Source organism: Doryrhamphus excisus, unplaced genomic scaffold (genome assembly GCF_037039965.1).
Source record: "Doryrhamphus excisus strain RoL-2023G ecotype Guam unplaced genomic scaffold, RoL_Dexc_Guam_v1.1 HiC_scaffold_24, whole genome shotgun sequence".
Taxonomy (NCBI): Eukaryota; Metazoa; Chordata; class Actinopteri; order Syngnathiformes; family Syngnathidae; genus Doryrhamphus; species Doryrhamphus excisus.
The window spans coordinates 1138692-1260587 of NW_027621862.1; the positions used below are offsets into that span (position 1 = coordinate 1138692).

General features: G+C 41.6%; 4 protein-coding genes across 5 annotated transcripts; 3 read left to right on the forward strand and 1 right to left on the reverse strand.

Moving 5' to 3' along the window:
• The first annotated feature begins 13823 nt into the window (after window positions 1-13823).
• On the forward strand, window positions 13824-103756 carry LOC131109868 (zinc finger MIZ domain-containing protein 1-like). 2 transcript variants are annotated; one of them, XM_078788679.1, is made up of 24 exons: window positions 13824-14383; window positions 36775-36871; window positions 70597-70716; window positions 75950-76063; window positions 78686-78791; window positions 85416-85451; window positions 96085-96220; window positions 96299-96413; window positions 96476-96693; window positions 96758-96959; window positions 97034-97309; window positions 97514-97696; window positions 97788-97865; window positions 97934-98102; window positions 98178-98319; window positions 100120-100330; window positions 100400-100505; window positions 100561-100727; window positions 100823-100890; window positions 100962-101030; window positions 101162-101397; window positions 102508-102671; window positions 103158-103439; window positions 103520-103756. In XM_078788679.1, the coding sequence occupies exons 3-24, from the start codon at window positions 70648-70650 to the stop codon at window positions 103625-103627; spliced, it is 3255 nt and encodes a 1084-aa protein (XP_078644805.1). In that variant the 5' UTR covers window positions 13824-14383; window positions 36775-36871; window positions 70597-70647; the 3' UTR covers window positions 103628-103756. The 2 variants fall into 2 exon arrangements, with proteins under 2 accessions (XP_078644805.1, XP_078644806.1); XM_078788680.1 differs by lacking the exon at window positions 85416-85451 and having other exon boundaries at window positions 13829-14383.
• Window positions 103757-106350: 2594 nt separating this feature from the next.
• On the forward strand, window positions 106351-108669 carry ppifb (peptidylprolyl isomerase Fb). The gene is made up of 6 exons (XM_058062331.2): window positions 106351-106616; window positions 106720-106750; window positions 107125-107213; window positions 107284-107380; window positions 107480-107555; window positions 107994-108669. The coding sequence occupies exons 1-6, from the start codon at window positions 106464-106466 to the stop codon at window positions 108127-108129; spliced, it is 582 nt and encodes a 193-aa protein (XP_057918314.1). The 5' UTR covers window positions 106351-106463; the 3' UTR covers window positions 108130-108669.
• Window positions 108670-108741: 72 nt separating this feature from the next.
• Window positions 108742-113030, reverse strand: LOC131110023 (zinc finger CCHC domain-containing protein 24-like). Its single transcript, XM_078788817.1, has 4 exons — window positions 112840-113030; window positions 111829-112035; window positions 109300-109464; window positions 108742-109228 (listed from the first exon to the last, which is right to left on the reverse strand). The coding sequence occupies exons 1-4, from the start codon at window positions 113008-113010 to the stop codon at window positions 109106-109108; spliced, it is 666 nt and encodes a 221-aa protein (XP_078644943.1). The 5' UTR covers window positions 113011-113030; the 3' UTR covers window positions 108742-109105.
• On the forward strand, window positions 108951-120836 carry anxa11b (annexin A11b). Its single transcript, XM_078788816.1, has 17 exons — window positions 108951-109066; window positions 113851-113907; window positions 114681-114840; window positions 116089-116458; window positions 116526-116563; window positions 116683-116832; window positions 116978-117065; window positions 117152-117246; window positions 117374-117487; window positions 117580-117670; window positions 117926-118005; window positions 118134-118190; window positions 118267-118360; window positions 118435-118530; window positions 118634-118692; window positions 118761-118883; window positions 118955-120836. The coding sequence occupies exons 4-17, from the start codon at window positions 116098-116100 to the stop codon at window positions 119012-119014; spliced, it is 1506 nt and encodes a 501-aa protein (XP_078644942.1). The 5' UTR covers window positions 108951-109066; window positions 113851-113907; window positions 114681-114840; window positions 116089-116097; the 3' UTR covers window positions 119015-120836.
• The last annotated feature ends 1060 nt before the right edge of the window (window positions 120837-121896 follow it).

The window sequence follows — 121896 nt, forward strand, 5'->3', positions numbered from 1 at the left end:
TAAATGTTTGCATTTTCAGGCTCACAGAATGCAGCGTGAAAACAGCTTGAGCCAATTTTCCTGTCAGCTTAACATAACTCACTGAGTTATTATGATATTCCGTCACAAACGTGCGGTGAGCGCTGAGCAAATATTGAACATCTCTGCGAAAGACATCATCACCAGTGCAAATAAATGAAGTGAATTCCCTCCCTTTCTACCCGCACCTAAACGGATACTCCATCCCGCGGGAACACCTTTGCAATCTGTGCCAGTTTCCTGGTGGCGTTCCCCCCCTTCCTCAAATCCCACCCTGTGTCTTTTCTCAGGGACTTTGAAGTCTGTAAGGCTGATGATAAATATGCTAATAGGTCTGGGGGGCGGGGGGAAGGGGGTGGGGCTACAAGTACAGATAGCGCCGTGAGGGGAAAGTGCCACCCGTGGGTTTAATATATGGAAACTGGGAGGGGTTTACTAGAATAAACAAAAATGTTTCAATTGTGCTGCACAATTGATTTGCTCACTCGGGTATGGGAGCCATTTTTAATGTTATCGGATTTATCGGTATGACGTCACAATCCCCTCATATCAGCCCGAGAAATATTGTGCACCCCGACTTTTAATGAATAATTAATGTTTTTGTATTTGTTCCAGAAAAATATAGCATTAACATTAGCGCCATAATCCTGTTTTGGTTTTTGTTTGGCTTTGATGCGGGTTTTATTCTACTGAGTCGGCGATATTCTTTTATCTACGGATTGTGACGATCTCAGTGCTGCCTTTGATACCGTATCGTATCGTTTACGATAATGTGACCTTGCGGAGTTCCACAAGGATCAGTGCTTGGTCCTCTTCTGTTCAAAATGTACATGCTGCCACTCGGTGACATCATTCGCAAACAAAAGAGTAGCTTTCACTGTTATGCCCGCGACACTCAGCTGTATCAAGTGTGTTGACTGCAGTTACAAGAAAAAAAACTACTATATTTGTGACGTCACAGTGAGCCCTTATATGGGCATGCCTGGGTACAAGCTGTTTGGGAGTGAGTGGGTGGAATAAATTACAACAAACCGTTTTGTAAATCCACGCAAATACAGCTGGAATGGGTGCAGATTCAGGAAGATCTAGAAAGCTGCAGGTTATTGTGTGTAGTTGCTCTATAGGAGTCCACAACTCAATACAAAGGGCCGAAAAATGAGCATTAATAGGACGCATATTGATGCTACTGGCCCGGTACTTTCTTGGCTTAGATCGTGTAGTTTATGATAACGTGACCTCTGAGTACTGCGGTGTCACATGCGGAGTTCCACAAGGATCAGTGCTTGGCCCTCGTCTGTTCAAAATGTACATGCTGCCGCTCGGCGACATCATTCGCAAACATAAGAGTAGCTTTCACTGTTATGCCCACGACACTCGGCTGTATCAAGTGTGCTGGAAATGCCATTTTTGTTGACTGCAGTTGCAAGAATACAAACAAACGACAAATAACGTCCAAGCTTGGAATTACAGAAACTCCGGCATGAATTTTAAGCACCAGAATAACAAAACATGTTTTTAAAGAATAACAAACTTTCACGTCAAGAACAAGTGAGCGGAATTTGGCATTTTGTATATTTAAGACCTCTGGGTAAAGTGTACCTGTGAGATGGCGTACGCGGCACAGGCAAGCAAACCGTCAAAAAAAAACGAGGCACCGTCTCTCCAAGGCGCGTGTTTGATACCCCGAAGGTGACAGTGGTGGATCTGTTGCAGGTGTCGGAGGCAACATCAGCTCTTGTCAGAAAGCATCTCGCCACTCCACTCTGATCTTTCTGCAGCTTAGACATATCTAGGATGCGGGGGGGCGGGGAGGGGGGGGGCACTTAAACAATCACAAGTCTCCCCGATAAGGTAGTCATGCTTAAAATGTTGTACTATTTCAATGGGGCAGAGGGAAAATGATGGGTAGTCTGCATACAAAGTACAAAAGCATACAAATATTTGTTAGAAAACTTTGTAGAATATGTTTAGAATATTAGCTAGTTTGCTAGCAAGGCTCGTGTTGCTTGGCCCTTAAGCCCAGTGAAAAAAACATTAGCATGGATAGTTGTTCTTGCTACACTGTTTCCATGGCAACACAGGCCAAAGTTTCCACAAAGCAGCGGAAGGACAGGGAGAGTCGGCAGGGAAAAAATTTGAATAATAATGAATATAGTACTAATATACAGTTTATTTGATTAATTAGCATAATAGAGCCATAACTTATATTTGAATAGAATTTTAATATTATCATATATATGTAATATCTTATTTAGTGTATTATTAATACTAATATACATTATTAATATTTTTAACATTTAATATATTAACAATTTCAATCTTATTCTATTTAATTTGAATTATAATTTATTTTCTTTTATTGTACATTTGAATTGTTTTAAATTTTTTTAATTATTTAACTTTTTTTCACAGTGGAATAAGGATTATGGATTAAATGTAAAATATGGAAAACAGCCCACAAGTTTTGGATATTATTATGTCATTTACAAGTTAAAATTGTTTTTCACCACACTGCCACCTGCTGGATGTGGTGGGGCACTTCCCCATATGCCCCTAATGCAAATATCATAAAAATGTGAATGGTGCGCACGGACAGTGGACTGCAGGTGTCACTGTCCACAGCTTTGATACGGGTTGAGGTGTGGGGGTCCAACCCCAAACCCGGCCCCAGTCGCCCCTCCAACCCCCCCGACCCCCGCTTTTGTGGCAAGTCAGATGTTCAGAATGCATGTGACATTGTCCGCCTGGATGTTGGATGGGCTGGCAGCAAAAGGTGACATCTGGTGACTAATGTGCTCACATGTGAACACCGCTCCCCGTGCGCTCTGTGGGCAGCAGCTGCTCCGCAAAGGCCGCAAATGAGACGGGAGGAGGTGAGGGGCGGTTAGGAGGAGCATCGGGAGGGGGGGGGGGTGTTGCTTGCCAGCCTCGGCCTCTCTGAGCGGTGGGGGGCAGGGGCTCACTGGCTTTGGAGGAGGAGGAGTGACATACATGTTCACCACGCCAGCCGTCTGGCTCTTTAAGAAGGGGGAGGGGACGTGTCACGGAAAAATCAATGGATTTCTTTTTTTTGGGGGGGGGGGGGGCGGTTGCCAAATCCAACTCTGTTGCCATTTTGGGTCCCCCAAAACCAAGCGACTGAAAGTTTGACTCACTGGGTCTTGAGTCACAGGATGTGGAGCAGATGGGGAGGTGACAAGGCCCCTACCTAAAATAAACAGACCGACACCACTTCTGGTCTGTGACTACTCTCATGTTTTGGAGCTTTGACAGACTCCCCGATCACCGCCAGGTTCCTCAAAGGAAACACGCTTATTAGGCCGAGGGCGCACAAGAAGATGGATGCGCGTCTCGGGTTTCAAGCAAGGACAGGGAGAGTCGGCATCCATTAAGTAAATTAGCCAAAAAAACAACCAGGGATTGTAATTCGTCCCTTTTCAAATTAAATGTAAGAAATAATTATCAAAACAAAATTGATAATTTTGCCGGCCTCGGTAGTACTAGTATTTATTTCCCCAGCGGACCGCTCCATTGTGGCAAAATGTTATCAAAAATGCTAAACCCCCCTCCCGGCGATCTGAAATACTGGCGAAAGTTGACAACAAACTCCGCTTACCGAGCATGAATAGACACCAGCTGGGTTAGCATAGTTTACTAGAGCATGCTGTGTGTGTGACGCTCTAGGAGTGTGTTTTTGATACAGTGTATTTCCGTTATTATGCCGTATATTAATGTAAAAATCATCTCAAAATAATGTTGACAATATAATCACTTGTAGGACAATTATCATCCAGCAAAATGTCTTATTGTGACGGGACTAAGGATAATATTTATTGACTTATGTAGAATATTTTACGTTGAAAATTTAAGTGTTTTTTTTGTGCCCAATTTCACACAATAAAATAAAATAATAAAAAAATTGCACCACAGTATAAGCATACTATTTATTAATTTTAATATAATATTTGAAGAATTAAGAGGTTGTTTAACAATATTTACCGTTTTATGCGGAAAAATTGTGGAAAATTGCATGTGGAACCAAATTAAAAAAAACAAAAAACGATCTTCCCCCAAATGCGATACTTTAATCCTTGACCCCAACAACACCCCTCCACCAAGTTTGGTGAAAACCGACTTCCTAGTTTTTCCGCTTAAAGGCACCCAACAACAGCAAAAAAAACCCCAAGACCGAACGAGACCGAAGACCGTGTTTGTATGCTTGTCAACCCTGATCATCTTAAACCTCCCCACCACCATCACCCCTAAGGTCGCTTCAGCAAAGAGCCGCCCATGACCCCTGGGGGCATCCTTTGGCCCCTGCCTCTCCAAATGTAGAATAAGGAAACAAGCTTTCAAGCTCAAACTGGTTTGAATCCCGCCGCAAACATTCATTGTGATTCCTAAAAAAAAAAAAAAAAAAGATTCCTCTAAGCGCACAAAAACCTGCATCAACACCCCCGCCCCTTTCAAACACGTGGTCATTTTGTGGCATTTTGTGGCATTCATGTGAACGTGTCGCCTCAGAGAGGACACTTGAGCCCCACTTAAAAGGCATCATGGGCTGCTTTCCATTAAAGGGAGGTGGCGGCTCGCTTTTGGATTGGATGGGGAACAAGTCGAAGTAGTGCATATGCATTCTGCAAAGAATGTTAATGAAACACATTCCTTCTTGGGTTTTCATGGAAACCAGCTTGGGTTTAGGGATAAAGAGGTGGGGAAAAATGGGGGTCCCCTCGCTCTATTGGAAAAAAAAAAAAATGAGGGGAAGAGTGAATGATTCTTCCACAGGGAAATATTAGTAATTCTGGCATATGCATTAAAAGTCCACACTGTTTCAACCTTTAATGTACGTATGTGGAATATTTACAGTTATATTAACACATTTTATGATCTTAAAGATGACCTATTATGCTTATTTTCCGCCCTTTGTATTGAGTTTTGGACTGTAGTAGCTACATGCAGTACAGAATCTGCACTTATTCCAGCTGTATTTCCTCATTGTAGTCTGTTTTGAAAGCAGTTATATACAAAATATGACAGAATGGAAGTTTTGGGGAGGTGTTTTGCTCAGGTCATTTTTATGTATGCTCAGATACTTGAAAAATTACCGGGAACATTGCAAATTATGCAAGAAAAATTACATTACTTTTTGCCGCTATATTTGTATTTTTATTTGTATTAAAGCTTACATTTTCCTGACCTCTATTACATAGTCACAAACCCATAAATTGACCGGCTGGCAGTGATAACGCACAAGACAGCACGGCACAGTACAAACCTCTTAATTATGAAAAATTAATTATTCAGTTTAATTTGCATTAGCGAAAATCTTTTTCATTCATTACATATTATTAGTCTTGCAATTCATCTCAAGCCTCCGAGCTACAGTCTGCTTTTTTCTGGCGCACACACACTTAACACATACTAGGAGGATGCTATATATATAATAACCCTTGAGGAAAATCTGATAATGGAACCATGGTGTATACATCTTTTTATTCATCATTTGCAAAACTGAAACACAGTCACTTAGAATGGCTCATAATTATTATAATTATCCTCTAATCAAGATTATATGTAATACGTAGTGTCCCCAGCCCCCGGGCACTCATTGGAAGCCATGCTGGTAGGATGGAGGAGGTCCTTGAAGTATGCTTACCACCCATCCACAACATCTCAAGTCGAGGTCAGCAGCACACCATACTCACCGTACACGGTGTTGACTGTGCACTGCTTCCCCTCTCCTGACCCAGCGGATGGGGGTCCAGAAGTGGTTCTCCTCAAAACTCCTCCCAAGTCCGACTTTTTGCCTCAACTGCTGGAGACCGCTTAACCTGCCAGTACCAATCGGCTGCCTCTGGAGTCCCAAGAGCCAAAAATGCTGGAAAAACTTGACGGCATCCCCTCACCATTGGTCCCAGGTTCTGGGAGTACCACCAAGCCCGGCACCGACCACCACAATGGAGGCACGGAACATGGCCAATGTCTCTCCCGGGGACCCGTTCCCAGCAGACCCTAACAATACGTTTGGGTCTGCCAGGTCTGACCGGCATCCGCCCCCACCAACTGAGCCAACTCCCCACCAGGTGGTGATCGGTTGACAGCTCCGCCCTTCTCTTTACCAGAGTCTCCAAAACATATGGGTGCAAGTCCGACGATACAACCACAAAGTCGATCACTGAAAAGCGGTCCAGGGTGTCCTGGTGCCAAGTGCACATGTGGGGACGCCCTTATGCTTGAAGACCGGCACAGGAGCCCAACAACAAAACACCGCTCGGGTTCAGATCAGGGGAGCCGTTCCTCACATTGAATGGCATTGAAGTCCCCCAGAAGAACAACTGAATCCTCCAAGGGAGTACTGAAAATTATCCACCTTCTGTATCTCTTCTCCGTGTAACCTCACTCTTCCACATTGTCTTGCTGCGGTTAATCTTCATTCCTCTCCTTTCCAGCATCTCCTCCACCTGTTCCCTACTCTCACTACAAATCCCAACGTCATCTGCAAACATCATAGTCCATGGAGATTCTTGTCTAAGCTCATCTGTCAGCATGTCCATCACCACAGCAAACAAGAAGGGGCTCAGACTTGATCCTTGATGCACTCCCACCTCCACCTCGAAATTTAAACAAGGAATCGGAACAAATTCAAAAGATGCCCAGTCGTACTTGTGACACTCCGATTACGCAGTGATGGAAAAAATGAAAAAGTCAATCAATAATAGATTTAAGATATTAATGATAAATACAGTATATAAATTAATACAAGAGTACAACAACTGACTTTGTATAATTGATAAAGACAACATGAATTTATCAATCCAAACTTTCAAACTTTGCCATTCAACCATCCAAGCATGGAAGACCAGTCCTGGCGGTATCTTGTTCACACGTGAGCCCCCCCCCCCCCGAGGGATACGCATCCCAATTCTCCTGCCAGAATTAATTACCACAAGTCAGCGGTGACCTTGCCCCCCCCCCCCCCCCCCCCCACTCCCCGTGCCTGCCCGCTCAGGGCTCAACGCAGTCGGGAGATAAGTTGCCATTTGCATGTACGCACCGGGCGGACCTACCAGAGAGTATGAAAATAGCAGCACTCACGGATCCTGCTGGACTCATTTGACTGGTAAATGGCAGTAAATAAACACCATGGAGGAGCAATGGAGGAATGAGGCCGGAGTTTACATACATTTAACTGCATTCCAGGTGCCTCTCTTGTATTATATAAGTATTATTATAACATAGGCTGCCAGTTATTTTGGTATCTTCGTAAAGTTTCATAAGTTAGTGAGTCTTAGTAGTCTTATTATTTGTACAAGAACACACAAACTACGCAGATGCTAACGTTTTTTTTAGTTAAAAGTTAGCTCGAGTTTGCAAATTTGTGCAGATCCAGATAGAGGTGCACTTTAATTAACTTTAATCGACAGTAGTGTTGTTTAAAATTAATTTGTAGTCAACGATCCCTGTTTCGTGGTAGACTATGATGTATTACTAGTAAAACCATAATGAAATACAAGTGATACATAGTAGTATTCTGGTCACTCGGCGGCATTAACAACACAAAACATTGAGACATTACCTTACATTATATTACCTTAACACTGCATGAAGTCTCCAATATATTTTTTAAAATTATAGTAGAAAAGTTATCCTCCCATCCCATGTGGAAGTGGTACGTTTTTGGCTTTTTATGTTTCTAAGACATATAGTAAATTTGAGGCTAACTGGTTGTTAGCTCTCTAGCTTGCAAGCTCGAATCCCTGCAGCATAAGATTAATGCAATGTGATGTAAACGATGAATAGTCATAATAGTTTACAGTCATAAACAGGTTCTTGTGCTCAAACTACAAAAATCTGCCATTTATTAGCATTGAATCCAATTAGCCGCTATCAATGACGGATGGCTGTAGTCATTTGAGACTCGATACGCTCCGCCGAATACTTGTGGGTTTTTTTTTATGTTTACTTTCTCAGACGGGTTCTTTCTTTCAGCCAACATTGAAAGCAATCATTCAAGCATAGTTTTGCCGTTGCGGGAATGATAAATGTCAGCTTAAGAAATGTTTAGAGTCCTGCAGTGAAAGCGTTTAGCCCGCCATGCAAGGAAAAGCCAGCAAGTGCAACCTTTAAAGATCCTCAGCCCTGACACCTAACTCCTCGGCCCGCTGACAGCTAATCTATATCCTCTTAAAGAGGACGAGTTGCATCAGATAAGAGATATATGAAATCCATCTTGCTTTTCGCCACTCCGTCCTTTGTCGGAAACGAATCAATCGCGAAGCCTCTCCTTGATTTGAACCGCAATGACAAAAAAAAAAAAAAAAAAATCCGTGGGGACACGTTGATTCCACGCAAAGGCCCCGATCGCTATGGCAACATCAGTGATCAGGAGGGGCCGTAAACATAGCAGCGGATGTGATTAGCTCGCTATCACGCTTCTTCAGAGAGTCTCGTATTGACGTGGTAGACCCTCGGCATTCTGGAGCATCTCAAGCTGACCGAGGATGAACATCAGCAGAGAGACGTCGCTAATATTTTTGGTTCGTTGTGCGGGCGTAAATATTGAGGCTGACCACTTCCTCTGTTTGTGTCATTTTGAGTCGCACTTCCTCCTTTGGACAGTTGGAATATTATTAGAAGAAGACCCACACCAGGATCCATTCTCTCTCCAGAGACCTTCTAGATACTTAGGTTCCCCTTTTTTTGTATAATTTAAAATTTAAAAAAAGATTTTTTTTACTCTTATTGTTATAAACTATCATAATTATAGGCTTTAGTTTTATTAATTTACAGAATATTTTTCCTCCTTCTATTTTAACTTAAAGCAGTGATTCTCTTTGCCTCTTGAATATTATACATTTTATTCATATGCTTTATTTATATGTTTGTATGCTCTCCATTTTGTTGCATTTTCCTTGTTTCATTTATCTGTACGGTACAGAAATTAATATTAGCAGTTTCTGTCATATTTCAAATTGGGAGGGGGGGAGAAAAATATCTGTCCAATAGGGAGGACAGAAAATAATTGAGAAGCACTAACTTACAGTATAATTATGTCCTTTATTACTTTTTTCTCATAATATTTTAATTTAATTATCAATATTATTCAGTATATCAGTATTTTTAAATATTTTTCTCCTCCAAAATCCATCAAATTCCTCATCTTCTGTATCTGATTTGAACAGTTGGGCATGCCGGGTACCCTCTCATCATTGTCGGAGTCAGTCTCTTACTTTAAGACTTCACTCTCTTCTTTTTTTCCCCTCTTCATGTGACTTAATTGTCATTGTTTTTTCCCTCCTCAGTTGGTCTTCCTTATAATGCACAGTTATCTCCCTAATGAATATTGATAAAAACATATACAGGTGTTTGTTGGAGCTGTGCCGCACGTGCGGCACATCCGAGAGAAAATCCATGCTAGAATTACAAGGTGCTCCTATCTGCAGCGGACACGTTGCAGCAGCAGTACAAACACCGATTGTCGCTGTCAATATTGCTGTGTCATCCCCCCGAGTCATAAAATGTGCCGCAGGGCTGAGGGAAGTCGTAAATCTTCATCACATACGCTGGTGGCGGACCACTCACTGCCGCCTTCTATTATATATATATATATACGTCTGTATGAGCGGCCAGTGATCATTGGCACAGGAAGTTTTTTAATGAAAATGAAGTGAGAAGATTGAGCGTGACCTTAAAAAAAAAGATGTGACATTTCCCATTTGGAGGAGCGAGAAAGCCGTGGAGTAAAAGATAAGCAGAGCATCTTTACTTAAATGTCACAGCACTGCTTGGACGCATTTGATATTGTTTAAGAACCTCTGGTCTTTTTAGATTTGTTGCTTTTATGCTCGTTTGCACGTGGACTCCCTTGTAGTAGCGCTGGTTCATACCATCTATATACTGTATAGTATATATTTTGGCCAGCCTGCTATACTGCATATATAATATATACTACTACAAAACTAACTTAAAAGTAGAAATTAGTAGACATATAATAAACTGCATAGACATCTGCAACGTCTTACAGCCGTGCACCAAGCGCAAACCCCAACGGACTTCCAAATACAGCGTTGCCTTGGTTAACATCATTAATCCATTCCAGAAGGGCCGACTCAAACCAAAATGGACTCTAACCAAAGCAAATTGAACCAAACATTTAACATCACTTTTACCTAAAATTTGGAGGTCTTGCACGCTTGTCCATGTGTTTGTTACGTCGTGTATCTCTCTACAACTCTGATAAATAAATACGTAGCATGATCACAAGTATCTAACTTTGGCACGTGATCCAAAATGGCGGCGTAAACAAAACCGGATGGTATTTTGGACGCTGAACAAGTGGGCGAACACAAGCCAATGCAAAATTTTAGCAAAGATTTTGGATGTTAACCAAGAAATGCGCTAACCGGGACGGATGTTAACCAAGGTACCACTGTAATCAGTGGTAGTCATTTCCTTTTCTGTAGCCACATTTCCACCAAAAATACAAGACTGAAAAGACAAATCACTTCGTTAATAATACATATAATGAATAAATACTCATCAGTATGGTCTTATGGTCGTGCAGCTAGCGCAATGGACAATGGACTTCCAAATACAGTGTTGCCTTGGTTAACATCATTAATCCATTCCAGATGGTCTGACTCAAACCAAAATGGACCACATGGGCGAATACACAAGTCAATGCAAAATTTTAGCAAAGATTTTGGATGTTAACCAAAAAAATATGCTAACCGGGACTGCAACCAGTACCCCACCTCTCGCCCAAAGACAACTGGGATAGGCTCCAGCATACCGCGACCCTCGTGAGGATAAGCGACATAGAAAACGGATGGATGGATGGATGGACGGTCTTATGGTCATCTAACTCCATTAGACGGAACCCCAGCTTGTCTTACACGACATAGGAAAACAAAACTGTTGTTTGTTTTCCAATCTACCTGACAAGACAGTTGTTCAAGGTTCTACTCGGTGAAGTGAGAGCTTAGAGTCCCTCCCCCATATGCGGCCGTAATGCAAACCAGCAGGCTGAAATAAACTCTGGGGACCGCCCAAGTCCGACAGCATCACTTGTTGTGGGTTTATGAGTCGGCGGCAAACACATTTGTACTGGAGGTTGGCTGTTTGCAGAGGATGTGGACCGGTCTCTGGAGCCCCCTGCACTTGTTCATTCATAAATCAGCTGGCAGGCTTAAATGAAAACAAGGACAGCAGCAGCTCTCCATTTTGCTCTGTGCGCTTTTATTGTGACGTTTGTTTTTGTTTTTTAATATGCTAAAAAAAAAAAAAATGGTGGGGCGCCAAATGGCTATACCAGTAAAACAACACAATTACCTAAGTGTGATTTTAAATGTCCAGTCAATGGACCTTTGAACAGCCACTTGTTGCTAGGCAGACTTCATACAGTTCAATCACTCTTGTATTCAATTGCAGGCACCTTGCTGTGATTTCAAAGGAACAGGAAGTAGGAAAAGAATAAAGAACATATTCCATAATATAGCACTATACATTGTACTGCAGCTTAATTCTCATTATTATTTGCATTAATCGCGTTCTTTCTCATAATATTGCAACTTTATTTTTGTCCAATTACATTGTTATTCTTGTAATATTACAACTTTATTATGGGAAAATTGCCCCTTGTTTCATGTAAAATTATATTATACTGCAATGCTACAACTTAATTTTCACAATACATAATTCATAATTGTTGTCTTGTAAAATTATGAATGTATTTTTGTAAATCAAATAATTAATTATTTTTTTCAAATGCAATATCCCACAATTTCCCAAAATAATGCAACATAATACTATGGCTTTTCTCTGAGAAAATTAAATCATTTCTTCAAATGACAGCATTTTCTTATAAATTAATAATAATAATCATAATAAATGTATTTATTTATGAAGTTTTCTCTTGTAAGGGTTTCTTGTAATATTGCAACTTTAGTCAAGTGAATTTATGACTTCATTCTCATAATTTAGTTGACTTTTTCCTCACCATATTCAAGTTTATTTTTTACATCCCCACTTCATTTTGGTGTAAAATTGTCGTGAAATTGTTTCTTTTTAATAAAATTACAATTTTAATCTTGCAATCTTACAAGATTGTTCCTCGGGAGTTAGGATCTTTTTCTTGCCAAAATACAAAAGAGCACTGTAATATGCATGCCAGGCCAGTAGTTGGCGACGTTACATGTTGAATAACTTTGTCGTGTAGCCATAGCAGACAAACTTATCGATGGACTTTAACCTTTTAATCGACTCACGTCTCTGCATTGCATATAAAACATACTGTAAAGAAACTGTAAAGAAGAAATGCACCACAAAAAACTAAACAAAAAGTACATCAGGTGAAAGTGAAGTCCTTTCCCTGACTCAGTTTTTCGTGACCCACTTGCGATACGGAGAACCCCCCCCCCTCCACATAGTATGTTTGGATCCTCAGGCTGCCGTGAATCATCTCGTCTGGAGACAGTCTGTGTGATCACATTCAGCATATTGCTCAGTCAAAATGGCGCTAATCTTAAAAGCGAGGCTTACTGCCGGAAGAATCTTCCAGCGGTGATCAAATTGATCATTTGCCGCGCGCTCAATCAGAAACCGATCCACGTGCAGCCGCTTTGTTTCTTCAGCCAGACAATCCGGGGGATGGCTCACAACAAGCACAAGCCCAAATCAATGCTTCCTGTCACCTTTTAGCAGGACAAATGGCGCCTATTGTTCCAGGGCCTTTTTTCCCTCCCCCTGACTTTTAGACAGCTGGGGTAGACACACGGGTCGAGAGGGGGCTCGCAGGGGCTCCAAACACACAAGTCTAGCCAACCCCCCCCTTTCCCAATTTAAAGTCAATCACAGCAACACAGCCTGGTTTGTAACTTTGATTGCCTCTAAATGGGCCACACTGCATGCATGTGTGTGTGTGTGTGTGTGTGTGTGTGTGTGCATGATGCCGCTTGGCATAGTCATGGCTCCTTGACGTCAATGCCCAATGCCCGTTTGCCTCGACTGCCGCCGATGCCTGTGCTGCTCTCAAACATGTCTTTGTTATTCAGAGCTTTCCATCAGAGAGCGGCCGCCCGCAAAACATGGAGGCTGGCTGGCGCTGTCCACGACAGACGGGGGTTGGGGGCGGGAGGACATGACATGCGTTGCAACGTTGCGGTGATCCATGAAGTCATCGTCATTTGGTTCCATCTTCCCGCTGAAGGTCGGAGGTCACGGTTCGCCTGTAGCACCGGTTTGTAGTTCTCATAGCATTTGTTGTTCCATGTGGTGATGTCATCAATTTGCGTCGTGGTCTACCTCAAAGAATTATGATGCAATTATGTATTTCTATCGCTTTACAGTTACAATATGTGGAGATATTTTTCTTTGTTGACAATACAGATGCATGAAAACCATGTATCTCCCACAATATCATCATAACCAATGAAATGCTGGGACAAAATGCATTATGGGGAAAACTTGCAGTGGTACTTGAATTGCATATTACTTAGCTACCCTTTGAGTGTTAAGTTGGTGCATGATGAGTTAAGCGTTCTACATAAGATGAGTCAGAATGTCGTATTGAGTAATGACCTCCAATTGAGTGCATCACATAATCAGTTCACAGTTCCACATGTCCAAAAGGAGTAGGAAGAAGCAAAGCTTACAAATGATTAGTTTGGGTTCCCATGCTTTTTTAAAAAAAAAAAAAGTTACAGTGTGACTTTGTGGCAATTGCCTGGTGGTTTGCACGTTTAAACTCAAAGACCTGTTTTCTAGGGTAGAAATACCAATTTTGATTCTCATCATATTAATATCACATTAATTATAAGCCTATTTAATAACATTTAATTTCCCCATCACATATGGCGTCGCTGCTACTGGAACCTTAATTTCCCTGTGGACACAGCCTGAGGTATCAATAAAGTTTTATTTCATCTAATCTTGTTAGCTAATAGCCAGTTAGCTATTTAGTTAGTTATATGCGTAAATAACATTTCAAATATAAAAAGGTATACACCATATAGAAGATAAAAACAGTCTTATTTTCATTAGCTCCTAAGAGTGTGGACACTTGAACGCGGGAACCCAAACGAGCAGTCAGTCCGGTTCCACTCGGCGTCGCCATACCCAGAAAGAGGCTGGCGGGCCCGGCCATGTTTTGTTTGCAGCCGCGGAGCCCGAGTCCCAGTCACAGTCAGTAATAGAATAGCCGATGTAATTTGACACTTCAACTTACTGCGCTCCGCCGGAGTCTGTCCACTTACTCGCTCGCTGACGTCGAGCCGTTCGCGGGGACAATATTTAAAAACAACAAGAGGCGACAATTAGCCGAGGACTTTCTCCGCTTTCCCCCCACCCCCCTCCTCCCAAGCCGGTGAGTAGGCGCCAACTTAACCGACACTCGCTACCAGCGAGGCGGCTCGAAAGGCTCGCTCGTCTCGGTGTGGGCTTTTCTATGTTGTGTCGTTCCCCCCAAGACTTGGGCTCGGATTGTTTCCGACCTCCCAACAATAGAGCGTCGGAACCGGCGAGCGATGAGGGTGCCGAGCTGAAAGTGTTTTAAAGGCTGACGCGGTTCTCCTTGCAACCGGGGAGCTGATCGCTGCCCCCGGGGAGGAGGGCATTTGCTCGGTTACTGTGGCGGTGGAGCTCCGTGCTACAGGGGCTTGGATGCTGCTTGCATTCGGCGTGTGGAATTAATCACGCCACCGTGTGTGAATAATCTCCGGGCACCGATTTAGCATCCACCAATCACACCTTTTTGTGTTATTTATTTTTTTGAACGAAGATGCATGCATGCTGCAGGATTGAACCGGGAAATACTCAATAGTGGGCACTGCGGTGCACAATGTTTTCATATTAATATCTATTTCACAACTCTATAGACTATATAGCAGAGATGAGAGCACTTGAGAATGCTTTTTAAGTGTTTCTGTGTAAAACATGTGTCAAGCATGGTTAATATAGAAAAGCGTGTCGTCCATGTGCAACCAGGACTGCTTTTTAAGTGGTTTTTCTGCAGGTTGCACACATCTGCAGGCATCCCTGCAGAGATCTGTTGTCATGCTGCATCCCAAGCTTGTTGTGATTAGAGGTGGTGGTCATGTACACCATGCTTGTTTACACATGTGTCATGTCACCCCGCGGTTGCCACCCATTCTCCTGGCTTCCCGGCGTCCGCTTTCACGACACGGTCAAACTTGCAGTGGCTTTATTGTAAAAAAAATATATACAAGATGTTGTTGAGACGGAGGTTTCCTCTTTTGAGCTCCTGAGCGAACCGTGGGGGCAGACCCCACCAGGCTTGACCTTCTTCTATTCAAGTGTTGGATGTGGAAACACCAGCCGTCCCAACAAAAGGCACATTGACGAGGAGATCTGCAACGCAGCACGTGCTTGTCTGGTGGGGGGGACTGTTCATTAACTTCCTGCTCGACTCCGCTGGCAGCGTTGCAAAAACACACCAGCTGCAACACTGGTAACCTCTGATTTGGGAATAATGGTAATGCTCCGTTCCAGGGTCAAACCGTGGCCACCGTACAATGTTTTAAGCAGCATGTAAACATTGGGCGCTGTCCATCCATCAGTCCGTTTTGTATACCGCTTATCCTCACTAGGGTTGCGGGGGTATGCTGGAGCCTATCCCAGCTGTCTTTGGGCGAGAGGCGGGGTACACCCGGGGCTTGTCGCCAGCCAATCACAAGGCACATATAGACAATCATTCACATTATTTGGAGTCGCCAATGAACCTAACATGCATGTTTTTGGAATGTGGGAGGAAACCGGAAACTCCACACAGAGATGCCGAAGCGGCGGAATGCTAAGTTGCTAACCACCCATCCACCTTGTGATCCGTGAGCTGTCCAACAAGCGTCACAGAAAGATACCTCGCTCTGTTTTCTTGAACGCCGAAGTTCACATCCCATTCAATGTCGTCATTGTAGCAATTTGTCCTGGGAATTCTGCTCGGAGCTCCTCAAAAGAGCTTCTCCGCTGGTTTTGCGGTCTGAGCCCATGTGAGGTTTGTGTAGGTTCCTGTCTCACGGGATGAATCACGCGTCTGCAGTGTGGTTTCCTGGATCCACAAAAGTGTGTCAAAGGAAGTTCTAGCGCTTTGACGGAACATCCCCGCATGGCGCTGTTCCATTCCATAATAGCTGGGAATGTGTTGTTATACACAAGGAAGATGTCACCTTCAGGTGCCAAATCTAACTGTGGGGAAATCCTACAGACACCACATTCTGCTGCTAATTGACTTTTAGGATTGATTATAGGCTCGCTTTCATGTGTGAGGATCCACAGTGCTTGTTGCGAAATCATTTGAAAAAAACATTTGATCACAACAATCGATCAGTTCATTTCAGAGATTAAAAAAAATATCAATTGCTGCCGTTCAGAGCATACAAGCAAGTGATTTCTGTTTATTAGACGTCTGATGTGATTTATGGGTAACTCAAACATTTACTTACAATAAGAAGTAAGCTTCAAATTGAGTCATTTTTAGTCATTTCGACCATAAACAATCATTTTGATTCAGTGTGCTAACTGAATAATGTCAGTAATTGGTGGTAAAATAATGAAATGTAACATTTATTCAATTTCTAAAAGCATACAACCATCCGAATAATTGTTAAAGACCAAATATGACTGGCTTGTTTGTGTGTTTTATTGGACGGATCAACCATTGGTGGCTGTGTTGTCAAATGCAATAATTACTAGAGTTTAACAAATATTTTTTTATGTTCCATACACAAACCTTTTGTTTTTAGTTTCGCTTTGTAGTCGTCTGGTAAAAAAACAAGTTAGAGTTCAAATTGAGTCATTTTTCAGGCTTTTTTTTGCATGTTGTATGAATCATTAAGTGGAAAAAAGTACCAATTACTCAAGTTCATGATGCATTTTGGACACTTTGTCAGAGAGTACAACCACCGGATTTAAGTGCGGCTGTTGTGATTAACGGGTGTAGTCAATATTTTGTGGTTAGGTGGTGATTTTTGAGCAATTCAGTGGGAGAAATGAGCAATTTCTCAAATTTGTGGTGCAATTTTGGCACTTTGTAAGATAATACAATGAACTGATTAATCGTGACTATTTTGATTAATGGGTAAAGTCAATATTTTATGGTTATGTGGTTAAAAAAATGGATTCATATTGATCAGTTAAGTAGAAACAAAGTACCAATTACCCAAGTTCATGATGCATATTTGGCACTTTGTTCGACAAAACAATCGACTGATGAATCGTGACTTTTGCGATTAGAAAGAGCTTTTTTTCATTATTAATAATACATTCATTTTCTATCGCTTATCCATGATTATGATTGGTAAAGAATCCGATCGGCAAGACTAGGTCTGTCACTGCTGGTCGATAATTGTGCTACAAAACATCGTCGACCCTCATAACCAACATTTTTTTCGACGTATTTTTTCAATCATTTTAATCACGAGAGGTGTCAATCACATTTGCGCCGCTATTGTACCGTGTACACGTGTACGACATTAGCTCGGCACTGTCTACTTTGGTGTGGGCGCACCATTTTTGTACTGTTTGTTTATATAGTTGACTACGCTGTAGTCTAGAATTTCATCTCCATCAACGCTCCGAGTCTTTCCCCGGAAGCCCAAGCTCTCGCGTTGTTTGTGAGACATCGCCAACTGATTGCTTATCTCGCGATATCCGGTGCATCGAAAGATTTATGGGTGATTTGTATGGATACAGGAGTCTTGCGCTGGCGCATCAGAATCGTTCCTTCGTCCAACCGGATGTCCAGACTTTATGTTAACAACCTTAATGATCAGAGTCAATAATTGGTGCAGGAATGTACCAATTACGTAACAATGACGCATTTTTGACACACAACCAAAGTCAATGGTTGGCGTTGACGTGCTGCAAAAAATAACAACGTGTCAAGTTCACCTTTGACTTATTCACTCAGGGGTAATATTCATCTTTTCCTGCCACTGAACCGGACTACTGGGCTTGATACGTTACACAGGTGGGCGCTAACGTTTGTAGCGACCCCTCCAAGAGTGTGTAATATTTTTTTTTTTCTTCCCCGGAAGCTACTCCAAGGTTTTATTGTCAGACCCTTCAAGATTTCACAGCAAAAAAAAAAAATGTCAGCGTGTGAATAAATCCACAGAGCAGAAGGAAAGTGTGCCTTTCTTGACGGTGATTTATCTCCTGACGGCGTGGATACATCTTGCATGTGTGCGTACATCTTGGTTGTATTTGGCATGTGTGTGTGTGTGTGTGTGTGTGTGGAATGACTTGTAAGCCTGCAGGGCTGCCATGTGCTGAGAGGGCTTCCACGATGGATGGTCAGACGCTGTCGTCTTGGCTGTTGACTGTTAATATGAGACTTCTATTTTGACAACACGGGTCAGGAAATGGGGAATCTGCAGCGGCGGCGGTGGCGGCGGTGCGGGAAGGAGGGAGGGGTAGGTGTCGGGAGTGTCGCCAGACCACACATCATTTAATCATGTTAGAGTATGCAACCGGTCCCTGCTTATTTTGGGTCATGTCGATGATAGCGGTTGTACAGAGTGTTACGCAAAAGAGCGCTCTAGACTAAGTAAGACTAAGTAGCGTGACGTTCGCATTCAAAATCCACCTCATTTTTAAGACGGGAGCTGCAACAATGAATCGGTTTTTCATTTAAATACGCAAATATCCTCTGATTTCAACCTCTTGTATATTAATACTTTTTAATTTCCTTCATCATCCATGAAAGCGGAACTATTATCTTTGTGTTTACACAACAACATATACACACATATCAGCTTAGGAGGAGAGTGATGGACTTTTTTTTAAACAAAATTGACATGGGGCCACACTGTACATTTTATATAATTCAAACAATCCACCTGGAATTATTATCTGTAAAATGTAGCAATTTGCTATAACACCAGACCACATTCATTAACCTAATTGATAAAAAAAAAGCTACCTTAACCATCAAAAGGTTGGCACAAGCCTTCTATGCTAAGTTTCAATGAAATATTTTAAAAAGAACGAATGGGCCGTATTTAAACACTCGGCGGGCCGGATGTGGCCCCCGGGCCGCAGTTTGCCACCCCTAAGCTAAGGCCTAACCGATTATTCCATTAACTGAAACAACAAACGTCGAGTTATACTCGTGTAAAGATTGCCATAGGGGTGCTATTTCATGTTTAGAGGTCTCTTATACTCTTTTAAGTTTGTACTCTAACACAGCATTTTATGTGTATGTAGCTTTAATGCAAATGAGCAACAAACGTCGAGTTATACTCATGCAAAGATTGCCATAGTGGTGCTATTTCATGTTTAGAGGTCTCTTATACTCTTAAGTTTGTACTCTAACACAGCATTTTATGTGTATGTAGCTTTAATGCAAATGAGCAACAAATGTCTAGTTATACTCGTATAAAGATTGCCATAGGGGTGCTATTTCATGTTTAGAGGTCTCTTATACTCTTTTAAGTTTGTACTCTAACACAGCATTTTATGTGTATGTAGCTTTAATGCAAATGAGCAACAAACGTCGAGTTATACTTGTATAAAGATTGCCATAGGGGTGCTATTTCATGTTTAGAGGTCTCTTATACTCTTTTAAGTTTGTACTCTAACACAGCATTTTATGTGTATGTAGCTTTAATGCAAATGAGCTGTGTTTGACTCCAACAAGTGCTGTTGTGTATATATATTGGGACAGGCAAAATGATCTGATTTGTAGGTTAAATAAAAGGCAAATAAAGTAAAGTAAAGTGTTTTTATTTTCAAAAAGTACATTCATTAATTCATTCATTTTCTACCGCTTATCCTCACGAGGGTTGCGGGGGTGCTGGAGCCTATCCCAGCTGTCTTCGGGCGAGACTATAAAAATATTGAATTCATAAATAGGGATTTCTAATTATCACAGTTGGATTTGGGTCCACTTCACCACGATAAACGAGGGATTACTGGACATCAGTCAGGCAACTCGGGGCAAGGACGGCTGAGAACTGACTTGCCCAATAGCAGGGACAAAGTCACTCACAGGAAATTGGACTCTCACATGTTTTTCCCATATTAATTGGAATTAGAAAAAGTAAAGTTTTGCGCCATTATGCAAACAAATTCACTTTCTAACACAAGTCTTCAAAGTTGAGTCCGTGCGGATATTAGCATTTGATTTAAACGCGGTCCTTTTTCTCCTTAATCCCACTGTTGACTTGCCGGCTAAATCCCGAGTGTGTTATTTTTTTTTTGCTCTTTTTAAAGGGAGCCCCCCCTTTTTTTTTTTTTTTGCCACATAATCTTACTTAATCTAATCTATCCCCCTGTATAATGGAGCGCCAATGATGTGACTCTATAGAAGGGGGAGCTTTAGCCTATCCATACCAAACGGACTAGTGTGCCGGTCACTTGTGCCAAACCCCTGCGGCAAAAGCTCTTGTGAAAATGCAAGTGACCTCTGCGACCTCTTGTTAGTCCCGACAATGGAGATGCCTCCTCGTACAGCTGCAGCCGGGCCGACGTCAGATAACAACAGATAACACACACATGGGAGTAATAATATTACGCAACTACTGGTAGTTTGCTAGTTATTATTATTTTTTTACTGTTTAAAATGATTAAATTGTTTATTGATCTAAGCGCTAAGTAACTATTAGGGCTCAAGGAGATCATATGAGGACGCATGTTTGACTGGTTAAGCTAATTAGCAGCACACCGCTTCCTTGTTTACTTCTCAATTGCAAAGATTTGGCTTCTTTTCACATTTGGATTGTTTGGTTTAAACTAGGCGGCACGGTGGTCGAGTGGTTAGCGCGCAGACCTCACAGCTTAGGAGACCAGGGTTCAATTCCACCCTCGGTCATCTCTGTGTGGAGTTTGCATGTTCTCCCCCGTGCATGCGTGGGTTTTCGTGTGAAGGTTGGAATGTGAAACCTAATCTGTCCTGGCTGAGGGGTTTGGTTGTAGGGAGGCAAAATGGGCGGGGCGGGGCGAGGGGGGGGGGTTCTATTGCAGAATTATCCCTCTGAGATGCCACTTGTGGTAGTTTATGACTCTTAATGATGGCGGGGCAGGGCACCATTCTTTGCAAACAGTCCTCATACTATACATTTTACATTTCTTAAAAATAGCATCTGTTTCTTCCATAAGTCTTCCAATTACATGATTAAATAAAAAAAAATAATAATTTCATATTTAATATGTTATTGTAGACCAGTCCAGGGTGAAGACAGCTGGGATAGGCTCCTCCAGTTCCGTTCCTTTTTCTATATAATCATTAAGCACCAAATTATGGTGGTTTTAGTATCATGTAATCTGCATATGCACAACATTTAGATCAGGGGTCTCAAACACGCGGACACTAGTTTGAGGCCCCCGCCTTGATATGAAAGTTTAATGTTAGTGCGGCCCGCGCAAGTTTGATATGGATGCTGTATGGTATCATGTACCCAGAAAAAATTGTTACGTTTGATTCATGTTCATGTTAAAGGTTAAATAACTGTTAATAGTTATCCTCCCTATCCGTGTGGAAGTGGTAAGGAAATAACTTGGAGGCTACCGTTTAGGTCGCTAGCTCTCTAGTTTGCGAGTTAGCATGTGTCTCAAGACCCTGCAGTTGCGCAATATGTTGTAAATAAAAAGAGTATAAATGTGACTATAGTCGTGTTTTGTCATGTCTACAGGGCTCTAATAATGCTTTGTTCATTTTAATATGAAAAAAAATAATTTGTCTACCTGCCAACTATATGTGGTTTCTTAAGTTTTTATTATTTGACGTTTTATTATTATTATTATATTTATTTATTTATTGCTGATTGATTGATTTTCTTTATTCTTGATTTGTTTATTTATTTTTCATCTTATTTTGTGTAGAAAAATAAAACAGTGGAATGTTTTATCAGAGCTTTTATTGTAGAAAATTTGAATTAATTTTTTTTTATTTTTTAATAAATGCGTTTTTTTTTTTTTTTTTGAAAACCTGATGCAGCCCAGTCTCACCCAGACCCGAGCTCCAGTGGCCCCCAAGTAAACTGAGTTTGAGACCCCTGATTTTTAAATGATGTACGGAAGATTCAGAGTGAGTGAAAGCAAGAGTCGTATATCGGCGAGCAGTCTTTGTTTAATATTTAGCACCTGTCAGTTACACTCTCCTCCCTAAAAAGAAAAGTTTCTCACTCTCTCCTGGAGCTGGAGGAGAAAGAAGGAGAGTGTGTGTGGTGGGGGGGGTGGCGGAGTGGGAGACTGCTTCATGGGTGAAAGCCCTCTTGCATGAATATTTCATTTTGCATTTTAACCACTCATTTTATCCTGGCGGATGTGGCTGAAAGAAGAGAGCAGGAGCGTATAGTGAGGAGTGTGCAAAGTAGGGAGATGGCGTTTTTTTTTTTTTTTCTTCTTCTTCATGCCTGAGAGACGACATGACGTGACACGAGCACGGAATCAAATATGTGGATTGTGTCTAGGGTGATTTTATTTTTAGCGCCCTCGCTCAGAAATGTGAGCGAACTCCTCTGACCCTTGGTGTGTGCACTCTTCAACTCTTCTCTGAGTGACTGGAACTAAGAATTGGACGTTGGACTGAATCGGTTTTCCCTACTTTAGCCAGCGTACTACTCCAGGCTGAATCAACACCACTTCTTCTTTAGCCAGTAAACTAGCTTATACTGAATCGACGGCTTTAAAAACAATTACTTTAGTATTACTTTAACTAGTTACAACTGAAGCAACGGACTAATTCCGAGTTCTTTAGCCAGCAAACTAACAGAGACTGAATCAGTCGGCTACCGCTTATCCTCACGAGGGTCATGGGCGTGCTGGAGCCTACCCCAGCTGTCTTCAGGTACACCCCAGACTGGCGGCCAGCCAATCACAGGGCACATACAGACAAACAATTTGGAGTCGCTAATTAACCTAGCATGTTTTTGGAACGTGGGAGGAAACCTACACAATAATACCTACACAAGGGTATGAACCCACGCCAAGCTAAAACTCTAACTTTACATCAACCCACATCAAACAAGTCATATACTGGGTAATACAAGTGTAAAAGTGACTATAGGGGTGCTATTTCATGTCTGGAGGGCTCTAGTAATGTTAAAAAAAAAGGTAAACAAGTTTTCATTCATTTTATACCGCTTATCCTATAGGCTATCCCAGCTGTCTTTGGGTGAGAGGCGGGGTACACCCCGTACTGGTGGGCAGCCAATCACAGGGCACATATAGACAAACAACCATTCACACTCACATTCATACCTATGGACAATTTGGAGTCGCTAATTAACCTAGCATGTTTTTGGAATGGCGGGAGGAAACCGGAGTACTCGGAGAAAACCCACGCATGCACGGGGAGAACATGCAAACTCCACACCAGAGATGGCCGAGGGTGGAATTGAACTCGGGTATCCTAGCTGTGAGGCTTGCACTGGCTAACCACTAGACCGCCGTGCAGCCTACCATGAAACTAGCTTAAATAATCAGCCTCAGTCTCAACAAGTTGAGACGCAATTAGCACTATTAATTAATCACAGCAGAGTAGGCGGGGCCAAGGAAATACTGGAATAGGTGCAGATTCTGGATGATCTACAAAGCTTTGTTTCGGTTTTCATGTGTAGCTGCTTTGTAGGAGTCCACGACTCAATACAAAGGGCCCAAAATGAGCATAATAGGTCCCTTTTAGCTTGAGATAATTAGCCTTCTTAGCCAGCAAACTTGAGAACGAATCAAGATAATTAAAGAATTCATTTTTTTCAATTAGCCAAGCTCATTAGAGCCGCGTCTTCCAGCAAACTTCCAGTACCTGCAGTCTGCAGAAGCAATGCGTCAACAAAGCAATTGTATTCATTTTGTCAGATTGACCTTATAAAACAATAAAAACGGCATCCGAGGCTGCTTCTTTATTCTTCCAGTCGTGTTTTGGTCACATTTTTAAAATTCTGCTCCTGCCTCCGCAGAGACGGCCTTGCAAAAAGCAGACACTGAGATGATTGTTAGGATTGATAAAGCTTTCTGTTTCTGAGCGGCGGCAAGGTTGTTTCAGTGGCGCTGATACTTACGCTTAGTCGTTTGATTACTTAATAGTAATGTATTGGTAAATAAAGATCAGCTGGTGTTAAGTAAGCAGTACTTTTACGATTGTTTGGCTTTGACGGCCTCGGTCTTGGTCATAGGAAGTGGGGGATATAAGTATTTGATCCCTGTTGATGTTGCAACATATAAATAGTCCTTGATTTTTATTAAAGGTTCAAGGTTAATATAGACAGATGTAAGAAAAATTACCATAAAACATAAAAAAAAGGTTATGAAAGTATTTGATTCCGGTAAGTGTTTGATCCCCAAGTAAAATGTAGCTAAGTTCTTGGTGAAGAAACCCTTGTAGTTGGTCCCCAAGGTTGATTCCATCTCAGGAGGGATGTTGGTCGGAGATGCAGCCTCATAGGAAAATCCTAAAGAGCTCAATTTTGGCCAATCTTACTTTTTATTTTTCTACACAAAATAACATGAAAAATAAATAAACAAATTAAGAATAAAGAAAATCAATCAATCAGTAATAAATAAATATAATAATAATAACGGCAAATAATAAAAATTAAGAAAGCACATATAGTTGGTGGGTAGACAAATTATTTTTTTTCAGATTAAAATGAACAAAGCATTATTAGAGCCCTGTAGACATGACAAAACACGACTATAGTCACATTTATACTCTTTTTATTTACAACATATTGCGCAACTGCAGGGTCTTGAGACACATGCTAACTCGCAAACTAGAGAGCTAGCGACCTAAACGCTAGCCTTCAAGTTATTTCCTTTAAACTTAAATCGCCAAAAACTTACCACTTCCACACGGACAGGGAGGATAACTATTAACAGTTATTTAACCTTTAACATGAACATGAATCAAACGTAATAATTTTTTCTGGGTACATGATACCATACAGCATTCATATCAAACATTAAACTTTCATATCAAGCCTCAAACTGGTGTCCTGCGGGCCACATTTGGCCCGCGGGCCGCGTGTTTGAGACCCCTGCTTTAACGGTTGTTAATGAAGCCATGGCCGTTGCTGCATTAGAGGTATCATGAGGGGTTTGTAGGGCTGTGTGTTTGAGACCCCTGCTCTAAATGGTGACTGTGCTCCCAACTCCCTTGAGATCATTAACCAGCTTCAACCATTTTTGAATTATTTCACCAATAGTGGTCTCTTTCTTTCCAAGCTTTTTGCTGATGGTCTTTTGCAAGTCTACAGTCTTGTTACTGAGTTTTTTTTGGGGGGATGGATCTTTGGTCTTGCTTTTTGTGTGCTTCATTTTTTTTTACACAGCTTTCTGTCCGGTATGTAACATGCTGTCATATAATGATTATATTTTTGCAGTGCTGTCCTGTCATGTACTGCAGAGACTCTTCGACTCGCGTTTTTACTGTCGGTCCTTAAACGCAGCACCAGTTTCATGTCTGTATTAAGTTGCTTCCTGTTGTGTTTTTGTCTCGTCGCCGCATTTAAAACTCCGTCATTTTGTCTCTAGCAAACATCTCTTTCCCAAAAATTGTTTGTGGGGGGGGGGGGAATGTGCCGTGCGTTCCGAGTCGATTCTGCAACGCTTTTGTGGCGTCTCCACTGGGACCCGACACTCTGCAAGAAAGAAAGGAAGTCTCAAGGTACGCGTGTTTGTGGCGGTGATGATGTGACTCTGGGTGGGTAAATATTTAGAGAGCAAACATTTTGATACCAGCAGGGATTACCGTAGTAGAGGGAAACATGTTTTTTTTTCCTCTCTCTTTTCCTTCGAAGAATTTAAATGTAAGCACATTGCACAACCTATTTTTTTTTATTTTCATGCCAGTTTGTTGAGAAAAAAAAAAAAAGTAGCAGTTTAAATCCCACAGAGGAACACAAGTCCATGTGATGTAGCTCTCTGATATCGTCTTTGTTTTGGGTACAGTTTTCCTTTTTTGTTGTGCTGCTTCGCCTTGTTGGCCGTGTATAAGGAACGAGCCAAAGGTGGATGTTAAACATGTTAAACACGTCACGTGTGACACGCCTCAATTACTTAGGTCACTCGATATTCGGAGAGTTTCAGTTTATTCATTTATTCCAGCTATCATAGAGGAAAATACACAATAAACATCAAATAAAACTAAATAAAATCAAAAATAATTAGAAAATGAAAACATAAAATCGCAGAAAATGAGAGGGCCGAAGCAAACCCTGTGGTAGAACCTATTATTATTATTATTATTGTTCAATGCATTATTAATTTTGAGTGTAATATTTCTATTTAGTTTTTATATTATTTAATTAATGTATTTATTGTAGATTACATATTTAAATTTGTATTATTTGTTGTTTTGTTATTCATATATAAAATAGAGTATTTTTATTTATTTATTTTTATTGTTTTTGTATTTTCATCTAATTTCATTTGGATGTCAATAAAATAAAACCTGTTTTATATTATTTATTAAATGTCTTTATTATTGTTTTTTTTTTACAGGTAATTTGTTATAAAAATAGATTTTTTTTCTCATTATATTACCTTTTGAATGCACCTTTATATATTTAATTATAATATATAATAATGTACAGTATATTATATATTACAATTAAACCTATTATGTATAATATAATATAAATTTCACCAAGGCTCATAATTTATAGATAATAAATTTGATCTTTTTGTTAGAAATTTGTAAAAAAAAAAAACTAAAAGTATCCTGTCGAGAAACCGCTGCAATTTTCCAAGCTACGAGTGCCTACCAAATATTCTATTATTGCTCATTTATTAGCATTTAACATCATGAGTGCGGAGGTCCGCCATTGTTCTTGTCAATGTCACCTTGTTTGCACCTAGGGTGGCTAAATGGAGAATCCTTTCCCTTTCCGATTGTGACTTTGGAAGCCTGCATTTGGGAATGCCCGGTCTAGACATCCGTTCCGTTTGTGTTTGGACTGTCTAGCTGCTCGGTTGGTTTTCACTTAGCCGAAAGTGGCTGAATGGAGGCTCTTAATTCATTCAACCTTTGCTTGGGAGGTGGAAAATTCATTTTCTGTCTACTTGCGGTTGATTAGTATTGATCGGGGCCGCCACTGGATCACATAATCCCTCATTGTGTGTCACAAATCCAACTTGAAAGTGTGTGTGTGTGTGGGGGGGGGGGGGTGAAAGAATTACGTTAGTGGCTTTTCCAGCGCATGGCGGCAAACCGGAACATTTCCTGTTTTGGGTGGAGGGGGGGTTCAGGAGGAAGCTTCTATTAGAGTCGAAACTAGTGGGGAGAGTTGAGCTAGCGAGTAATTGCAGCAAACGAGGGAGGGGGGGGGGGGGGGGGGAATGTCCCGAATGTTGCGAGCGCCGCACCTGTGATTTGTATAGAAGCTTTCCCAGACAAAATGAGGAATTTGCTCCGGGATCCGTTCCCTGCAGTGCAAAGACGACATGGTTGGCTGTGCTGTGTCTTATACGTTATAGGTCACGTATTATAGTGGTTTTCACTACTATTAGTGAGTATTGGAAGTGAGTTGAACTAAAGTACTGTTAGTCAGTTCTACTCAGAACACACCATTTTATGTGTATGTAGCTTTAATGCAAATGAGCTCCAATAAGTGCTGTTGTGTATATATATATTGGGACAGGCAAAATGATCTGATTTGTAGGTTAAATAAAAGGCAAATAAAGTAAAGTAAATTGTTTTTATTTTTGAAAAGTACATTCATTCATTTTCTAGCACTTATCCTCACGAAGGTCGCGGGGGGTGCTGGAGCCTATCCCAGCTGTCTTCAGGCGAGAGGCGGTGTACACCCTGGACTGGTGGCCAGCCAGCTAATCACAGGGCACAAATAGACAAACAACCATTCACACTCACATTCATACCTATGGACAATTTGGAGTGGCTAATTAACCTAGCATGTTTTTGGAATGTGGGAGGAAACCGGAGTACCCGGAGAAAACCCACGCATGCACGGGGAGAACATGCAAACTCCACACAGAGATCGCCGAGGGTGGGACCGAACCCAGGTTTCGTAGCTGTGAGGTCCGCACGCTAACCACTCAACCACCGTGCAGCCGCAGTATTACCTTGTTTCTTTATAATGCCATTGTTTGTTTTTTAGTGTTCCGTTTGTACTTCAATCTTGGTAGCTATGATCCCGTACCATTTCGAAACACCATCTCGTTATTGGTTACCAACTCCAGAGCTACTGGATCTGCATTGGAACCAAAATCAACCGGCCGACCTAGCACTCCGCCAGAACTGATTTCATTTTTTAAAACATAATGAAACATGATGGCGTTATATGTACTTTTATATGAACATGCGTGGAATTGAACTTGCGCTAACCACTCGACCGCCATGCAGCACTGTTGAAAATTCAGTTTTGCATAACAGAGTCTGCATAATTGTTGATTCAAATCACCACAAGTTTGTTTTGTTTGGCGCTGCAAGTCACATTTGGCACTGAAGTGTTTCTCAATGGAAAAGCCAATGAATGATTGATAAAGAGGAGCCGCTGCTACGTCCGATCCCCCGGACATTAATAATGAAGAGCGCTTTGAGTGTTTCGGTGTCACGCGGAAACACCGGATTTCATCACCCTTTCTCTGTGTCGCCTCGTCGCCGGTGATGCCACTTTTCAGCAACAGAATCCATGTGTGGTTTGGAACTTTTACCAACTTGGGGGGGTCGAAGAAAAGCTTGTTGTTGATGTAGTTACAACGTGATTGGGTTTCTATGACGGCGCAGTGTTGGAAATGTTTACACCGTGGGATAGCAAAACCAGTGTTGTAGTTGCATAAGGAGCCAACTGCTTGACGTAGGAACGTAGTTTCACACCAACAAAGTGAGCGCACGCAGAGGTAGATAAATCTGCCGGATGCGAACCCCTCGTGATACCTCGAATGCAGCAAACGGCCATGGCTTCATTAACAACCGTTAAAGCAATGTGGCCCGCAGGGCACCAGTTTGAGGCCCCCGCCTTGATATGAAAGTTTAATGTTAGTGCGGCCCGCGCAAGTTTTGATATGGATGCTGTATGGTATCATGTACCCAGAAAAAATTATTACGTTTGATTCATGTTCATGTTAAAGGTTAAATAACTGTTAACAGTTATCCTCCCTATCCGTGTGGAAGTGGTAAGTTTTTGGCGATTTAAGTTGAAAGGAAATAACTTGAAGGCTACCGTTTAGGTCGCTAGCGCTCTAGTTTGCGAGTTAGCATGTGTCTCAAGACGCTGCAGTTGCGCAATATGTTGTAAATAAAAAGAGTATAAATGTGACTATAGTCGTGTTTTGTCATGTCTACAGGGCTCTAATAATGCTTTGTTCATTTTAATCTGAAAAAAATCATTTGTCTACCCACCAACTATATGTGCTTTCTGAAGTTTTTATTATTTGCCTTTTTATTATTATTATTATATTTATTTATTTATTACTGATTGATTGATTTTCTTTATTCTTGATTTATTAATTTTTCATCTTATTTTGTGTAGAAAAATACAAAGATATTTGAGAACATTGGAATGTTTTATCAGAGCTTTTATTGTAGAAAATCGGAACCAAAGCAAAGTTTTTTAAAATATTTTTGTTTTTAATAAATGCTTTTTTTTTTTTTTTTTTTTTGGAAAACCTGATGCGGCCCAGTCTCACCCAGACCCTAGCTCCAGTGGCCCCCAAGTAAATTGAGTTTGAGACCCCTGCGTTAAAGTGTTTTGAAGTGAGGCTAATTAAAGACCGCAGCAGTTATTTACTTTAAACTGTTAACTGGAGCATTTACACTCGTTTATGGTTTTATGGCTAATTTAGACGGCCGGTTTCATACAGCGCTTGGTAAATTCTCGTCTTGTGAGCCCAGGTTAGCCGTCCTCCAATGAAACTTTGACTTCAGTTTCATTGACTTAATTTTCCGTGTTTGTTGTTTATAATAACAAGTGTATTTTTTTTTATTATTTAATTTTACAGACTTCATTGCTTCTCATAGAGTGCTGTATCAAATCCGCAGTATTTGTGCTAAAAAAATGCTTCTATTAGCCCCCCCCCTCCTTTTATCCACAGTCACTTGAGTCGGTATTAGCTTGCGTACTTTGTCGTACCCGCTCATTCACGCCGTCTCAAGTACTCTGTTGAATGCATTTTAGAGGATGACTATTATTCACGCCGAGGACAAACAAACAGAAGCGAGGACTTGATGGACTAATCCACTCCCGGAAGTCATTAGGTGAGGAGAAGCAGCTCTCCTTCTTGAGCTGGGACGGCAAATGGAAACGGGACTCATTAGGATACCTTCTACTACGACGTACCCACAATCATGAGCGATGCTGATTGGTTGTTGCCCGAACTGTTTTATCATTTGTTTTGGTTCTTTGTTGTTATTGATGCTTTTTTTCATCATTCGCGATACGGTTAGCAAACTCAATTTACCTGGGGGGCCACTGGAGCTAGGGTCTGGGCGAGGCTGGGCCGTATCAGGTTTTTTAAAAAAAAACGCATTTATTAAAAACGGAAAAATGAATAAACTTTGCTTTTGGTTCCTATTTTCTACAATAAAAGCTCTGATAAAACATTCCACTGTTCTCAAATATCTTACTTTTTATTTTTCTACACAAAATAAGATCAAGAATAAAGAAAATCAATCAATCAGTAATAAATAAATATAATAATAATAATAAAAACTGAAGAAACCACATATAGTTGGTGGGTAGACAAATGATTTTTTTCAGATTAAAATGAACAAAGCATTATTAGAGCCCTGTAGACATGACAAAACACGACTATAGTCACATTTATACTCTTTTTATTTACAACATATTGCGCAACTGCGGGGTCTTGAGACACATGCTAACTCGCAAACTAGAGAGCTAGCGACCTAAACGGTAGCCTTCGAGTTATTTCCTTTAAACTTAAAAAGCCAAAAACTTACCACTTCCACACGGATAGGGAGGATAACTATTAACAGTTATTTAACCTTTAACATGAACATTAATTAAAAGTATTTTTTTTTCTGGGTATATGATACCATACAGCATCCATATTAAACTTGCGCGGGCCGCACTAACATTAAACTTCATAAATATCAAGGCGGGGGCCTCAAACTGGTGTCCTCATTTGGCCCGCCGGCCGCGTGTTTGAGACCCCTGTGGTATTGGATCTAATCGATGGTGTTTCATTGTGACCGCTTCAAATTTGATTTGCTGCCGCTAATAAAAAAAACAACCAATGTTGTAATAACAGTAAAGCAGCCGCCATGAATTGTGTGCTGAGTTGTTTTTAGCCCCTTGTGGTATTTGCGTCTGTAGAGAACACACCCGGCAACTACATGATAATCAAATAGCGCAGCATTTCTCTTCATTTCTAGTTGCATTGCTCCATCTCTGACCTCCCAAAAGCCTGTTTTTCCAAATTCTATTGACTCTAAAAGATGAACAAGGCTGCAGGAGTGCTGGAAAAAAAAAAAAAAATCAATATCCCGCAGGCCCCCGTTAGCATGGCGGGGCTATTTCACTGTAAAAGAGCGGATGTAGGAAATGCGCCTCATCCAACGTGGTCAGGGTTGACTAGCAAGGAAAAAGGCAGCTCTCTCTTTCTCTTTCCTTGTGATGTCCTCCTGCTTTTCCTCTCCCACCAGCAGATTGTCTTCATCTTGGCCTTTAATCATTTTCTCTCCCAGTAGGTTTCCTCTGAGGACATGCCCCCCCCCCTTCTCTTCGCCTCCCCTTCTCCTTTCTTTCATATCACCATCATTTCTCCTTTTGTGGAGATGCCTCTAAATAACTTAAGAATCATTTATCACCCGTTGCCTTTTACACCCAACCAACTGTGTCCCCTTTCACACAGCATAACGTCGCCCCCCAATTAGGTAATTGGAGTGGTGTGTAAAAAAATACTGGAGAGAGAGAGAGACGAGTGTAGGGATTTTAAATCTATCACTATAATGGATATATCAATTTATTGAACAATTAAAAAAACAATTTATTCTGTTAGTCTCTGTGTGCTACACGGGCTGGATGACAAGAGGCTTCACTCTGCATATTCTGTCTTTTGATCAACCGAGTAAATATTAAAGTGTTTCACGCTGTGTTTCCAACAATACATTATATAACTGAATGTGTGTAGGTTTTAGTGAAGTGGTTTTTTTTCTTAACAGAGACGATCAATATAATGTAGTCTTGCTCGGAGTACTTTCTTTTTCCCAGATAGCATTGCGATACAGTTTTTGTAAAAAAAAAAAAAAGACAAAAAAAAAACACATGGTTCGAACTCACATTGTAGTTGGGTAATATTCTGCATTATACGTGGGTAGTGTATTGTCTGTTTTGATCCAACTATTGTTGTACGTTTGTCGTTGTTTTGACACCAGTGTGCCTCACACGGGGCTCGAATGATCTTTGATGCTAGTTGTTTTAAACTCGAAATTATCGAATATGGGTGGATAATTAATAGCACAATTATAGACCGGCAAAAATTGTTATCGTGAAAGGTATACACACAGTTGTCATAGCGCCTCTGTTACAACCCTGATAGGACCATCAAAGATGGAAAATTGTCATGTTGCCAAATTTAGGGCTCAAGATGCGTTGTTGCTTGCTTAAATATAGTACAAAAAAAACTATAATTATTTAAGAAAAATTAACTAAATAAAGGCAGGAATAAAAATTGTTGAGTAATAACAAATGTTATTTTTGTCAACGGAAAAGTAAAACCGTCACATACAAAAAACGCCTGTGATCCAATTTTTAGAAACATTAGCATCCAAATTTTTAGTGAATTTTGGGCCATGCTAACATGCTAGCTGGTCTGCTATCTAAGACCCGTTTTTGCTCAAATTCGTCTCAATTGGTTAAATTGGTAAGGAGGCTATTGTATCATTAACTGACGGTAAAAAGACAGTTTGATTGTTTAGTTTGATAGCTAGCTCAGTCTTGGATCACCGACATGCTAGCTCATCGGCTATCCAAGAACTCAAAACAAATTATAAGAGGTCTATTATGTTGACGTAAAAATATGTTTTTAGATAAGTTTGTGATTGTTTGATAGCTAGCTCAGTCTTGGATTACCGACATGCTAGCTCATCCGCTATCTAAGAACACAAAAAAATTATAAAAGGTCTATTATGTTGAAGTAAAAATATGTTTTTCGATAAGTTTGTGATTGTTTTTTGATAGTGAGCAGAGTCTTGGATTACCGACATGCTATCGCACTGGTTGTCTTAGACCAGTTTATGAATGTTTTTGCTAAAATTAGCCTCAAAGAAAATGGTAAATAGACTACTGGACTATTACGTGGGCTGCACAGTGGATGAGTGGTTAGCATTTTGGCTCGGAATTAGCCTACTGTTGCGTTAGCATGTCTCTCTTCATCATTGAAGCTGAAAAGCCTCTTTCGTTTTTTACTGCCATATTTGCTTATGTATTTTCACTCTATTGTGTTTAGCGGTTGAAATGCAAACATGTCGCTCGGTGGGTGCAATCGGTGCGCTTCTCCAGCCGGGTGAGAGTCCGTATTGTCGGGCCGGCTATCGAGCAGAGGTTACGCGACCGCTTTCTCTGTCGAGGATGACTGCTCTTCATTCAGCCAGGAAAACCCTAATGCAGAACGTCGCAGCCACAGCAGGGATTTTTGACTCCATGAGGACCCAATTAAACCTGGGAGGGCCTCTCTGAAGGATAATAACAATGATAAATGCACCTCAGTGGCTGCCTCTCTAAAGTGGCGCAAATGTTGGTGGTGGTTTTTTTTTTAATGTAATTTACTCCCGGTATCCGTTTTTATTTTTGCACTATCAGGATGTTGCTAAAGAATTCTGATGAGTTTGCTTATATTGGTGTTGTCTTGGGATGCATTGATTTTTTTTTCCCATATGTGGCACAGACCAACTACTGTAACCTGACCCATCACAGCACAATGCAGTATCGATACTGTCATGCCTCATATTCTAAAATATGTATTTTTGAATCATTTTTAAGGCATGTGATTACTTTAATAGTGCATTTTATACACCTTACTTAAAAGTGTAGGGGTCTGGTAGGATGTGTTTTGGACGACCTGGTCTTCGGCAGCCAAATCTGGTTCTTGGGAATGTTAGATTGTCATTTATAAACATAGTCGGGCCCATCTCAGCCCACAGTTTAGGTTCTAGAACCAAACTCCTCAAGAGAACCTGGGACTTGTTCTACTTTGGAGTTACAGGGGAGAGGCGGCGAACTGGTGTGGGCTTAGTACTAGCCCACCGGCCCGGTACCTCGATGTTGGAGTCAACTCCGGTGAACAATATGGACATTTCCCTACGCCTCCAGGTTGGGGAAAGGGTCCTGACTGCCGTTTGTGCAAACAACAGCGCCAAAGAACAGTTCATAGTACCCAACCTTCTGGCGACTCAGTCATTCTACATGGAGACTTGAACGCCCATGTGGGCGATGATAGTGGGACCTGGAGGGGCGTGATTGGGAGGAACGGCCTCCTTGATGTGCACCCGTTTAATGTGATGTTATGGATAGAGTTTGTCCATAACCAACCCCAATGTTCAAACACTTGGCACCAGGACTCCCTAGGCCACAGGTCTATGATCGACTTTCTGGTATGATCCGGATACGCAGGTGAAGATGGGGGCTGAGCTGTCAACTGATCTCTACCTGGTGATGGCTTGGATTAGATGGCGGGGGGGGGGGGGGGGGGATGCCAGTGAGATTGTGCTGGGAGTCTTCAACAGATTCAACTCCTGACTGTTTGACCAATATGGTAACCACTCGCTCACCGTGCGGCCTTTTTATTAGCATGTTAAATCTGAAATTAATTAAATGAAATTAATTAAATATTATTTGTTTAATTTATTTTATTTCTTATTTATTTATTTATTTTTAATTTTATTAAAATATATTTTTAATTTTACTAAATATAATTAGCTTCATAGTCTTGGATAATGGAGAGTGTTTCCCTTTGTTTACTTTAATTGAGCAAAGTGTAATTTACACTGTTGGTAGGAAATGACCAAGAATAAAATAAAAAACAAATTAATTAAATTAAATTTATTAAATTAAAGTAATTAAATACAAATTTTGTATTTATATATTTATTTTTTTAAATTATCATGTTAAATCGAATATAAATATTCTAAATATAATTAGCTTCATAGTCTTGGATAATGGAGAGTGTTTCCCTTTGTTTACTTTAATTGAGCAAAGTGTAATTTACACTGTTGGTAGGAAATGACCAAGAAAAAAAAAAAACAAATTAATTAAATTAAATTTATTTAAATTAAATTAATTAAATACAAATTTTGTATTAATTTTATTTATTTATTTTTTTAATTAGCATGTTAAATCGAATATAAATATTCTAAATATAATTAGCTTCATAGTCTTGCATAATGAAGTGTTTCCCTTTGTTTACTTTAATTGAGCAAAGTGTAATTTACACTGTTGGTAGGAAATTATCAAGAATTTGCTAACAAGCGTGTGCGTCGTCCTCATGTACCATAAGCATGTACCATATTTTCCCACATGTACCGTATGTATGCACTTTTTGCCAGCAGTTATCAGTTACGGCTGGTGTTTTCACACTGCCACTCACTTCTCTCTGCGTGCGCTGCTGAGCCGTGTTATTGTGTTTAAACAAATCAATTCTGTTGCAGTTGAGCTTTTTTTTTCTTTTTAAAGAAAAAAATAAATATTTCTCCCCCCCCCCTCCATACACACACACACATAGTCTCCCTCCCTCTCCATCCCCCTGTTATTATCAACTGTTTGCCGTGCAGACGCATTGATTTCTCACAGCTCGGGAAAAGCTGTTGATGAATAGTGCTGAGGTATCTGGAGAGAGTCTGGCTTTTTAAAGAAAAGAGCCTTGTTCCACGACTTGTTCTCGAACCCCCCCACCCACCCAACCCCCCGCCCCCAATCTACTTTGTCTTCTCACACATGGGTGAAACAATCTTGCCAGGAGGACACAAGGGATTGTTGGCTTTTTTTTTTTTTTAGTGTTTTCCTATTAGGAGCGTTTAGACATTTCCTGTCAACCCAAACATTGAGCTGATCCACTTGGATGGATTTTTCCAAGCTTGACGTCTTATATTCCTAACTGGAGTGGAAATAGTAGTAAAAAAATGAATACTGTATGTGAATACTGTATGTGCCACTTTGCAGTGGCACCAAATGAGAAGGAAGAAATGTTACATTTGGAATAAAAGATGATAATAATAATAATAATAATTGGAATTTCTTTATAACAAATACATTTTATTTATATAGTTTTGTTGTTTTTGTGATTTTTTTTTCCAGATTTTTGGCCAACTTTAAGTAGCACTTCACATTGAGTATTTCTTTAATTAATTTAATTAAATTTAATTAATTGAACTTTAATCAAACTTTTTTTGTTGTTGCGATGACATGTGAAAGAAGAACCCAGTATCGTTTTAAAAATTTCAAAGGAATTTTGAAGGTTGGATTGAGTGATTTTAGAATTGTAACATATTTTTAACGTATTTATATCATCACTAGGGATGTCCGATATAATCGGTACCGATAATATTCGGCCCAATATCGGTATCAAAATGTGATATCGGTCAATAATATAATACCGATATTTCATATAATACCGATGTTCATTCCACCACAGGAGATATGTCATATTACACATATCGTTATCGGCTGATATCGGTATCGTAAATTGAGAGTTGGACTATATCGGCATATCGATTTTCAGCAAAAAAGCCAATATCGGACGTCCCTAATCACCATCCTTTTTTTGCACATGTACATATGTATTTAACTTTAAACGACTTTTCCCTGCTTTGTTTATTTCTAGGAACAAAAGACGGAGTGCTGGGGTTTCTTCTCCCGCCGTGTTAATGGGTGGGGGGGTCTTCCGAGGAGAGGAATCGAAGATTAACGCCGAAACACAGGTGAGTCATTATTTGGCTATGCCGGCGAATCCGGTGGGCGTCTGAGTGGAGTTATTTCGGTTCTTTGAGGTGCTGGCTTGACAATCAATTATTATGATATTATTTTTGCTTGGCTTGTAAGCTAACCCAACATTGTTAGCCTTCGAAAGGCCGGGGATTGAATTTTTCTGAATTATTAGCATACGATTTTTGAGACAGATTGCACACTTGTACGTTGTCTGTGGAGGTCTGTTCCCAAGCTACGGATACAATATGCTAACATGCTAGCTGATCTGCTATCTGGTAACGTAAACGCAGCGTAAAAATACAGATTTAAATTTGTGTTGAAGTTTGATAGTTTGATAACTAGCTCAGTCATGGATCGCAAGCATGCTAGCTCATCGGCTATCTTGTTTATGAATGTTTTCGCTGAAATTAGCCTCGCAAAAAATTCCAAGTGGACTAGTCTGTTACCAACTTGTAGTAAAAATATGTTTTTAGATACTTTTGTGTTGAAAATTTTAGATTTTTTGATAGCTAACATGGTGTTGGTTTGCGGATACGCTAGCTCACAAGCTATCTAAGACCTGTTTATGGATTTTGCTGAAATTAGCCTCAAGGAAAATTGTAAAGAAGCTATTATGATGCTAACATTTATGTCTCCCTGTTGTGTTCGAGTTCCTGTTTCATGTTGTTATTTTTTTGGCATTACTTCCTGTTCGGTTCTGTGTTTCCCTGCTTTGCTTTTTTGTTCTCGCACCTTGTTATTGTCTGTGTTACGGCTTATTGTTGGTATACCTGCCACCAATTCTAAAAAAAAATGCCTTTTTGTGGGACGTTGTGGGGGTTTGGGATTGTGTGCTAGCGAGCGTTGTTCTGAATTGCTAGCATTCCGGCTCATTAGCTATGTAAAACCTGCAATTAATTTTTATGTTTTTTTTTTGGTCGAATTAGCATTTAATGCTAACTGTTAGGAGCCTATTATCTTATTAACTGAGAGTACCAATATATTTTGGATTAATTATAGGGATTTTTTTGATTTTGTGACGACCTGGATTATGCTAATAGGCTAGCTCACGGTAGCTTTTTGATTGGGAGTTGTATTAAATTCATATATATAAGTTTATATGCAGTATATGTGGTACTTTTTGGGGTACTAATTTGTTTTGCAAATTAAAAAAGTTAATGAAGTGAGTGGTACTTAGTGTTATGGAACTATGGAACAAAGTGTAAGACCTGATGAATAATTGCTTTCCTCTGTGAAATGTGAGGGACGGACATTCTTTGAAAGGAAAGGAGGGTGGCTGAGGGGGGTGTAGGCGGGGGTGGTGTGTTACGAAAAAAAAAAAAAAATCCCCTTCCTGTCAGTGCTCTCTCTTGTGAGATCTGGAACTGATAAGTGTGAGAGGCCTCTGCTAACCGAACAGGAAGGATAAAGGCTCTGGCCTTGGAGGGCCCCCCCCACCCACTGCCTCTGCACACAAGTCTACCTCCACTGCACAAACAAAGGGAGCAGGGAGGGAGGGGAGGGGGGGCGACCTGCCACCAAAACTTCAGCTTGCAAAACATCCAAGGCTTGCAGTTATCGTCGCAATGAGGTTTTTGGAGTATGATAACACAAAGGTATTTTTCTCAAAGCAAAGTACAGTCACGGTTTAAAGTGGACCACTTCTTCTGACCTATAAATGTTGTTAGAATATCGTACCATCGTGTTAATCGATGCCAAAGTTTCAGATAATTTGGAAGTGAGCACTGAAAGAAGTTTGGAATGACTCTAAACGCTCGGTTTTGGACAGTTTTTTCTAAAACCGGCTCACTGTGATGTCACAGTGAGTGGGACGTCCTTATGTGAGTTCATACACAGTAAGTCAGGGGTCTCCTGACTCCTAAACACTTTTCAAATAGCTCCCCAAAGGGTTCATTCATGTATTATCAACTCTTCTGCTGACAACATTAGAAAGTGGGGTCCGGCAGTAGTTCGTAAGTCCTCAGAAGCGCTTAGAAATGTGACCAGTCACAGTAGCGTAGGCGTGAGTAGAATAAACAAAAACAGACCGTTTTGTAAAAAAACCAAGGAAATACAGGCGGAATAGGTGCAGATTCTGGAAGATCTACAAACCCTTCAGTACAAATTATTGTACGTCGCTGCTCTATAGGACTCATATCGCCCAACCCTAACAGTTTTGCTGAAAAGAACGACCAATTGCGCATTTGGAAGTGAGCACTGAACCAAGTTTGGGATGGTTCTAAACCAGGGGTGGGCAAACTACGGCCCGGGGGCCACATCCGGCCCGCCAAGTGTTTGAATACGGCCCGCCCAATCTTTCCAAAGTATTTCATTTAAACTCAACATACAACCTGGCATCATGGCCTGAGCCAACCTTTTGATGGTTTTATCAATTTCCTTTTTTGACATGGTCTGTTGTTTACAAAGTGCTCCTGAAAAAAGGGACACAAGCACATAATAATAATAATAATAATTATTATTATTATTAGATTAGTATTAGATTATTATAATAATTATTAGAACTATTATGATTATTATAATTATTATATTAATGCTAATTATTATATTAATTATATATAATATTATTGTTATATTTGCATATTTAATATAATAATTATTATTTTAATTTTATTGTAATTATTATAATATTCTATTATTTTTAAAATATTTAAATATAAAATAATAAATAACAATAGCAGATTGCATGACAATTTTACAGATACGATAATACCAGGTGGACTGTTACGTGTAACCACCCCTGTTCTAAACGCTTGGTTTCAGACAGTTTATAGCAAAAGAACACGGGGTGGGGTGTTAAGGTAATGTAATATAAGGTAATGTCACAACATTTTGTGTCATTTATGACCAGAATACTACATATCACGTTTATTTCAATATGTTTTGACTTATAATAGACATGAAACAGCGATCATTTCTTGTGAAATTCCGTGATACGGCGAGGGAGCGATAATTGAACCCCGATATTGCAATGAACGACTGTATATTGTGAATAGCAGAGGTGTTTGTTTACCTGAATTAGTGCTTCTCAAATAGCGGGGCGCGGCCTATCCGTTGAGAGCCTATCCGGTTATTCGTTTAAACGCAACAACAAGATTCAGATGAATCAATTAAGAAAATTGTCATTACTTGCAGCCCTAATTTCCTGTATATTATCACATATTTGCTCCTTTGTGTCTAACTAGGATGGAATACATCAGGTGGAAGACATGATGCCTGTTGAATCGCTTCCATTTTGTGCTCTTTCAGTCGAAACAATCAGTCTGCTTCTGGAACAGACGTTAAGTGAATTAAGAGCACATGAAGTGTCGCTCTGTGTCTACATAATTATATTATGCTCTAATATGCCTTTGACTCTCTACCCGTGAATAACTTGTCAATTTCTCTTAGACGCTGATGAATAGCCTGAAATGTGTCTTGCAAGCTGGAGAATTAATCAATGGCTTGAGGGCTTTAAGAAGAACACTTGGCATCGAGTCTACCTCGATGTTCTTTTCTTTGACTTATGAGTGCATTAGCGAGGCTGCCTTCTGCCTAATGACGCCATAATATTGCATAGCGCTTTGTCACTCGTGGCCTTTTACTATGCTTTCGTTAAGGCGATGAGTATATAAACAGTTGTGACTTCTTCTATTGCTAATTCGCACCTCAAACAATTAGGAGAAATGTCTCAACCTGGAGTTAGACTATACTCGGTTACTTAACTCAGTGTCAATGCTAGGCTGTGTCATATTTTGCGGACATACTACAAAAAGATATCGTTTGCATGCTAACAGTGCTAACACATTGCATAATAGTACTATTATGCTAGGTGTAAGCTATGAAAATGGCTATAAATGGGACAATACCATTATTAGCATGCTAGCAGTGCTAACTTGTTTGTTAGCATGTTAACACCTAGCATCACAGTGTCAAGTGTTTTATATACACTAAACACTTACCACTATGATGCAAGGTGTTAGCATTGCTGGCATGCTAACATTAGCACTGTTGTTGAAAGTGGCTAAAAATGCATCAATGCTAATGTTAGCATCCTAGCATTGCTAACTTGTTTATGTTAGCATGCTCACACCTAGCATCACAGTGTTAAGTGTTTTATATACAGTACACTTACCACCATGACGCTAGGTGTTAGCTATAAAAATGGCTGAAAATGCAACAATGCTAATGTTAGCATCCTAGCAGTGCACCTAGTATAATAGTGGTGTTTTATATACAGTAAACACTTTTGATGCTAGGTGTTATCTGTGAAAGTGGCTAAAAATGCAACAATGCTAATGTTAGCATCCTCGCATTGCTAACTTGTTTATGTTAGCATGCTCACACCTAGCATCATAAGTGTTTTATATACAGTAAACACTTACCACAGTGACGCTAGGTGTTAGCTATAAAAATGGCAGAAAATGCAACAATGCTAATATTAGCATCCTAGCAGTGCTAACACCATAGCATAATAGTGGTAAGTGTTTTATATACACTAAACACTTTTGATGCTCGGTGTTATTTGTGAAAGTGGCTAAAAATGCAACAATGCTAATGTTAGCATGCTAGCAATGCTAATGTGCTGAGCATATGTGTTGCATATTTTTATCTGGCCACATGTGCAAGTGGGGTGATTGTGGTGCATGCTTACCAAAATAAATATGTTTATAATAAAGCATTTATGATATATATTATGGTCAATATGTATGTAAATAAGCTATATATTTATCTGTATAGAATATCTATGGATTCATACCATATATTGCAAAATATATGGTTTCCTAACAGGAGACTTTAACGACGGAAGAGGGTTTTCAAGCACTGGCTTCTCTTTGGCACGATCCCCAGTCCCTTTGTTTACACTTCCTGTCCGTCACTTAATGTGTTTCAGTCGGGAAGTCAATATGCCTCCGTACCAAAAAGCCCTTTGCTACCGCCAGCTGAGTTTGTCTGATGTTAAACCATCTCTAGTTCAAGGTTTTTGCTTCCATTTTGGTCACCTTTATCTGCCAATCATTTCTAGTATCTTTGGTTCTACGTCCAGACTGGTGAACAAGTACGGAATTGTGACTTTCATGCCGAGGCGCAGCGATGACAATCTGTCCGAAAGATGCTTATTGAGCCGTCCTGGCAAAAAAATGTGTTTTAAGAGCCGATGGTAGCGGAGTGTAAGTGAGTGCAAGTGACAGCAGAGTCTGAGCTTCCTCAGGGGAGGAGGGAGAAAGGCCGAGCGTGGAGGAAGGCGGGCGGCAGGCAGCAGGGTGGTCATGAATCATTCATGCACCTTGGGACTCTTTGCATAAGAGGAGCAAGCTGAGCCGGTAATGAAGTAAAGAGCGGATCACCTTTTAATGGCTCTGTTTGTCCTGTTTTTTATGTGCTTCACTTGAGCCTGGTTGGCTTTGGTTTTTTATTCAATGACAATACGCATTAGCATTAGCTCTCCATTGACTTGGAGGAACTATTGTTTACACTTGGAATAACGGGATAATTAGCACCACAGGTGTGCAACTGGTTAGGGCTCCGAGCTGGACGACTTGAATGTTGACACCCGGTTGGGGCGCTTGTATCGCTAGTCAAAGATCCTGTATTTGACAAGTGTACTATGCTGCTGTTAAGGACCAGGAATGTTCAGCTGCTATTGAGGACCAACTGCAAAAGCGCTATTCAGAGATAGTAAGGACCTGCTGCAAAAACGCCTGTCAAAGATCCTCTTTTCGACACGAGTGCTCAGCTGTTTTGCAAAAAAAAATGACTGGATCGCTTGCTGTTAAAAAAAAAAACACTCCAAAACTTTGACTGAATTTTCAAGGCACTCTGATTATTGTGTTCTATGGCTATATAAACATGGAACCTACCAAAATAAAGCTTAGACTCCCTTCTTTCATCAGAAAAAAAAAGTTTCTTTCTACCCTTTTCCGTTATTCAGTAATCAGTACTGGAACAGAGGAAAGTTTCAGGGAAATACAAGTTGCTCACTAAAAAAAGTGAGAAAACAAGCTTTTTGTGATAAATTTCAAGAATAACTTTCACTTTGTTTTTTTTATGTCGTACGCAGGGCTGCACGGCGGTCTAGTGGTTAGCGCGCAGACCTCACAGCTAAGAGACCAGGGTTCAATTCCACCCTCGGCCATCTCTGTGTGGAGTTTGCATGTTCTCCCTGTGCATGCGTGGGTTTTCTACGGGTGCTCCGGTTTCCTCGCACATTCCAAAAACATGCTAGGTTAATTAGCGACAAATTGTCCATAGGTATGAATGTGAGTGTGAATGGTTGTTTGTCTATATGTGCCCTGTGCCCTGACTTCTGGTCAGAAGTTCTCCAAAGTTTGACTTCAGAAGAATGGAAGCATCCTGTCCGAGTCCTTGCGTTGCATCAGGACACCACGTCAGAGAAACCTGTCTGCCTTGTCTTTGCCGTCTTTGTCTGTTGATGGTAGTCGTATGAGGCAGCCGGTCACATGTCCCCCCCGCCCCCCCCCCGCCTTGAGGTGGAGGACGGCAGCTGACTGCCTCCATCACGGGCAACTCCACTTTTGTTTGCTAAGCGTCACAACGGGGCTGAGTCACAATCTCTCATTCGTGTTACTGGAAATACGACGTTTGAGGTCCTTGTCGTGTTTGGATGTGGACGGAGATCTTTTTGCAGCGGGTGGTCAAGGGTCTTGGCCACTGAGGGGAGATCCAGGTTCAGCTTTTTAATGTTTTCACCCGAGTCTCCACAGCATGTTTGCACAAAGACATCATTGAAAGCAAAAAATAAAAAAAAATAAAATTTTGTCCGAGCATCACATTGACCTTTTTTTGTTTTGCAAAAATGTGCAAGAGCTGAATTCGAGAACCGGGCCAAGGCTAAACCATCCAAAATCGATTGGTGATGTGGAATAATTGTGACGTGTTGGGCGATATGGTTTGTAGTCACTTAGTAAACATTCATTCATTCATTCATTTTCTACCGCTTATCCTCACGAGGGCCGCGTTGGTGCTGGAGCCTATCCCAGCTGTCTTCGGGCGAGAGGCGGGGTACACCCTGGACTAGTCGCCAGCCAATCACATTTCCACTTAGTAAACAGTAAATAAAAAACATCTACACCAGGGGTCTCAAACTTGCGGCCCGTGGGCCAAATGTGGCCCGCAGGACACTACTTTGAGGCCCCCGTCTTGATATGAAAGTTTAATGTTAGCGCGGCCCGCGCAAGTTTGATATGGATGCTGTATGGTATCATGTACCCAGAAAAAATTATTACGTTTGATTAATGTTCATGTTAAAGGTTAAATAACTGTTAATAGTTATCCTCCCTATTCGTGTGGAAGTGGTAAGTTTTTGGCTTTTTTAAGTTTAAAGGAAATAACTTGAAGGCTACCGTTTAGGTCGCTAGCTCTCTAGTTTGCGAGTTAGCATGTGTCACAAGACCCTGCAGTTGCGCAATATGTTGTAAATAAAAAGAGTATAAATGTGACTATAGTCGTGTTTTGTCATGTCTACAGGGCTCTAATAATGCTTTGTTCATTTTAATCTGAAAAATATAATTTGTCTACCCACCAACTATATGTGGTTTCTTAAGTTTTTATTATTTGCTGTTTTATTATTATTATTATATTTATTTATTTATTACTGATTGATTGATTTTCTTTATTTTCTTATTCATTTTTCTGTTTTTAATAAATGCGTTTTTTTTTTTTTTTTGGAAAACCTGATGCGGCCCAGCCTTGCCCAGACCCTAGCTCTAGTGGCCCCCAGGTAAATTGAGTTTGAGACCCCTGATCTACACCCATATTTTGGTATGGGTCGTAACGCAGTGAAACGGTACTACAACGGCGGTTATCAACAAGTCTAGTTGTTCTTAAACAGTGGTGCTTTCAAAGCCGAGCGCTAGGGTCGGCTTTACGCTCAACACACCTCGCTAACTCACTAAAACTCGCTTCGCCGTATAAAACCCCCCCCCCCCCCCTCCCCAAGTGTTCTTATCGCGGCCTCGGAGCAAACATGCAAACAATCTGGTCTGTGTGTGTGTTTCCAGTCACATGGTCACGATGCCTGTCCTGGTATTTCCTGAATGTCCGTAAACAGACCCCCTTGTTCCCGGCCTTTTCTTTCTTTCTCCTTGTGCCTCACACTGAAAATGATATATTTACCAAGGAAATAGTGCCTCATGTTCTATGTGATGTGGACTTTAGCCAATAACAAGTTTCATTTATTAGCAACCATAAGTCCCTGGGAAAAGGTTCCGTGGTCCTATTTGGTCCTTTAGCATCCTCTTATTTACTGTATCTTATAGCCATCTAACCCTTAAATAAAAGGCTGTTAATTCCTCCTTGTAAGCACGGGACTAATTATAATGCACGGTCATCCCTTGTTAATCGTGATTAATCGGTTCCAGACCCGACCAGAATAAGTGAATCTCCACCCAAGTAGGAGTCAATATTGACAAAGGGAATATTTATTGTAGTTAGAGCACATTAGAGCATAGAAAACATGTTTGACTTTCTAAATCCGCATTTGAACATCATTAGAGCCCTGTAGACATGAAATAACACCCCTATAGTCATTATTATACTCTTATTATTCTTTGTTTACATCACATTACCCAGGCTGCAATGCAATGTTATCTAATGTAATGATGCCTAGTGACCATAATTATACCATTGTAATAATTATTATTATTTTTGTTCGGTAAGGTTAGCTAGCAGGGCATTTTCCGGTAAATAAAATTCTTAGCCGTTCCGCCTCTGCGTGACACAGAAACATCCGATTCTGAGTACTTGTATCTCTACTTCCAGCACAGTATTGCTTTCATTAGCATGACTGAACCTCTGCAAGCATCAAATGCTCCGTATCGCATCTCCGTATCGCCCTGCCATCTAATATCATTTCATGCTTTTTTAAGTGAAGAATCTCCAAAATGAATATCCGGGCGTGTACGCGGGGGGATGTTGGTCAGCCGGAAAGGCTTTGATTTTGCCAAATATTGTAATAATCTCAATTTGTTCTGCTTTTCGGAGCTCTTTGTCGGCCAACGATGCCTCTCTTGAGCAGGACGGTATCAGTCGTAGTTGTACCAGGAGGTCAACAGGAAATAAGTATTTGACCTTGCTTGAGACACGCTAGCGGAAAGGAAGTTGTTGATTCTGCGCGGCGTGAAGTTGTACACATCAGTTTTGATAAGGGATGAGTCGCATACAGTTATGTCAGTTGCCTTGACGCATAATCGAGTACACTACATTTAATAATAAGCTTGGTGGCGGCCATGTTTTCAAGTGTTACAAACCCGTCAGTTCTTATAATGGTAATGGTAATGGTTTTATTTCTGGTAATGGTTTTTACTGCCCCACATGTCCAAAAGGAGTAGGAAGAAGCAGAGCTTATTAAATCTTACCCCTCCATCTGGTACTTTTACAATCAGTAACTGTTACATTTGTTCACTTCCTGCTTTCCTAATATAGTTTTTTGTTGTTTTTAAAAAAACTTTATTCTATAAATTTTTGTTTTAGTTTTATTTATTAATATTAGTTTATTTTTATTTTATGACTATACAATGACATAATGGGTACCATGGTAACCGTCAATATAATGTAACACTGTAACGCTGAAAATGTTATTAAACAAAGTCATCAAGAACTGCACCCCCCCCACCCCCCAAAGTTCCACATGTCCAAAGGGAGTAGGAAGAAGCAAAGCTTATTAAATCCTACCCCTCCATCTGGTACTTTTACAATCACTAACTGTTTCATTTGTTCACTTCCTGCTTTCCATAATACAGTTTAAGGTTTTTTTTGTTGTTTTTTTTTTAAAAAGCAAACATCAACTGCTTGTATTGTTTCTTGAATTGGCTCATCGTTGTGCTTTGTTTGATTTCCTTACTCAATCCATTCCATAGTTTGATTCCACATACTGGAATGCTATGCTAACGCTAACGTAGTCCTAGCATAGAAGTGTTTCAAATGTACTTCTTCCCCGAGATCATATTTCTCCTCTCTTGTAGAGAAGTATTGGATGACATTTTTAGCTAATTGGTTGTTTTTAGCCTTATGTATTATTTTAGCTGTTTGAAGAAATAAGGAGTTAGTATGTTCTCTGTAGGCGGCATTATGAATTATCCTTACTGACCTTTTTTTGCAGTACATTTACCTTAAGGTATGTATTCGGCTACACTTGTTTTTTTTGTAGAGCTTTTTGATTAGAAATTTCAAGTCACCATGTGGCCTATTCATTAGAAAAACAATAGCTTCGGTAACACAGTTGGGGGGGGGGTGCTGTTTTGCCACCTTCCAGCCTTTTGTGTGCAGCAGCTCAGGAGTAGAAGCTTACACAAGCAAATCCAATACTCTGTCCATTAGATAACATGCCATAAAATGGGTCCTAAACTGCGTCCGTACATAAGGAACCAATCATAGACCCTCCTGGTCCTCGGGGAGTCGAGTCGAAAATGCACGTCAGCTTTAAAAAAAAAAAAAAAAAATCCTTCCTGAGCATCTCACCATGTTCCCGACTGAGCGGTGACAAGGTTAACATGTCCTTGCTTACTTGGTGGAAGGGTGGCGACACGCATGTTGAGTTGCTGCCGCTTACACGAGCATGACCCCCGATGGAGGCTGAAACCCAGACCTTGTTGTCCAACCCCCCCCCCACCCCAACCCCTTGCATTACCGTGGCACTAAGAGCTTTCGCTTAACATTTGACGTGAGAAAATTTAAGCAAGACTCCCCACGTCGGATCCTCGCTCGAATAGCGAAATTAGGTTAGGAGAAGTCATTTGCTGGAAGGGTAGCGAGAGGGGATGGAATGGGGAGGGGGGGGGGCGGCTTGAGGAGACTGGATTGAGCAGGAAGTCTGCAAAAGGGGAAGGAGTTCATGCAGACTAACATCTGTGATATTTCTTGACTGCGTAGTCACCCCCCCCCCCCTAAAAAAACTCCCCACTCTCTCAGTTTACTCGCCATCATTGCTATATTTTGTGTGTTTCTTATCTGGGTCAGGGTAATCCATGACAGTGAAATCGACTTTTTTAACTTCATATATTAACAACATAACAATATGCTACATTGCAGGTAGCTAGCAGCCTAACTAACTAGAATCTACCACTGCCAGGCTGCATAGTCGGGCAGCGGAAGCATGTCATTTGCTTAGCGTTTAATGCATTAAACGCCACTTTAATGCACCTTGTGTTGCAGCTTAGGAAGTCATTAATTAAACCTGCTTTTGTTGTCGGTTTGACCGTGAAGGCATATGCGTCCGCAGCCCTTCTAGGCATCCAATTCCCTGCCACGTGCAGGAAACGCAACCCTTTTTTTACGTATTAGATAACAACCTCAAAAAATCAACAATTTACAATAAAAAGCCACATGCTTAAATGGTATGCAAATGTGGTTGTTTTTCCACCCCCACCCCCACCACGACAATCGCCAAAAGAAAAAGAGGGTGTTCATTTTTTTTTTTTTAATGAGGAAATTGATTTATTTTATTAGGTTCGCTCCTGGGTATTTGATTTGGAAAAGCTCTAATGATGTGATTGCGATTAAATTGAATTAATTACACTCCCGACAAACAAGGGGAACCAGTCAGTAAAAAGCGTACTTAAAGTCAATTTACCACGAAAGCAACGTTAAATTACATGCTTGGTATCCTGAATAAATACTACTCTTTTTTTTTTTTCACTACAGTCAAATAATAAATTGGATTAGCAATTAAAATGACAGTGCTTAATTAATATGTTGATATTTGATTAATTAATTTGATTAATCAGCCATTATTGTTAAGTGAATTGCATGTACAGTCAAACATTGTGGTGTTAGCGTCACGACCCGGGGCTAGCACGAGTGCCGCCGACACTGTGGTGCTGCGGTTCAACACTGATTCCACGTATTGCAGATACACGGATACATTGTGAAGCAGAGCGTGATCTTCTCCCTTGGGCCACATTTTCCGACATGATAAGGGAACAAGATGATCAAGTGGCGTGCCGTGGAAGCTGGAGGTGAATGAGTGGGCAATATATCTCCTCCACACTTGTGGAGTATCCTCAAGCGGGAGGAGAGAAGGTGGAGGAGCGCAAGGAGTAGCGTCATGGAGGAGCTGGATGAGCGGGTCTGGTGAATTCCATGACCAAGAGGATTAAGGGCATTTGGAGATGCGAATGGCGCTCACGCCAAATATTCACACTCTGGACATGTGACCTCGGTAAACACGGACCCACGCTACCTCTCTTGGTAAGACTCGGGGGGGGGGGGGGTCTCCAAGCAGTGGCTCCTAACCACTTTTCAATTAGCTCTCCAAATTTTATGACTATGACTATTAAAGCAGACGTGTGCAGGTGCATGTAATATGCTTGTAGTACATGCTTGTAGTACATGCTTGTAGTACATGCTTGTAGTACATGCTTGTAGTATATGCTTGTAGTATATGCTTGTAATCCCACTAATCTGGCCTTTTAAGCGCACGCGTGGGCACATGTAACCCTCACATCCTGCGTCAATTAAATCACGTCTGGCAGTCTCGTCTTTGTCATGACGCGTGATGTCTACTCGGATCTAGGAAACAGCTCAAATAATATCTAAAAGCGAAGGGAGCTGAGGTGGGGGGGGGGGGTTGTGTGGGGGGGTTGGCAAATATGTCACAGTTATGGATGCTCTGAATAGTCTCTCCATCTGTCCGCATGACTGCATGGTACATGGAGCTTTGTGGCGGCGGCGGCGGCGGCGGTGGTGGTGGTGGAAGCGGTTGTGGGGGTTGCAGCAGTGAGATGTGGAGGGTGGGGGGTGCGGGTGGGGGGGTGGTTTAACAGCAGAAGAAGAAGAAGAAGAAGAAGAAGCGGGGAGGGAGTGTTTCTGTAAATAGCCCACCCTGCGTTAACATGACCTCACCAACCCGGCATCGCATCGCCACAGTGGCTGTGGGGCCCGTTCCATCCCATTCAGAAGTACACTGCAGGGACCGTCTCAAACACGCGGCCCGCGGGCCAAATGTGGCCCGCAGGACACTAGTTTGAGGCCCCCGCCTTGATATGAAAGTTTAATGTTTGATATGGATGGCTGTATGGTATCATGTACCCAGAAAAAATTATTACATTTGATTCATGTTCATGTTAAAGGTTAAATAACTGTTAATAGTTATCCTCCCTATCCGTGTGGAAGTGGTAAGTTTTTGGCTATTTAAGTTTAAAGGAAATAACTTGGAGGCTACCGTTTAGGTCGCTAGCTCTCTAGTTTGCGAGTTAGCATGTGTCTCAAGACCCTGCAGTTGCGCAATATGTTGTAAATAAAAAGTATAAATGTGACTATAGTCGTGTTTTGTCATGTCTACAGGGCTCTAATAATGCTTTGTTCATTTTAATCTGAAAAAAATCATTTGTCTACCCACCAACTATATGTGGTTTCTTAAGTTTTTATTATTTGCCGTTTTATTATTATTATTATATTTATTTATTACTGATTGATTTTCTTTATTCTTGATTTATTTATTTATTTTTCATCTTATTTTGTGCAGAAAAATGAAGATATTTGAGAACAGTGGAATGTTTTATCAGAGCTTTTATTGTAGAAAATCGGAACCAAAGCACTGAAAAAGTTTGTATATTTTTCTGTTTTTAATAAATGCATTTTTTTTGGGGGGGCTGATGCAGCCCAGCCTTGCCCAGACCCTAGCTCCAGTGGCCCCCAGGTAAATTGAGTTTGAGATCCCTGCTCTAAAGCGCTAAACATAACTGAAAACTGTCATTTTCATATGGCCGCAAGGCATGCCGGGTAGTCCAGCAAAATAATTCCCCATAATGGAAGAGTCTGATTACCGGGTTGTCGCTGCGAATGTGCAAAATACAACTTCGCACTACGTTTAAATTCCGCTACAGACATTTTAAAGTGCATGCAGAGGTACATAACGTGTGTATGAAAGTTCAACTGCAGCTAGCGCCATCGTGTGGAGTTACAGTATGTGATGTCAAGCTGTTAAAAAAGGAGAGTTGTGCAGCGGTGCCGTGAAAAGTAGGTCATGGGGAACTTGGACACTGATAATGCGCCGGCCTAGAAATGGGTTACAATCAGTGTGTGTTGTAGCGAAACAGCTTTTTCCTGAGCGGCGGTTACTTCAAGGTCAGAACGACAATTCCAATGTGGCTCGTTCGGGTTTTGATTGCATAGAAGAAGGTGAATATGAGCATTGTTGCTGCTTTGCTGAACGAACCTGATCGACGGTAAACTATTAACCCGGCACGTGATTCCTACTCATCAGTTTCCCACTTAGGACCCCCCACTGGTTTGAGGTTCTTGTGTTGTTTTGTAAACATCATCCCCGGTATTGAGCTCCAAAGGCAAGTCCTAGCGCTGTGAGAGCGGCGGCCATTGTAGGTCAGGAGGCCATGTTTGTATATTTCCTCTTCTTGTTGGCAGAGAATAAACACTGAAGTGCACACTGAGCAGAGGCGCACTGCCCTTCAAGAGTGGGTGGTCACTTACATTATTACCCCACTAAAGTGGGTACGACCTTCACGGTTCCGCAAGTAAACCTCTCAACACATGATCTTCAATACGCTTTAGAGTAGTCAGTGTTCAGCGCAAGTTGTATTTAGATCAGGGCTGTCAAAATGTAAATCAGACTAATGCGTTCCGAAAATTAATTAATCGTGATTAATCGTAATTTGCGTCTGCATGGTGGAGAGTGGTTAGCGCACAGGCCGCACAGTCGGGCTCGATTCCCCGCTCGGGGATCTCTGTGTGGAGTTTACATGTTCTCCCCCGTGCATGGGTGGGTTAAAATTAGAAAGTGGGGTTCAGCAGTAGTCTGGAAGTACTTGGGAGTGTGACCAATCACAGCGGAGTGGGGGGGGGGGTGCTCGGAGGCGTGGGTTGTGGGTGGAATAAATTAAAACAGACCGTTGGAAATCCAGCTGGAATAGGTGCAGATTCTGGAAGATCTAGAAAGTTTTATGTGCGTGTTATTGTGTCAGATGCTCTATAGGAGTCCACAACATTCATTCATTCATTTTCTACCGCTTATCCTCACGGAATACAAGTGTAAAAGTGACTATAGGGGTGCTATTTCATGTCTGGAGGGCTCTAGTAATGTTAAAAAAAACAGGTAAAGTTTTCATTCATTCATTCATTTTCTATCGCTTAACGAGGGTCACGGCGGTGCTGGAGCCTATCCCAGCTGTTTTCGGGGCGTGAGGCGGGGAACACCCTGGACTGGTGGCCAGCCAATCACAGGGCACATATAGACAAACAACCATTCACACTCACATTCATACCTGTGGCCAATTAACCTAGCATGTTTTTGGAATGTGGGAGTAAAAACCCACGCCAAGCTAAAAGTCTAACCCACATCAAACAAGTCATTTGTCTTATTTCATTACTATACTAGGTAATACAAGTGTAAAAGTGACTATAGGGGTGCTATTTCATGTCTGGAGGGCTCTAGTAATGTTAAAAAAACAGGTAAACAAGTTTTCATTCATTCATTCATTTTCTATCGCTTATCCTCACAAGGGTTGCAGGGGTGCTGGAGCCTATCCCAGTTGTTTTTGGGGCGAGAGGCGGGGTACACTTTGGACTGGTAGCCAGCCAATCACAGGGCACATATAGACAAACAACCATTCACACTCACATTCATACCTATGGACAATTTGGAGTGGCTAATTATCCTAGCAAATAAACCTAGAAAGCATTTAATGATAAAAAAACTATATTTAATGTATGCTAGAATGTTGTTCAAAGCATTTTGAAGACAACCCATAAATGTCAAATGTAATTTGCGCTCTGCTTTAACATTGCGGAAAGAAAGCTGAGAAGCCTCATAGTAAAAAAAAAAAAAAAAAAAAAAAAGTGCTGTGCCCTCAGCTCTCCTTTTGCTTCCCCCAACAGGAACTTGCTAATTTCCTGAACTTGATACACCATTTGGTCAACACAGAAGGGAACATCTAAGCGAACGAGAGCATGTGTGATGTGTGTCCATTGTTGCGCTCCAAAGTTTTTTTTTTAACGTTTTGCGGCTGACAGGAAATTAAAGTTTGAGAGATGGAAGGTTTTATTTGAGTCATTCACAGATTTTTTTTTTTAACCCCCCTCGGGATCATTCGGGGACTCGCACCAGGAATGCAGCACTTATCTTCAACCCTGGTTGAAGGAGAGGCACTGTATCTGTTTCTCTAGTCTTCTTGGTGGTAAAGGTCACAATCCCAGCTGGGGAGGGGGTGGGGGGGTGGTGGCCTGCTGTTGCTGCAGACGACTGACCTCTGCCACGGCCCCGCCACCCCCTCCACCACTCACCGTCATCTTTGTTCCTCGGGTTGAAGACCCTCCGAAGTGGCCAACACTCACAGCTTCCTCCATTGATTTTGATACTGTGTAGCATTATAGAGTGTGCATACAGGGAATTCGAGTGAGGTTCGGCAGTAGTCAGGAAGTCCTTGGTAGTGCTTAGGAGTGGGACCAATCACAGCCAAATGGGCACGCCTCGAGGCAGGCTGTGGGTAGAATAAATTAGAGATAAGAGACCGTTTTGAAAAACCAAGGAATAGGCGCAGATTCTGGAAGATCTACAATCCTTTCCGTGCTCTTTCGGAGTCATATCGCCCAACCCTAATAGTTTTGCCGAAAAGAACGACTAATATGATAGCCTTCTGTGCGGTTTATTGTGTGTAGCTGCTCTATAGGAGTCCACAACTCAATACAAAAGGATGGAAATTGATATTGCTCCGTTTAGTTTTGGATCAAATCATTGTTTATAATTATTGTGAGAAATCATGAGCATGATCAGTGTCTTTATGTTGATGACTAAAATTATAATTATTAACAATAACACAAAGTTTAAAGTAAATTGAGCAAATTGGCTACTTCAAGTGTATCAAACAGGAAGCCCTTCAAATTAAATCAGTAGCTGATCATGTGATCCCGATGTAGACCAACCCCTTGACTTGGATCCGCTTCCGGTTTCTTGCTAGTCTCGGATTTGCTTTATCCATAATTTCCACTTGTCTTGCATTGTGCAGGAGTGTTACTCCAGCTCATTGATCCCAGTCCTCAGAGGTCGGGGTGGGGGTGGGATGGGGGGGGGTCAGTGTGCGAAATCGATGCTTTATTTTCTGCGAGGCTAGCCTGGCTGCAGCTGCTTTGCCCCCCCCCCTGAAACACCCAGACGGTGAAATAAGAGAAACAAGTAAATACACGGCTAGTATCACCGATACTTTGTACTTCAATATTTTGCCAGATCATTGAATGATTTCATGAATTATGATTACAATCGCAATAAAATGCTATTAATTGAAGAATCTATTAATACTACAATATTTAACAAGATCTTGACACAATAATAATAATAATAAATAACAATTAGCTTACACTGAATAATAAGGACCTCAAAAAAAACCTTAAACTGTATTATGGAAAGCAGGAAGTGAACAAATGTTACAGTTACTGATTGTAAAAGTACCAGATGGAGGGGTAGGATTTAATAAGCTTTGATTCTTCCTACTCCTTTTGGACATGTGGAACTTTTTAGGGGGGGGGGGGGGGGGTGCAGTTCTTGATGACTTTGTTTCATAACATTTTCAGCGTTACAGTGTTACATTATATTGACGGTTACTATGGTACCCATTATGTCATTGTATAGTCATAGCACCTCGTACTTTGGTACCTGACAAAATAAAAATAAAATAATATTAATAAATAAAACTAAAAAAAATCATAGAATAAAGTAAAAAAAAACTTAAATTATATTAGGAAAGCAGGAAGTGAACAAATGAAACAGTTAGTGATTGTAAAAGTACCAGATGGAGGGGTAGGATTTAATAAGCTTTGCTTCTTCCTCCTCTTTTCGGACATGTGGAACTTTTTTTTGGGGGGGGGGGGCAGTTCTTGATGACTTTGTTTAATAACATTTTCAGCGTTACAGTGTTACATTATATTGACGGTTACTATGGTACCCATTATGTCATTGTATAGTCATAAAATAAAATAATATTAATAAATAAAACTAAAACAAAAATTTATAGAATAAAGTTTAAAAAACACAAAAAACTATATTAGGAAAGCAGGAAGTGAACAAATGTAACAGTTAGTGATTGTAAAAGTACCAGATGGAGGGGTAGGATTTAATAAGCTTTGCTTCTTCCTACTCCTTTTGGACATGTGGAACTGGGAACTGATTATGGGATGCATTCAATTGGAATCTGATGCATGTTCAAATGAAATTAAACCATTACCATGAATTATTTTCGGTCATCAGTATAGCGCCCCCTACCCCCGCCTCACTATTTGACAGCGTTTGATTCACCCCTTGGTGTCATGCCCGTAAACTGGCCTTCTTCCCAGAGAATTGACGGGACAAGACGCCGATGACCTCCAGAGTCGGCAAACAGGAAAAGGACCCGTGACAGATCAGGTCGTTTTTTGGTAATGATAAGCCCTCGCGAAGCTGCGATTCAGTCAGGCAGGAAGTGTCGGCCGCTTCCACGGCTTTCTGCCAACCCGGAACACAACAATCCCGCTCCTGTGACCGAGACGGCGAGGGGGAGGAATCAGAGGGGTAACATCAGGTTCCTGCGTTATGCAAGCGTTCCCTTTTTTTTTTTTTTTGTTTCGCCTCACGCAAGGTTTTGATCGAGATTGCATGAGGCATGATGGTACTGCTGAGTGTTCAGGCACCCTCCATTTAAGGTAGCCGGCGTATCAACGAGCTGAAAAGTGGCCAGCTGCAGCCCGGACAAAAATAGAGAGATCTCACACATCCTCCCGCCGCATCGCCCGATCGGCCGTCGCATCTTTTTGTTCAATTATCCAGGAAATTGTTTGCCGTGCTTTGATAACGCAGGTGTTTATATGGTAATATCTCCTGGTGGTGGGATAAGAGACAAACAATAAAGTCATTAGCGTATTACAAGAAGAAATGGACCCCACTTCCTCTTCTGCGTTTGACACCAACTCATTGAAAATGGCCCTTGATGCTTGTGAACGTGTGCTAAGCTAACCAAGATATAGATGTATTTATTTTATCTGTCAAGCTACTCATCATGTGAGGTCCTTAAATACTGTACCTGGTTCTGTTGACTTTAAAGTGGACCTAATATGCCCTTTTTATTGTCTTGTGGGCAGAAATCTTTCCTGATCTTCCAGTATCTGCACCTATCCCGGCTGTATTTCATTGGATTTCCAACAAAACGGAGTGTTTTAATTCATTCCACCCATGTCCCGCCTCCGGAAACGCCCACTCCGCTGTGATTGGTTACTCTCCCAAGCGCTCTGGAGTACTTCCAGACTACTGCCGAACCCAAATTTTTTATTTTTGGCCATTTTTTGTGTGCTCAACATTTTTTAACAGTTGGTGGGCTGCATGGTGGATGAGTGGTTACTGCGCAGGCCTCACAGCTAGGAGACCCGAGTTCAATTCCACCATCTCTGTGTGCGTGGGTTTTCTCCGGGTACTCCGGTTTCCTCCCACATTCCCACAGATCGGCTGGCCACCAGTATGGGGTGTACCCCGCCTCTCGCCCAAAGACAGCTGGGATAGGCTCCAGCACCCCCGCGACCCTCGTGAGGAAAAAGCGGTAGAAAATGAATGAATGACTGAATGGTTCTGTTGACCTTAAAGGGGACCTAATACGCCCTTTGTGTTGTCTTGTGGGCAGAAATCTTTCTTGATCTTCCAGAATCTGCACCTATCCCGGCTTTATTTCATTGGATTTCCAAAACAGTCTGTTTTAATTCATTCCACCCATGTCCCGCCTCCGGGAACGCCCACTCCGCTGTGATTGGTTACACTCCCAAGCGCTCTGGAGTACTTCCAGACGACTGCCGAACCCCAATTTTTGATTTTTGGCCCATTCAGTTTTGGCTATTTTTTACGTGCTCAACATTTTAAACAAATTAACAGTTGGTGGGGCTGCATGGTGGACGAGTGGTTATTGCGCAGGCCCACACCAGAACAATTAATGACCACACAAGAAGTCCGTCACGTTTCCCCGCAGGGTTTGAGTATCTTTCAGCGTTCTTATCTTTGTATAAAACGATGGCAAGTGTTTGTGTTTGTGCTCGTGTAGCAGTTGGAACACGAATAAACACATTATTCATCGGAGGAACGTCGGTTGATGAAGTGGCCGGCGTAACGGCGAATGCGCGGTTCGTGTTGGCTCAACACGGAGATATTAATCATGTATATATTTTGTACAAGATCACTATTAGTAGCCACTTTGTTCCCCGTAGCCCCCTCTGGCCTCAAACCAAAGCAGACTTCAGCCTCCAATGGCTGTAACCATGGCAACTGCCTTTTTATTCAACAGTTGCAAATAATGAAGACAATGTGTTTTCCATTTAGATGAGCTTCTTTTCTCGTTCCGGAGTGTGAGAAGATATGACTGTTTCATTAAAGTTGTTTAATAACATGATTCCTTCCGTCGGACTCGTCGCCCACCACGACGGTCTGCAGGGAGCGTCCACGATATGTTGCATTGAGTAAAACCCGACAAATCAAAATGAAGCTCATTTTTATGATATTTTTAATTGTTTTTGAACTAATTGTGGTCAATATGTGCATAATATAATATTACTTAAGATTCCTTTAAATAAAAAAAAAAATATTTTGTCGTGGTGCTGCGCCACGATCGTACATGACTCCAAATAATCCACCAAATCAACGATGTCAAAGTTGCAGTGAGTCAGGTATTACATTTATCCTTCCAGTACATCGTTTATTCTCATGATGGCGAGCAGATTGTTTGACACTTTCAGGCGTCTGCTCGGTCATTTGTCACCTCGTAGTGTCATTGAATGCATCATTACTCGGCCACATTCTGACATCACGGTCCACGGCTAGTGTTTCTCATCACCTCCCAATGTCATTACTATTACTATTACTCCTACTACAACATAAACACTCCTTAAAGTACTTTGAAACTGAGTACACGGTGCAAGTAAAAGGTGAAAAGCATGAAAAATGGAGTGTTTGATGAATGCACCGCGTACATAACAACCAGAGACGAGACCACCAGGTGTGACCTATTTATTATTTACCAACAGCAGCGAAGCTATCAGCATCCACACGCTGCTCGCCTTTGTAGCCAAGATGTATCGAGATCGTATGAGAGCGGCCACCTTTTGTGGAGAGACGTCTTTGTTCTGCAGGCGCCGCGCTCGTACCCTTTACTCATGCTTTACTCATGATTTGGGACGAATCATTGTTTCCAATAGGATCTGGTGAATTTGTGGGTGATTTGAACAGTAGGATTTAATCCCTTTGCTTTTCTTTGATTTTGATACTGTGTAGCATTATAGAGTGTGCATACAGGGAATGTCTTACCTTCTTGCATGTAAATTACAAGCTCACAGATGTCTGGAGTTTCTAATAGCTTTTCCCACCACCAGTCAATGATCAAGCAAGTTTCTTTTAAACACATGTAGTCCCGTAAAAAAAAACGTGTAATGAACACATTTCGAGTGAGGTTCGGCAGCAGTCAGGGAAGTCCTTGGGAGCGCTTAGGAGTGGGAGCAATCACAGCCGAGTGGGCACGCCTAAAGGCAAGCTGTGCGTAGAATAAATTAAAAAGAGACCGTTTTGGAAAAACCAAGGAATAGGCGCAGATTCTGGAAGATCTATTAATCATTGTTTCCAATAGGATCTGTGCTTTTCTTTTGCTTTTCTTAACCCACTTTCCCCTTCACTTCTACGTAAACCAAAGCAGCTGGGATAAGCTCCAGCACCCCATGCGACTCTTGTGAAGATAAGCGCTAGAAAACGAATGAATTATTATAAATACATATTTTTTCATTTAATCAGTGTTGTTAAAAAATGTAATAATGCTATTAACGAATCAATAAAAATGATTAATATTTTATATTTTGCATTTTATACATAAAATATACTATTAGATTTGACTTATGTTTAACAATAAATCATTTGTATTATACTTTTATTAATAAAAAATAATTACTCATATTTTACCTATAATAATAATAATACAGCCATAATGCCTAAATATCCTTTACAACATTTATGAATCCAAATATGTAACAATATTGTAATAATATTTGTCTATATGTGCCCTGTGATTGGCTGGCCACCAGTCCAGGGTGTACCCCCACCTGGCATAGGCTCCATCATCAAGGCGGGGGCCTCAAAGTAGTGTCCTGCGGGCCACATTTGGCCCGCGGGCCGCAAGTTTGAGACCCCTGGTGTAGATGTTTTTTTTTATTTACTGTTTACTAAGTGGAACTGTGATTGGCTGGCGACTAGTCCAGGGTGTACCCCGCCTCTCGCCCGAAGACAGCTGGGATAGGCTCCAGCACCAATGCGGCCCTTGTGAGGATAAGCGGTAGAAAATGAATGAATGAATGAATTATTATAAATAAATATTTTTTTAATTTAATCTGTGTTGTTATAAAAAATGTAATAATGCTATTAATGAATCAATAAAAATGATTAATATTTTATATGTTGCATTTTATACGTAAAATTACGATTACATTTGACTTATTTTTAGCAATAAATAATTTTTATTATACTTTTATTAATAAAAAAAATAATTACTCATATTTTGTGCCCTGTGATTTTGTACCCCGCCTGGGATAGGCTCCAGCACCCCTGTGACCCTTGTGAGGATAAGCGGTAGAAAATGAATGAATGAAATAGAATAGAAATAATAAACTATATATGTATCTATATAGCATATATATATAACTATATACAGTTTTTAATGTGGTTTAGATCCACCAATTGTGGTGTAAATAGTTATTATATGGCCACAATAAAAGTACATGTAGCGGAAACCTTGTCATACCGAGAACCATTTGCAATGTTTTGACTACATTAATCTTTTCGGTACATGAGACTCCGCTCTGTTTTTTTTTTTTTTTTTTTTTTTGTGAATGAATAATTTTTCCATGGCGGTTTTGTATTGAATCTCAACTGATATATTAAAGCCCCCACATTTGTCCCACACGCCTGAAGAAGACGAGGAAGCAGCTTATTGCTTCATTGGCTGCAACCAGCCCCTCTTTCTTCCTACTGGTCCTTGCATGCAGTATTTATTTCATGCTATTTATAGCGCCATGTGCCATTATGTAAAATGACGCAAACATGTGATACGCTTCATGCATACATGCGAGCGTCTTCACTATTTGGGGTAAATCTTGGGAATATGCCCCCCCCCTCCTCCGCCCCCCTCCCCAACCCTTAACACACTATGTGACATTTGTCACAGGCACACGTGAGATCTACCCGGCCCCGCCTTGTGCACACACACACACACACACACACACACACAGTCAATGGGGGCAAATTGGAGTGGGCGGACGGTGGGTGGTCCCTACGTCTGTCTGTTGCAAGGGATTCATTACATGCCTCCGTTTGCGCCCCCAACCCCACCACTCTTCAGTGCCACAAGGAAGATTTGTGACACTGATTTACACCGCTTTACCCTCTATACCCACTTGGTCATTTGAGGGGGCTGGGGGGTCCAGGAAGGGGTGGTGGCCTCTGATATATATGTCTATGCACTTTATGTGTATCAAGAGCTAACGTGTTGTCATTGGCCAATTAGGAAATGCACATCTAGGGGCCAGCCGCCCACCTCTCGCTGCCCCCACTCTGCTCTTTTTAATTGGCGGAATGAGAGGCAACCCCCCCCCCCCTCCCAACCACCACCACCATCCCCGGCCCCTAGCGGGGACGGCCGCGAGGAAGCAGTTAGGATCAGTCCACTCAGCAAGGTTATCAAAGGAGCTGCTGATATCACACATTACCGCGCTTTAATAGCACTCGTGCCTGTTACGCATGACCACTTCCACATTCTTGGGAGGATTTAGATAGATAGATTTGACGTTTTTGCAGCTCTGCGAGAATGTCATCATAAATGTTATCACTTCAAAATAAACCAAACAAGGCGAGATGGGAGGGATAAGAAAAGTAACAGAACAGAATAAGAATGAATAAATACGGAAACGTTTGTTTATTAGCCTGCCGCCAACATTTAGCATCTTTATCCCGTATCGCTAGTCAGCATGAAAAGTACCCACAACCCGAATTTACCAGTTTCTAGTACAAGAGGCGGAACACAGGCAGGATGGCGCCTGTGTGAAAGGCATTATAATAGTATTATTTTAACATTATACTACAAGAGCCCTCTGGACATGAAATAGCACCCCTATAGTCACTTTTACAATCATATTACGCAATAAGGTCAAAATAATAACATAAAATAAGACACATAGGGCATAGACATGATATACATTGACAACAACAAATATTGCTGGATGAAAATTGTCCTACAAATTATTGTTAATAATCAATATTATTGAAAATATTTTTTGAGACCATCCATACGTTTTCTTCATTATTCTTCACTATTAATTATTATTCATTCATACTTACATATTTGTTGATATGACGTACACAGAGCAATGAACAAATTCACGCTCTGTGTCCTGTGAGGCGTTCAGGTCCACTCGTAATTCATGAGTGTTACGCGATAATTTTTTTTAATTCATTTTTATTCACGTACCCCCTATGACAATTGACGTACCCCTAAAGGTACATGTACCCCACTTTGGGAACCTTGGACTAAGTCTAGACTAAGTCACTAACATTTTTTTGTGAGAGATACTATTACAAAATTTGCCAAGAGTTACTCATATGATACTTGATATGATATATAAGACAAAACATACTTGACTGGTGAAAGTATCCTTATAGGAGCCACACAAGGGGGGGGGCAGAAGGTGGTGCGCGGCTGTGGTCGACTGCACCGGTGGGCGATGCATTCACATCCAGAGCAAATTGTCAACATTATTAAGATTAAGATATGCCTTTATTCGTCCCTCAGTGGGGAAATTTGTAATTATTATTATTTGTCATTTGAAATTATGATGATATCATCATCCTCAAATTTTATGCCACATTTAGGCCAAAATATGTAAAAATTCCAAGCACGAAACAACATGATTTCTGAATTAATCTGTTTTTAAAAACACCTTTTTATTTTTATAAAATCCTTGCTTACCAGCACTTCCTGAGTTTTGACTCCAGGTCTTATGTGTAATACGATATTATGCACTCTAAAAATAATCTTTTTCAAGGACGCCAAAATATTGAATTATACTAGGTACTATTACTATCTGACTGGGAGTCCTTTTTCACACAGCACTTTCTTTGAAGTGGTGACGAGCAGACTGATTGGATGGAGGGGAGGCTGAATTTAGACGGGAAGGAATTCAAAGCAGGCGAAAAGGAGTGGATGTTTGTGTGTTTGCTGATAAGTTCACTGGCTGTGGATGGAGTGTGTGTTTGTGTTGAGAAGGGTGTCGGGGACTGGGGGGTGGTGGGGGTGGGGGGTTCAGTGTAGGGTGTCCTTGCCCCCATTCTCGTCTGACCTTTGAGCTTTTTGCGGGTGTGAGTGAATGGGAGAGTTTTGTTTTCAATTGCATCAGGGTGGGGGGGGGGGGGACACATGGGCATCAAACCCAAGACCCTCGTCACGACACAAGGCATTAGCGGTATTTTGTACAACAAACTTAATACACTTTAATTGCTAGTACCATGCAAAAAAGGCAGATAAGGCTAGCATTGACCTAACCCAAGTTACTAGTTACTCGGGATGCTGATTCCGAAATTGTCCGATACCGTTCACATGACTTAATAATACATTTTCGGGAAATGAGACGTAGGTTAGCATTTCTGTGTAAATGCTAATACGTAAAAAAAAAAATTACGCTTCCTCATTTGAAACTATATCGTTGTTGTGTAAGGTATTAGTTCAAGGCTAGCATTGACCTAACCGAAGTTACTAGTTACTCAGGATGCTGATTCCAAAATTGTCCGATACAGTTCACATGACTTAATAATACATTTTCGGGAAATGAGACATAGGTTAGCATTTCTGCATAAATGCTAATACGTAAAAAAAATTACGCTTCTTCATTTGAAACTATATTGTTGTTTTGTAAGGTATTAGTTCAAGGCTAGCATTGACCTAAGTTACTAGTTACTCGGATGCTCCGATCGGATTTTATGTTGCCGATTTCGAAATTGTCCGATACTGTTCACATGACTTTATGATACATTTTCGGGAAATAAGACGTATGTTAGCATTTCTGTGTAAATGCTAATACGTAAAAAATGGCACTTTTCCATTTTTATCAATATCGTTGTTGTGTAAAGTATTACTTCAAGGCTAGTATTGACCTAACCGAAGTTAGTCGGGATGCTCCGATCGGATTTTATGTTGCCGATTTTGAAAATTATCCGATACTGTTCACATGACTTAATAATACATTTTCGGAAAATGAGACATAGGTTAGCATTTCTGTGTAAATGCTATTACGTAAAAAAAATTACGCTTCCTCATTTGAAACTATATCGTTGTTGTGTAAAGTATTACTTCAAGGCTAGCATTGACCTAAGTTACTAGTTACTCGGGATGCTCCGATCCGATTTTATGCTACCGATTTGGAAATTGTCCGACACCGTTCACATGACTTAATGATACATTTTCGGGAAATAAGATGTATGTTAGCATTTCTGTGTAAATGCTAATACGTAAAAAATGGCACTTTTCCATTTTTATCTATATCGTTGTTGTGTAAAGTATTACTTCAAGGCTAGTATTGACCTAACCTAAGTTACTAGTTACTCGGATGCTCTGATCAGGATTTTATGCTGCAGATTTCGAAATTGGCCGATACCGTTCACATGACTTAATGGTACATTTTCGGGAAATGAGACATAGGTTAGCATTGTTGTATAAATGCTAAAAAGTTAAAAAAATATATATATACGTACAGGATGATTGAAAAGTAACTTCAATTTTTAAATTACTTATTATATTTATTTTGTATTTTTTGTCCAAAATATTTTGGTTCTTTCTTTAACACCTTCATGACCAAAGATGTATTTATGTTTTTTTATAACCCGACCACTCACTTCCATAGACGTCTTCATACATCAAATAAGTCGCATTTAATTAGTAGGATTTTGTACACATAATAATACATATGCAGTATATGATTACTCTGAACAACTTACTCAGTATTTTGTCTTCTGTACAGTACTTCCTGCGGTGGCTATTGTCCCGTCACTGTAACATCACTGACACCCAGTGATATGAATGTACTGTTACTATGTATATATAATATATGTACATGTATATATAAAACCATAAGACCTATTTCCTCCACTTCCTGGTGACGTGTGGTCATGTGATGACATGTGATGGATGGATGCGAGGAGAGGAAAGGGGAGGGGCTTGGACTGCCTTTGTCCCCCCCCCCCCCCCCCCCCGGCCTCAGAGACTATGTGGAACGTTCCACTTGATTAGAGAGGACATATTGCTTAGGCCCCCTCTGTGATCCTCCTCTGCTGCAGAAGAAGCAGTGGTGGAGGGTGTGTGTGGGGGGGGGGGGGGGGCAACCACAGTCACTGACTGAAGCCCTCCTCCCCTTAACCCCGCATCCCCCCTCCTTGCACCACCACCAGCAACACCAGCATGCTTCCTTTGCTTCTCCAAAGCATGCTGCAGATGTGCTTGATGCCTCAACAATCACCGTGCTGAACGTGGGGCAGGAATTTGTGGCGTGGGGGGGTCGGATGTAGGGAAGGTGTGGAGAAAGAAGGAGAGATCAGTTGCATTGTGTCACATTTTTACCCGCTGGAGCTACAGAGCAAAGCACATTAAATAAAAAAACCCATTCCCAGGCCTGTTAAGGAGCCATGTGGGAAGGTGTGAGCATCCATATGTGTGTGTGTGTGTGTGGAGACATGATGGTGGTGGGAGGAGGTGATTGAGAAGGAAAGAGGTAGCGGTGTTCCAGCTCCTATTATTCTCCTCTTTGCCAGCTCCCTGGATGGAGCCTGCTGGGGGATTAGGGTGCATTCTGGGAGGCAACAATGGAAGTCACACACACGTTTTCCATCCTCTTTGCTGCTTCTGCTGCTCCTCTGTGGAACAAACACAGCTTTGTACTCTTAGCAGGCAAAGCACCTGGACTCCCCATAAAGTGGCCCTGTCACAACTGACACCCCCCCTACCCCCCCATGGCTCTTACTGGCCTTACCCACAGCATCGCCATAATGTTAACCTAATTAAAAGGCGACTTTAGGAGGTTTGAGATTCAGGGGACTGATTATGCTGCACTTTCTTGTTTTTGTTTTGCAGATTAAAAATGCAAACGTTTATGATAAGTTAGCATTACTGTGTAAATGCTAATACGTAAAAAATAAATTACGTGATTTTTTACTATATCATTGTTGCGTAAAGCGTTAGTTCAAGGCTAGCATTGACCTAACCGAAGTTACTAGTTACTCGGGATGCTCCCATCGGATTTTATGCTGCCGATTACGAAATTTTGCCGATACCGTTCACATGGGTTAATGATACATTTTCAAATTTCTGAGCCTTAAATGACAATTTACTTCCATCACAAACTTTGGGTCGTATTGATGATTTTTTTTCTCATTTTTAGTATGCCTTTATCGCTAACCATTTTCAAGATACAACCTTTGAAATGGTAATATCAAAACTGAATATTTTCCTGAAAAAAAAAAAATTCTGCTACATTTAATTATGCTGGAAATTACGTGAAATATATATCTTTATCTTTCTATTCATCAAATACAGTAAAAATGGGTGATTAATCAAGATTAATTATCAAAACTGATTATTTTCCTGAAAAAAAAATTCTGTTGCCTAAAGGGTTTTAATTTGCTATATTTAAATTTGCTGGAAATTACATGAAATATATATCATCATGTATCTTTCTATTCATCAAACACAGTAAAAATATGTGATTAATCAAGATTAATTATCAAAACTGAATATTTTCCTGAAAAAAAATTCTGTTGCCTAAAGGGTTTTAATTTGCTACATTTAAATATGCTGGAAATTACCTGAAATATATATCATCATGTATCTTTCTATTCATCAAATACAGTAAAAATTGGTGATTAATCAAGATTAATGATCAAAACTGAATATTTTCCTGAAAAAAAATTCTGTTGCCTAAAGGGTTAATTTGCTACATTTAATTGAAATTACGTGAAATAAATATCATCATTTATGTTTCTATTCATCAAATACAGTAGAAATTGGCATTTTTCAGACATAGTTAATGCTGATTAATCAAGATGAATTAGTTTTTAACAAATCCGCGATTAATCCGATGAATTTTTTTAATCGTTTCACAGCCCTAATTTAAGCTAATATACACCTGTGTTTACTTTCCTTGCCATCAGTGTATGCTAACAACATGTCTACCTCGTCCTCCTAATTAAAGGCGAGCCATTCTGAGGGCCGCATGGAGGAAAAAACAAGATATCCCAGAATCAAAGCTCATTATAATGATGGTGAAGAGACATGTCGCCCCACCCCCCCGCCTTTTCCCCATCTTCAATTTACCCCCCCCAAGCCCTGTCTTCCCTGTACACCCTTAAGTAAGCAACAGCCAAGCCTTTAGTGGCGGGCGATGGCGTGGATTAGTCCTTTATTGCCTCTTTCACCTCCATTAGATCACGCTGGAGGACTGCATCACCTTGAGCCACGTGTCTCCATATGTGGCCATTAGGTGCCGGAGTGATGCTGATTCCACTGCTCAGGCCAACCTTGTTCCCTTTTAATGGTGTCAGCAGTACGCTCGGCTTTAGATTACTGTGTGTGTGTGTGTGTGTGTGTGTGTGTGTGTGTGCGTGTGTGTGTGTGTGTTGACAGGGTTGTTCACACAGCTTTGCAGAGGTGTATCACCCTGTAGTGGTGCTGTTAAGCACATTAGGAGTGACTGAGGGTGTTGTTATGCTATCATGATGTTGGCCCAGCGCTCATTGCCAAGTGTGTGTGTGTGTGTGTGTGTGTGTGTTGGTGTGCTGGGATGGCGGCCAGCACACACTCATTTCTTTCCTGTCTCCATCAGTAGCTACTTTAGTAACTCTCCTCTTGTGGTTTTTTTTTGTTGTTTTGTTATTATTGGTGTATTGGTAATGGTTTAATTTCATTTGAACATGCATCAGATTCCAATTGAGTGCATCCCATAATCAGTTCCCAGTTCCACATGTCCGAAAGGAGTAGGAAGAAGCACAGCTTATTAAATCCTACCCCTCCATCTGGTACTTTTACAATCACTAACTGGTGCATTTGTTCACTTCCTGCTTTCCTAATATAGTTTTAAATTAAAATTAAATTAAATTAAATTAAATTAAATTAAATTAAATTAAATTAAATTAAATTAAATTAAATTAAATTAAATTAAATTAAATTAATTAGCTGGAGACCAGTCCAGGGTGTACCCTGCCTCTCGACCGAAGACAGCTGGGATAGGCTCCAGCACCCTCCGCGACCCTCGTGAGGAAATGCGGTAGAAAATGAATGAATGAATGAATCAATTCAATTCAATTCAATTATTTGGCTGGTGACCAGTCCAGGGTGTACCCTGCCTCTCGACCGAAGACAGCTGGGATAGGCTCCAGCACCCTCCGCAACCCTCATGAGGAAAAGCGGTAGAAAATGAATGAATGAATGAATTAAATTAAATTAAATTAAATTAAATTAAATTAAATTAAATTAAATTAAATTAAATTAAATTAAATTAAATTAAATTAAATTAAATTAAATTAAATTAAATTTTGTCAGGTACTGAAGTAGGAGGTGATATGAGCATCCAACCGCCGCCACTCAAAATATATATTTTACACCCTGGCATCACACGTGTGTCTTTTGTTGTGCTGGCAACCACGGATCATCGTTTGCGGTAAATTAGGCATCCGTGGAAGCTCCTAAACGCGCGGTTAACAGCAGAAGCAGAATGCCCCCCCCCCCAACCCGACATCTAATAGCGGTATAGGGAGTGAAGGAAAGGGCAGGTCGAGCCAACAGCGCCACTCATCAATAAGCACAAGGTCAGACAAAGCGTCGGTAGCCCGAGTGGGCCCGAGTGGTGGGCCCGAGTGGGCCCGAGTGGGCCCGGTTAGCAAGCAGTACATCCCAGGATTTGTGGAGCTTGTAAAGGCTTAAAGCAAACACCACTCCACTCCACTTTGTCTGCCCCGCCGCCTTTGTGCCGCCCGCCCCAGACAGGGGCCTGGTTTGGGAGGGCCGGGGGAGACACCTGCTGGTGGTCGGGGGTCACTGCGGCTCCGTCGTCGACTCGGAAGCATGAAGGCATTGAATTGACAACAAAGCGTGTTAAATCCCATTAGCGCCATTGGTGGACAACAAACACGCTAACCAGCCATAAAATTAGGTACGCCTGCAAAATCTAGTCCAACTCGATACAAAGGTTCCTCAGTGTATGGTTAGATATTATAATTGTCATTATTTAACAATAATACACATGTTTTCATAGCAAACAAAAGTAGCTATTCAGGCTATTTAATAGTTGTATCAAGTACATAACGCCACAACAAATAATAAAATTAAATGTCCCTCAAGCAGGACAACAGGATATTTTTAAGAAAAAAAATATAAATATAAAAATATATTGAATATAACAATAATAAAATATATTATATACTGAGTAAATTGGTAGGATCATAAAATTAAGTCAATAAAAATAAAAATGCCAATGAAGGTAATACAATAATAATAATAATAATAATAGATAAAAAAATAAAAAATATATAAATAAATATATTTATATAAATATAAATGTATATTTTAAAAAAAGGAAACCAAATATATTAAAAAGTCAAATAGAAGTAAAATAAATTGTATTTAAAAAAAATAGAAATAAATTTTAAACACATTTTAATTAACTAAAAATTATCCTAATGTAAAATAAAAGAAAATCTGTGTCAGACTTGATTCAATAAAATCCTGTCCAATTATTCGCTTTATTATTATGCTATATTATGGCTATACATCTGAAAAGGCTAAATGTAACCACACTAAATGATTGTATTGTTAAATTCCTACTGCTAATTACATTATGCAGGTGTACCTAATGTTATGGCCTGTGTGGGTATGTTTCTGCTTTGGCCTTCCAAATAAAATAAAAAATAAAAATAAATAAAAATAAATGTCATTTATGGAGCCTATTGCTGTGGTGTGTCCTTGTCGTGTGTCAAGTCGAGAGCAGCACCAAGAGGTCTCCTAAAACCCCATCATGGAGTAGATTAGCAGCCCAGGCTGGAGACCCCTCAGCCAGCATGAATTGGGGGGTCGCTGCGTGGCGGTAATGGAGGTGGAGACGGCATGGGGAGAGTAGGCGGGGTTAAAGTGATTGTTGTGATGTTGGACGGGGGGGGGGGAGAGAGTTATAGTGATATTTATTTGACATTGAATGCAACATTAAACCAGTCGCTGTCAGGCTGTATTGATAGCTTTTAATGTAGCTTGTAATACTTTGTAGGGCTTTTGTATGACGTCCATGATGAAGCATTTACCCTTGGAAAAAAAATCAATAGCGCGCTGCTAGGTGTTATTATAAGTCCACAAAGCACAGCATTGTGTATATGAGTGTATAATAATGGTAATTATAGCCACCAGTGGCACAACCTGTGACTTTATTTCATAAATATATCAATGTTATCATGTTAGGGGGTACAAAGGATGCCTCTATTTGTGCTGTAGTGTTTACTTATTTAAACAACATGACACATACAATGCAATTTGAGGGCATAAGTAAGACAAACAGGCTGCACGGTGTACGAGTGGTTAGCACGCAGGTCTCACAGCTAGGAGACTTGAGTTCAATTCCACTCTCGGCCATCTCTATGTGGGCTTTTTCCGTGTTTTCTTCCAAAAACATGCTAGGTTAATTAGCCACTCCAAATTGTCCATAGGTATGAATGTGAGTGTGAATGGTTGTTTGTCTATATGTGCCCTGTGATTGGCTGGCCACCAGTCCAGGGTGTACCCCGCCCTCTCTCACCCGAAAACAGCTGGGATAGTCTCCAGCACCGCCGTGACCCTAGTGAGGATAAGCGATAGAAAATGAATTTAATGAATGAAAACTTATTTACCTGTTTTTTTAACATTACTAGAGCCCTCCAGACATGAAATAGCACCCCTATAGTCACTTTTACACTTGTATTATCCAGTATAGCAATGAAATAAGACAAATGACTTGTTTGATGTGTGTTAGAGTTTTAGCTTGGCGTGGGTTAATACCCTTGTGTGGGTTTCCTCCCACATTCCAAAAACATGCTAGGTTAATTAGCGACTCCAAATTATCCATAGGTATGAATGTGAGTGTGAATGGTTGTTTGTCTATATGTGCCCTGTGATTGGCTGGCCACCAGTCCAGGGTGTAACTCCAGCCTCTTGCTCCGAAGACAGCTGGGATAGGCTCCAGCACCGCCGCGACCCTCGTGAGGATAAGCGATAGAAAATGAATTAATGAAAACTTTACCTATTTAACATTACTAGAGCCCTCCAGACATGAAATAGCACCCCTATAGTCACTTTTACACTTGTATTACCCAGTATAGTAATAAAATAAGACAAATATTTCATATAATAAGACAATTGCCTCCCGCCCCGAAGACAGCCGGGATAGGCTCCAGCAAGCGGTAGAAAATGAATAACTGAAGTAACACAAACCAGAAACAATTTGTCAACAAGCGTGTGTCCTTTCACCCCAGAGGTGCAGCAACATGGTCAGACATCCTCACTCGCTCGTCCTTCAGGGGCACTGGGAAGGGGGGGCAAGTGTCAACTTGTTAGGGGGTGAAGGATGCCTGATCTTTGTAGCGTTTGCTACCTGTCGAATCAATACCTCCACTGTCTGGTGTGGCTTACGACACACACACAGTAAAGTGCAATATGTTTTGTTTGTGTTGCAGAGCTCTGCAGTTTAATGGCTGGCAGGTAGGGGCCAAAGAGGGACAACCATCATGAACTCCATTCCGTCCATGGATAGACACATACAGCAGACCAATGACCGGCTGCAGTGTATCAAACAGGTGAGTGGTGGCGCCGGAATCGCACATCTTCCACAAGCATCGCCGACATGCTCGACTTAAAGTGACAAATGTTAATTATTATTATTATTATTATTATTATTATTATTATTATTATTATTATTATTATTATTATTATTATTATTATATTATAATTAATTAATGAATGAGTTCTCCTATTTTGTGTGGAAGTGGTAACTTTTTGGCTTCTTATTTTGTCTTTCCCCACCCTCGGCCATTTCAAGTGTGGAGTTTGCATGCTCTCCCCGTGCATGCGTGGGTTCTCTCCGGGTACTCCGGTTTCCTCCCACATTCCAAAAACATGCTAGGTTAATTAGCCACTCCAAATTGTCCATAGGTATGAATGTGAGTGTGAATGGTTGTTTGTCTATATGTGCCCTGTGATTGGCTGGCCACCAGTCCAGGGTGTACCCCGCCTGTCTCGCCTGAAGACAGCTGGGATAGGCTCCAGCACCCCCGTGACCCTCATGAGGATAAGTGGTAGAAAATTAATGAATGAATGAGTTCTCCTCCTATTTTGTGTGGAAGTGGTACCCACCCTCAGAGTTTGGATATTCTCCCTGTGCATGCGTGGGTTTTCTCCGGGTACTTTGGTTTCCTCCCACATTCCAAAAACATGCTAGGTTAATTAGCGACTCCAAATTGTCCATAGGTATGAATGTGAGTGTGAATGGTTGTTTGTCTATATGTGCCCTGTGATTGGCTGGCCACCAGTCCAGGGTGTACCCGGTCTCTCTCGCCTGAAGACAGCTGGGATAGGCTCCAGCACTTCCGTTACCCTCATAAGGATAAGTGGTAGAAAATTAATTAATTAATGAGTTCTCTTATTTTGTGTGGAAGTGGTAACTTTTTGGCTTCTTATTTTGTCTTTCCCCACCCTCGGGAATTTCTGTGTGGAGTTTGCATGTTCTCCCCGTGCATGCGTGGGTTCTCTCCGGGTACTCCGGTTTCCTCCCACATTCCAAAAACATGCTAGGTTAATTAGCGACTCCAAATTGTCCATAGGTATGAACGTGAGTGTGAATGGTTGTTTGTCTATATGTGCCCTGTGATTGGATGGCCACCAGTCCAGCGTGTACCCGGTCTCTCTCGCTTGAAGACAGCTGGGATAGGCTCCAGCACCCCCCAGCACCTTGCTCATCCAATCAGCAGTCACAACACTGTCAAGATGCATTCATGGACTTGCATTCTTTTCGGAAAAACATGTCTCCAAATTAATCATGCATTAATTATAAATTAATGCATTCCGCCATAAAGTAGCCTGACAGAAGTGGACAAAAGGGAAGTGTGAAACGTGCACCCATACGAGGTTAAGCGTGTTAACCCCGCCAGGCAAAGATTTAAACAAACACATGCAATGTTAGCGTCATATGGGTAAACATGTCAATTAGGGAGCGCCGCGGCGTGCAAGGAGACCTCACGTCGGCTGTAATAAATGGATAAACGAGGGGGTCATTCCAAACAGAGCAGATACCCCCCTTCCCCCTCGTCCCCCCCTGCTAATAGAGGCAGCTTTGTGCCACGGACAATCAGGGTTTTTGGAAGTAGCACATAGTAAATAGCATTTATGCCGTGCCAATTAGAGCGGCCCATTCAGCAGCCCGTCTCGTCTCCGCACAGAGATGGTCATCGTGGGAGATCACAACAATTAACTCGCTGTCGTCTCCGCCGCGCTGCCCATTGTCCAATTCCTCAGTCATTGAATTAATGACGAAAATATTGTAACGCAGGGGTCTCAAACTCAATTTACCTGGGGGCCACTGGAGCTCGGGTCTGGGTGAGACTGGGCCGCATCAGGTTTTCCAAAAAAAAAAAAAAAAAACGCATTTATTAAAAACAAACTTTTTCAGTGCTTTGGTTCCGATTTTCTACAATAAAAGCTCAGATAAAACATTCCACTGTTCTCAAATATCTTCATTTTTATTTTTCTGTACAAAATAAGATGAAAAATAAATAAATATAATAATAATAATAAAACGGCAAATAATAAAAACTTAAGAAACCACATATAGTTGGTGGGTGGACAAATTATTATTTTCAGATTAAAATGAACAAAGCATTATTAGAGCCCTGTAGACATGACAAAACACGACTATAGTCACATTTATACTCTTTTTATTTACAACATATTGCGCAACTGCAGCGTCTTGAGACACATGCTAACTCACAAACTAGAGAGCTAGCGACCTAAACGATAGCCTTGAAGTTGTTTCCTTTCAACTTAAAAAGCCAAAAACTTACCACTTCCACACGGATAGGGAGGATAACTATTAACAGTTATTTAACCTTTAACATGAACATGAATCAAACTTAATCATTTTTTCTGGGTACATGATACCATACAGCATCCATATCAAACATTAAACTTTCATATCAAGGCGGGGGCCTCAAACTAGTGTCCTGCAGGCCGCTTGTTTGAGACCCCTGTTGTTTAACGTAATGCAGCTGTTTGTTTTCATTGAAAGTCTACTGCTGCGTTTATTTACTTGGGGGAGGGGGGGGTATTATTGAAGGCGGAAGCTCCACTCATTGTGACGCACCGTGTGAGAGGTGACACACACATACACCAGTGCAACCGACAGGGGGGGGGGGGCAAATTGATTTTGTTGCCCCAATGATAAATGACAGCCCAACGAGATGATAAAGTAGAGGAAATTGGAATCTGTCATCCACGTTCAATCGCCCACTTGAAAGCTAAATCAGAAATCATTACGCTGCTCATTCTTAAAAGACTGAAAGTCCTGTTGCCGAATTAGGATAATTTGATTTTTAAACAATAACCTCGGTCGTTTTTAATTATGAAATCATAGAGTCAGGTCTCGTGAGGATTTGGGCCGGATCAGACCAACACACTGATATAAGACAGGAAGCAGAACTGGAGGTAGCAGAGATGAGGATGCTGAGGTTCTCATTGGGAGTGACCAGGATGGATAGGATCAGGAAGGAGTACATCAGAGGGACATTACATGTTAGCCGCAGGTAGCAGAGATGAGGATGCTGAGGTTCTCATTGGGAGTGACCAGGATGGATAGGATCAGGAAGGACTACATCAGAGGGACATTACATGTTAGCATGTTAGCCGGAGGTAGTAAAGATGAGGATGCTGAGGTTCTCATTGGGAGTGACCAGGATGGATAGGATCAGGAAGGAGTACATCAGAGGGACATTACATGTTAGCATGTTAGCCGGAGGTAGTAAAGATGAGGATGCTGAGGTTCTCATTGGGAGTGACCAGGATGGATAGGATCAGGAAGGAGTACATCAGAGGGACATTACATGTTAGCTGGATGTAGCAGAGATGAGGATGCTGAGGTTCTCATTGGGAGTGACCAGGATGGATAGGATCAGGAAGGAGCACATCAGAGGGACATTACATGTTAGCATGTTAGCCGGAGGTAGTAAAGATGAGGATGCTGAGGTTTTCATTGGGAGTGACCAGGATGGATAGGATCAGGAACGAGTACATCAGAGGGACATTACGTGTTAGCCGCAGGTAGCAGCGATGAGGATGCTGAGGTTCTCATTGGGAGTGACCAGGATGGACAGGATCAGGAATGAGTACATCAGAGGGACGTTACATGTTAGAGGCCTTGGAGATAAAGTCCTTTAGGCCAGACTGAGATGGTTGGGACATGTTCAGCTGTGGGGACCCCTGAAGGGAAAAGCCCCAAAAGAAAGAAGAAGACATTAAAGCCACCCGGTGTCACATTGAAGGAGTCATTCCGAAAAACTGCAAAAACAAAGTATATCGTGTACTTTTTATTAAAAAGCAACATGGCATCTTGAAGCAGAGGTGTAACAGGTGATTGATAAAAAAAACTGTTGTATACCGTAGCAATTTGTTTCCCTTTATTGCCCTGAAATTGCCCCGCTGTGGGCTGTTTGGGCAAGATGGGGCCACTCGACACGGGTGCCATCTATTTCTATTCCGATTCATTGCACCCCCCACCCCCCCACCAAACAGATGAGCCGTATTCCCATTACACTCTTTGTTAAAGTGATGGAGGTGCAGATGCGGAAGGACCGTGAAGGCTGCACGGTGCTACCAAGCCACCCCTCTCGGGGACACGGGGACACAAGTTGGGGTTGGATGGGCGGATAGGGTGAGGACAACCGCCGCACGGGTCACAGTAAAGAACAGTACTTCTTTAATGTATTTATGTAACACTGGCAACATTCTTAGGATTGAGTGTATACAGGCGATACCGTGATACAGAATGGATGTTTCTATTTTTTGTGTGTGTAAGTGAAAGGAAAAAAAGCTCTGACTCGCTTCGGAAGAAGTTGTATGGACGCCACCTGTCGGTTTGCTTGACCCCGAATATAAGACGAGTGGAAAAATATCATCTTATGAGTTTTTAAAACCTGCTTTTTTGTCACTAATGTGAACGTTAGTGACAGGAAGAAAAGCTCTGACTGTCTTGTAGAGAGAAACTGTCAGTTTGGAGAAATAAATCCAGACAGCCCGAATATAAGACAAGAGGAAAACGCCAACCAAAAATATTTGTACTTTTTAAAATACTTTTTTGGAATATTACTCAGCCTTTGAGACACTTTTTTTGTCACTGGTGTGTGTGTGAGTGACAGGAAGAAAAGCTCTGACTGTCTTATAAAGAAATATCTTTGTGCTAACTGTCAGTTTGGAGAAATAAATCCGGACAGCCTGAATATAAGACGAGAGGAAAACACCAACCAAAAATATTTGTACTTTTTAAAATACTTTTTTAGAATATTACTCAGCGTTTGAGACACTTTTTGTCACTGGTGTGTATGTGAGTGACAGGAAGAAAAGCAGTCAGTGCTTTTCTTCCTGTCACTCACACACTTGGGGTGAAGTAGCGTGGCTTTTTAAAACTTGCTCAATGTGTTGGACACTTTTTTGTCATTTGTGTGTGAGTGGCCGCAAGAAAAGCTCTGAGAAAAATCATTTGGCACCACCTTCTGATTTGCATATATAAAACTTGTGAGCCCAAATAGAAGACAAGGGGAAAAACAGGCATCTTATATGGATTTTTAAAAACTTGAGACACTTTTTTGTCATTGTGCATAACAGGAAGAAAAGCTCTGATCCGTTTGGATGCATTCATCTCTCAATAACGTGGGGAAAAAAATAGCGTCTTATATTTGGGTGGACAGCTTGTATTCACTAAATAGTGACTAACATTTGGTCCTACTGACTTTTTCAATCGTTTTTTCCCATTTTTTCCCTCTCCAGCACTTACAAAATCCAGCAAATTTCCAAACGGCAGCTACGGAGCTGTTGGACTGGTGCGGCGACCCCCGAGCCTTCCAACGCCCTTTCGAGCAAAGCCTGATGGGATGCCTCACGGTAAGCCACGAACCCACCCCCAAAATATGGCCATTTGCATTCTTTAAAAAGTATGTAAATTCATTATACTGCATTGTTTACTTATACTTTGTAGTATTACATTTTAGAGCAGTGCTTCACCTTCAGCTGTGCATCAAAGGTTAGCTTGAAAAGTATCCGCTTGAATTCAATGATATGCTTAACATACAGTATTTGTATTTCTATTACTATTTCAAATGTTTTACATTTTATGTTAGTTAGAAAAAAAAAACTCTCTAGTGTTCTTACGCACCACTAGATGGAGCCTACGCACCACCAGTGGGACTCGCACCACAGTTTGAGAATCAATGTCGATTATTGGCCTGTGGGACATTGCAGAAATAAAATGACGCTAAAACAAACAGCAAAAATAGAGGAAAAAGTCACAATGTTAAGATAAAAAGCTATCATCCATAGGGTCACGGGCATGCTGGAGCCTATCCCAGCTGTCTTCCGGCGAGCCAGCCAATCACAGGACACATATAGACAAACAATCTTTCACACTTTGAAGTCGCCACACTAAAAAAAGTGTGATGTTTGGAAGTGAAGTACAAGCTATACTCTGACTGTACTACAGTATATGGGCGCTGTCCGAGTTCTGGAAACTACTAACAGTTTTTAGGAACTCTTATTTTTTGTCAGTATTTATTTTGTTCACACCTACTTTTTTTTTTTGCAAACATCACAATCATATTTTGTGAGATTGTGAGATTGTGAGTGATGGACAGTTTGCTTTACTAATATCCATTTTGTATTGAGCTATTTCCAAAAAAACTGCATTTATAAAATAAATTTAAAATAGATAACTTCTATCTACCTGCAAGTAATTGTGATTATTGCGAGTTAATTATGGGAAAATTGTGATTAATCGCGATTAAATATTTGAATCATGTGACAGCCCTAATAAATACATACACATGTAAAAACAGTGGTGCATTTATACTGTACATTATCATGTATTTATATATTTTTACCGACTTAGGGTGAAGTTTCGGAGAATGACGAATATGCGGGAACCCACTCTATTTGTAACAACATTTGAGTTTTTATTTTTTTATTTTTGCTGTACTAAACTGGACTCCAATTAGAGAAACGGCTAACACCAACAAGAAGATTACCGTCTCCTGTGTAGTTTTTGGCGTTTATCGACGTGAAACCATCCTGTTCCATGTTGACGTCACTTTAAATACTAAAAAAAAAAAAAAAAGGGGGGGGGGGGATATAAAGCCATTTACGAAATTGCCTCTCATGTCAAGCCCAAGGAGGCAATTTCCTCACACCGCATGTTGCTTTTTAATACCGCGATGTAAGCATCAACTAGCCTTTTTATTTTCGGAAGGTTCATGTGGGAACTCTGCTGCAGACGACTGAATGCGTGTGTGTCAAAAAAGGCGCTTGTTTGGCGTATGGAACGCCACCGCAAACCCCCTCTGGCTTGGGACAATTAAGGTGCTAAATTTAGAAGCGAGTTTGAGGTGCTAATTACGTGTATATCTCCATCTTAATGGAGGGGATTGTTAGCGTAAATAAAAGGGTAGATATGCGTATACTTTGTGTTGGTGCCGCGTCAAGACTGTGTTTATGTAAGATAATGAGACGGTGCCAGGGGCCCGGGTTCAGCTGAGCTACTTTGGTCTTTCGGTGACTGCATGTGGCCTTCGAGGACTCTTTTGCGTCGCGTTGAGAGGATGATAGCGCCAGAGAATGAAAACTAGGTCTGACGAATAAAGTCACATGTCTGTGACTTTACGATAAAACGGTTCACGTTAGAGGTAGGAAATGCGATACGATATCAGTAGCTCCCCCTTAAACCGTCCTGTTAGCATGACAATCACTTGCCCTAATTTGCGCCTATGTTGCAGTCAAGGACCGCCGAACTATGTGGGAAATCTCAACTCTTTGATACAAACACTATCGCTTGAGTATACAGCAAACATGTGGTTGAGTCATTGTGTATTATTACATATTTATACGTTATTACGGAATGACATGTGCAAAAAACAGCTAGTCTTCTTGGACATGTAACATAGCAAAAAAATGTCATAACTGAAATAATTAAAATAATATTTTTTTTAACCAAAAATAAGCGAATTTGCAGGGCCGTGAATGTTGATTTGTTGTACAGTGATTATGTGCAAAAAAAAACAAGTAGTTTTCTTGCACTTGTAGCATAGCGAAAAATAATTTAAATAATAATCATAATTTTTTGACCACATGTAGCATAGCGACTTTTTTTTTTTAACCAAAACTCTGTGAATTAGCATGACCATGAATCGAGAATTTTCGGACAGCCACAGTTAAGTGTGTACAAAAGAACGGCTAATCTTCTTGCACATGCACATACATTTCCAGTCCAGTGAAAATCTAAATTTTTCGATTAACAATTTTTTTTTTTTCAGGGGCGATTCACTGCTGCACATTTTTGTGCTGTAACGATGCGATATATATAACACGGAAAAATTGTCCCTCACATCTTCACGACTTAAACTGGTCCAACTTAATCTTAAACTAGCTCTTCCGACCGAATATATAAATATAAATAAATATTTTGTAACATAAACAGTATTTTAAATAACCAAAAGATCCTGATTTTTTTTTTTCTAGGTTGTCAGCCGTGTCGCCGCACAGCAAGGCTTCGACTTGGACCTCGGCTACCGACTCTTGGCGGTGTGCGCCGCCAATCGCGACAAGTTCACTCCAAAATCAGCGGGTAAGACAAAGGTTTTTTTTTTCCCCGGTTTGCCGCCGTACCCGGGTCCAAAGTCAGTGTATCAGATGTGATGTGATGGGGTGCGTCATGCTGGCGCTGTGAGGGATCATTTGGGTTGGTGTGGACCAGTTGGAGAAGCGTAATGAAGATGCTTGATGGGTAACAAGGATTTTGACTGTAGTTTGATTGGTGCTTTTCCTATTATATTATATTATGTATTGGGCATAGTGCATTGGGCCTCTGTAGCAGCGTCCCCCTGCAAAGTCCCCAGACACTCTGCAGGGGCAGCCCCCCCCCCCAATAAGGGGGTTGTTAAGGCGCAAAGAAAGCGCTCTGTGGCAGCCAAGGAGATGGCCCTTAAACGACTCTCCCCCAGGGCCCCAGGGGCAGGACCTGTTCCCTGACATCCAGCAGGGCCGTTGCCCGGTGACCACAGAGGGGGGAGGCGGGGAGGGGAGTCACATGACCGGGATCAAGCAAAGTTAGCTCTGCAAAAGCAACACTTGCAGAAGCTGGAGGAAAAGTTGGGTGTAGAATGGGCATAGAATCCAGCTTTTTTTCTTTCCCGACCAGGTAATTTTCCTCGTTTTGGGTGGAATCGGAGCCGTTCGTTAGTGTAACGTCTAAGTAGGTAATGCTATATGACTAGATTTTTCACACAAATATTTCATCATTTAATTCAGGGGTGTCTAAAGGGCCTTGGCACATTTTAAAAACAAAATCAAAATATGTCAAAATATTAGGAGAATAAAGTTATAAAAATAACAAATAAATTTTACTAAGAAAAAAAGTCAATTTACAAGCATAAAGTCATACTATTATGAGGGGAAATACACTAATTTTTTTCCAAAAGTCATAAATAAATAAATATTTTAAGATCATATTACAATATTATGAGGAAAAAAAAGATTGAAAAGTTGAAATATTTTTTTTTTAAACTAACAACTTTTAATGCAGAAATGAGTGTAATGTAACAAAGTGCTTTGTCACACACACTTTGTCAAAAAAAATTATTTTAATAGCACATTAAAGAAAAAAATATATTTTAAGTTGCAGTATTATGAGAAACAAGCAAAACTAAATGAAATGGAATTTTTTTTTAAATTCAGTAGGGGGAAAAGTTCAAATATTATGAGAATAAAGTCAAAATACTATGGGAATAAAGTCAAAATACTATGGCAATAAAGTCAAAATATTATGGCAATAAAGTCAAAATGTGACAAGAAGGAAGTTTGTAGAATTAATTAAAAAACAACAAAAATGCCTTTTTCCCCCACCAATATCCCAAAGCTGAGATCCATTTTTTGTTTCCATATATATGTATATATAACTTCCTAGCATATCCACAGTAGTGATTAAACCGATTTCAGCATCTATTATAAATTCGCTCATTTGCAAAAAAGCTTAGCTGTGTGGAACTTCTAGCGATGAACGTTAATCACCTTGAGAAAAAACTTTATCATCTCAAAATTGTGACAAATGTAGCTGTTTTTTTTTTAAAGATATGTGAAGATATATTTTTCCCTTGAATGGTGCTTAACAGTTGACAAGACAAGAAAAGGCTGCGGTGTAATTTAGTGACTTGAACAACCGATAGCTTCAATGGATGCACTCAGGAGGGGGGCGGCGGACAGGAATGGGGGTGGAGGGGGTTGATCTTGCAGATCCTTTTTTTTTTTTTTTTTGCCTTTGTGCAAGTGGCCCACAATGCACAGGGCTGGAAGGGGGAGGGGGGGCGCGATGGGAGGGACTTAGTAGTGACCTCTTTGTGAATGAGATTAGCCCATTCTATTAATCCGTGATTAGTAGGGGCGTTTTAGCGCGGGGCATACGCCATTGCACGTGGAGCAGTGGCGGAATCAAAGTGAGGAGGGGGTTCGCTCGTTCTTCTAGAATAACTCATCAAACCCCCCCAACGCCTTAGTAATATATCAGACTCCATAGAGATACAGCAAGAAAAAAAAACAAAAAGGAAAACCTTAATTGCGGTTTTTCACTCCACGGCTCAGATTGGTACATTCCCAATCATTTGCGCTCCAACAGGCTCTTGGAATTCCTCGCCACCAAAGGGTGAAAGGAGGCTACAGCAAAGCAGACAAAGTTATTCATCTGTGGAACAAACAAGCTTTTTCAGCAGATAATTAGTCGGGTAGGCCAGGTTTGTCTCCCAGCTGGTGTGTTTTTGAAACGCATGTAGCGTCGCCCGATGGTCACACGTCCTCGCATGATGGGGGGAAACCTGGGAGAGGGAAAGTTCACCAACAAGGAGTCTTTTGTCAGCCGTGGTTGGTGCTGCGTCAGCTGTGTCGGGACGGTCCTGGTACAAAAAAATAAATAAATAAAATAAAGCACCCGATAAGAACGTCCAGGCCATCACAACTGATAAGACGTAGACTTGAACCAAAGCAAGTCGCCATGTTGCGTAGCGGAAACCAAGGCCTGTTGCACTTTTGCTTCAACTGTCTATTTAGTAGACTTTTAAAAGTCTGAAGGCAAAGATTTAAATTAATTGGTGGATTAATTAGTCTCAATTAGCTTAATGATGAAAAAAGGTTTTCATAGTTTTTCACGTTTTTATTGCATTTCATGTTTTTTTCAATTATTGTTTTAAATAATAAATGTTGACATTTTTAAGAGTAAAATAGTTGATAAATATTTTAATTTGAAAAATAAAATATTTAATTCAATATTTGTTCTATATTGTAATAAAATATTTAAAATATTTTGTATTGTATTTAAATTAACTAAATAAAAAGAAACAGTTTACAAGTTTTAATATTTAAATTGTAATTAAAATGCTAAATTATTTAATAATCTATATTCTATATTTAATATATTAAATATTGACCATATTTAGCTCGTTTTTAGTTTTTTTTGCCCTGAGACAAGCATTCATTTTTAGCGATAGTTTCTTTATTATTATCAACAGTTGTAACACTTCAGAAATATCCATGCTGCATGGGTTAGCTATTACTTCACATATTGGGATTTAAAAAAAATGGATCTGTTAATTCATTAATCCAGTTTTATTATTTACGTGCATTTCTCATTCCAATTGCAAAAGTGCAAAAATGTCGAAAAAGGAGTAAAATACAAATATAAAGTACATGGAAAAAACTCATTCAAAAATGCTGTTATGATATGTAGTATTATACACTGGTCACTAGGTGGCGGTAATGTTACTTTAAGGTTGTGTGAGACGCATGTGAGCATCAGAATGGATTGCCGGAACAACAGGCTTTTATTGCAGGTTTGTTTTATATCACAACAGGCACAATAATTAATTTTTAATTATGTTTACTGTATGAGGTATTACTGTATGAGGTATGATGTCACTTCATGTTTGCAGGGTTATAATAATATTAAATAATATATATTAAGAATGCCGTAAACAGGTTTTCTATGTAGGGAACTCGTCGGAAATGATTTTATCACGGTCAGGAAGTAGTTGGTGTATTACTATTGTTATTTTATAGTACTATATAGCTACACTTGACATGTTTTCAGGTTTTGTTGTTATTATTTACAATATGTTGTTTTGTATTGCTATAAAAATAAATATAAAAGGTAAAAAAAATCACAATAGGATCATTTCATGGTTGGGCATATTTACTATTATTAGCAATAGCTACATGAGAGTTGTTTATATTATTAAGATCATTTTCAAATGTGTGCTCATCCAAAGAGCTCTAATTGGCCCCTCCTCCTCATCTTCCATGCATCAGGAAGCCACAACACTAAGCCGCCTCCTCCTCCTCCTCTACCACCTCCCCCTTGCATGCTCCTTAATTACTATTTTGATGGATTAAGTGGCGTGTAAAGAACACAGTTTGGATTGATTATGTTTTTTTAATATATATACATCACGCCGGACACGTCCTTTTGCTGCTTTTCATTGATTTTGATGGAGTCTTGTGTTATTTGGCTGTGGACTCAGGCCAAGATCCAGGCCGTCTAGCACATTAGGCACCACCCCCTCTTTGCAAGTTTGAAATGTGAGCTGCCTTTTTTTTTTTTTTACTCCCCTCCCCTCCTGTCTCCCTTCTGGCTGTGTGGCTCTGCTTCTGTGTGATGTGTGTATTGGGAGAGCAAGCAATGGATCACTAGACAGAAAACAGGAGATACATCAATAGCAGCTGCATACATACATACCGAGGTGAGGAGATAAGCATTTTGGTTCTTTTTACTCCCTTCTTGTCTTTTAACCCTTCCACTTCCTGCTAAATCATTTCTTACCCCCCCCCTCCTCCTCCTCCTCCTCACACATCTCCTGTGCTGGTTATGCCCCCCCACCATCCCCCTGCGGTGGTGTTCTCGGGATTATTTCTTAGCCCGAGTGCATGGGAGCTGCTAGCGCGTAGATAGACGGCGAGGAGCCCATTAGCGCAACGGCTCCATCTGTGATTGGCTTTGCCGAGCGCGGCCATGAATAATTGATGTGCATTGTGCACAGGCCGTCACTGGACACGCCGGGAAGGAGAGAGGAGGCGCTGCTGCTGCCCGGGGAGGTGGGGGAAGAATGCTACACAGAGAGGAGAGCGAGGGGGGGGGGGCTTTAAAATAGCTGCTGGCTTCACTAGTGCAGAGATTAAGCCCCCCCCTCACCTCTTCCGCCACCTCCCGTATCGAGCTTTTGTTCCGCTTTCATGATGGAGGAGTTAGCATAGCCGATTGTTGGTCTTGTTTTATTTTATTTTACGCCTCAACGTAACATAACAGTCAACTTGCCGTTTTTCCTTTACGAGGCGTAGTACTACGACTGACTCCTCTTGGTTGGCGTTTTGGCAGTTTATTGGCATGGAGAACAAGCTAACAGCTAACAGCCGGAGCACAACATTAGCATTAGCTGTTAGCAAGATGTGTGGTTGTATGCTAACCTTATTTCATCCAGAAGCTGCGGCATTATAGTCCACAGTCTTAACTTTTGCCCCCATGTCTCCTCTTGGGTTAAAATCTCTCAGGAGAAGTAAATATAGTTTGTTACCATGGATGAACACAGTTATCTGTATCTGTTTCCGTGTTTGGGCTTGGGGTGGGCGGGGCATAAACCGGATGTGGCGGTGGTCTAACCGGAAAAGGGTGGGTCTAATGAAAAGTCTACTCTTTCATAGGCTGCGTTCGAAACCGCATAGTTACCTACTACTTATACTAACTATTTGAGTATGCAGTGTGTATCATCAGCTTAGTACTTACACTCAAATTACCCAGGATGCAACGCAACGTGACGTCAAAAAAACATTGGCCAAACACCGAGCAGCAGGATGGACTAAATGGCGGTGTCAAGCAGGATATATTGCGAGTTGTTTGCTTCTTGTTTTCAAAATAAAAGCAGTGATTTATCACTGTTTTTTTAAGGGGGTGTTTTATTTTGTAAAAATAACCAGAAGTGTGTTGCTCACTTCGGCTAGCTTAAATTTTGCCAAATTCGTCTGAACAAAATAGTAAACAATTGGTATTTCAACAAATAAATAACACACTCAGGATCTAAATGTCCACTTTATCACCTGATTAAGAAAAAATCTCAATAAAGTTATGTATTTAAAGAGTTTAGAGCTAAAGTAAAATCAGCTTTAGCCTGTGGATTTGGACTCGGGTAGGAGCACAATGCATTGTGGGTTATTATGTGGGTTAGTATGCGGTTTCGAACACAGCCATAGTCATAGCTGGTAAAAACGCAGTATCCGTAACAAACAAGCTAGCAATTAAAATATGAATTTAGCATTAGCTAGTCGCCGGATTTGTGGTTGTATGCTAACCTTATCGCACCAGGAAGCTGTGGTATTACATTCCACAGTCTCCACTTTGCCTCTTGGATAAAAACCCACAAGTTAGCATTTGTTTGTTAGCATGTCCCAATGTGGTTTTGGTATTTTTTTTCTCCCACATGAAAAAGTGACCAAGAAGAGCTGTGTTTTTGTTAGCGTAAACGGACGCACAAGAGCTGGCAAAAATAATGCTAATGCTAAATTAGCATTAGCCAATAGTGAGATTCTTCTGTTGTTTGTTTGTTTGTTTGATAACATGTCCAGTTGTGATAGATGCGTTCAATTTGGTGTGGTTTTTGCATTTTTTTTAACACGGAAAACTGTCCCAAACTTAAAACTAGCCGGAAATGTTGTATTCAGTGAGGCTCCATTTCCAGTTCTATGGTTATCATCACACTCGACCATTTTGTCATCACCGCTACTCTTTTATGGGTGACGTCACCTGCAGAAAGGGTGCCAAAAAGTGATCCCGCTATGATCCCTTCGACAGTTTCGGCTGCCAACAGCTGACTGGCACATTTGACCCACTTGCCGTTGGCACAGAAGGGGTCAAAACGGCCTTGATTATCTTCTCTCGAGTCGCGCTGACCTACTTGAGGCGAGACTCCTGGCAGTTTAACACTTCCCGAAAAACCCCTGCAGCCCCCCGCTCACACACAGATACCTCCCAGTGGAGGAATTTAGCAGTTGTTGAGCTGCCATTTTGGTTTGAGGTTGTTCTAACGAAGCAACAGGTGTCTTTTTTTTTTTTTTTCAACTTCCATTGTTGAATTGATGAATCAAACATATATGATATAAAATATTGTGCAAAGTAGTGTTTTGTCCAGCCCAGTAAAAATGTAAAATTTGAACCCTACAGAAACCAACTGCTGCAGGAGGTGTCAGTCTGACTCAGGTACTGCTTGTGTGTCCCAGCGCAGGAGTATACTGTATATACTGTTTTATCATACACATACTGGCTTCCCGTCATCGCCATTGCCACACCCCCACCCCCACCCCGCTTTCCTCTGTTCATATTTCTCAATGGTGGCTGCGCAAACATGTGGAATGATCATTTGGCTGCCGTGGTGTTGTCGTCTTTATTCTGCAGCGTGCAGCATGTCGCACCTGATGATGTTGTCGTCGTCACCTCGTTTGCCTGCATCACCATTTCATCTGTCAAGCGTCGAAGCAAAATACTTTTTCAATGCAACGTATTTGCATTAAAGCACCTTTTCGTACTGTAGACTAGCGCTGAAGATGCTCACAGAGGCGTGGTAAACACTCGCCGGCCGCAACATTAGGTACACCTGCACTTGCTAATAATATCTAATAAAAATACTACTGTTTTGTTATTTTATTGATGCTGTCAGGGATGTAGTAATTCATTATTTTATTTTGTATTTTAAATATATTTTTATTTTTATTAAAGTGCATTATGCTGAGGGTGTTAATTTTTTCCAGTCATACAAAAATATTACATTATAGTTACATTATTGTAAAAGTTGCATTTTTAATGCAATGTTTTATTGATTTTTTTTATTATAATTATTATATTATAATTACAATTACAATTATTATTATTATTTATTTTATTTATTATTATTATTGATTATTTATATTATTATTGATACATAATTATTATAATAATTAAGGAATTATAATTAATAATTACAATAATAATAATTATTTTTATTTTATTATTATTTTATTATTATTATTATTATCAGTACCAGTAATTATCGGACATCCCTAATTATAGTATTAAATAATAATGATTCTATATTCTAATTATTGCATATTATTATTTTTCCCAGCTGAGACTAGGCATGGTCCGAGATATTCTGCCAGGATGATTACCTTGTCCAAAAATATCCCGGTTTGATGGTTTCACTTTATTATAACTAAAACGTGTTATTTTGAAATATCTTTATTGAAAAGAGAAACACAGTCAGTACAGCCAGCAAGTGTCTTTCATGCGTTCTGCTGGTGTCAGGTTTGGGCAAAATGTCAACATCCGTGTTTTTGTGGCACTATCAGGCAGAGGCTGGCAGCAGGCTTCCACAGCGGTGCACAAACATCGGGCTTGTGGAGGCGCGCTCCAGCCGAAAACCTCTTGAAACCATTTGTTGAACAGTAAATGCATGACGGAACAAACACTTTCTTTTTTAATGCGTGGCACGTGGGGATTTATGATGCATACAAACCCCCAAAAAGTATTTTTCGCTAGTTTTATTCACTTCATATGGACTTACGTCAGGCGCAAAATGCGATGGAACAGTGAGAAATGTACGCGTGTGAGTGCTACCTTTTTAATTTTTCCATTATTTCCGTCTTATTTTTAGCCGATTATGCGAGTGAAATACTCACACTGACAGCCTGATTGCCACCACTCAATGCTAACAAGGCAGCTAACAACGCCTGTGTTACCTATGGCAACACAGCACAGTGGTTCCAACACATTGAAGCCCAGTTTTGAGGATTATTTCCACGTAAAGACATATCATAGAAACTGTATTTATTATGTTTATTTGAACCCCTAAAGTGGTTTAAATCCACACTTGATTGTATTTATATCGAGAAATATCCAATAACATCATCGGTTTTCAGCTTCATTGTTACCATTTGGCCGCAGTGTAGCTCATGAGGAAGCCTCTAATTCCAAATCCCGAGCGCTTGCACATATGGGAGCCTCTAATGAGCCTGGAGGGGTGCCAGGCCCTGACCAAGACCCATCCGCTGAGTCCTGGCCCCCCTCCCCTCCCTCGCTCCCTCCCTTGGCGCAACTGTAAGAAGGTCTCAGGTGACTCAGACACTCGCCTTTGAACCCACCGTGACACCGCCGTGGTACCACTGGTCCAGCACCCTGAGGTGGGCACCAGGCTGGGGCACATCTGCTGTATCTTCTAGATAATTAGGATCACTGGTAGACCGCAGCTCTTATTTCTATCTTTGCGATCGACTTCACGTATTTGCTGACTACTTCAAAATACTCAATTAAATACTAGTTTAAAGTCACTGTCGTCACGACAAAGCTTTTATTGTGGTTATAATAACAATAATACAAATGCTGCATTTAGGTGTACTCGGAAATCCCAGAAAATAACCTCAAAATATGTGAATTCAACTGAAGTTACGTAGTGTCTTTGAATGCAACCCCACTTTGCTCATACTAACACGGTTAAAGTGTGAACAAGTTCAAATGTTCTGCTACTATTAAACTATTAACTAGTGTTAGCTTGATTAAAATTTTGAGTTAATTTGGAGCTGTTAATAATCTAATAATAATACAACTAACCGTAATCTCTTAATAACCAGTTAATAATCTTTCTTCTAATTATAGTAAAAATGGGCATACACACATAGTTGCAATGGTGATTAATTGCGATTAATTACTTTGAAAGCTGGGATTAATCTGATTAAAATATGACAAGTAAAATCAAGAAATTGTGCACTCGCGCTTAAATTGGAGGACTCTATACTCTTGTACCTGTATTGCAGTATTAAGTATTAAGACACGTAGTAGTCGTGCAGTAGCCATCCTTTCAGGTTCTCACAGAGCTGAAGTCTCGCGAGATTTGATTGGTTGGAATAATAATTTTTTGAATTAATTTTCCCATAGGAAACAAAACTTTGTAGCCGTCATTCAAGTTTAAAACAATGTTAAGCAGCTTGGAATTCATGTCCCTTGTGTTCTATGGCCGTCATAACACTTTTGTTGGTACTCTTTATGTTTTGGTATTAGACACAGAAAAAAAGCACAAGAAGAAGCAAAACAAAGTTTGATTGATGTTTCCCTTATATAACCCCATTTTAACTCATTTTTGGGAGGATTTTTTTTTAATTATTTTTTTTTTTTACCAACAAAACTGACCTATGTTCAGGTATGCATGCAATTATGCAATATATTTTTATCCATATTGTGTCATGACAGGTTTCCTACATTGTTGTTTACATTCATACTATATGTAACATAAAATATGTCCACAACAGTAGCTTCATCTATAAGACATATTGTACTGAGCTGCCTGGACAGTGACACGGGGGCCTCTTTCCTTGCATCACATGGCCGTCATCACAGTTTTTGCATAGCATGTTGCTAGTCGTTAGCATACAGTATGATCAGATTAGACGTGAAGATGCATGAATGTTTGCTTCCAATCAGCTTACAGTAGGAGCTGGAAGTACAGTAACAGATTGGTGTGGGGGGGGTGATGTTTGACTAGGAATTATTTCTCAACGGGGGGGTGCAAAATGCTGTGGATGTCCATGTACAGTGAAGAAAATAAGTATTTGAACACCCTGCTATTTTGCTATTTCTCCCACTTAGAAATCATGGAGGGGTCTGAAATTTTCATCGTAGGTGCATGTCCACTGTGAGAGAGATAAACTAAAAAGAAAAATCCAGAAATCACAATGCATGATTTTTTAACAATTTATTTGTGTGATACAGCTGCAAATAAGTATTTGAACACCTGTGTATCATCTAGAATTCTGACCCTGAAAGACCTGTTAGTCTGCCCATTAGAAGTCCACCTGCACTCCATGTATCATCCTGAATCAGATGCACCTGTTTGAGGTCGTTAGCTGCATAAAGACACCTGTCCACCCCATACAATCAGTAAGACTTTAACTTGTAACATGGCGAAGACCAAAGAGCTGTCCAAAGACACCAGAGACAAAATTGTACACCTCCACAAGGCTGGAAAGGGCTACGGAGCAATTACCAAGCAGCTTGGTGAAAAAAGGTCCACTGTTGGAGCTATCATTAGAAAATGGAAGAAGCTAAACATGACGGTCAATCTCAATCGGAGTGGAGCCCCATGCAAGATATCACCTCGTGGGGTCTCAATGATTCTAAGAAAGGTGAGGAATCAGCCCAGAACTACACGACAGGACTTGGTCAATGACCTGAAAAGAGCTGGGACCACCGTTTCCAAGGTTACTGTAGGTAATACACTAAGACGTCATGATGTGAAATCATGCATGGCACGAAAGGTTCCCCTGCTTAAACCAGCACATGTCAAGGCCCGTCTTAAGTTTGCATATGACCATTTGGATGATACAGAGGAGTCATGGGAGAAAGTTTTATGGTCAGATGAGACCAAAATAGAACTTTTTGGTCATAATTCCAATAAGCGTGTTTGGAGGAAGAAGAATGAAGAGTACAATCCGAAGAACACCATCCCTACTGTGAAGCATGGGGGTGGTAGCATCATGCTTTGGGGGTGTTTTTCTGCACATGGGACAGGACGAGTGCACTGCATTAAAGAGAGGATGACTGGGGCCGTGTATTGTGAGATTTTGGGGAACAACCTCCTTCCCTCTGTCAGAGCATTGAAGATGGGTCGTGGCTGGGTCTTCCAACACGACAACGACCCGAAGCACACAGCCAGGAAAACCAAGGAGTGGCTCCGTAAGAAGCATATCAAGGTTCTAGCATGGCCCAGCCAGTCTCCAGACCTGAACCCAATCGAAAATCTTTGGAGGGAGCTCAAACTCCGTGTTTCTCAGCGACAGCCCAGAAACCTGACTGATCTAGAGAAGATCTGTGTGGAGGAGTGGGCCAAGATCCCTCCTGCAGTGTGTGCAAACCTGGTGAAAAACTACAGGAAACGTTTGACCTCTGTAATAGCAAACAAAGGCTACTGTACCAAATATTAACATTCATTTTCTCAGGTGTTCAAATACTTATTTGCAGCTGTATCACACAAATAAATTGTTAAAAAATCATGCATTGTGATTTCTGGATTTTTCTTTTTAGTTTATCTCTCTCACAGTGGACATGCACCTACGATGAAAATTTCAGACCCCTCCATGATTTCTAAGTGGGAGAAATAGCAAAATAGCAGGGTGTTCAAATACTTATTTTCTTCACTGTAGTATCGTTATTGGAGTCGTGGGTGGGAAGCAAAACAAATGAAGATATTTTACTCAATATGTATGGAAAGAGAAAGAGAGAGTGTGTATGATTTATTAGTGTGTTAGTCCAGGGCGGGTGGCATCCCTCACTTCTTCTACATCTCTGGTAGAAGATCTGCTTCTCGCATACGTTGAAGAATTGACATTTTCAGTTCATCAGGAGCTGTTATAATCACGTTTTAGTCTTTTCACAGCCCTAATATTTAGATGTGATTATAAATATCCATCCCCCCCTACGGCCACATATGGTTCAGCCCTCTTTGTGGCCTAAATCCAAGCATCCACCTCCCTTTTTTTTGGTCCTTTTTAGACGTGTGTGCGCGGGTCCATGTGTCCAGCAGGAGGCTGCCTTTAAGCTGCCCTAAAAGCCAGCCAGCAAGTCTGGCTTCCCCCGCCTGGCAACAAGTCTAAGTAGCTATTGACGGAACTCCAACATCCCCATCGGAAGACTGCAAAAAGACAAACATGAGGTGCAGACAGGAGGCTGTTGTCTGGCCTAGATAGACGAGAGCTGCTGGCGTCCAATCGCCATTCATAGCTGCCTTCGCACGCTCATTCATGCTGCTTTTTTTTTTTTTTTTTAAACTATTATTTTGCTGCAAAATCCCAATATTTTCTCACTAGACTACCACACTCCATAAATCCATCAAGGGGTATGTCTGGACCCCTTCCAGCTCCAGCAGGAAAAATCAAGCAATATTGAATTTTATCCAATACTAGACTAAGGGCGTCAAAGAATCGGGGCGCTGCAGCCAAGTGGGAACTGTGGAGCACATGGAGGTAAATCCATGGATCCTCTAAGGTGCTACCCACTAACCGGGGGCGCTTCTTCTTCTAATTGACTCCCAATAGAAAGCAAAGACCGGGACGCCCAGTGGAGGATTTGTGTAACCACTGGAGGTGTGTTTTTGTCTCCTGGCCAAGATGGGACAATGCCGAGCAGAGACAAGGGAGCAGGTGTCCATTAGATAGTGAACCGGGGGGGGGGGGCTTGGGGGGGTCATGAAAGCTTTTTAGCATCTGTTTCATCTGCTACCTCCCTTGTCTACTCTGCGCCAATACATAGAGGAGACAAAAAAAACCTTATTATTGCAATTTATAATATGATTATTTAATGTTGTTGTAACTCCTCTACTCCTGAAGAGCTGCGCACACAACTTCCTCACACAACTATAATGTCGCTCCACATCACCACAAAATTTAAAATGACTGGGAAGCTCAAATATTAGCAAAATTGCTTGAAAAATATGGCCGCCATTAAGTTAAATGTTTATTAAAAGGCTTCAGAATTTGTGTAATGACAATAAAACATGTTTTTGATATCATGCCATTCACATTTTTAACTTAACTTTTATACATTTTAACAAATTTTAGTTTTTGTGTTACTACCCCAACCTTCCATCAGTGGGTCAAAAATGACCCGGTCAGGTTGTTTTCTTGAAATATCTTTGTAATTAAATTTTTCATCATTTCATATTCCATGTATTCCTCCAAAAACATATTTTTGATATCATGCCATTCACATTTTTAACTTAACTTTTATACATTTTAAGACATTTTAAGAAATCTTCCATGAGTGTGTCAAAAATGACCCGATCAGGTTGTTTTCTTGAAATATCTTCATAATGAAAAAATTCTTATGATTTCATATTCCAGATATTCCTCAAAAACACATTTTTGATATCATGCCATTCACATTTTTAACTTAACTTTTATGCATTTTAAGAAATTTTAAGAAATCTTCCATAAGTGGGTCAAAAATGACCCGGTCAGGTTGTTTTCTTGAAATATCTTAGTAATGAAAATTTTTTTTTATCATTTCATATTCCAGGTATTACTCAAAAAACATGTTTTTGATATCATGCCATTCACATTTTTAACTTAACTTTTATACATTTTAAGAATTTTTTAGTTTTGTGTTACTACCCCAACCTTCCATAAGTGGGTCAAAAAGCTGTATGATCGGTATTACACGTATGTTGGCGTGGCCTACTTAAATGATAACAAAGCGAGCGGATTCAGGCATTTAACCACAATACTTAACTAGCATGCCCCCCCCCCCCCCGCCCCCCCTCCATGCCGCCACGTTTACGACAGACGAGGCGTTATCAAGGACGTGGACAACTGTCGGCCATGCAGCAAGTGTCATTTGTCACATCTCCCATCGGGCTTTTATGACGGGGGGGGGGGCAATTGCTGCACAGCTGAGCACCGCAATATTAATACGGCTGAGGGCCAGGGCCCCGAGCCCCTGGGACCGTCCACGGGGGGGACCACCGGGGAGGCCAGTGTAAACTGAGACACAAAGATTTAATGAGCTCCTGAAGAGTCTTTGTGATTTTTTTTGGGGGGGGGGCTTCTGAGTTTGAATGAGTGGGGGCGGGAATTTTATGTTGAGATCAGATTTTTATTTCTTTTTTCGATAGCCACACGAATGCTAGCTGATATTTTTTTATTCTGTCCGTCATCCACAATCCTTATGTGAAACGTTCATTCATTTTTTGCAGGGGGTGCTGGAGCCTATCCCAGCTATATCCCAGACTATAGGGGTGCTATTTCATGTCTGGAGGGCTCTAGTAATGTTAAAAAAAAAACAGGTAAACAAGTTTTCATTCATTCATTTTCTACCGCTTATCCTCATGAGGGTCGCGGGGGTGCTGGAGCCTATCCCAGCTGTCTTCGGGCGAGAGGCGTGGTACACCCTGGACTGGTAGCCAACCAATCACAGGGTACATATATACAAACATTCACACTCACATTCATACCTATGGACAATTTGGAGTTGCTAATTAACCTAGCATGTTTTTGGAACCTACACAAAAATACCTACCAAGGGTATTAACCCACGCTAAGCTAAAACTCTTAACTTTACATCAACACACATCAAACAAGTCATTTGTCATCATTATTGTATTACTATACTGGGTAATACAAGTTTAAAAGTGACTATAGGGGTGCTATTTCATGTCTGGGGGCTCTAGTAATGTTAAAAAAAACAGGCAAAAAATTTTCATTCATTCATTTTCTTGGCCATGTCTGTGTGGAGTTTGCATGATTTCCCCGTGCATGCGTGGGTTTTCTCCGGGTACTCCGGTTTCCATCCGACATTCCAAAAACATGCTAGGTTAATTAGCGACTCCAAATTGTCCATAGGTATGAATGTGAGTCTGAATGGTTGTTTGTCTATATGTGCCCTGTGATTGGCTGGCCACCAGTCCTGGGTGTGACTCCCGCCGCTCGCCCCAAGACAGCTGGGATAGGCTCCAGCAACCCCCTCGTGAGGATAAGCGGTAGAAAATGAATGAAGTGACCCGAAGAGATGGGTCGTCTTATATTCTGCGTCTGTGTTGTTTCCCCTGGAAAGAGTTGGGAAAAGACCAAATTTCCGATGTTTGCGGGTCTAGAGAGCTAAGCATGCAAACCAACAGCAAAGCTGAGCTTTTCATCCTGTCACACCGGTGACCCGGAGAGTGGGGTTGTCTGATAATTAGGGTTGTCTTTAATTTCAGTTTTAATTCCCAGGAAAAAATGTTGTCTTATATTTGGGTTTGTATAGATTTCAGTAGGTGGCAGCAAACAGCATCTTCCACCCTAGCGAGGCAGAGCTTTTCTTCCTGTCAGACACATCTTGTGCTCCATATAGGACGCAAGGAAGTGTTGAAATCCAGGAGACGGTGTGTTCTATTCTGTTGTGATGTTTGTGTCTGGGTTTTATTTGTGTGTGTTTGCCAGCACTCACGTGTGGCCGCATCGCTCGGGTTGCCATGTTTGCCACGGCGAGCCTTCCTTGTTTGTTCCCGTCAGCCCCATTAGTCTGGTGTTTTCGTCCACCTCGCACGGCGTATTGGCTACACGGTGGCAGCCTTGCACGTTGCCCGGCCACGGACACTCGGCTGTTACTGCCAACCGCACCCATTATCCCCCTCCGCCGGCCCCTCCCTATTCAGACAGGGAAGTGATGTGAATCTCAAGAGGAGAGGTGGCCTCTCTGATCGAATCCACGTTCCATTTGTGATGCCACCTGGAGGCTATTAGCAGGCAGGCGACACAGAAGGAGGGGAAATGGATGGAGTCTACAGTAGAGCTCAAGGAAGCACTGCAGATGGAAAAAATACACAATTCCATCATTTATCCACTGTAGGCAACCCAGGATGATGCAAGCCAACAGTGAACCCTAGTGGGCAAAAGTAGAACTGACGTGATGGATCATAGTGGTGCATTATTGACATTCATTCATTCATTTTCTACCGCTTATTCTCAGGAGAGTTGCGGGCATGCTGGAGCCTATCCCAGCTGTCTTCAGGAGAGATTTTAAAGAAAAAAATGCTATTTTAAAAAATTCTGTCCACAATCCTTATGTGAAACATTCATTCATTCATTTTCTAATGCTTATCCTCAGAAGGGTTGCGGGCATGCTGGAGCCTATCCCAGCTGTCTTCAGGAGAGATTTTAAAGAAAAAAATGCTATTTTTTAAAATTCTGTCCACAATCCTTATGTGAAACATTCATTCATTTTCTACCGCTTATCCTCACGAGGGTCGCAGGGGTGCTGGAGCCTATCCCAGCTGTCTTCAGGAGAGATTTTAAAGGAAAAACTGCTATTTTTAAAAATTCTGTCCGTCATCCACAATCCTTATGTGAAACATTCATTCATTCATTTTCTACCGCTTCTCCTCACAAGGGTTGCAGGGGTTGCTGGAGCCTATCCCAGCTGTCTTCAGGAGAGATTTTAAAGGAAAAAAATAAAAAAAAATTTAATTCTGTCCGTCATCCACAATCCTTATGTGAAACATTCATTCATTCATTTTCTGCCGCTTATCCTCACGAGGGTCGTGGGCATGCTGGAGCCTATCCCAGCTGTCTTCAAGAGAGATTTTAAAGGAAAAACTACTATTTTTTAAAATTCTGTCCGTCATCCACAATCCTTATGTGAAACATTCATTCATTCATTTTCTACCGCTTATCCTCATGAGGGTTGCGGGGGTGCTGGAGCCTATCCCAGCTGTCTTCGAGAGAGAGGTGGAGTACACCCTGGACTGGTGGCCAGCCAATCACAGGGCACATATAGACAAACAACCATTCACACTCACATTCATACCTATGGACAATTTGGAGTCGCTAATTAGCCTAGCATGTTTTTGGAATGTGGGAGGAAACCTACACAATAATACCTACCAAGGGTATGAACCCACGCCAAGCTAAAACTCTAACTTTACATCAACCCACATCAAACAAGTCATTTGTCTTATTTTATTACTATACTGGGAAATACCAGTGTAAAAGTGACTATAGGGGTGCTATTTCATGTCTGGGGGGCTCTAGTAATGTTAAAAAAACAGGTATACAAGTTTTCATTCATTCATACCTATGGACAATTTGGAGTGGCTAATTAACCTAGCATGTTTTTGGAATGTGGGAGGAAACCGGAGTACCCGGAGAACGTGCAAACTCCACACAGAGGGTGGAATCGAACTCGGGTCTCCTAGCTGTGTGGCATGTGCGCTACCACTCGACCACCGTGCAGCCTACATATAACTTGTATATTATACGTATATAATATTTTTTATTAATAATAGGCTATAGTCAACCTCAAAAAAGGTTCAAGCTCCGATCCATTCTTCTTCCAGCTCTTCTGTCATCGTGGTGCGAGGAACTGGGACGCCTTCTCCTCCTCCGTCACCAGAAGAACCGGCAGAACGAGCCCCCGGGAAAAGTGCCCATGCAGCCTCCCATGAGCTCCATGAAGCCCGGCCTCTCACACGGGTCGGTTCTCGAGGACTTGCTTGGTTTTTATTTCACAGGGTAGCAAATAATAATTGTGTTTGCGTTTGATCCTGGCAGAGATGGGTCTTTTCCCTACGACTCGGTCCCCTGGCAACAGAACACCAACCAACCTCCAGGCTCGCTCTCCGTGGTGACCACGGTCTGGGGGGTCACCAACACCTCGCAGAGCCAGGTACTCATCTGAATTATACATCTTCTCGGTGCTGCAGACCCTAATTTGAATCCTTGGACCAGGTTTTGGGGAACGCCTTGAACAACAACAACAACCCCATGAACCCAGGAAGCAACCCCATGGGTTCGGGGATGTCGGGTAACAATCCAGGGATGAACCCCTCGCAGTTCACTGGTTCTCAGCAGCAATTCCCCAACAAAGGCAACTCCAACCAGGGTTACATGCAGCAGGGCATGTACGGGCGCCCTAACTACCCCGGTGGGGGCGGCTTTGGGGGCAAGTAAGTTGTATAAATCAGTCAGCGCAGGCGATTGATATGGATTAACGGGTTTCCCTTCTCAAAGCTACCCCGGAGGTCCGAATGCTGGACCCGGAGGCATGGGAATGCCGCCACACTCCCGTCCACCGTCGGACTTCACTCAGCCGGCAGCTGCTGCGGCGGCGGCGGCCGTTGCTGCCGCTGCCGCCACGGCGACCGCCACTGCCACCGCCACAGTCGCCGCTCTGCAGGAAACGCAGAATAAGGACATGAATCAATATGGACCAGTAAGGATGCTAGTTTTTTTTTTTTTTTTTTTTAACACCCCCATGACGCTAAATCAACCAATCCTGTCTTCCAGATGAGTTCCTCTTTCCAGATGGGACCAAACCAAGCGTACAATAGCCAGTTTATGAACCAGCCAGGACCCCGTGGACCCCCATCTCTACCTGGCAACATGGGCTCCGGAATAAACGCATCAAATATGAGCGGACCCCCAATGGGGATGAACCAGCCCAGGGGTCAAGGCATGGGGCCCTTTGGGGGCCACGGGCAAAGAATGCCCCAGCAGGGGTACGCCGGCCCCCGGCCACAGGGCATACCTATGCAAGGCATGAAGAGGCCATATCCTGGCGAGGTAAGTGTCATATTCAACTGGTGGACCGTGGGCCAAATCTGGCACATAAGTCCAACTCAGTAGCATTTTTGCATATCGCTCCTGTCATATAGAGGATCTTTGATCGTCATAAACATACTGTGTTTCGATACATCAAAAAAATGTATAAATACGTCTTTGCTAGCTCGCCATTAGCGATATTTTAACGTATTTCTCTCGCCACAGCCGAACTACGGGGGGCAGCAGTACGGACCAAACACCCAGTTCCCCAACCAGCAGGGTCAGTACCCGACACCCAATGCTTCCAGGCAGCTGACGTCCAACAGTTACCCCGGTCAACGGATGCCCGGACAGCAGCTTCAGTCCCAGTACCCGCCCCCCAGTGGTCCTATGGGACAGTATTATAAGGTACATAACGGTTACCTTGACTAAATATATATTACATATAATAAAATATATTTTCAACCAAAAATAATGGCGGCGATGGTGTTGTCCGCAGCAAGAGCCGCCTTTTAACGGCCAAACCAACAACTTCTCTGGGAGCGGTTATCAGTACAGCCAGGGGAATATGAATGGGGTAGGTTCACACCTCCATCTTTTTTGCTGTTAAGGTTCTTTTGGTAATTTAATATTTTCTCCATACAGCCACCCAGACCCATGGGCAACTACCCCCACTCTCCAGTACCGGGCAACCCCACCCCTCCGATGACGCCAGGAAGTAACATCCCTTCGTACTTATCCCCCAATCCGGATGTGAAGCCCCCGTTCCCTCCTGACATCAAGCCAAATATGTCCGCTCTTCCTCCACCGCCAGGTCAGGAACCTGGTCCATTTCCTGACACTGCAGTCTTGAAGTTCACGGTAATCTGATTACTCTTCATATTCACAGCCAACCACAACGAGGAGCTGCGCCTCACCTTCCCGGTGCGGGACGGCGTGGTCCTGGAGCCCTTCAGGCTCGAGCACAATCTGGCTGTCAGCAATCACGTCTTCCACTTACGGCCCTCAGTGCACCAGACTCTTATGTGGAGGTAAGACTTATGTCTTGGTAGACCTGGTCAGGAAGGTAAGACTTATGTCTTGGTAGACCTGGTCAGGAAGGTAAGACTTATGTCTTGGTAGACCTGGTCAGGAAGGTAAGACTTATGTCTTGGTAGACCTGGTCAGGAAGGTAAGACTTATGTCTTGGTAGACCTGGTCAGGAAGGTAAGACTTATGTCTTGGTAGACCTGGTCAGGAGGGTAAGACTTATGTCTTGGTAGACCTGGTCAGGAAGGTAAGACTTGGCTTATGTCATGGTAGACCTGGTCAGGAAGGTAAGACTTGGCTTATGTCATGGTAGACCTGGTCAAAGGGTCCACTTAGAGCTTGAAAAACAGTCGTAATACAAACTAGTGAGAAATGTCAACGGAGTCTAGCCAGTTAGTGTTCTCATCAAGACCCACATAAACCAAAACCAAGACTTGGAGGAGTTGAGACCAGGTCAATAGCAAGATAAAGCAATGGTAGAGTTGAGTACAAGACCAAGGAAGATCTAGACCAGGATCAAAGTAATGGTTGACTGAGTTGAGTACAAGACCAAGGAAGATCTAGACCAGGATCAAAGTAATGGTTGACTGAGTTGAGTACAAGACCAAGGAAGATCTAGACCAGGATCAAAGTAATGGTTGACTGAGTTGAGTACAAGACCAAGGAAGATCTAGACCAGGATCAAGGCAATGGTAGACCGAGTTGAGTACAAGACCAAGGAAGATCTAGACTAGTTTCACGGTGATGGTTGACTAAATTGAGTACAAGACCAAGCAAGATCTAGACCAGGATCAAAGTAATGGTTGACTGAGTTGAGTACAAGACCAAGGAAGATCTAGACCAGGATCAAGGCAATGGTAGACCGAGTTGAGTACAAGACCAAGGAAGATCTAGACTAGTTTCACGGTGATGGTTGACTAAATTGAGTACAAGACCAAGCAAGATCTAGACCAGGATCAAAGTAATGGTTGACTGAGTTGAGTACAAGACCAAGGAAGATCTAGACCAGGATCAAGGCAATGGTAGACCGAGTTGAGTACAAGACCAAGGAAGATCTAGACTAGTTTCACGGTGATGGTTGACTAAATTGAGTACAAGACCAAGCAAGATCTAGACCAGGATCAAAGTAATGGTTGACTGAGTTGAGTACAAGACCAAGGAAGATCTAGACCAGGATCAAGGCAATGGTAGACCGAGTTGAGTACAAGACCAAGGAAGATCTAGACTAGTTTCACAGTGATGGTTGACTAAGTTGAGTACAAGACCAAGGAAGATCTAGACCAGGATCACGGTAATGGGAGACCGAGTTGAGTACAAGACCAGGGAAGATCTAGACCAGGATCAAGGTAACAGGAGACCGAGTTGAGTACAAGACCAAGGAAAATCTAGACCAGGACCAAGGTAACGGGAGACCGAGTTGAGTTCAAGACCAAGTTGAGTACAAGACCAAGGAAGATCTAGACCAGGATCAAAGTAATGGTTGACCGAGTTGAGAACAAGACCAAGGAAGATCTAGACCAGGATGAAGGTGATGGTTGACTAAGTTGAGTACAAGACCAAGGAAGATCTAGACCAGGACCAAGGTAATGGTTCATTGAGTTGAGTACAAGACCAAGGAAGATCTAGACCAGGACCAAGGCAGTGCTAGATAATGCCAAGACCAAAACAGAGGCAATGTTAGATGGAGTGGAGAACAAGACCAAGGTAGATCAAGACTAAGATTCGGGCACATTGAGAACAGGACCAAGACAGTGAAGGACCCGAGTCGAGACCAAGACCAACACTCCCGTGTCCCTGTCCAGGTCGGACCTGGAGCTGCAGTTCAAGTGCTACCACCACGAGGACCGCCAGATGAACACCAACTGGCCGGCGTCGGTGCAGGTGAGCGTCAACGCCACGCCCCTCACCATCGAGCGGGGGGACAACAAGACGTCCCACAAGCCTCTGCACCTGAAGCACGTCTGCCAGCCGGGCAGGAACACGATCCAGATCACCGTCACCGCCTGCTGCTGCGTAAGAACGACTCTTCCATCGAATGGTTCATGTGTCCAATGGTTCTAACCGTGATGCTTCGTCCTGCAGTCGCACTTATTCGTGCTGCAGCTGGTCCACAGACCGTCGGTCCGATCTGTTCTTCAGGGTCTACTGAAGAAAAGACTCCTACCCGCCGAGCACTGCATCACCAAAGGTATACACCGAGTATGTACCCATAGTAGCATCCATGCTAATACTCATCTCTAAAGTCAAGAGGAACTTCAGCAGCGTCGCAGCGTCCTCGGGCGGCGGCGCCGGCGCCCTCAACGGCGAGGACGGCGTGGAGCAGACGGCCATCAAGGTGTCCCTCAAATGTCCCATCACCTTCCGGCGAATACAGCTACCCGCGAGAGGACACGACTGCAAGCACGTTCAGGTAAACAATCGTTTGAGAACGTTTATTAATTAAATACCCCCCCCCTCGTTCGTTTCGATGACACACGTTTTCTATTCGTTTGTCGTCCCCGGCAGTGTTTCGATTTGGAGTCGTATCTACAACTGAACTGCGAGCGCGGCACATGGCGGTGCCCCGTATGCAAGTACGTTCACGTTAAAATGGCGGCAAGTTTAACCGAACCGACCGCACTTTAAACGTCATTTCTCTTGGCAGTAAAACAGCCTTGTTGGAAGGTCTGGAGGTGGACCAGTACATGTGGGGCATCTTGAACGCCATACAAAAGTAAGTCGCCACACGTGGGGGTGTGAAAAGATCAATCGTGGAACCCCCCCCCCCCTAATAAAAACACCCCAAGGGTTCATCCATCATGCATCCATATCACGACTAAAATCATCTTTTCTGTTCTTCTCCAGCTCAGAGTTTGAGGAGGTGACAATCGACCCCACGTGCAGCTGGCGGCCGGTGGCCATCAAGTCTGAGATCCACATCAAGGAGGACCCCGACGGTCCTCTGGCCAAGAGGTTCAAGACCATGAGCCCCAGTCAGATGATCATGCCCAACGTCATGGAGATGATCGCCCAGCTCGGCCCCGGACCCTCGCCGTACTCGTCTCAGCAGGGGGGCAACAACAGCGAATACGGCGGTCAAGGTGGGTCGCAGTTTATTCATTTTCTATTGGATGCGGGGGTGCTGGAGCCTATCCCAGCTGTCTTCAGGCGAGACTGGTGGCTCAAGGAAGCACTGCAGATGGAAAAAAAATACACAATTCCATCATTTATCCACTGTAGGCAACCCAGTATTGACGCAAGCCAACAGTGAACCCTAGTGGGCAAAAGTAGAACTGACGTGATGGATCATAGTGGTGCATTATTGACATTCATTCATTTTTTACCCCTTATTCTCAGGAGGGGCGCGGACATGCTGGAGCCTATCCCAGCTGTCTTCAGGAGAGATTTTAAAGAAAAAAATGCTATTTTTAAAAATTCTGTCCGTCATCCACAATCCTTATGTGAAACATTCACCGTTGCGGGGGTGCTGGAGCCTATCCCAGCTGACTTCGGGGCGAGAGGCGGGGTACACCCTGGACTGGTGGCCAGCCAATCACAGGGCTCATATAGACAAACAATTATTCACACTCACATTCATACCTATGGACAATTTGGAGTCGCTAATTAGCCTAGCATGTTTTTGGAATGTGGGAGGGAACCTACACAATAATGCCTACCAAGGATATGAACCCACGCCAAGCTGAAACTCTAACTTCAAACAAGTCATTTGTCTTATTTTATTACTATACTGGGTAATACAAGTGTAAAAGTGACTATAGGGGTGCTATTTCATGTCTGGGGGCTCTAGTAATGTTAAAAAAACAAGTTTTCATTCATTCATTTTCTAGCGCTTATCCTCATGAGGGTTGCAGGGGTGCTGGAGCCTATCCCAGTTGTCTTTGGGTCGAGAGGCGGGGTACACCCTGGACTGGTGGCCAGCCAATCCCAGGGCACATATAGACAAACAACCATTCACACTCACATTCATACCTATGGACAATTTGGAGTCGCTAATTAACCTAGCATGTTTTTTTGGAATGTGGGAGAAAACCGGAGTACCCGGAGAAAACCCACGCATGCACGGGGAGAACATGCACACTCCACACAGAGATGGCCGAGGGTGGAATCGAACTCGAGTTGTTACCCATTCGAAAACAACCAACCTAAGAGACCTTGGAGTCAATTGTTGTTGTTTATTTCTCGTCTCCTAGGCAACAGCTACCAAGGCCACGGCAACTTCGACTTCCCTCACAGCACGCCGGCCGGGACGTCGATGAACGACTTCATGCACGGCCCCCAGCTGTCCCACCCGCCCGACATGCCCAACAGCCTGATGTCGCAGGACAAGCCTCTTTCGCATAACATGGCCGACTCGGTGAGTTTCTCGCTTCCTGTTTGTTAGTTTGAGCCCGAGTGATCCTAGGAGTTATGTTGTCTGGGGCCATGTGACCCCTTGGTGGGGTCTCCCCAGGCAAACGGGTCCTAGGTGACTTGCAAGACACCAGTGACTTCCACTGAGGATGTAGTGGGATGATGGAAGGAATACTTTGAGCCCCTTCCCAATCCCACTCACATACCCAGGACACCATCACCGTGGTGGGGCAGTCAAAATGCTCCTCACCGGCAAAGCTCCAGGGATGGACAAGTTTTCCTCGGAATTCCTCAAACCTCTGGATGTCGAGGGACTGTAACTGACACGTCTCTGCAACATTGCGTGGAAGTCGGGAAAAGTACCCTTGGATTGGTAGACCCGGGTGGTGGTCCACCTGCTGCCCTCAGTCTCCTCTTGGATGCAATTCCTTTCCCAGGTGATGCATTCAATACAGTCCGTATTTCAAACATCCGCTTCATTTCCTCGCAGATACCTCACTCTTCCAGCAACGAGCAGTCACAAGGTCCGCTGCAGCACAGCTTACATGGTTCCCCCCACCCGGGGGCCCAATCGGGGCAGCAGCTACACCACAGCGGACCACCGCCACCCACCCGACAAGCTCCGCCCCCTCCTCAACAACAACAACAGCAACAGCAGCAGCAACAACAGCAGCAGTCTGGCCCCAACAGCCACCCCCACGGCGACCTGACCTTTAACCCCTCCAGTTTGGACAGCCAAGCCGGCTCGGACATGCCGGAACCTTCTTTAGACGTGAGTTTCCGACATTTTTTTCTTCACTTTACGGGAATGTTGAATGTTTTAAATGTTTCACATTCCGTGTCCCCTCTCAGCTTCTTCCAGAGCTGGCCAACCCGGACGAGCTCCTGTCCTACCTGGACCCCCCGGACCTCCCCAGCAACAGCAACGACGACCTCCTGTCTCTGTTTGAAAACAACTGAGGCGTGTGCCTGGGGGGGGGCGTGTTTTTTTTTTTTTTTTTTTGCGCCCCCGATGCCGCTCCATACTTGACGAACACAAAGATGCACTCCCACTTCTCTTCTTCCTTCTTGTACAGTTTTATTTGTGGGGGGGGGGGACAAAAGTCCTAAAAGGCACGTCGGGGGGGTCCTTTGGAAGTGTGCAGCTATAATCCCTCGTTTTTTTTAAACTCCACACTTGTAGCATTTTTATCCAGCCGCAAAATTCCTCCGTTGGTAAAGGCCGCCACACATCATTTAACACGAGATCAATACAATGCAAAAAATTAATGAAGATTAAAAGATTAATTCATTTTTGATTTTGTTCCTTTTGACTCTTTTTTTTTTTTGGGAAGTCCGATCAGTTTTTATGTTTCTATGTAGTCATGAGTCACTAACAGAGATGGGCATAGCAATGGATTAATCTGTTAATTAATCCGTTAATCAAAACATTTATTTGGGAAAACGATTCCTGCAAAAAAAAACATAAAATGTTTCTCTTAGTTGAAAAGTTAAATATTATTTTGTAAATGGCAGAATATACTAACTTGAATATTCTAAAGCAGCTAATTTTTTTAGCCTACTTTTGCGTGTTGCAGCATTTTTTTTTTGCTAGCCGTCATGTTTATTTTTATTTGATTTTATTTTTAGAATTGAAACAGGCCATGGAAAAAAAAAAGATAAATATTATTTTTAATTCAACATAAGGGTCCTAAAAAAATTTGTTGCACATCATAAATGGCCCTCGTGTCGCAAATTGGACACCAATGTTGCTATGTAATTTTTGTCTCATAGTATCAATAATTTGGACCTTTCAGCAAATAAAGAAAATGCATTATTTTATTTTTCTGCCATAGAAAAATATTCAAAATAAGTTTGTTTTTTTTCAAAAAAACAAGATTAATTTGCCTCATAATTGAAAGTCAGTGAATCAAATGCCAAAATTCCTCGTTTCTATCTTATGTTTCCTGCTACTTTTTTATTATTTTGTGCAAAACTGCATCTCTCCTCCTCTTAAATGATGTGCAAAAGTGTGCCAATCAGTACATTTGGAAGCTTAGCGTTTGTTTTAATTTCACAACACTAACATAGAAGGGATAGAAATGCACATATCAATTTACTGGATTTTTCTTTTCTTTGTTCTGCTGCGTTTGCTGCCTCATTACACCGTTTATTTTGGGGAATGGCTCACCAAAGTTGGAAAAATGAAGACTGTGTGTATGCGTGTGTGAGAGTGTGAGTGTGTGTGTGCGTGAAGGTCCTATTTGACAGTTCATCATGAAACGCAGTATCGGTGCCACATTTCCTTTCCTCTTTAATGATAATGCTGTTCCAATATGCAAATGTATTATTTTCTAAGAAATGCTATTGTACTGTAAATATATCATTGTGAATATTTTTATATAATTTCCTCGCATCACCGCGTTCCTGTTCCCCCAAACTGACCTCCACCGCTGCCGCCGCCTTTGTGTACACGTCACATGACCAGCCCACTTGTCCTAAGTTATTTCCATCTTTTTTTTTTTAAATCGTTATGTATTTTTTTCCATTTTTTTTCTTTTCTTTAAGTGTTATTAATTGAGCTGTCTTTGAGTGTAATGTGAATATCATAATTGTTTGGTTTTTTAAGATATATCACAAAAGTCTATTGTTTATAGTTTTTTTTTTTAATCTGGCTTTTTTTAAAAAAAAAACACAAAAAATTTTAATCCCTCTTTTTTGTAATTTATTTTATACCGTTTTTAATTTTCTTTTTACTATAAATAATCTGTCAGGCTAGAAATCCAATGTCTCTCACTGTAGCATGACGCTAATAATTGTAAGCGTTCCAGTTCAATACACTGCCACATTATTTTCATTTTTTATTATTATACAATGATGTTTTTTGCATTCAGGGGGAGCCACTTTTGATGTATTTGGGCAGCACCCTCAATCTGTAGTTGCACAATCACATGAAAAGCCTCTCGTTGGAATAAAACATACAAAAGTGAGTGAAATAATAATGTCATGGGCAAAAAGCGAGGTGGTCACGTGTCCTAAGGATGTGTGTAAATACTGTATGTAAATGAATATAGAGACATGTGGACAGAAATGTATTCATGTTCCCTGGGAATGTGCATTGTTTCCTCAGATTAATAATAAAAAAATAATTCCAAAAAAAAAAAAAAGCTTGCAAACCCCTCTACTGGAAATTGCTAGTTGGTGTTCCATCACTTGCATACAAAACTTTAAAAAAAAAAAAAGCTTCCACGCAAAAAGACATTTTTTAAAATATATATATATCATTGACTGATGTCTCTGTTTGTACATTGTATGTACACTCATTCCATACTCAACTACTGCAAAAAAGACAAAGGAACTAATTGTGTGGTTTTTTTTAGTCTTGCACAATTGTATGACGTTAAACCATGTGACACCCTAATATTTATCTAATAAATATGTATTCAAAATATACCTGGATACCTCTCTTGCTCGTCTTTTCGTATTTATATTCCATAGTTAAAAACGGCTAGCACTGCTAGCATGATAAATAAGCGAATAACAAAACGAGTGCCTTAAATGTCAAACAAAAGTCTGTCAAATAAATTGTCGCCATATTGTTTTTGACTAGTATGATCTCGCGATGTTTCAGTAAGCGCGTTCCGGTATCTATAATACAATACTCACGTGCTTTCAGCAACCGGTATTTACTTCCGGTTTGGGGATAAACACTTCCTGGTTCTCCCCGCCACAGCGTGCAAGTGTGTTTGACTTTGGCTTGCGGGTTGAATGACGTAAAGAGCCTGTGTGACATAGTTCGGTAGTTCAAAACAAGAAAATGCTGCTTTTATCTCATCGTGTGAAGTTGTGTTCGCTGGCGTTCACTGCTGCCCGGATGTATAGCAGCGGCCCGGCTGTTGCTAACAACAACCCGACGGTTTTCTTCGACATTTCGGCAGATAACGAACCACTCGGCAGGGTAACCTTTGAGGTAGGAGGGCACAAACATTACAAAACATATATTTACTTTTAATATGTATTTGTCACACTTGTGCACTTTTATTCATTCATTTTTGTGATTTTTATTTGACTAGCTTAACGCGGAAGTTGTGCCAAAAACTGCAGGTAAGCAGGTCTTTCCTAACTGTATTGTTAGCTTGAGGCTACCAGTTAGCATGTGATACAAATATCATTTACAGGAATCTCGGTAAACTGTAAATTTACCACTCTTATAAGTTTTAATGTTTTGTCTGTTATTTTATAGAGTTTTTATGTCTTACTTTATTAAATATTTGTGATAAAATATTACACAAAGTCAATTTTTTTTCTTTCAAATGTGTTCCTGTGTTCCCCGGAGGCAATGTATGACAAAGATAATATTACATGAATATATAATGGTACACATTTGTGTCACTATTTCATGTTAAGATGGGAGTATTCCTTGCAGTCTTGCACAAGATTCCAAGAATCAGAGTTGTGTGTTTTCGGCCTTCTGACAGAAAACTTCCGGGCCCTGTGCACCGGGGAGCAAGGATTTGGATTCAAGGGATCCATTTTCCACAGAGTTATTCCTCAGTTTATGTGCCAGGTGAGTTGTGACACATGACTGTCTTCTTCTTTGGCTTTTTTTTTTTTAAATTTTGGTTTTTTTTTTACAGGGTGGCGATTTCACAAACCACAATGGAACAGGCGGGAAGTCCATTTACGGATGGAAGTTTCCGGATGAAAACTTCAAGCTGAAGCACACTGGACCGGGTAAGTAGAAGAATGACCTCTAGGTCAAACACGGCTTGTTTTGCTCCTTTTCACCACTGAGCGGCAGCATTGAGTCAAGCATGTTTCTTCTTCTTGCAGGTATCCTGTCCATGGCTAATGCTGGACCCAACACTAATGGATCCCAGTTCTTCATCTGCACCGCTAAGACTGAATGGTACGTGCTGAAATGTGTATTGACAAAACTTGAAAAAATAACTTTATTGCCATCCAAAATTTAAACAATTCACAGCTGAATCCTCCAAATTATTACTCCGTCTCGCCACATGGTGGCACTGTAGCTCTCATTTCAGTATGACACACCACCCACAACAATCTTCTCATTCACATGATTTCTATTGTATGCAATCTCTGCAGCATATTTCGCATATTTTGTCGTGAGTCAAACAATGCTTGCAGTGGACTACTGCTTTCTCATGCACTATAAATCATAATTAAAGTTTAAAAAATTGAATATAATTACAGCATTTATAGTATTTTTGCATTCTAGTAGTATGAATACTATTAGTAAATGCGATAATTTCTCCGTTGTTGTGTGAGTTTACAGTATGCTAACAGTCATTGGCAATTCTAACATGCTCCCGTCCGCACCCAGGCTGGACGGCAAACACGTGGTCTTCGGCAGCGTCAAAAACGGAATGGACGTGGTGAAAAAAGTGGAGTCTTTCGGCTCGCGCTCGGGACGCACCTCCAAGAAGATCACCATCACCGACTGCGGCGAGCTCAAGTAGAAAAATTCCCGCCCCCCAAACCCCTCCCACACCCTCACCACCTCCTGTCTAGTCTGCTGTTATTCATTACGTCAGGAAACAACTGAGGGGCTACGCACACGGAAATGTTTTCGGGTTAAAACGGTAACGTAGTTCATCGTTTAAGCCACTCGTCCACATGGAAACGGCGTTGTTGGTACCCTGAAAAAGCAAATTATTTTAAGCCTTCCCGTGTGGACAGACCCTGAATACACTTGAATGTCGTGACGAGAAATGTGAGCCATTGTCTTCATTGAAAAAAAAAAAGAGGCATTAATTTGTAAATTTTACTTAATACACATGAGCCATTGTCTTCATTAAAAAAGAGGCATTTATTTGTAAACAAAATAATAAAGTCATATTTTTCACAGCGACAATGTTTTACATTATATACATTTTTTACTACAAAATTCGACTCCATGCAGTTTAGAGTTTGATTTTACCGAATCTTGGAGTCAAATGTTTGCGAATTTTCACCACAAAAAACAAAAAACATTACCGCAAAACTGTAAAAAATCTTTGCACGTACCATCTAGTACATGAGTTCATAAGGCACTCATTGATACTGCTACTTGGAATACTTCATAATGTCACTTAAAGTTATTCCTGGTACTTTATATACAAACATTAAATCCTGGTCAATATGTTACACATGTTCAGTCACAGTTGCTATATTTTAGGGCTCACGAACGAAGGTCCCAGACCTCACAATTTTATTCTTAGTGAGGATTTTGAGACCCTTTATGGACCCTCCATAAAGGGTCCCCACATGTTTCCTGTAAATGTACTGTATTTTAACATAAAGGCTTTCTTCATTGTTCGCTTGAGCACAGTAACCTTTGAGGACAATGATGCAGTGCATTGGATGCGGGGAGTCCCGGATCCCAGATTATTTCCCAGAAGATTCCCAAACTGACAGGTATGTTTTCAAGCCTTTAACACTCCAATATTTATATTTTCAGGCCTGTGATTCGTCTTGGCGGCAGTAGTGGCCCAGAAGTTTGCATTTTTCACACAAGTGCTGCGGATGCTCTTTGCGCTGGTCGGACACGTCCAAGCCATCGGGCTTCTCCAGAGGACGCTGGAAGAAATGAATTCATATTTCATGTTTAGCCTGTGCTGGTTCATACTGCAACAACAGGAGCCGTTTACCTGCTTGTGAGGGTAGACGTTGATGTGGCACTTGATGCACTCTTGCCCCATGTTGGCCCAAGAGTTGCCACTCATCCACTTCCTTTTGCATTTCGGGCATTTGTATTCGCCAAAACATCTCTTCTTTCCCTGATAGGGCGTCAGGCCTTGGCCTTTGGGGCGAGCCTGGAGGAAAAATAGCGCTTTATTCAGGCTTGGAAAGGACGTTTATTCCTGGTGTGTTGGGAAAAACACATCTTTATAGCTTGGAAAATGGATACGGAAAAGAAATTCAGCCATCCCTCGCAGTGGATGAACTTCTTGCTTGCACACTCTTGAGTCCATCACCGTGTAAGTCAACAAGGTTTTGATTTTGAAGAGTTTTTTTGCTATATCAGCCTGTTTCCTGGTTTCTACTCCACCTCCCCTTTCAAGAGAAAATCCTTCTTTAAAAACTTCTTAGTGGTCCTCTTCAACATTTACCATCTGGTATGCTACCCTGTCTCCTGGTATCTCTTTGATCTTTGTTTCCGTATCTGGTTCCAGACCCGCTTGGGACATCGTGAGGCACGCTTTGACGCCTGTGTTTTGCGTTGTTTAGCCACCGTAAAGCATCCTGGGAGGTCAGACTCTCCAGGCAGATGTCTTCATGTAATGCCCTCGTTCAAGATAAGCCTCCCCTGCCATCATCTGGAAACCATCAGGATAAAAACAATAGCTGACACCCCCCCCCCCCACTTAGTCACTTTCCCCCCTGCTTCGACCAAGTCCTCAAGAGGAGCACCCGTTTGTCCGTCCAAACCATTTGGCAGCACATCTTGAACTCAGAACTTCTAATGGGGTGGCCTACTTCATATAAGTGTATGACCCAGAGCAGATACTGATCCTCCTCCAGTCAACTCCAATATCCTGGTATGGCTTCCAATCTTCCGGGAACTCCACAAGAGACGTTCCCATCCGACCTTGACTGATTCTTGATGGAGTCTGACTGAGTCCCGACTCTTAAAAGGAAAAAGAATGGCGCTACCCGAATAGATCTTGAATGCAGGACAACATATCAAGGAGGTTTGCCATGTTTTTTGTTTACTTTCGATCAATTTGATATTTCCTGTTGGTCAGCTTCCAAATGGAAAAACCAACAACCCTTTAAATTACCCACACAGAGACGGACAGACTGTAACCAGACTTAACAATGCAACAACCAGACTTCCCGAACTTTGGTTCCAGCACCCCTCTAAAGCTAGCTTCTTTCTAGCTGGGTCTCTGCTCCCCCAGCTGTGATAGTTTTAGGTTAAAAATCTTCTTGAAGTATGTTTTTTTTTTTTTTAGCCAGTGATAAGTCGGTGCCGCACATTCCATACAAACAGATCAAAACGTTCCGATGAACCGCAACTGTAGGGGCCTGGGTTGTGATGACAGCTTCACCAGACCCATTCTCCGCCATCTTAGCAACACATGACAAAGCCTGACATCATCCCTTTTTTAAAGCAGAGCACCCCAGAGCTAGCCGATTACAAACTGTTTCCAGATTTGGAACACTCTTAAAGCGGCAGGAGGCAGTAAAAGAGAAAACGAATATCTCCCAAGTCATGCCTGCATGCAATGTTTACCATCGCTTAGTGGAGCTGCCTAAACGGGTATGTGGGCCTTTTTCTGTTTCTGTAAGACCCCAAAACGACGACATCCTGTGACATTCTTCGATTTGGGGAATGGTGTAGTCATTCCAGAATTGTGCAATCTTCCTCGTCGCTTTTGGACAGAACCCAGTTTTTGAGAAGATTGAGTTTTGTGGCTTCGACTAGATTCACATACCTTCTAGCAAGTTCATGCCATGGTTACCTGCCGTGCATAACAAATGTCAGGCATGAAGTGCTTTGTCATATTCCAAACGTGCCTAAGTTGCGTCCGGTTCCGCGGCTGAGGTAGCCTATATCGTGTTTCGTTGAGGGCCAAGCGGAGCGCTAAGATTCAATCTGGCATCTGCTGCTCATTACCAACGCAAATATGCGCTGAGGAGGAGAACGCATGAGTAACTTTTAACTTGCTGTAGCTTTGACTTTATAGGAGTATGGTATAGGAGGCCTTTTCGGGCCTTGCGGCACCAAAGTAAAGTGCGCTAACAACTTAGCAATACAATACATTAAAAGGTCCCGTGGTGTACTGTTTTTCAATATATCGCTTTAGTGATGCTGGAATTTAAACGAAATCTAAATCTGCTTTTAGTTGGTCGTTTTGTGTGTGTGTGTGTAGCTTTAATGCCGCCAAACTGCTTTTTACATATATATAATGTAGCTCTGCATTTGCACGGTACGATAAAAGCCATATGTTCCATATTAAGTGGCACGGGAGGACATGAACTTTAGTCACGCTAGCATAGCTATATGAGCTACAATAACAACACATCTCCACAGCATGCCATGCGAGGTTAGCTTATTTGCCGAAAACAAACGGCATGATGAGAAGCTAACTGACTTTAAAGATGTGTAGTGAAGCCTGTTTTTTGTGCGGGGAACCTATCACCAGTGAAACAGCACGTTGTGTCCATCTTACCTGAGGACAATCTTTGATGTAGTGACCCTTGTTGAAGCATAGGTGGCAGAGGTAGTTAGACGGGGGAGGCCTTCTGTCGCTGTGTTTGCGCGAGTCGGGGGACGGGGAGAGTTCCGAGAAGTGGTCCGCCAGAGAGCTGAGGCCTTCAACTATGTTGCTGAGGGAAGCGCGAGGCGAGGAAGCCTCGCACAGGTTGTTGTCGAAGGACTGCTGGAAGGGAGCAAAGCGCACAAAGGTGCTAAATGGCTTAACATTGTAAAACATGATACAAGAGGCATTAATTAGGGGTACATTAGCTATTAATGTACCCCCACTGTGCCATCTTTTTAAAGCAAAATTGCACTTTTTAAAAAAACATTTTGCCCATTATCCACATTCCTAATGTAAAAATAAATGGGCGGAGGCTCAGTTGCTCCCTCCTTGTGTCAGTCTGCTTGCTTCCTGTACCTGGGCCCACCCCCTGGAACACAGATGGGACTCCAGATGGGTTTTCTCCGGGTACTCCGGTTTCCTCCCACATTCCAAAAACATGCTAGGTTAATTAGCCACTCCAAATTGTCCATAGGTATGAATGTGAGTGTGAATGGTTGTTTGTCTATATGTGCCCTGTGATTGGCTGGCCACCAGTCCGGGGTGGACCCCGCCTCTCGCCTGAAGAAGACAGCTGGGATAGGCTCCAGCACTCCCCGCGACCCCCGTGAGTATCAACGGTAGAAAATAAATGACTGTTTATTATGTATATATGTAATTGTACTTTTCTTAAAGTATTAGTATTAAAGCCTCTCTCCTGAAGTCAGCTAGGATAGGCTCCAGCATGCCCCTGCCACCCTAGTGAGGATAAGCGATATAGAAAATGGATGGATGGAACTATTTGTTACTTAAAATGTCATTTTTTTTCTCTGATAAAAATTGTGGATTTTTTTTCGTAAACTCCCAGCCAATATGTCATGCAGTTAAGCGCAACAAAAATCTTTCATTTCCTAGTAAAATCACAAGAAGACATCTCTCTACCTCACTCCTCAGGTGCAAAAAGTTGCTAAGATATCTGGTGGTCAGATCAGCAGCGCTGGCCTCCGAGTCGTTCGAGTCCGGCGAATCGAGCCGCGTCCCCGGCGTGCTCTGCAGCGACATGTAGACCCAGTTGAGTAGATGCGCCGCAGCGGGCTGGTACGCCGACATCATGACGCCTCTGCTCGGCCTGAGCTCCCGTCAGGACCGCCGGTGAGAGTGGAGTGGTGTAGATACGTAGATATATTCCTGGAGCTAACGCGGAGACCCCTCCCCGTACGGGTACTCCGGTTTACTCCCCCCTTTCCAAAAACATGCATGTTAGGTTAACTGACTCAACTTTTTCACGCCATTCTATGCCAAGAAGTGTTAGTACTGCTCTTGTATTGAGACAGCCAGGGGCGCCACCAGGAATTCTGGGCCCCATGGGGGGTGGGGGGGAATCACCTTTCTCAATCCCATATCGTCCCACAGTGATTATATACAGTATATGCCTGTTTGCCCCCCCCCCCCCCCCCCCCAACGTCAGCACTTTTGGACAGATGACGAAGGAAATAGACAAAGACAGCTTGGTTTCTGTGGAGGAAAAAAATGTTTTACAGTAATTTTAATTGTAAAATTCCAAAATGTTTAACATTTATAAAAAACTTACTTGTATAGTACGTTAACTTTTAAATATGCCAACAACATTTACCTGATTAAATCTTGCTTAAAATGGAGATAGGTTAAAGGGAAACATTCACTTTTTGGGGAAGTTTCACAATCTTTATGTGAAACATTTTAATTTTCCTTTTCTGTGCATTCTAATATAAGCCAGCTAGCAAAGGACGGCATGGGAAATACCTATTTTGTGTTCCATTTACATAACCAACTTGTATATTAACCAAGCTACAGTAATATTGTTGCAGCTAACATGAGAAACTATATCTCACTGACTAACTAATGTTGACAATCGCTCTTCTCAGTGTCATTCCATTTCGCTGCAAAGATTCAACAAGATTTTTTTTACCTAAGGACTGGAGCACAGGTCGTGTGCTGGAAGACACAGCCATCCTAATGAGAGCGGACATCGTATCTATGCTGCTGCTGTTGGTGACGAAACTAGCATGAATGTGTATCAATGCAGCAAGAAAATAAGTTTCGGTAGTGCTTTAAATCATCAAAATACGGCAAGATTCTGCAACTATTACATGTTATCATCAGTGTACGTGTTAATGCATGATCACAGCATGGATATCAAACCATGCAAAATAGGTGTGTCCCAATGACATCGGTTGTTGGCTAGATCATATTAACTAGTGTTATAATTCACAGAAAAGGGAAAGAAATGTCTTGTGAATGAATCCTGTCCAATATACAACAACCAGTGTTATAAATTGACAACATTTTAATCACACATACCTATGTATGTTTGTTTTGAAGGGAACCTAAAAAATGACAAATCTAGTTGAGAAGTCTGCCGATAGCATGTTTTCAATGCAAATGTTCTAGATTATCTCTATCATGGCTGCCAAACCCACCCAGGACATAATACACAATAAGGAAGGGGATGCCTAGTAGGTTCTCCCATTGTTTACTCTCCTTGCTATGAACCACAGTGAAGGCAGGAGTGGACCAAACCATTTCATGTAGCTATGGGCGGGGGGTGGTCAGTTAATATGGAAGTTACATTTTTGGTCAATGTGGATATTTAACTGTTACTACCAAATACAAGATTTAATTTTAATCGTTTGACTTTCTATATATTTATTTAAATCACAACCAGAGAAGAAACTCATTGACTTATTCACTGGAGCCCCTTGGAATTGTCTAACTTTTTCCCCCTTTACGGCACCCCATGACAGCTGACTCAGTGTGTCCAGAGTCAACAATGGAGACTGCCCAAAGAGGGCGCAAAGTTTATTAACTTACTTATGCTGGCTCGCAAGGACACACCCTCTTCCATTCACCTCGGCTTGCCGACTGTTGAGACCTCTTCCTGCAGCCGACAGCACCCTCTAACAAGTAAGAACCTTTCTTACTGCCGTTTCATCACAGCATAACATTAACTATGATTTTAACGACACTATAACACGACGGCATCCATTATTATTACTCGTCGTTGATGTTCCGTCTATTTCCTCGATATGTTCGCTTGGCACTTCCCCGTGGAATTAATCCTTTCGGGTGTTTTTTTTCCCATTCTATAACACAAAAAGAACGTTTCACAACAGCAATAAAGCGACTGTCGCTCTTTAATTTTTAACTTTAGGGAAACAGTTGGCTGGCTTTCGATCGCGCTAGCTAGCTAGCTAAGTGCTATTAGCCTTCAGGATGAAGACATGATGAACTCCCTCGAGGGAAGTTATGTAACGTTAGACATCAGGCCTAGTAACTACTATTTGAGATAAAGTGACGACTATAACAATATTCAGCCGATTTTGTATACCATTATTATTTTAACACAACATTGTATCCTTTAATGTCGGAATTAATAGCTTTGCTTGTGTAATGATGCTCGGTTCCAGTACACTTAAAGGCGCCCTTAGGCTCACTTTTCGGCCCCATAGTAATAAGTTGTGGAGTCCTATAGAACAGGTACACACGATAACCCACACAGAAAGCTTTCTAAATCTTTCAGAATCTGCACCTTTTCTAGCTTGCGCTTCCAAAACAGTCTGTTTTTAATATTTTCCACCCACGACCCGCCTACAGACACGCCCACTCCGCTGTGATTGGTCACACTCCCAAGCTTTCCCAAAGACTTCCGGACTACTGCAGAACCCCACTTTGTAATTTTGTCGGTATTAGAGTTAATAATAAATGAATAAACTATTTGGAGAGGTTTCCTAACATTGCTACACTTTATAAAATCAAATAAAAAGGAAAACTAGTGCTTTAAATCAATAATCAACCTATAATGTCAAACATATGTAATATGTACATTGGGAGTAATTTGTTTTTAAACATGTGTAAAAACAATTGCAGCTACATAAATAAAGTAAATAGTAATCACTCTGGGAAGAGTCGGTTGCACCGGTTGTGTTATGTCAACAATAAACCATCCAGTGAGAAAGAGAAGCTTTAATGAGTGCTCTGTAAATATTTAGGGTCTTTTGTTAGCGTTTGCGTCGCTTTCACTGTGCAGGATAATGTTCCTAACAATCGTAACTACTGTAGCGAATCCTGACCTTTGGGGAACCAAACAGAGGAAGTTAATCTTCCTGTTTATGTGACATTTGAAGAGCTAACTACTACTTCTGTCACCCTAAGGTTGTGGAGATGAGCTATCCAGGTTACCCTCCACAGTCAGGTGGCTACCCGCCCCAGGCTGGGGGTTACCCGCCCCAAGCCGGAGGTTACCCGCCCCAGGCCGGCGGTTACCCGCCCCAGGCCGGAGGATACCCGCCCCAGGCCGGAGGATACCCGCCCCAAGCCGGAGGATACCCGCCCCAAGCCGGAGGATACCCGCCCCAAGCCGGGGGATACCCGCCCCAGGCAGGTGGCTACCCGCCCCAGGCAGGTGGCTACCCTCCCCAGGCAGGCGGTGGCTACCCTCCTCCCACTGGAGGCTTCCCACCTCAGGCTGGAGGATACCAACCACAGCCTGGAGCAGGAGGATATCCATCCATGCCTCAAGCAGGTGAGATTGCAAGTCATTCATAAAATCAACACATGAAGCCTTTTCTTATCAATGCTTTTTTTTATAGGTGGTGGCTGGGGGGCAGCACCAGGGGGCTTTGGTGCGGTACGTAAATTCCTTTTTGCCCCGCCCCTTACTGTCCATATGGACAGGCTAAGTCACATTATCCTCACCAGCCCCGTTGTCTTCTATTTAAAGCATTCACAGCTGTTCTCTTTTTGCAGCCAGGAGGGGCTCCACAGGGATACCCAGGGGGTGCCGCACCAGGCCAGCAACCCATGCCTAACTACCCCAGTGGAGGCCCTGGCACCAACCCCCCGATGCCTGGGTATGGAAGCGGGGTTCCATCCAACCCTCAGGCCCCAGCCATACCTGTAAGATCAATTTATGTACAGTTAATACACTAGTATACATATTTTTCTTTTAGTAGTCATTATATTTAATTATTTATCAATAGCTCCTCTTTAACCTAACAAGCATGTTTTGGAAGCTTCTATTTAAATGTGTTGTGATCAACAGAAAGGCTATAGGGGTTCTATAAAAGACTTCCCCGGGGCTGACCCTCTGAGGGATGTGGAGGTTCTTCGGAAAGCCATGAAAGGATTTGGTGAGTACATTAATGTAATTTTGTGATGAAAATGTGTCGTCTTTTTTTTTTTTTTTTTTGAAAAGCATAATGGACATATCGCTCAGGCACTGATGAAAACGCCATCATCGAGCTTCTGGGCAGCCGCACCAACAAGCAGAGGGTTCCCATGGTAGCAGCCTACAAGACAACTTATGGGAAGGTTGGTGATCAGACGTTTCCACTGGGAGGGGGTTGACTCGTGGATTTCATGGGGGACAGAGATTCCTCACAAGCACACATTTCCTTGTATAACCGGACCTTGCTGATTTGGTTTTTCCTCCTCTCAGGATTTAGTCCACGATCTGAAATCGGAGCTGACTGGAAACTTTGAGAAGCTGGTTCTTGCGATGTTGATGAGTCCTGCACGCTTTGATGCGTTTGAGCTCAGAGAAGCCATCAAGGTTGCCTGTCATTTGGGCTTTTTTTCTTTTCAGACGTCCTAACAATAATACATGTTTACCATGGATTGTTGTATTTTTTATTTTTTTTTCAGGGTGCAGGAACAGATGAGGCTTGTCTTATTGAGATCCTCTCATCTCGCTCCAATGCAGAGATTCGTGAAATTGCTTCTATTTACAAATCTGGTTAGTTATTATGCTTGCTTTTTTCCTTTGACTATTTTGGGAAAGATCTAGTACATATAGCTTGCTGGCTAATAGAGTCTAAACCAAAAGTCAAGGAGACTTCTTCAGAAGGCTTTAGCTGGTTGCTGCCTCTTTTTAGCTGTTTTTGTATCTTTTAGAATGCACAGAAAAGAGAGGTGTGTTCATGTGGGTGATGGGCAAAATTCCCCCCAAAACTCGCAGTTTTCCTTTTAAAATGCTGTACCTTGTTTCCAGAGTACGGGAAAACCCTGGAAGATGCCATCAACAGTGATACCTCCGGTCATTTCCGCCGGCTACTGGTTTCCCTCTGCCAGGTAGCTTCTGTTCATTCATCACATTTCTGATTAAAAGCAACCAACAAGGTTGCAGCCTAAAATTAAAAAAATATAAATGCATCAAATATTCTATTCAAAATGTCCCTGTTTGCATCTGTTTGTTGCAGGGCAATCGCGACGAAAGGGAAACCGTTGACATATCCCTCGCCAAACAGGACGCTCAGGTGCCGATGTGCAAGACGCTCGTTTCTCCATGCGTTGCCTCTACTTCCTGTTCTAACGTCGGCGTTATTATTACAGAAACTGTATGCCGCCGGGGAGAACAAAGTGGGCACAGATGAGTCTCAGTTCAATGCCATCCTCTGCGCTCGCAGCAAGCCTCACCTGCGGGCAGGTGAGCGTACCTTTTCCTTGCTCACACGTCTCGGTACAAGAATACTTGCCTTTTATGATTGTGGGTGATATTAGTGTTCCAGGAGTACCAGCAGATGTGCGGTAGGGACATCGAGAAGAGCATCTGCAGGGAAATGTCTGGTAATGTGGAGTCGGGCATGGTGGCTGTAGGTACGTATCCAACCCCTCAATAATAATAATAATAATAATCATACTTTCTATATTGTAGTACACTTTACATTTCAAAGATGCTAAATAGTGTTTTTGTCCCAAGTGAAATGCATCAAGAACACCCCCGCCTACTTTGCAGAGCGCCTCCACAAGGCCATGCAGGTACCGCCGTCACTTCCCGCCGTTGTGTTTGTTTCTGTGAGGTGATGTCATCATTAATATATCAACAGGGCGCCGGGACCAAGGACAGAACCTTAATCCGCATCATGGTGTCCCGCTCCGAGATGGACATGCTGGACATCAGACAAGTGTACGTGAAGACGTACGGGAAGTCGCTGTACACTCACATCTCTGTAAGTACCCCAAAGCCCCCCCCCCCTTGTTCATTTGTACTGTATATGTACCATTAACTTGACTTTGTTAGGGCGACACCTCTGGGGACTACAAGAAGCTGCTGTTGAAGCTTTGTGGCGGTAACGACTAAAATGGACAAGATACGTGTCCACTCAACGTATGTGTAGAAAGTCCTCACCTCCGGGGCATGTAGACTACCTACAAATGTTTTATTCATGCTCACTCACATTTACTCGTCGTTGATTTTGCTTCTTTGTTGTAGCCAATGCTTGCCAAATAGCCTATACTCCACACATAGATGACACCAAATAAGAAGACGGCGTGTGCCAGACATTTTATGCAAACTGAAATCCTTTAACACTGTGTAATCAATGAATGTCTAACACTGTGTCGCCATATTAACTCTTAAGCTAAAACATATCGATTTTAGACCTAAAATGTTAGCTTTATATACATAAAAGTAGGGATGCTCCGGTCAGGGTTTTATGCTACTGATACCAATACTGATACATAGATAAAGTGTAAGTGTAAATGAGAGCTACTTTTACAAAACTAAAATGGGAAAGATTTTTATTTCCATATCTTATTTCAAGCCAAACAAAGCCAAAATTCTTGTTTTACCAGAACATGAACACAATACTGGTATCCGCAACTCCATTTTTTTTTAATTTATAAAATGATATGAAAGGGGAACCATAAAACACAGCTTAAAAAGGCTCAAAACAAATAAAATAGCTTAAAGCAAAACACTGATTGGATGAAGTAAACCAACAAAATACCTCCACGGCATGGTCTCTTAGCCGTGTAGCAAGTGCAAACCGGAACAAGCATATCAGAACGGCCTACATGTTACTTCATAAAAAGATACTTTTTGGGTGTACTGTATTTACTGGACTAATTCAAGTCACACAAGCCACAAATGAAGAAGCAAAAAAAAGCATAATTTGCAAAGCAATAGAAGTCAAAATTTATTTGATTAAATCAGACATTTCCTCTACTTATAACAATAAAACAGAGAACAACGGGCATTTATTAACATTAAATATTAAGTTATTCAGATAACTACGGCCTAAACAACATAACTAGTTTACTTACTTAGAATTTAGCAAACAAAAACCTCAATAGGCGTATATCAGAGACTCTCACATTGTACTTAATCAGAAGGATACCTCATAAATGTATGGGTAATACACATCGGCATGGCGATTAAGGCTGTGCAGCAAGTGCTAACCTCAATACGTGTATCACAACAACTCATACTTTACTTAAACCAAAAGAACACTTCATAAAAGTGCCTTTGTGGTTTTCTTACTAGCGAGCATTAGCATCGATCGCATCTAGCGCCTTCACATAAACGCCTCGCACCCGCTATTTGAGGAGATACAGGTATGGATCTCTTACTCGGTTCATAGTGTGTATTTTGTTGTACTTTTTACTTTTCTGATGAAGCCAGTTCATTCACCGTCTCCACTGCCAACTGAAAAACAACAGTATATACGAATAATTATATAAAATTGAATAATTATGTAGGGTAAATCATTTTAGGACTTTTTGCGGCATGAACAATGTGTAAAGTTAATGTCTGTTTACTAACCTGAGATATATTCCTGCCTGTAAACTATGCAAACTAACCACTGTTTATAAGTTCAGCCTCCATTCCATCCTCATAGAAAAAACAATCCAATATAAGTGAATGTATGCTCATCTCATCTCAAAAGCAGATTAGTGTAATATCTCATTAATAAACATTACATTTCATTTTTACAACATGCATGGGGCCAAGAACTGCACTTTGGACACCCCTTGTTGTAGTCAATGTACTATCTAATCAGAGGCCTTATCCGGTGCATACCCGTTTCTGCCACTAGAGGGCCCTGTGCTCATAAAGTATTATGAGCTTCTAAGTTGACTGAATGTACAATATCTCCAAATCATTTCAACATGCAAACAAACTGTTAGTCATTTCAATTAAAATGAAACCACACTTTACGTCATATCTTCCCAGTGTTATTTTTATTTAAAGCAAGTATTCAAATGCGTGAGTATGCCCATGCTGCTCTCCATGCTGCTTCAAGGTGCGATTAATGTGCCTTACATAAGGGATCCGTGTGTGTGTGTGTGTGTGTGTGTGTTCTCAGGGGGGTCCTTTGGATGAAATGGTTGAGGACAGCAAGTGCAGTCCTCGAGGCTATAAATAGTGTCCATATTGGACGCATGGATGTCCTTAAATCTTCTCTATTGGGGCGGGGAGACCAGTGACTCCACTCAGCTCCCCTTCACTAGCTCTCATCCATTAATCAAAAAGGAAAAGGGTGGTGCTGAATATTTGATGTTAATATTTGGGAGAGGTTTGGGGTGATATGGCCCTCGGATATAAATAGGTCATAAGTAACTTGAATGGGGAGATATCTTTATTTGTATTATTATTGCTTTAGAGACATAACACAACTGGATAGTTAGCATGAAGGCCACACGGCTAGGAGACCCGAGTTCAATTCCACCATCTCTGTGTGGAGTTTGCATGTTCTCCCTGTGCATGCGTGTTTTTTTTTTTTCGGGTACTCCGGTTTCCTCCCACATTCCAAAAACATGCTAGGTTAATTAGCGACTCCAAATTGTCCATAGGTATGAATGTGAGTGTGAATGGTTGTTTGTCTATATGTGCCCTGTGATTGGCTGGCCACCAGTCCAGGGTGTACCAAGACAGCTGGGATAGGCTCCAGCACCCCCGCGACCCTCGTGAGGATCAGCGGTAGAAAATAAATGAATGAATGTATATTATGTATATATGTAATTATACTTTTCTTAAAAGTAATGTTGTAATTTCATCTCGTTTTTGTAGAAGCAACCTTGTGTATCGTCTGGTGACGCCACAAGAACCGCATGGGGGGCATAATCCAGCTTTACTTACCCCCATATGTGCAATTAAGCACATCATGAGCAACACGATAAATGATGACGCGGCAAAGCAAAGAAAGAAGAATTAACCTGCTCAAGCTTGCGGTTGTTCAT

Bases quoted from the DNA above. Each gene is read 5' to 3' on its own strand.
- ppifb (XM_058062331.2), top strand. From the start codon at position 106,464: ATGCTGCTTTTATCTCATCGTGTGAAGTTGTGTTCGCTGGCGTTCACT. The intron at 106,617-106,719 runs GTAGGAGGGCAC...TTATTTGACTAG, and splicing joins TCGGCAGGGTAACCTTTGAG to CTTAACGCGGAAGTTGTGCC. The intron at 106,751-107,124 runs GTAAGCAGGTCT...GCCTTCTGACAG, and splicing joins AGTTGTGCCAAAAACTGCAG to AAAACTTCCGGGCCCTGTGC.
- LOC131109868 (XM_078788679.1), top strand. From the start codon at position 70,648: ATGAACTCCATTCCGTCCATGGATAGACACATACAGCAGACCAATGAC. The intron at 96,960-97,033 runs GTAAGGATGCTA...CCTGTCTTCCAG, and splicing joins ACATGAATCAATATGGACCA to ATGAGTTCCTCTTTCCAGAT. The intron at 100,728-100,822 runs GTAAACAATCGT...CGTCCCCGGCAG, and splicing joins ACGACTGCAAGCACGTTCAG to TGTTTCGATTTGGAGTCGTA.
- anxa11b (XM_078788816.1), top strand. From the start codon at position 116,098: ATGAGCTATCCAGGTTACCCTCCACAGTCAGGTGGCTACCCGCCCCAG. The intron at 118,191-118,266 runs GTGCCGATGTGC...TTATTATTACAG, and splicing joins TCGCCAAACAGGACGCTCAG to AAACTGTATGCCGCCGGGGA. The intron at 118,531-118,633 runs GTACGTATCCAA...TTTTGTCCCAAG, and splicing joins GTCGGGCATGGTGGCTGTAG to TGAAATGCATCAAGAACACC.
- LOC131110023 (XM_078788817.1), bottom strand. From the start codon at position 113,010: ATGATGTCGGCGTACCAGCCCGCTGCGGCGCATCTACTCAACTGGGTC. The intron at 112,036-112,839 runs GTAGAGAGATGT...CCCTTCCAGCAG, and splicing joins TTTTGCACCTGAGGAGTGAG to TCCTTCGACAACAACCTGTG. The intron at 109,465-111,828 runs GTAAGATGGACA...TTTTTCCTCCAG, and splicing joins ACATCAAAGATTGTCCTCAG to GCTCGCCCCAAAGGCCAAGG.